General features: G+C 38.7%; 5 protein-coding genes and 1 long non-coding RNA gene across 6 annotated transcripts; 2 read left to right on the top strand and 4 right to left on the bottom strand.

Annotated features, from left to right (window-relative positions):
- Positions 1–12,081: 12,081 nt before the first annotated feature.
- Positions 12,082–35,188, bottom strand: LOC121304411 (sodium channel protein type 10 subunit alpha-like). Its single transcript, XM_041235924.1, has 17 exons — positions 35,180–35,188; positions 34,538–34,661; positions 32,840–33,087; positions 32,374–32,559; positions 31,024–31,191; positions 30,196–30,378; positions 28,088–28,304; positions 26,913–27,028; positions 23,629–23,958; positions 22,747–22,920; positions 21,912–22,028; positions 21,119–21,391; positions 20,373–20,426; positions 19,825–19,962; positions 19,036–19,149; positions 16,493–16,763; positions 12,082–13,922 (listed from the first exon to the last, which is right to left on the bottom strand). The coding sequence occupies exons 1-17, from the start codon at positions 35,186–35,188 to the stop codon at positions 12,988–12,990; spliced, it is 3,657 nt and encodes a 1,218-aa protein (XP_041091858.1). The 3' UTR covers positions 12,082–12,987.
- A 12,660-nt stretch (positions 35,189–47,848) lies between these two features.
- On the bottom strand, positions 47,849–48,649 carry LOC121314161. The gene is made up of 2 exons (XR_005950079.1): positions 48,513–48,649; positions 47,849–48,037 (listed from the first exon to the last, which is right to left on the bottom strand). It is a non-coding gene; the product is annotated as an uncharacterized LOC121314161 (long non-coding RNA).
- A 1,172-nt stretch (positions 48,650–49,821) lies between these two features.
- LOC121326036 (sodium channel protein 1 brain-like) lies at positions 49,822–51,868 on the bottom strand. The gene is made up of 4 exons (XM_041269561.1): positions 51,794–51,868; positions 51,515–51,643; positions 50,671–50,756; positions 49,822–50,045 (listed from the first exon to the last, which is right to left on the bottom strand). Exons 1-4 carry the CDS (start codon positions 51,832–51,834, stop codon positions 49,822–49,824), a joined length of 480 nt encoding a protein of 159 aa, XP_041125495.1. The 5' UTR covers positions 51,835–51,868.
- Positions 51,869–57,076: 5,208 nt separating this feature from the next.
- LOC121314156 (molybdopterin synthase sulfur carrier subunit) lies at positions 57,077–60,349 on the top strand. The gene is made up of 3 exons (XM_041247153.1): positions 57,077–57,182; positions 57,824–57,945; positions 60,223–60,349. Exons 1-3 carry the CDS (start codon positions 57,171–57,173, stop codon positions 60,347–60,349), a joined length of 261 nt encoding a protein of 86 aa, XP_041103087.1. The 5' UTR covers positions 57,077–57,170.
- A 500-nt stretch (positions 60,350–60,849) lies between these two features.
- On the top strand, positions 60,850–72,537 carry LOC121314147 (molybdopterin synthase catalytic subunit). Its single transcript, XM_041247141.1, has 5 exons — positions 60,850–60,932; positions 62,044–62,178; positions 70,402–70,555; positions 70,934–71,057; positions 71,443–72,537. The coding sequence occupies exons 1-5, from the start codon at positions 60,890–60,892 to the stop codon at positions 71,515–71,517; spliced, it is 531 nt and encodes a 176-aa protein (XP_041103075.1). The 5' UTR covers positions 60,850–60,889; the 3' UTR covers positions 71,518–72,537.
- A 6,650-nt stretch (positions 72,538–79,187) lies between these two features.
- On the bottom strand, positions 79,188–131,413 carry itga2.2 (integrin, alpha 2 (CD49B, alpha 2 subunit of VLA-2 receptor), tandem duplicate 2). The gene is made up of 30 exons (XM_041247127.1): positions 131,234–131,413; positions 118,436–118,559; positions 107,298–107,407; positions 106,132–106,223; positions 105,461–105,575; positions 104,643–104,770; positions 104,230–104,378; positions 103,921–104,071; positions 100,937–101,102; positions 97,840–97,913; positions 97,143–97,281; positions 96,543–96,688; positions 95,917–96,060; positions 94,619–94,822; positions 93,476–93,606; positions 93,113–93,276; positions 90,855–91,006; positions 89,863–89,973; positions 89,517–89,602; positions 89,294–89,435; positions 88,193–88,279; positions 87,710–87,786; positions 87,306–87,389; positions 86,548–86,650; positions 85,755–85,865; positions 84,863–84,973; positions 83,064–83,177; positions 82,466–82,555; positions 82,033–82,149; positions 79,188–80,951 (listed from the first exon to the last, which is right to left on the bottom strand). The coding sequence occupies exons 1-30, from the start codon at positions 131,271–131,273 to the stop codon at positions 80,862–80,864; spliced, it is 3,552 nt and encodes a 1,183-aa protein (XP_041103061.1). The 5' UTR covers positions 131,274–131,413; the 3' UTR covers positions 79,188–80,861.
- Between the last annotated feature and the right edge of the window lie 1,857 nt (positions 131,414–133,270).

Genomic DNA, 133,270 nt, shown 5'->3' with positions numbered 1-133,270 from the left:
AGCTGCAAATAACTCGGCGATAACAGATATTTTTCCACCAACTGCAGAAGTTAGTGCTAATCTTTTAATAAAAGCGCTCTATTACAATGAGATCTGCCTAGGCAGACAATAATAGAGCCGGAATACAGGAGTGCTAATATTAGAATTGACAGTTGTTTCGGTTCTTAAGACCGCGTTTAATGTCCCCCCATTCCATATTCAAAATAGACTTCAATGCAAAGTGTTGCATTACAGTAGTGCCTGTACATTAAGGCTGGGGTCACAGTGTTTGTTTCTTAACAAACACTGCAGACAATATTCTATTTAAGCTTAAAGCCTAAGTGTGATCTATTCATCAGATCACACACGCAACTACTTTCCTTACTCCAGCCTGTGCATCTACGTGTGGTGGTTCTATTTCTAGATTTGATTCAATCTTCCAGTAAAATGTAATGTGCGGCTCCCTCTACCGGTAGACAGTGTATATTGCGTTTTGCCTGTACAAGTAAGTCAGACGTGCCAGCCACATTTCATTATCAATACAAAGGAATTGTGTTTATACAGTATTTTTTGTTTCTTTGGTTGGTTAGTTTAAACATCGCGTTAGATCACGTTTTTTTGTTTGTTTGTTTGTTTGTTTGTTTGGAATTGTATGTGGCAGATGTTAATGTATTTTGTTAACAGCATAATCATCTTGCAACTATTAAAAATAAGTTTAATTAATTTCGTATTATTTAGATTGGCAAGTAGGTGTTGCTAGCTGCAACGTTCAACATTAAAATAACGGAGTCAGAAAGCGTTATTTTAACGGGGGTTAGTTTAATTTATTTGTTCACGGTAAATCTAAATAGTGTTTGAGTGTTGCTGCATTATACAAATTGGGAATGTTCTTAGGGAATATCCTACGTCATCTTAGTTCATTTTGCTGTGGTTGTTATTGTTGTTGTACTTAAAACATATTCCATTCCTTTGAAATCCCGCCCATTTAATCCTGATCGATTTCCCACACTGTCCAGATCATTCTATATCAAACACTAACCGCTGTATTGTATAAATTACCATTAAAAGTAAATCCTACCTGATAACAACAATGCAAATATTGAAGGCAAGTAAACAAACCAAATTGTAGAAACTGTTGCTGTTATTTTGGATTTCATTGTTTACACCTGCTTAAAATCAAGATTGTATACTAAAACACACGAATACGCTGCCCTGTGTAATATATATATATATATATATATATATATATATATATATATATATATATATATATATATATATATATATATATATATATATATATATATATACTATCAATGCATCATGCATGCAGGTTTTCTAAGAGAAGTAACTCGTACCAGTGAATGTCCTGCCATCGAGTCGATTATAGATTACAACGGCGTGTCATATAGTGACACTGAACCTACAGACGCTTTGTAACTAAGACTGTACACATGCAATACTGCCTTCGAGGCATGCGAGAAATACAGAGAAAGCTACTTGCCCAAGTCTTTAGCTAATGGAGATCCAGGAGGAATGAACTGACTTTGCCAAATATCTCGACTAAAAAAATAAATCATGTGGTTGAAAAAATGCCGCTGAATAGGCTTCTACTATAGCAATAACATGGAAGACAGGCACTTTTGACAGCATTAATAATAGTTTGTATTTAGGGTTATCATACTTATTTTTCATGAGAAGCATATTTTTTATTGTTAGTTTTTGTGTAATATTTGTTATAACCTTTTAAATAGATGATTGTATAGGCTATTCTGAATCTTTCTGAATTAAAATGTAGCCGTTCGGGATGTCCAGACCACATCAATTGGTGTTTTTACTGCATTATCCATCATTCGATATTGATGCTTTTCTTTCTAATAACTGTGTTCCCTTTCTGTTTCTTAAAAGGTGACTGCAACTAAAACCCCGGTGAAGAAAGACGAGACATACAGAATAAACAATTCCAGCAGTACGCAGAAGTGCTTTGAAGAGTACTGTAAAATGCGATTTAAAAGAAAACACGGTCTCTGTTAGAGCATTTCACAAAGACCGAAGTGAACGAAGAATCTGATGATGGTGAATAGGTAATTCAATGCCTGAAGCAGTATTTCTAAACAATAAATACAACATGATAAACGACCGATGTCATTTCACCTGATCCTCCTCTTCTTCTTACATATCTTTTTAAAATGAAATTATATCTTTTTTCTAAGGGTGCCCCCATAGTTCTCTTTTCAATACAACTATCACATACTCGTATAATAGTACTACATATAAGTCACACATACAAATACATCACATTTCATTGTTGTGTGTTTCACCAAGCAAATATATATGATTTAACTGGTACAAAGTAAACCAATCACATCATTACCAGATCACACACGCAACTACTTTCCTTACTCCAGCCTGTGCATCTACGGGTGGTGGTTCTATTTCTAGCCAGCCAGCCAGCATTCAGGAGAATCTTTTTCTTTACCTAAAAAAGAAGCCTTTTTGCTCAATTTACATTAATGTTTTTTGTTTTGGTTCACAAACTCAAGATGTGCATGCATCAGCATGTTTTTAGAAAGCTACTTTCATTTAATGATTTTTGAAGACACACAACAACAAAGAAAAACAGTTATGAATTGAAATGGGTTAATTGACATCTCCTTACAGAAAACATTCAATAAATCATAGGAAGGAAATGATACAACAATACTCCATGACTCATGAGGAAAAGAATAAATAAATAAATAAAGCAAGTAAATAATACTAATAAAAATATATATGCTGCTTTTTACATTGCAAAATAAGTCAAGTGTGCAGCATGTAAACTGGAAAAAGAAAACCCAACAGTTCTGTATTTCTGACATAAAATAACAAGGACTTTAAACACCTTATGAGTTAAAGTGTTATAAATAGGGCCTAATGTTTGAAAACTATAAACAAGGTATGTAAGGGTTATTCTTTAGAGTTTTAATCCCTTTCAATTTAAAAGTGTTGCTAGTAAGGTGGGCTTGAATTCATTGCATGTTATTTATCTAATGAATGTTTCTCTTTTATTTATTTATTTATTTAACCAGAAGATTTTCCCATTGAGATGAAGCCTTGTTTACAAGGGGGTCCTAAAAAACAAACAAAAAAGCACAAACAACACACTAAAAACACAAGCGATTCAAACTTAATCAGCAGCGCACAGAGATCAAAGAATAGAATAAACAAGACTGTATCTATTTGTTAATGTGGACTCAAGGAGAAGCATTGGCAGGAGGGTCTTGGCAATTTTGAATATGATCTTTAAAACCAGAGAAAGAAAGCTTATCAGATTTCACCTTCACACGATCTTTAAAACCAGAGAAGGAAAGCTTACCAGATTCCATCTTCATACTATGATGGGAACAGTCTCCAGGAGTTGATGTGCAAATGATTATTCTCCTGTACTAGTATTGGAACAGCCAAATGAAATCCTTAAGAGTGTAAACTACAGGCAGTGCTGGTCTCTACCAGAGCATTGGAACAACTGAAGAAAATTCTGAGTGTAAACTACAGGCAGTGCTGGTCTGTAGCAGAGCATTGGAACAGCTGAAGAGAATTCTAAGTGTAAACTACAGGCAGTGCTGGTCTGTAGCAGAGCATTGGAACAGCTGAAGAGAATTCTGAGTGTAAACTACAGGCAGTGCTGGTCTGTAGCAGAGCATTGGAACAGCTGAAGAGAATTCTGAGTGTAAACTACAAGCAGTGCTGGTCTCTAGCAGAGCATTGGAATAGCTGAACAGAATCCTGTGAATGTAAACTACAGGCAGTGCTGGTCTCTACCAGAGCATTGGAACAGCTGAAGAGAATTCTGAGTGTAAACTACAGGTAGCGCTGGTCTCTACCAGAGCATTGGAACAGCTGAACAGAATCCTGAGAGGGTAAACTACAGACAGCGCTTGTCTCTACCAGAGCATTAGAATAGCTGAACAGAATCCTGAGACTGTGTTATGTTTATGTTTTGATGTTTAGTGCTGACTGCATTCTAGCCAACCACTGTTTAATCTGTTTTGGTTTCACAGCAGTTGCGGTTGAGCTACTGCTTTACAGCTGTCGTTCGGCACAGCATGTTTGAACACTGAGTCTAACTGCCGTAAGTGGGTGAAGGTACACGAGTCAGAGCGAGTGAAACAAATATGCTGTTGTTGAAAGAAGCATCATCTGTGCGTCTTTATGTACATAACATTTGACTACAAGGATGAATGGAGACACACCAGTTCCGTGGAATCACTGGATTCAATCTTTTGAGACTTACCTACTTGCAATGGGCCTTGACATGTGGAAGACACTCGGAAGTAGGCGATCCTCACACACTGCCTAGGAATAAGGGTCAAAGGATCTTTGCAACACCCTGCATGTTAACCACTTATGCTGTAGCTACCAATGCACTTGCAGCTCACTTTGGATCTACTCAAAGCATCCTTATTAAGCCGTTTCAGTTTAAACAGCCCCAACAACTGCCGGGTGAGTCTGTTTCACAGTGTATTTACTCACTGCGTGAACTCGCAGCCCCATGCAAAATCGATACTCTGTATGAAGAAATGATCTGTGATCAACTGATTGAAAAGACATCTAGTGCTCAGCTAAGAAAACACTCATTATTAGAATCAGGCAATCTGACTCTGACTAAAGCTCTTCAGATTGGTCTGCAGGTCATGGCTGCTGTTAAAAGAGCACAACTGTTATCTGCTGCAGTTAAAACGGAAACTAATCAACCAACCTGTTCAAAAAGTGCAACAGCAGCAGCACTCTCAGCCTAAGAGATGTGGGAACTGTGGGTCAACCTGACATGAGTCCAGAGTGCCTGACTGCCCCAAATATATGCAGCAAATATAACAATTTTCCAAGATGGTGTCGCTCTGCTTCTGCCCAAAATAATAATCACTTAGACAAATGCTCCTGCTCCTGTCACTATTCACAGTGTGTGCTTGCCTCCTTCATGCTTCAAAACCTATATGTGCTCCTTGAACAGCATACCCATTTCTCTTAATATAGATACTGGTGCCAACGTATCTCTTCTGAATAAGGACACTTATGAACAGTTATTTTCCACAGTATCCATAGTACACACCTCCACTGCACTCCATGGCTATGGCCATTCCCATATTGACGTCTTGGGCACCATTCAGCTTTCTGTTCACTACACCTCCACGTCTATTCCAGCTGTTTTTTTTTTTTTTTGTGACCGCTACAGGCACAAATCTAATAGGACTGGATCTATTTTCTCAGCTCAGTTTCACACTTATTGATTGTGGGGGAGTCCTTCAGGTCCTCACTTTGCGTCGACCTTAGAGCTGTCAACAAGGCCATCATTCCCGACAGATAACCCTTGCCAACACCAGAGAACTGACAACACATTTTCAAAGTTCCACATCTTCAGTAAGCTAGACCTGCGTCAAGGATATCTTTAAGCCCCCTCGTCTCAGTCAGCAGAGATTTGACAGCCTTTGTGAAACATGCAGGAGTGTTTCGTTACACTTGGATACCATTTGGACTCAGCTCTGCCCTGATAATGGCAAAAATAATAATGGTGACATTGTGGTTCATGGCCTCTCCCAGACAATTCACAATGCCCGTCTGACACAAGTTTTTTCAGCGTCTTTCACATCACAATCTCACATTGAATGAAGATAAGTGCATCTTTGGAGCTTCCAGCTCTCAACTAACAGCATTTCTCCATTACAATCTAATGTGGATGCCATACACCACCTGCCAAACCCCCAAACAGTCTCACAACTGGCCTCATTCCTGGGCATGATTACATACTACCTCTGGTTCCTTCCCCAGTTTTTGTCATTACCTCACCACTATGCCAGTTACTAAAAAAGGATGCACATTGGGTCTGGACGCCTGCTTGTAAATCTGCCATGCATGTGCTAAAGACTGAATTTACTTCTGCACCTATATTAGCCCCTTTCAGCATGCCTGCCTGTGATAGAGAGAGAAAGAATCAATGTTGTAAATCTCCCTCCTAACGAGAAAGGACGCCGTGTAAGGACAGTGGGACGCTGCTTCCTACATGGACCGCCTTGATGGTAGGTAGAAACCGGAAGGTGACCATATTAGGATGGGAGCGTAGTTGCAAGTACCCGGAATGACTCCGTTGTAAGCAGCTGCGGGACGGTCCTCTATTGGAGAAACCATGGCGATGAGTTGTTTGCAGGAAGGAGTGTATGGGTACAAAGGAGAAGCAGCTACTTCGGTACACTGCCTTGTGTTGAAAACGTAATTAGCGGCCAGAGTATTCTGTTTTCTTTTGTTACGTGCTGTTTGTTTTGTGTTGCAGAGGAGGAGTACGGAGCCAGCGGCTGCAGCCACAGAGCCAGCCCGCATCACCAGAGCACCACCCTGCGGATTAAAAAGCACACTTGGAGTGGGGATTATTCTGAAGTATTATTGTTTTGTTTTGATCTGCAAACCAGCCGTGTTCCCCCCGATACCATTGCTGGTAGAGGGGTGGTTCTTTTTGTTTATTTATTAAAAACACAGATATTTTTGGGAACATAACTGTTTAGACAATCCCTTTATTCACCACACCACTCTCACTTATCACACTGCCTCAAACCTTGTTACATGTGATGCATCTGCAACGACCCTGGGGGCTATCCTTTCACAGGAGCAGGACGGCATAGAACGTCCTGCTGCTTTTGCATCTCGAACATTGAGCCCAACTGAACAAAATACTCTGTTGGGAAGAGAGAAGAAATGAAATGTGTCTAGGCCTTCAAGAGACGGCACATGTATTTATATGGTCGAAAGTTCACATTAAAAAAAGATCACCAAACCCTCACTGCTCTGCTGACAACATCAGGAACTGGACACAAGCCACTCAGACTATACAGGTGGGCAGACAGGCTACAGCAATATCACTTCCAACTAGTATTCACCCCGGGGCAAAACAACACAGCAGCAGATCACTTGTCACGGTCTGTCCTACCGTTGCAGCAGGAACCTAAGTCCAATGACACTGAGCAAGCAATAGTAAATACGCTCCTGGGGCTACTCACAGAAGGAGTGCCACAGACTTTGCCAGGCTTCCACAGTTGACCCTCTCTTTAGCACCCTTCGAGAATATATATAACGAATGGATGGCCACGTAAAGTGGAAGAAGTCCTGGCATCATACCATCGGGTGCAGAATAACCTGTCCTGCTGGGTGACGTCTGCATGGCACGGTGCCACAGAACTGCTACAGATGGCGCATGAGGGCCACTTGGGAGTCGTAAAGCTGAAGCAGCGATGCAGAGATCTGGTATGCTGGCCTGGCATTGACAAAGAGATCGAGCTCCTCGTCAAGGACTGCACAGCATGTCTTATCAGTGGGAAATCCGGACAACCATCTACAGCCCCGTTACAGCCAGCACCCTGGCTGCAATTACCTTGGGAACACTTGCAGCTATATGTTTGTGGGGAACTTCACGGTATGAACTCTCATCAGCGGTTCCTGGCGGTCATATAAGACCTACACTCAAAATGGCCAGAAGTATATCCAGTTGCCTCAGTTACCACACAAGTGATACTGCAAATCCTGGAATGTAAATTTGCTCACTGGTGTTTGCCCCCCTGTTATCACTACTGACAATCGGCCCCAGTTTATTTCGACAGACTTTAACTTCTATCTGAGGAATAAGGACATCAAACACATCCAGACTGAAGCAGACTATCCTCAAGCGAACGGAGGAGTTGAGAGATTTAACCAATCCTTGAAAAATGGTATCCGCGCACACCTAGCACAAGGCTGTAAGTTCGACACAGCTCTGCTGAAGACACTCCTACACTACAGAGCCACTAAACATACCACCACAGTGGCGTCTCCTGCTTTTCTTATGTTGGGCCGTGAGCTACAGTTGGGACTGCATCGGCTTCTCCCTCCCAGTTCACCTCAGGCACCTCCTCTGACCAGAACTACAGTGACAAAATTTCAACTGGCAGTGAAAGAAAGATTTGACAAAGCGCACAGAGCGAAACCTCTACTGCTACAGGAACTGGACTGGATTAGAATAAGGAAGCCTCGCCGCACTAACAAACTGCAACCCCGGAGGTCTTCACCGATGTGCATCACCACACGTTTGGGTCCTGCCACTTTTCAACTCCATGATGGATCTCGTTGGCATGCTAACAGGCTGAGGAAGGTCAGCCCTCCTTCTACTTCTGAGGAGAGACCAGCCCTAACTCTCAATAGTTTTCCTACCAGTGACCATAGCAGAGAAGAACCATGTGAGGCGGCATTTCCCTCTCCAGCCACGTCTCACATACAGGGTCTGAGTAGGCTGCGCCAAAAACTTACCTTTATCAGGACTTTGACACTTCCTTTCACACTTGAACTGGGGAAAGGGGGGAGAAAGTTGACTGTTTTGATGTTTAGTGCATTCTAGCCAGCCACTGTTTAATTTGTTTTGGTTTCGCAGCAGTACAGTACTGTAAAGTACAGGCAGCACTGGTCTCTACCAGAGTACTGGAACAGCTGAAGAGAATCCTGAGAGTGCAAACTACAGGCAACACTGGTCCTCTCTACCAGAGCACTCAGCTAGGATAGTACCAAGCCTTCAAGAACATGAAATATTGAACAATGCTAATGAAGCCTCTGCTTCAAAAGGTAAAAGCCGGCCTAGTTTGTTTGTTTATATATATATATATATATATATATATATATATATATATATATATATATATATATATATATATATATATATACCGCTCTGGAAAAAATTAAGAGACCACTGCAAAATTATCAGTTTCTCTGGTTTTACTATTTATAGGTATGTGTTTGGGTAAAATGAACATTTTTGTTTTATTCTATGAACTACTGACAACATTTCTCCCAAATTCCAAATAAAAATAGTGTCATTTAGAGCATTTATTTGCAGAAAATGACAACTGGTCAAAATAACAAAAAAGATGCAGTGTTGTCAGACCTCGAATAATGCAAAGAAAATAAGTTCATATTCATTTTTAAACAACACAATACTAATGTTTTAACTTAAGAAGGGTCTTTCAACAACTCCCCAGTTATGTTGTTGAAGCTGACACCCTGGGATCCTTCAAGAAGTTACTTGATGAGTTTCTGGGATCAATAAGCTACTAACAACCAAATGAGCAAGATGAGCCCAATGGCCTCCTCTTTGTAAATATTCTTATGTTCTTATGCTGTAAGAAAACCAGCAGACTATAGAGACCAGCCCTCTGGAATGAACCCAACATACACATGCTGTAAGAAACCAGCAGACTATAGAGACCAGCCCTCTGGAATGAACCCAACACACACATGCTGTATGAAACCCAGCATGGTTTGACAAGTATGGCAAGCTGATTAAACATTCAATCCACAATTAGAAACCCTCCAAAATATATTATTCAGACCCTCTCACAGTTTTCACATTTTGTTCCTTTAAAGCTTGCAGTCATGACACTCCACACATTCAAAGCAAAAACAAAAACAAGTAAATAGATAATTAATATGAAATAGAAATGGAAAAGTCATGATTGCATAAGTATTCAAACTTGAATATCCCTGTGATCACAGTCTACTCAATCATCAAGAAATGGAAGGTGCATTGTACCTCCCAGACACTGGCTAGATCAGGCCGTCCCTCCAAACTGAGCAGCCGGGTTATGAGGAAACTGGTGAGGGATGCCACTGTGAAGCCAACGACAATTTTGAAAAAACTACAGAGTTCAATGGCTGAGATGGGAGAAAATGTGCATCAGTCAACAATATCCAAAACACTTCACAAAAGTAGCCTGTATGGCAGGGTGGCAAGAAGGAAGCCATTATTAAAAATAAGCCATCTCAAAGCCTGCATGGAGTTTGCAACAAAGCACCTGAGTGATCCAACAAAAATGTGGCAAAAGGTGTTGTGGTCAGACGAGACAAAATTGAAACTTTCTGGTCTAAATGCAAAGCATTACGCTTGGCGCAGACCCAAAACAGCACATCTCCCAGTCAACACCATCCCTACAGTCAAGCATGGTGGTGGCAGCATCATGCTATGGGGAAAGCTTGTTAGGATTGAAGGAAAAATGGATGGAGCAAAGTACAGGCAAATACTAGAAGAAAACTTGTTTCAGTCTGCTATAGACTTAAAACTGGGGTGAAAATTCACCTTTCAGCAGGACAAAGCACAAGGCCAAAGCTACACTGGAGTGGCTTAAGTATAAGAAAGTGAATGTCCTTGAGTGGCCCAGTCAAAGTCCTGACTTGAATCCTATTGAGTATGTGTGAAGACCTGAAAACTGCTGTACATAAACAATTCCAAAGCAACTTGAAAGAGCTTGAGGAAATCTGCCAAGAACAATGGGCACACATTGCACCAAGCTGGTGTGCAAAGTTAGTAGACTGACTTGCGGCTGTAACTGCTGCCAAAGGTGCTTCCACCAAATGTTGAGTTGACGGGACTGAATACTTATGCAATCAACATATTTCAGTTTTTTCTTTCTAGTTTTTGCTGACATTTACTGTAACTTATCTTACCCTTAGAAGTCTTCAGTTTGAGCATTCAAGTTTTGAATAAAATATTAAGTTTTAAAAAATGTGTAATTTCACAAAATGGGACACCATAGGAATGGTCTGAGTACTTTTGCAAGGCACTGTATGTGTATGTGTGTGTGTGTGTGTGTATATATATATATATATATATATATATATATATATATAGTATATATACATATTAAAAAAAACAAAACATACAACATATTTGTCATTTAAGATATTATCACAACTACATTTGCATGTGTGATATACATTTAGGATAACAAAATAAGCCAATGTGTGTTAGAGAGGTGTATTATTATTTATATTGTATATGTTTGTGTAAATAATGTAGATTTTTAAGCATATTTTTTATATTTTCAGTGTTATTTCAGCAGTCCAGTTAATCTCTGAACAAACAAAGCACAATATTCTCCACTCAATCAGTACAAAGATCACATATAAAATGGTAATGTTAAATCTGAACATACACATTCAAATTAATAATGACATCAATGCACACTTAACAATACATGTCTAATTTAATATTTATTATACACAAAGACAAATGAGACCAGACCTTCAGGCTTTGTAACTGGCCACCTGAAGTTGCATGTGATACTACAATGAGGTGATTTGGTCCCCTGTCGTAATGCATGGCTTAGCAACAAGGTTCACCATTTTTTTGTTGTTGTTTTTTTTTTTTTGTTAGTTACCTGACATTTTTCTAATCACATAAGTAAAATTTCAAACTATTTCACTCATTTTGACTGGGCTTCTAGGTTGCTCTCATTAGAAAGTTTTCTTGGTTTTGTTTTATTTTTTAGATCTTCTAATGATGTGAATGCTTTTTTTACCTTCAATCCTTTTGCAGCCAGTCAAATGCCTTGTTTGCATTATTCTCTCACTAAAATGAACGTGTTTTCTGCATCTGTTAATCCCATGCTGCATTAAAAGCAGCACATGATTGTAACAAACAATGTTTCTGCTTCCCAACATCCTCCTTTCTATTTATCCATATATACTGAGCATCAAAAGAAACGTATCACTTATATTTGAGCATCATTTGGATGAAATACACTAGATGTGATAAAAAATAATGACAAACTCTGTTTTAGAGCAGGTGCAGTGACTTGTTATTGTGCTGATTAACAATTGGCATCACAAAGATGCTGCAAAATGATCTGTCGATCTTGGGCAGGTGTTGTGACTCTTGGTCTCCCAGTTCATTAACAGAATGTCTCTGGTTATACCATCTCGCTATGTTTGAAATTGATAACTGTGAGCACCTAAGATGGCGAGCCACAGTACGCTGCCCCAGTCCAGCCTCCAACATGTCGACTGCACAAAGGAGCTGCTCTCTTGACAGACGTGGCATATTGCTGTTTTTTTTTTCCTATGATTTTCTTTATTGCTTTTATTCAAGCTTGCAATTCAACAGCTGAAATCACTCCATATCCAGGGTCCAATCAACTGTGTCACTAATTAGGTGATTAAGTGCATATGCTTCAGTCATAGTCACTCAAGGGTATCATGGTCAAGGATGATTGATCGAGTGATTAAAAAGAAACCAAAAATATTTCGTCAATGTCCATCATTTATGTACCTTATTTCTTTTAAAACATAAATGTGTTACCATAGTGATGAGTTTCTTTTGATGCTTGGTATACTTGGAATATTAATGAATCAATCACTGCCACGATGTAAGTATGTCATCTGTTAGCCCCAAAAAGATGAATCTGTGCTTTACAATATTACATTAACAAGTCCTTTAGTCCATACAGTTTCATACAGCTGATTTAAAATTTTACAATAATCAAACATTACAGTACAAACACATTATAATTTGTCACAAGTGAGTACCATAAACATTAGTTTGTTGCAAACTGTTCGAGTGAGTTTATGGTGATGAAACATGTACAGGTTTATGATTAGGCTGTTCCAGTAAGTCTATGGTGAAACATGTACAGGTTTATTATTAGGCTGTTCCAGTGAGTCTATGGTGATGAAACATGTACAGGTTTATGATTAGGCTGTTCCAGTAAGTCTATGGTGAAACATGTACAGGTTTATTATTAGGCTGTTCCAGTGAGTCTATGGTGAAACATGTACAGGTTTATTATTAGGCTGTTCCAGTGAGTCTATGGTGATGAAACATGTACAGGTTTATGATTAGGCTGTTCCAGTAAGTCTATGGTGAAACACGTACAGGTTTATGATTAGGCTGTTCCAGTGAGTCTATGGTGATGAAACATGTACAGGTTTATGATTAGGCTGTTCCAGTGAGTCTATGATGAAACATGTAAGGTTTATGATTAGGGTTGTACAGTTAGAAATGTGATGGAACATGACCCCCCCAAAAGATATATACTTCAGTAATTCCTCACTTCATTATTGCATATTTCACCCTCATTTGCTGGATCAAAAAGCCTGTTATTCATAGTCGTGGCTAAAAATGAAATCAGAGATTGGTTTGGTGAATTCCAAGCTCCTTAAATTTCTCTAGAAGGAGGACTGAGACTTCTAGTCCTTGCGCTTGTGGTCTGTGAGGAGTTTCCGACGCATTTTCCACTTCCGGAACGCTCTCTGGATCGTCATGGCAGCCTTGACTTCCTTGCGTATCATCAGCGTGGTGGTGCTGGTTTGTATGTTGTTGCGGATCGGGAACCTCTTCAGTGTCCTTGTGGTTATTTGCATTTGCAGTTTCCTCAAAGGGTCTGTTTCTTCCACTCTGCCCACGATCACACAGCTGATCCCTCTCAGTATATCTAGGCAGTGCAGCTTGTTCTCGCTGGTTATGGGAAGGTTTAAGGCTGCAATCTTGACCGCGTTTGGTTTTGGTATTCTCAGAGGAGACTTAAGACTATCGAGAAAGTCTGGCAGCTGTTCCAAACTGATAAACTCTGTGGCAGACGGGTCATAGTTACTCCACTCCTCGTAAAACATGTCGATGTGGTCATCTGTGACTCCTTCCAGCTCTTGTTCCTGGGCTTCAGTAAAGTTTTCTAGAATAACAGCTACATACATGTTGACGATGACGATGAAAGTGACCAATATGTAGGAGGACATGTACAGAATGCACACAAACGCTGGCTGGGTGCCACTACTCATGATTTGCTGGAGAACATCATTCCAGCCAGCTGCCGTGGTTAGTCTAAACAACAGCAACATGCTATTTGCGAAGGTTTCAAAGTTCACAATTTCATTGATGGATCCTGATCTGGGCAGGTCTTGAAACAATGTCATTCCCAGAATGGAGTAAATGAACATGACCAGGAGGAGAAGGACGCCGATGTTAAACAGGGCAGGGATGGACATGATCAGTGTGAACAGCAACCTCCGTATTCCTTTGAGAGACCTCACAAGTCTCAGCAGCCGTCCCAGCCGTGCCACTCTGAACACACGCAGAATAGTGGGGGAAAAGGAGATGTTTTCTGCTGCCTTCTCCAATAAGTTTCCTAAAATTCAAAGAGTAGAAAAATAAATAAAATGACATGCAATTTCACTATGCCCAGAGCTACAAGGCTAGACTTGGTAGTCACTATTTCTCTGAGCAAAAATGATGAACATATATCTGAACCAGTAGTTCTGTAAGAAATGGTTAACATGTGGGGTTCCATGCTGCACTGGCTATAGAGTTAATGATCATCTGCTCAGAGACACCAAAACATTTAGCAGGCAAGTGCTTTGAATATGCCACAAGGACATTGCACTGCAATGAGTTGTGAAGCCAGAGCCAACAGCCTGCAGGTACAGTATCTGTTCCGTTTCAATCCACAGTGGATGTAAGGTTGAGGTTGTGTGAATAACAAATATCACAGTAATTGGGATTCTGTTGAAAAAGATATTGTAATAACAATTCTAGTAAAAGGAAAGGTAACGGAATTGGTTCTAAACACCTGAATCCAGTATTTTTTTCAGGCTAATTGTGGTCCTCTACATTGTACATTTTCAAATTATTTTTAATAAAATAATTTTTAATGTCTTTAGCAGTTCTGGGGTTGATCCCCATATCTAAATCCATGTCATTTTAACCCTGGTTATATCAGCTTTGCTGGTGTCTATACACACATCTGCCATGCTGCTTCTCAGTGTTTTCTTGTTTGCATGTTTTTGATCATATGAATCTGTCTCTCTTTTCATCTGCAGGACTCATCAAATAATCAAGAGATTTTCTTTAAATTTGCACAGTATAATTCCATTTATTTCCCAAATATTATCCTAAAGTATGAAAAAAACACGAGGAATATGTTACAGGGTCAATAAAATACATTGTATCTGACATGTGATTACAGAGTGTTTTCTTTCATATTTTTTATTACATAGGATTTCAGTCTGAAAGTAGTTTAGGCTCAATGAAATGTAAAAGGATCTAATGTGTGGGGAGGAGATTCCTACAACATGAATGGAGAGATTATGGTTTGCCATACTGTTAGTGGGTTTCTGCGGAATGTTTGAATAACATTTTTCATAAATCCATGTTCTAAAATCCACAACGTCAAAGGAATGAACACAGATTAGGATCTATATTTCAGAATATTTAGTGGGATTTAGCGGGATTTTCTAAATGACAGCAAAGCAAAAGCAATCAGTGCCTCTGGGGATTCCCTCAGCCACCTACAACCTCAACTATTTCAATTAACAAATCATCAATTCATCTTTATTTTATATAGCTGTGGATTTGGATTCCCACAGCAGCCTACAGCCTGTCATTGAAACATGTATTGATCATTTCAATGTTGGGTATCATACCAGCAAAGTGTTAGCAGTTGTCTCAATGTTGCTTTCTTCAGTGAAACTCTTTAACAATCCATTCTAATCACTCTGTGGCTTGTACTGTAAGTGCACAATCATTACCAGCACGATGACCACAGCGCTACTGTATGTTACTACAGTGTCTGTGCTTAGGAATGCAAGGGTGTTTAACAGCTATACCACGCAAGTTTGTAATGTTAACCTTGTATTATTCTATTGCTTTTGCATTTTATTTGGATTGTCTATTAGTTAAATATTCACATTTCCACATTCTTTGAACAGTCATTGTGAATACAGTTTTTGAGACGTGCACGACTGTATAATGGTGTTATAATAAAGCACCCAGCTTATTAAAAGATCTCCACCTTAATTCAGAGTTCACTTGCAATGCTTCGTTCAGGCTTGCTGTAAACCAAAATTTTGCGGCATGATAAAGAGCTCTCTGCAGCAATTATTGCCTTCTGGTGACACCTAGTGGAGGAGGGGGGATTGACAAGCTGCTTCTCAGACAATGAGCGCAGTGAGAGCTGGAGCTAGTTGTTTCACTGAGGCACTCTCGCAAACACCAGTACCAGGATGAAAGACATTCTAAAGGCACCCCTAAAAATATGTATTATTAAACAGATACTATATATCACATGAGCCTAACATTTATTTTTCTATTCTGTTTGGATCATATAAAAGTACACTTTCCTGGTATATTTCTTCAGTTAACAAACAGAAATACGTTGAAGAGACTCGTGTTCGGGGCTTGATTTGCACAACATCGGTACAGAAAGACTTTTATTGGGTAAACAGTGGCATGTTTGGATCAATTCAATTTACATCCATGACTTTTCATGTTCATTTTGCTCTAACTTCACACAAACACACACACACACACACACACACACACAACATATTTTCTTATTCTAAGAGTGTTTTTAGAATGCCTTGTAATTGAACAGATATCTAACACACTGCTGCAAATGGCTTCCAGCTCTGTATTTACAATGACTTAAGTATCTTTCTTGAACACATTTGAAATCAACAAAACAATGGGATGGTTACTGTTAGAGAAAGTGTGACTTCTGTTATTCCATCTGCGAGAAATTATTTCAAACATGTGTCTCAATCATAACAAAACGATAATAATGGCTTGCTAACATTTTGGATAGACCAGACAATATCATAGCTTTTATCTCAACGTCTGTCCTGCAAATACACTGTACGTTTTAGATGATTGAGTATTACTTTAAACACGTCACATTGATATATTTAAAATGATGCTTACCTACAATGGATACTGTGACCACTAAAATATCAAAGACATTCCAGGGGCGAGTAAAGTAATACAGTCGCAGTCCCAGGAGCTTGATGACAGCTTCAGCAGTAAACAAAGACGTGAATACCAGGCTCACCATATCCTGGGCTTGAACAAAACTGTCAGATTGCCCATAATGCTCACTTGTCATAAGAAACATGTTTAAAACTATCAAAATAATCGTCAGTGGTTCGAAGTATTTATGATGCACCACTTTGTAAAAAAATAATAAAACGACATTCTGAAAAAGACAAACAAACAAAAAACATACCAGAGTTAGTTCAGATAAAATAAATCTATGTAACTTTTAACACTCCCTTATTACGATACACAGAAGTAATAAAAATGTTGTTTACAAGTAATACAACAACGTACACTATCAGCATGTGACCTGTAGATTCTAGTAATACAGCAATGTGCTCTATTAGCATGTGACCTGTAGATTCTAGTAATACAGCAATGTGCTCTATTAGCATGTGACCTGTAGATTCTAGTAATACAGCAATGTGCTCTATTAGCATGTGACCTGTAGATTCTAGTAATACAGCAATGTGCTCTATTAACACGCGACCTGTAGATTCTAGTAATACAGCAATGTGCTCTATTAACACGCGACCTGCAGATTCTAGTAATACAGCAATGTGCTCTATTAACACGTGACCTGTAGATTCTAGTAATACAGCAATGTGCTCTATTAGCATGTGACCTGTAGATTCTAGTAATACAGCAATGTGCTCTATTAGCATGTGACCTGTAGATTCTAGTAATACAGCAATGTGCTCTATTAGCATGTGACCTGTAGATTCTAGTAATACAGCAATGTGCTCTATTAGCATGTGACCTGTAGATTCTAGTAATACAGCAATGTGCTCTATTAACACGCGACCTGTAGATTCTAGTAATACAGCAATGTGCTCTATTAACACGCGACCTGTAGATTCTAGTAATACAGCAATGTGCTCTATTAGCACGTGACCTGTAGATTCTAGTAATACAGCAATGTGCTCTATTAGCATGTGACCTGTAGATTCTAGTAATACAGCAATGTGCTCTATTAGCATGTGACCTGTAGATTCTAGTAATACAGCAATGTGCTCTATTAACACTGTAGATTCTAGTAATACAGCAATGTGCTCTATTAGCATGTGACCTGTAGATTCTAGTAATACAGCAATGTGCTCTATTAGCATGTGACCTGTAGATTCTAGTAATACAGCAATGTGCTCTATTAGCATGTGACCTGTAGATTCTAGTAATACAGCAATGTGCTCTATTAGCATGTGACCTGTAGATTCTAGTAATACAGCAATGTGCTCTATTAGCATGTGACCTGTAGATTCTAGTAATACAGCAATGTGCTCTATTAGCATGTGACCTGTAGATTCTAGTAATACAGCAATATGCTCTATTAACACGTGACCTGTAGATTCTAGTAATACAGCAATGTGCTCTATTAACACGTGACCTGTAGATTCTAGTAATACAGCAATGTGCTCTATTAGCATGTGACCTGTAGATTCTAGTAATACAGCAATGTGCTCTATTAGCATGTGACCTGTAGATTCTAGTAATACAGCAATGTGCTCTATTAGCATGTGACCTGTAGATTAGAGTCCTGCATCGGGTCTTGTACACGCAGGTGACTCGCAAAAGCAGGTCGCGTTCAGGTCGGAATGTGAACTTTTTCACTGTTTGCGGTTCGAGTAAAAAAAAAACCCAAAACAACAACAACAAAAAAAAATTTCAGGTCTGAATTTGAATAATCAAAAATGTGTTCTGTCCTTTCGGCGTACTCGTCTGTAACCATTTCCCAAACAATGTAGTGGAAGGTAAATGTACCAGTATTTCCTACACTAAAGCAGGAGGCGATTAGGGAGGAGTCAGCTGACTGAACGGTGTTGTTCTTGATTGTTTGATACGTCGCAAGATCTTTTTTCATCACGAGCAGGGTTTATATCATGCAGTGGATAATAGTTTGAGAGGTAAATCAGAAGTGTAGAATTCTTTTGGAATCATTGCGAATGAAAATAATAAACATTTGACTGGATTCGTTGCTTGTAAATCCTGTCATTGTATTTTTGTAAACGACAGCCACAAAACTGGTACATCATCAGTGCACAGGTGTAGCTCCCTTTCAGCTGGTGGCATGAAAGGAATAGACAGGTATTTTATAGTAAAGTAGCAATAGTTAATATGTTACAATGTTAAAATATATGCAGACCACTAGAGAAAGCTACCACGCTGTATAGTCTATTGTGTAAACTCAATCCATGGAGAATGGTAGAGATATCTGTGTGTGAATGTGAGAGTCAGTTGACACAGGCAGTAGGTAACGGACAAACACCTACGGGTTTGGGTCGGATTGCAGGTCTCACACAGGACTCTGCTGTAGATTCTAGTAATACACCAATGTGCTCTATTATCATGTGACCTGTAAATTCTAGTAATACTTTCTGTACTCTACTTTCTGTCTATTTGTAAGGAAACAGAAGGGCGGAAGAAATGCAGCTTACTTTTGGACAAGGGATCATTTTGGTTGGTCTAATTTTAGAAACCCGTTTTAAGGCTCCATACAAGTGTCTCTGATCTTCTGTCAAAAGCATGACCAAGGCACCTTCCTTCCTGGACTGCAAGACAGAGAACAAGGACAAAATCAGGAAAGTGCATCCAAACAGGAAAATAGGAATTTCAACCTCCTCCGCAGACAACGAACTGCACCAAATAAACCACATATTTAAAGAAGGTGTTGATTCTTTTTACTTTGAAGAAAAATCAGCCATAAATGCCTGATCTCTGAAGAGTCAATAGACACTATTCCATGGCTCTTAATACCATGCTGTTTAAACTGTTAGAGAAAAACTTTGTGTGCCCAGAGTTAGGGAAATCAAGTCTCTTATTGAGTGCATTTCTGTCTTTAAAGATATGTAAAATGATAAAGTGGGTCTTACTTTAATCATTTAAGTGACATCAGTGCTGATCTGCAAACGTTTAGATCGATTGAATAGAGCCCACTTAAATAATACAAGTGTCATATTCTATGTACAGTTTGCACACGCAGATAAAAGTAATAAACTCTAACCTGACGCTGACTGAGTTACACAAATCAAAGTGTCTGTTTGCTCTGGTAACTGAGCCAGCTCTCTTAGCAAAGCAGAAAACTTGCTGCTGGTCTCGTCAGTCGCTATCTCGGTATCCTGCTCAGTACACCAGTGTTGCTGCCCTGCAGACTTTAGCCTGTAGTCTGTAATGATCCATATTGGACTGAAAAAATTTTAAAATGACCACACAAAAAAAGTGCTTACCCTTTTATGCACTGTATTGAAGTTATCAATAATTACGCCAATGAACAAATTTAGTGTGAAAAATGTCCCCACAACAATAAAGGCAACAAAATACAAAAGACTGTAGGTGTTTGCATCAGTGTCAGGCTGTAGGTCGATCTGTGGGAAAAATATTTCATTAATAATAACAGGATATTGTAATGCATGCTACAAAATATGTTATTGACATAAACATTTCATCAGCAATAAACTGCTTTTATTTGTTAAGAATCATCAACATCTTCAATAACATTTTTATAGATATTGTTTATATAAATAGATCCTTAAACTAAAGTGTGATCCATTTTAAAATAGTTTTTAAATGCAAGGGGCACTGCACCCTTTAAACAAAGAGGTTATTTGTTGCCCTGCTGTACAACAACATACATGCACTATACAACAAAGCAACCCAGGGTTCTGTCAGTAGAGACGAGGGTCAAGAGTGAGGCCTCCAAATGCACCCCTGGGGCTTGCCCAGGATACTGCGCTCTAACGACTGCACAAAAGGGTGGGGCAGCTTGTTTACTTACCCCTCTTGCATCAGCAGCACTGGCCATAATTTCAATCCAGCCTTCAAATGTTGACTGTTACGAAAAACATACTGTAAACTTCAACAAACTACTAAAATAGCAGACATACATACTTGTGTGAAATGCTAAAACAGTGATGAGGGGACAGAGCAGATTGCCCAAACAGCGGTGTAGAAGAATCTATTGCCATGTTTCATTCTCATCATTGTTACAATGTAACATGCCAATAGATTCCTCTACACCGCTGTGTGGGGAATCCACCCTGTTCCCTCATCATTCTCACAATTGCTCCCTATAGGGTCATTTCTCTACCACACACACTTCAGCTAAATTGCATCGTGGAACTGAAACATGAAGCCAATTCATTTTTGGGTTAATGAGACACTTTCTTTAACTTAAATTAATTTAGACTAAAAAACACCCTGGCTATATCTCTGCTTTTGTGACTTTATCTTTAATTAAAGTGGAACTTCTGTAAAATGGAATTTCATCCATAATAAACTTTATATACAGTATGGAATATACAAAAGAGCTGTGAAAAGCTACACATGAACTACACCATGTGAACACTGTACCATTAGACCTGTAATAACCTGCAGTAAGCTATACATACTTGTTGCATTATACCTGTAGTTTACCACAAAGCTGGACCCAAACGTAGCACCATGTATGCTGGCCTTAAGAAAACAACAGAATGTGTAAACAAATTGAAATATAGCTAAAATCAAACTGCATGTATTACTTACTACTTGCAAGAGAGCCAAATAGGCGGCCATGATGTTGTCAAAGTGAATGGCTTCGTTCTTCCACTCATAGCCCTTGTTTTCATTTGCTTTGCAATCTGAATAGTTGTTCACAATATCAATAGGCAGCCTGATTCCATTACTGTCCACACACTGGAAGAATTTCCCCCCGTAGATCTGAACTCCTATAATGCCAAATATAAGCCAGAACACCAAGCAGACCAGCATGACATTTGAGATGGAGGGTATTGAGCTAATCAAGGCATTTACAACCAGCTGAAAGACAAAGAAACGACAGGCACCACACCAGCGTGAATATTAACCACAGGTCCTAATGTATGTGATGGAGAATCCACAAGTATAGTCAACTTTCATTTGCCATGCAAGTTGCCTCATACCAGCATATTGAAAAGATATATATCAAGTTCATAATGCAACCTGGCAAAGTGTTTCCAATACGCATGTCTATCAATCAATCAATCAAAACTTTTAATTATCATTGAGTCATTGAGAACAAATTCTCATTTACAAAGACGAGCTGGCAAGATGCTCACAACACCACAGCAAACACAATATATAAGGGTTAAAAACACATAATCAGTAGAAAATTAGCTGCTACAGATGTCAGTCAGCAATGAATCAACCCTACGGCTAAAGGGATGTCAAACCAGACTTTTGAATTAGATCCAGAATCTATGTCATATACACACAGCTCAATAAATACAAGTAAATCACATATATTAATTTGCGTTAGTGTGGTATCAAAAAATAAGTGCGGTATCAAAGCAATACCTACCCTCATTCCTTCCCAACGAGAAATGGCTCTCAAGGGTCTCAAAGCGCGAAGAGTTCGGAAGGATCTCAGGGATCGGAGGGATTTGATGCTGCTGCTCAGCACACCCAGCCAACCAATCTAAGGGGAAAGAAACACAGATAGCAAATCTGAGACAATCTGCATAGCGAAAAACAACAGAAAACTAACAATGTTACTGCAGCTGTTATTATTTTCACACAACTGGACTTTGCAGAAAAAGGTGGGGCGAACATTTACACTGGTGCAAACGAAATGCAAATTGGACCCAAATGCATGGATTTATTACAAATTCCTAAATGATTTCATTGAACTGGGACCTTATTCTGTTTTACAAGCTCTTTTTTGACTTACTATATCTGTGATTTTAAATGAGTTAGCCAAAGTGTATTATCTGTGTCTAAAGATGGACAAACACTAGAAGTATGGCAGATTGCAGGTTCCAGATGTAAACAAAGCATGCTGCTGTGATGGTATGGTGTCAGCTGGAGTCCAGATGTTCAGTGTTGCACTTTTATTTTGGATGGGAATTATAACGTTCCCACTAATGCTTTTTACCCTAGATATGACTATTTGTTTTTGTGACTGTAGGGTCTATTAAAATGGAACAACCGTAAACTGGAATTGTATCACTTTCGCTGGGATTCCAGATGCTGATCTCCTGTCCTAACACAACATAGCACAGGTTCATGTCCGGCTCAGGAAACATCACAAAAGAACAATGCAGCATTGCCTTTATTTTATCATGGCACATTGCACTGACACTGAATAGTGTTTCATATATTTACATATCTGGACTACAAGGAGTAACCTCACCTACCACAACCAGAAAAAAGTCCAGCAATGTCCACACATTGGTGAAGTAACCGGTCACCCCGAGGCCTGTTATTTTCAGCACCATTTCCAAGTTGAAGAAGGCCAGGTAGAAGTGGTCCAGGTAACGCAGCACTTCCTGAATATTGGGGTTCTTCTTGGTGTATTTGTCATCCACTGTCTACAATAGCAGGGGTGGTAATTATTACACTCATAGACAGAGTGATTCATTCACAACACATCCAATAAAATAATAAAACATTATCAAACTGAACTGCGTCACTGGCCTGACAAACATGGCGCTTCTTTGATTCCAGCCAGCTAGCACTTATCCAGACTGCTGGTTGGGATGTCTGCACAACACATCCTAATTGTGCCCTATAATTCAGTAGTGTACACATTTATTAGAACACCTCAAGATTTGTCATTTATATGCTTTATATAACTACCTGCATGAAAACCTCAGGAAGTAAGAATTTCAATTTCAACTCAGTAATCAGTGACATAGAAACAACAGGCCCTCGTGTGTGAAAATGTTGACCACTTTGTGCTTTAATTAGGCATCTTAAACAACTTCTAAAACATCTAAAACAACATCAACTTCTAAAACAACTTCTAAAACATTTGTGGCTATGTGTTCCCTTTCTCTTACTATTTTAAATTAATTGCACGTGTGGCCTAATAAAGTCAATTAGACAGTCACTAGATTTTCAGTTCTAGTGGTTTGATTTCATATGCACAACAAATCAAAAATACAGAAGCAATGAGGTGTAGTAATAAATGTCTGCTGCACTGATTATTTATTACGTATATTAAATGTTGTTTTGTTTGCACTGCTACACACGTAGCTGCACTGCGCCCTGGTGCAGCATGTGCCTGCAGTCCTCACCAGTGTTACTGTGCTCACGAGAATGATGAACAGGACGATCCCTTCAAACACAGAGTGCTTGACCAGTTTGAAGACCGAGTGCCTTAGAGGGGTGAAGATGTGCCATGACTCACAGCAGGAGCACAGCTTGCAGCAGAGGGGTGGTACACATGGCTGCATCACGCTGTTCTCCTGCTCCACCTCCAGCTGTTCCACTTCTGCATTTTGCTTTTTCTCCTCTGTCACCGTGTGCTCCACGGGCTGCTTTTTACTTTTCTCTTTACTTTTCCTGCTCACTGAATGGACCTGTTCTATTTCAGGTTCTACTTGAACTTCCTCCACTGTCTCCAGCTGATAACCAGAAAAAAAGAGGTGATTTACTTGCCCGCACACAGACAGCGTATACACTAGAGTTTTGTAGTTTATACATAGTTTTATACAACATTATAAAAGAACAGTATATATAAGCAAAGAAGCACATAGTTTTATACAACATTATAAAAGAACATTATTATATATATACACACACACACACACACACACACACACACACACACACACACACACACACACACACACACACACACACACACACTGAGTGTACAAAACATTAGGAACACCTTCTCTTTCCATGAAATAGACTGATGAGGTGAATCCAGGTGAAAGCTATGATCCCTTATTGATGTAACCTGTTAAATCCACTTCAATCAGTGTAGATGAAGGGGAGACAGGTTAAAGAAAGATTTTTAAGCCTTGACACAATTGAGACATGGATTGTGTATGTGTGCCATTCAGAGGGTAAATGGGCAAGACAAAAGATTTAAGTGCCTTTGAACGGGGTGGTAGTAGGTGCCAGGTTTGAGTGTGTCAAGAACTGCAACACTGCTTGGTTTTTCACACTCAACAGTTTCCCATGTGTATCAAGGATGGTCCACCACCCAAAGGACATCCAGCCAACAGCAGGCCAGTGGTCAAAAATGGTTCATTGATGAAAGAGGCCAAAGGAGGCTGACATGAATTGTGCAGAGCAAGACGGGCTACAGTTAGTCAACTGACAGTCCAATACAACATTGGTGCCGAAAGACCCATAAAAGAATGCACTGACAAAAACGGAGTATGGCTGCCGATGACCTAACAGAGTTCCACTTCTTTCAGCAAAACACAAGAAACTGCGGTTGCAGTGGGCTAAGAACAACAACACTGGACACTGGAGGATTGGAAAAATTTGCCTGGTCTGATGAATCCTGGTTCCTGCTGTTTCATGGTGATGGGAGGACTAGGGTATGGAGAAAACCACGAGTACATGCATCCATCATGCCGCGTGTCAACATTGTAGGCTGGTGGTGGTGTGATGGTGTGGGGTGTGTTTTCATGGCACACATGGGGCCCCTTGATAAAAGTGGAGCAACGTTTGAATGCCACAGGATATCTGAACATCATTGCCAATCAGGTGCATCTCTTCATGGCAGCAGTGTATCCATCTGCTAATGTATTTTTTTCAGCAGGATAATGCCACATGCCACAAGGCTAGAATTGTCCAGGAATGGTTCCACGAACATGACAGTGAATTCAGCTTATTGCAGTGGCCTGCCCAATCACCAGATCTCAATCCAATTGAGCATCTGTGTGGGAGGAGAGGGAATGAGCTATTCGGAGTAGAGATCCACTACCAGCCAACTTGACACAACTGTGGGAAGCACTGGAGTCAACACGGGCCAGCATCCCTGTGGAACGCTTTCGACACCTTGTAGAGTCCATGTCCCCACGAATTAAGGCTGTTCTGAGGGCAAAAGGGGGTGCAACTCAATATTAGGAAGGTGTTCCTAATGTTTCTAATGTTTTGTACACTCAGTGTGTGTGTCGATAATGGCAAAGTTTATTAAATTTCGGGAATTTTAAACTAAATGTTGCACCAATCTTCCTATCTTGGCATTTAAATTACAGGAAGCCACTAAGATCGCTACTTTGAATACCCGACACTAATACCCGGCACTAAGGTTCAAATTTATCTCCTCAAGTGCAGCGCGAAACTAATTAATTCTCTTCCAGTTCGTTTTCATAATTGAAAGATGTCTGACAGAACTGATAACACAGTGGGAAGAAGTGCTCCTGAGCAGACAATTGTTACACCACCGAGTATGAAAAGCAAATACTGGCGTCATTTTGGATTTTGGACGATTGGAGGACAGATTGAAAATAAAAAAAAAAAAAAAGTTGTATGTAAATTATGCAACCGCGAACTCCCCTACAATTCAAATACAACGAACATGAGAAGCTTTTTGGAAAAACACCACCTCCTCGAGTGCAGCGAAATACACGGTAAGGAGGAGGGATTAGAAACGACTTTGACAGCAGGAAACATTGTAAATAAAAAGCGAGCAGCCCTGATACAGAACAAATCGACAGGCTTGTGTTCTTTGCAAGCAAGGTTTAAAACACGCACGTTTGAATGGACACTGGATTGGATATACATAGTTTTTGTTTCTTTTTGGACTGTTACAATTCTGTGAGCTAGTTGGACATTTCCTAAGGACAACAGACTGTAAGTAACTTACTGTGCATTAACTTTTTTTTCTTAAAAAAATATTTTATAAATATTTTTTTTCATTTGGAAGTTTATATTTTGTGTACCTGGGTAACCCTATAAACACACACCTGTTATAACGCATTTTTATTTTAGTTTGACTTTTGACCTTCATCCGGTGTTGCTATCACCCGCCGCGGGGGGAGGGGTGCGAAGATATTAAAGCATTGTAAGAGTATAATATAGAGGTGTCTTATTTTGCATTGTAAGTAAAACAAAAGTAATTCTAAATATCGATTTTTTAATCGATCGATTTGATATTGTGGGCTCATTGATTTCAGTTTTCGGGTTAACCTGACAGCCCTATTGCTCTAGCAATAACTAGGAGGGCAGATTGCGAACACAAAGAGATAGCAATCTCCTGTTATAGAATATGTGCTAGATTCCAAGTACACTAGAGGCATCATCTACGTATACAGCAACTGTTATATGACAAGTACTTTGAAATTTCTATTTTTAAGGGTCTGTTTTTTTAATGAAAATAAGACAGTTGCATAAAGTTTTCACTCCCAGCAACAGGGTTTTAAACTCAATTTGAACTCAGTTGCAGTTTTCATTTTCGGGTTTTATGTTACCAGGGAGAATTAACATCTTTAAGCCCAAAGAATAAATGAAGCCATTGTGATTATTATTATTATTATTATTATTATTATTATTATTATTATTATTATTATTATTATTATTATTATTATTATTATTCAGGTTTGCTGGTATACCTTACCACCATAACTGCAGATCCATTTTCATATTTTCGGCACTGTGCACTGACAGTGGGGATCTCTTCATGTGATGACGGAGGGCATTTCTTTTTCTTCTGTTTAACATCAGAGACACAGTCTAAAAAGGAAAGACGCCCGAATACAATCCAACCAGCTTCACTTTAAATATGAGCAGCATAATATACAGCAGTGTGCACATTTATTAAAACACCTCAAGATGTGTTGTTTATATGCTTTGTATACCTGCCTGCATTGAAAACATCATGGTGTGAACATTTCAACTTCCAGTCAATAATCCGTACTATAGAAAAAATAGGAACTTGTATGTGAAAATGTTAGACCACTTTGTGCTTTTAAATTAGGCATCTTAAACAACTTCTAAGAAGTCTCATGCATTTTCCAATTTGTGGCTACATGTGCCTTTTCTCTTACTATTTGAAATTAATTTCAGGTCAACTAAATTAGACAATCACTAATTTGCATATTTTGACCAGTTTCAGAGATTTTCAGTTACAGTGGTTTGATTTCACATGCACAACAAATCAAAACTACAGAAGCAATGGGGTGTTCTAATACATGTGCACACTGCTGAACTACAGAAGCAATGGGGTGTTTTAATACATGTGCACACTGCTGAACTACAGAAGCAATGGGGTGTTCTAATACATGTGCACACTGCTGAACTACAGAAGCAATGGGGTGTTCTAATACATGTGCACACTGCTGAACTACAGAAGCAATGGGGTGTTGTAATACATGTGCACACTGCTGAACTACAGAAGCAATGGGGTGTTCTAATACATGTGCACACTGCTGAACTACAGAAGCAATGGGGTGTTTTAATACATGTGCACACTGCTGAACTGCAGAAGCAATAGGGTGTTCTAATACATGTGCACACTGCTGAACTACAGAAGCAATAGGGTGTTCTAATACATATGCACACTGCTGAACTACAGAAGCAAGGGGGTGTTCTAATACATGTGCACACTGCTGAACTACAGAAGCAATGGGGTGTTTTAATACATGTGCACACTACTGTATATTTCTTTATTTAATCACTGCAAAAACAAAAATGTCAATGTAGAGTCGTAATAAAACATTCTGATGTAGGTTTTAAATGTATGAAAACCCCATGGGCAATAATTCCAAAGCATTCCCCAACAGTGCTACTTACCTTCCTTGCTATTTGGGGTCGTTGAACTTCCAGACAGTTGGCTGTCTTGGGGACTAGGTTCGACACTTGCAGCAGAAGGATCTTGCTTATTTCGCATTTTCACCACAGACATGAAGTTTTGGATTTTTGACTTCATGGCAACAGAATCTGATGTATCTGTTGTGAAGATATCTCCGGCAAAGAAGTTAAGAAGGAGAGCCAAGAAAAGATTCAACACCTAAAAATATAAAAGAATAGGTTCATCATCTAGAAATGGTAAAGAACAGGTTCAGCACAGAGACATATAAAAGAATAGATTCAGCATCTAGAAATATAAAAGAATAGTTTCAGCATCTAGAAATATAAAAGAACAGGTTCAACACAGAGACATATAAAATAATAGATTCAGCATCTAGAAATATAAAAGAACAAGCTCAGCACAGAGACATATAAAAGAATAGGTTCATCATCTAGAAATGTAGAAGAACAGGTTCAGCACAGAGACATATAAAAAAATAGGTTCAGCATCTAGAAATATAAAAGAACAGATTCAGCATCTAGGCATTTAAAAGAACAGGTTCAGCACAGAGACATATACAAGAATAGATTCAGAATCTAATAATATAAAAGAACAGGTTCAGCACAGAGACATATAAAGTGACAGATTCAGCATCTAGAAATCTATAAGAACAGGTTCAACACAGAGACATATAAAAGAATAGATTCAGCATCAAGAAATATAAAAGAACAGGTTCAGCACAGTGAAATATAAAAGGATAGATTCAGCATCTAGAACTATAAAAGAACAGGTTCCGCACAGAGACATATAAAGGAATAGATTCAGCATCTAAAATATAAAAGAATAGGTCCAGCATCTAGAAATATAAAAGAACAGGTTCAACACAAAGACATATAAAAGAATAGATTCAGCATCTAGAAATATAAAAGAACAGGTTCAGCACAGGGACATATAAAAGAATAGATTCAGCATCTACAAATATAAAAGAATAGGTTCAACACGGAGATATATAAAATGGTGGTAAAGAAGCACATGAACGTATTGAAGAGCTTCAAACAGACCCTCAGAAAAGTGGATAGAATTAAAGGCAGTCTTAAAAGGAAGATATTCAATCATTCAAATACATCTGTAATAAGAAGATGATGTTATTTTTTTCCTAAATTGTCCACTTAAATTTTGGCCTTTTTTGAGTGGGAAAGTGTACAATTTTCAATTTTTCTAGTTGTACAGTATATACAGTATATACATTAACTCAATATTGATATTTATCACTCATTCAAATAAATAAATATTTGTTTAGCCTGTCTTACAAGCAAAACAACCCTGGGTTTCGCAACTTGTACAAAGGTTACCTGAAGAGCAAAAATGTCTAAATACATGTCGTTGGTACAATAATATGTCAATAGATAACCCAGATAAATCATATTGTTAGGAACATTAGCGTCAAGGCAGGGTAAAAAAAAAAACACCTGTGGTAAAGATGGAAACGATTGTCTACTTGACTGTTAAGACCAGACCATGGAGTTTTTGCAGCTCTGGATAGGAGAATACAGCGAAGGAGTGTTTGCATTTGTGGATAGGAGAATACAGCGATGGAGTGTTTGCATTTGTGGATAGGAGAATACAGCGATGGAGTGTTTGCATTTGTGGATAGGAGAATACAGCGATGGAGTGTTTGCATTTGTGTATAGGAGAATACAGCGATGGAGTGTTTGCTTTTGTGTATAGGAGAATACAGCGATGGAGTGTTTGCATTTGTGGATAGGAGAATACAGCGATGGAGTGTTTGCATTTGTGGATAGGAGAATACAGCGATGGAGTGTTTGCATTTGTGGATAGGAGAATACAGCGATGGAGTGTTTGCATTTGTGTATAGGAGAATACAGCGATGGAGTGTTTGCATTTGTGTATAGGAGAATACAGCGATGGAGTGTTTGCATTTGTGGATAGGAGAATACAGCGATGGAGTGTTTGCATTTGTGGATAGGAGAATACAGCGATGGAGTGTTTGCATTTGTGTATAGGAGAATACAGCGATGGAGTGTTTGCATTTGTGTATAGGAGAATACAGCGATGGAGTGTTCGCAGTTGTGGATAGCAGTATACTCACCAGGAAGTTGCCTGCTATGTATGTCATGAAGAACAGCGGGATGCAGAAGTACATTTTGGAACAGCGCATACAGTCGTACAGAGGCTCCACCCACTCTCCACAGAGAATCCGGAACACCATCAGAAAGGAAGAGTAGAAATAAATGAAGTTCCATCGGGGGACTTGCTGGTCCGGGAAGGCTTCCTATATCATAGTTAAACACAACATACAAGGAAATCAGTTGCAAGTACAGCAGTGTGCACATCTACTAGAACACCTCAAGATCTGTCATTTATACCCTTTTATACCCCCCCTGCATGAAAACCGCAGGGTGGGAGAATTTACATTGTCAGGTCACTAATCAGCGATATGGAAACAATAGGCAGTATTGCAGTCTCACATTACATCAACACAAGCAATGCATTACTATTGTATTAACAGTATTTTCGAAGAAGAGCAGGGATATCAAGTGTCATGGATAAATTACGATCCATACAATCCCAGCCTGGTTATCTGAACCCTGCAGCAATGGAAGAGATTCACCGCATAGTAGAGAAACAGTGCAGTCAGATCCCTTTCTCTTAGCAAAGCAATAACCAAGGGATCTGTATTTGTCACTTATTATCCAGATATAAAAACAGCTGTGTTGGGCTGGGGGGGTCTTTCAGACGGCAGATTCAGTGACAGCAGCAATCTTTCAGACAGCTCTGTAGCAAAGCTGTTTCAGAGTATTCCAATATGGGACTGTTAGCAGCAGGTCTGTCAGCTGCTGTGCCCTCCTTGCTGGAAAGCAATGCCACAGGGACCCTGAAGTTATGGGAACACCTGACATCGTAAAAACGTACATACCTTATTTAAATAGTCATGGCCTACAAGCTGCATCCCAATCACGGCAAATATGTAAATCACGATGACCACTATCAGGGTTAAGTTGCCCATTTCCTTCAGGGACCCAAAAATCACTGTGATGAGGACATTAAGAGTTTTCCAACTTTTTGCCAGTTTGAAGACTCTGAGCTGTAAGAACATAAAACAAAAATGAAATGTGAATTAAGCAGTATCTATCTGCAGTAACATTTATCAAACCCATTTATTCTATCATTTGCAACTTATATAATAGTATGCTGATAATGACAAACTGCAGGTTTTAATGTCAATTAGCAGGTCGCTATCTGCTTGACCTCTGATATTATCAGACACAGAATTGTTCCTGACCACAGACTCTAGCTGTTCACTGTTTATACTTTTTATTGAATAACTTCCTCTACTTTCGCACTCAGATCTAAGTGAAATGTTATTACTTGTTACATGGCACAATACTTAGCAATACATTTTTTTCATTGTACAAATATAGCACTTGAAAGACAGAACAGCATTTAAACAAAAGTTACATGAGTTTATTATTATTAAATATGAATTAGTTTACCAGACACTTTTATACAAAGCGACAAGGAATCGAACTATGTATCACAAGTGCTGCTGCAGAATCACTTACAATAGGACCTTGGTTTTATGTCTCATCTGAAAGACGGAGCACAAGGAGGTTAAGTGACTTGCTCAGGGTCACACACAGTGAGTCAGTGGCTGGGCTAGGACTGGGAACCTCCAGGTAACAAGCCCCTTTCTTTAACCACTGGACCACTAAGCCTCCTTTTAACTGGATTATGTAAAAATACACCATTATTATCATGTTTCAAACTGGCCATTTTTATTAAAGTTGGAACAAATGTATATTGTTACTATCAGATATACTGTGTGTTATATTTATTATTGTGATAATATGTGTAATACTTTTTAAGCCATAAGACATACCATTCTGAAAGACCTCATGATGGACAGATCAAATAAGACATGCCATTCTAAAAGACCTCATGGTGGACAGATCAAATAAGACATTCCATTCTGAAAGACCTCATGATGGACAGATCAAATAAGACATACTATTCTGAAAGACCTCACGATGGACAGATCAAATAAGACATGCCATTCTGAAAGACCTCATGATGGACAGATCAAATAAGACATGCCATTCTGAAAGACCTCATGGTGGACAGATCAAATAAGACATACTATTCTGAAAGACCTCATGATGGACAGATCAAATAAGACATGCCATTCTGAAAGACCTTAAGATGGACAGATGAAATAAGATATACTATTCTGAAAGACCTCATGATGGACAAATCAGATAAGACATACCATTCTGAAAGACCTCATGATGGACAGATCGAAGGATTTAACATTAGCTGCAGTGAGTCCCCAGTCCAAGAAGCTCAGTAAAACAATAATGAAGTCAAATGCATTCCAGCCATTGCTCAAGTATGGGACTGGGTTCAGAGCGAAAATTTTCAAAAAAGCTTCCACAGTAAAAATCACGGTCAGAACCTGTATCACAAAAATAAATCAAAATGATAAAGTGCTGCAGGGTCCGTCATGGTGCTTCAGAGACCTTGAATTATATAGTATCTGTTTTTAAACAAGGGATAGACAATAATTGACAGATTACAGTATTGATTACAAAACAATAAAACAATGTATTAATGTTGAACTGCTGCAGAGACCTTTAGTTATATAGTATCTGCTTTTAAACAAGGCATAGCCAGTAACTAACAGATTACAACATTGATTACAAAATGACATAACAATGTAATAGTGTTAAACGCACCGTGTTGCCCTTGTCCAGGTCCTCTGAATAAGAGGCTCCATGGTGATCAATGGCTAATATGAGCGTGTTGGTGAAGATACAAGCTGTGATGACCAACTCACACATGGAATGGGAAACGATTTTCAACATGAATTGCTGCACCTTTAGATAAGGTAAGCAGCAAGTCCACGAACAAAACATTTCAGTGAACCTCTGTTTAAACAAAGGCCACTTTTTAGTCGACGTTGGTTTTCCTTCTTCTTCCTCTTCTGAAACAACAAAATGGCACACTTTTACCAGTACAGTGGCGGCTGGTGGCCAGACTCTTTGGGTGTTCAGACCTCAGATGCAGGTGAGGGGGTGGGATCCAGGGTAGCAGCCTCAGTGGTAGAAGCATTGTCCAGTGGATATGTTTCTTGTTGGAAATTATACAAAAAGTTCTGGCCTCTGCGATGTCATTTCATGGCCAATTGTCTTTTTCAATTGATAACATTTAATAACATTTGATAGCATTTAATCGTTCAGTTTTCATACATTTAAAAAAATATATAAAAAGTGAGATATTGAAATAAGACACATATATTAAACACCTTTAATGCACTTAAATTTAAATGTGTATTTATTTAAATTTAAGTTGTCCCTGATTCTAAATCAACCCCAAGTTCAAAAGACCGAGAACAAGCAAAAATAAGACCTTAAATGGAAGTCACAATTAAGGTCAAAGGAAAAAAAAAACAAAACTTGTCATTTCTTTTTCAGGAACCAGCAGATAATTTACAGACCTAAAAGACTGATCAGCTACAAACAAATAGTAAAAAAAAAAACAGTAATTAAAAGAAACACTAATAAAAAATAAAAAAAGCCTGACTCTGCTATAAAAAGATTTTAAAAAAAATGAGTGTAGCGTGCACAGCGGTATCGGCGCTATACCTTACGACTAATATGCTAATGAGATATGCTAATGAGAAAATTGGTCTCTAAGGACATGTTATTGTAACGTCATGATGAGAGATTTTTTTTTTTTACAGTAAGTTAAGTTTAAGCATCACAAGATGAAATATTGTTATGTTAAACACTATTTTTGGCACGATAAAGAAGACGGTCTCATAAATTACAAACTAGATAATCAAACAAACAATCGATCGTCTGAGTATACTGTTGCAATATTGCAAAATGTATCAAGGCTTGGCATAAATACTGTTGGAGATGAATCCGTGCAGTTCACCAGATTAGAGAGCTATAGAACACCAATGTTTAGGTAAATGAAATGGATCTCTGTACCAAGTACGTGGAAATGATGAGTGTATATCTAGTATATGAAGCATGTATATCTAGTATATGATGAGTGTATATCTAGTATATGAAGCATGTATATCTAGTATATGAAGAGTGTATATCTGGTATATGAAGCGTGTATATCTAGTATATGAAGGGTGTATATCTTGTATATGAAGCGTGTATATCTAATATATGAAGAGTGTATATGTAGTATATGAAGCGTGTATATCTAGTATATGAAGCATGTATATCTAGTATATGAAGAGTACATATCTAGTATATGAATCGTGTATATTTAGTATATATCTGTCTGCAAATACATTTAAAGCACTAGGAAGGGACCTGTTTTAATGATTGAAAGATTGGCAGTATGGCATTTCATCAGTTTCAGTTTAGATAACTGGGTCAAAGTGTGCTCACAGATTTCACCATAATGGGTACCTGTACTTAATTGTGAAGGATCAGATGTCCATGATAGAATGGATTCCATTGAAAAACCTTTGGACATATGCTGTCCGTACAGACGAAACTTCTCTTTTGGGCTCAGTCTGCTGATTCTCTTTTTCTGAAAAGAATAAAGAAGTAAAAAGAAGTTGGGCTGTGATCTACACAAGCTTCGTCTCCTTATACCCTCTAACATAGCAAGCACCAGCATCAGAAAAAACAAAGAGATTCAATCACTCCTCATACCCTCTAACACAACAAACACTAGCATCAGAATAAAGAAAATAATATCAATCCCTCCTCAAACTCTCTAACACAGCAAGCAACAGCATCAGAAAAAAGAGCAGCAATCACTCCTCATACCCTCTAACACAGCAAGCACCAGCATCGGAACAAAGAAAAGAGCATCAATCACTCCTCATATCCTCTAACAGCAAGCACCAGCATCAGAACAAAGAGCATCAACATCTCCTCATACCCTCTAACACAGCAAGCAACAGCATCAGAAAAAAGAGCAGCAATCACTTCTCATACCCTATAACACAGCAAGAACCATCATCAGACCAAACAAAGAGCATCAATCACGCCTCATACCCAAAAACACAGCAAGCACCAGCATCAGAACAAAGAGCATCAAACACTCCTCATACCGTCTAACACAGCAAGCAACAGCATCAAAACAAATAGCATCAATAACTCCTCATACCCTCTAACACAGCAAGCACCAGCATCAGAACAAAGAGCTTCAATATCTCCTCATACCCTCTAACACAGCAAGCACCAGCATCAGAACAAAGAGCATCAATCACTCCTCATACCCTCTAACACAGCAAGCACCAGCATCAGAACAAACAAAGAGCATCAATCACTCCTCATACCCTCTAACACAGCAAGCACCAGCATCAGAACAAAGAAAAGCATCAATATCTCCTCATACCCTCTAACACAGCAAGCAGCATCAGCATCAGAACAAAGAGCATCAATATCTCCTCATACCCTCTAACACAGCAAGCACCAGCATCAGAACAAAGAGCATCAATATCTCCTCATACCCTCTAACACAGCAAGCACCAGCATCAGAACAAAGAGCATCAATATCTCCTCATACCCTCTAACACAGCAAGCACCAGCATCAGAACAAAGAAAAGCATCAATCACTCCTCATACCCTCTAACACAGCAAGCACCAGCATCAGAACAAAGAGCATCAATATCTCCTCATACCCACTAACACAGCAAGCACCAGCATCAGAACAAAGAAAGAGCATCAATCACTCCTCATACCCTCTAACACAGCAAGCACCAGCATCAGAACAAAGAGAGCATCAATCACTCCTCATACCCTCTAACACAGCAAGCACCAGCATCAGAACAAACAAAAGAGCATCAATATCTCCTCATACCCTCTAACACAGCAAGCACCAGCATCAGAACAAAGAAAGAGCATCAATATCTCCTCATACCCTCTAACACAGCAAGCACCAGCATCAGAACAAAGAGCATCAATATCTCCTCATACCCTCTAACACAGCAAGCACCAGCATCAGAACAAAGAGCATCAATATCTCCTCATACCCTCTAACACAGCAAGCACCAGCATCAGAACAAAGAGCATCAATAACTCCTCATACCCTCTAACACAGCAAGCACCAGCATCAGAACAAAGAGCATCAATATCTCCTCATACCCTCTAACACAGCAAGCACCAGCATCAGAACAAAGAGCATCAATATCTCATCATACCCTCTAACACAGCAAGGACCAGCATCAGAACAAACAAAGAGCATCAATATCTCCTCATACCCTCTAACACAGCAAGCACCAGCATCAGAACAAAGAGCATCAATCACTCCTCATACCCTCTAACACAGCAAGCACCAGCATCAGAACAAAGAGCATCAATAACTCCTCATACCCTCTAACACAGCAAGCACCAGCATCAGAACAAACAAAGAGCATCAATAACTCCTCATACCCTCTAACACAGCAAGCACCAGCATCAGAACAAAGAGCATCAATCACTCCTCATACCCTCTAACACAGCAAGCACCAGCATCAGAACAAAGAGCATCAATAACTCCTCATACCCTCTAACACAGCAAGCACCAGCATCAGAACAAACAAATAGCATCAATCACTCCTCATACCCTCTAACACAGCAAGCACCAGCATCAGAACAAAGAGCATCAATATCTCCTCATACCCTCTAACACAGCAAGCACCAGCATCAGAACAAAGAAAAGAGCATCAATATCTCCTCATACCCTCTAACACAGCAAGCACCAGCATCAGAACAAAGAGCATCAATAACTCCTCATACCCTCTAAAACAGCAAGCAGCAGCATCAGAACAAAGAGCATCAATATCTCCTCATACCCTCTAACACAGCAAGCACCAGCATCAGAACAAACAAAGAGCATCAATCACTCCTCATACCCTCTAACACAGCAAGCACCAGCATCAGAACAAACAAAGAGCATCAATCACTCCTCATACCCTCTAACACAGCAAGCACCAGCATCAGAACAAAGAGCATCAATAACTCCTCATACCCAATAACACAGCAAGCACCAGCATCAGAACAAAGAGCATCAATATCTCCTCATACCCTCTAACACAGCAAGCACCAGCATCAGAACAAACAAAGAGCATCAATATCTCCTCATACCCTCTAACACAGCAAGCACCAGCATCAGAACAAAGAGCATCAATATCTCCTCATACCCTCTAACACAGCAAGCACCAGCATCAGAACAAAGAGCTTCAATATCTCCTCATACCCTCTAACACAGCAAGCACCAGCATCAGAACAAAGAGCACCAATCACACATCATACCCTCTAACACAGCAAGCACCAGCATCAGAACAAACAAAGAGCATCAATCACTCCTCATACCCTCTAACACAGCAAGCACCAGCATCAGAACAAAGAGCATCAATCAATTCTCATACCCTCTAACACAGCAAGCACCATCATCAGAACAAAGAAATCAGCATCAATCACGTCTCATACCCAATAACACAGCAAGCACCAACATCAGAACAAAGAGCATCAATATCTCCTCATACCCACTAACACAGCAAGCACCAGCATCAGAACAAACAAAAAGAGCATCAATCACTCCTCATACCCTCTAACACAGCAAGCACCAGCATCAGAACAAAGAGCATCAATATCTCCTCATACCCTCTAACACAGCAAGCACCAGCATCAGAACAAAGAGCATCAATCACTCCTCATACCCTCTAACACAGCAAGCACCAGCATCAGAACAAAGAGCATCAATATCATACTCCTCATACCCAATATCTAACACAGCAAGCACCAGCATCAGAACAAAGAGCATCAATCACTCCTCATACCCTCTAACACAGCAAGCACCAGCATCAGAACAAAGAGCATCAATAACTCCTCATACCCTCTAACACAGCAAGCACCAGCATCAGAACAAACAAAGAGCATCAATCACTCCTCATACCCAAAAACACAGCAAGCACCAGCATCAGAACAAAGAGCATCAATCACTCCTCATACGCAATAAAACAGCAAGCAGCAGCATCAGAACAAATCAGAACAAAGAGCATCAATCACTCCTCATACCCTCTAACACAGCAAGCACCAGCATCAGAACAAACAAAGAGCATCAATAACTCCTCATACCCTCTAACACAGCAAGCACCAGCATCAGAACAAAGAGCATCAATCACTCCTCATACGCTCTAACACAGCAAGCACCAGCATCAGAACAAAGAGCATCAATATCTCCTCATACCCTCTAACACAGCAAGCACCAGCATCAGAACAAACAAAAGAGCATCAATCACTCCTCATACCCTCTAACACAGCAAGCACCAGCATCAGAAAACAAAGAGCATCAATCACTCCTCATACGCTCTAACACAGCAAGCACCAGCATCAGAACAAAGAGCATCAATATCTCCTCATACCCTCTAACACAGCAAGCACCAGCATCAGAACAAAGAGCATCAATCACTCCTCATACCCTCTAACACAGCAAGCACCAGCATCAGAACAAACAAAGAGCATCAATCACTCCTCATACCCTCTAACACAGCAAGCACCAGCATCAGAACAAAGAGCATCAATATCTCATCATACCCTTTAACACAGCAAGGACAAGCATCAGAATAAACAGAGCATCAATATCTCCTCATACCCTTTAACACAGCAAGCACCAGCATCAGAACAAAGAGCTTCAATATCTCCTCATACCCTCTAACACAGCAAGCACCAGCATCAGAACAAAGAGCACCAATCACTCATCATACCCTCTAACACAGCAAGCACCAGCATCAGAACAAAGAGCATCAATATCTCCTCATACCCTCTAACACAGCAAGCACCAGCATCAGAACAAAGAGCATCAATATCTCCTCATACCCTCTAACACAGCAAGCACCAGCATCAGAACAAAGAGCATCAATATCTCCTCATACCCTCTAACACAGCAAGCACCAGCATCAGAACAAAGAGCATCAATCACTCCTCATACCCTCTAACACAGCAAGCACCAGCATCAGAACAAAGAGCATCAATCACTCCTCATACCCTCTAACACAGCAAGCACCAGCATCAGAACAAACAAAGAGCATCAATCACGTCTCATACCCAAAAACACAGCAAGCACCAGCATCAGAACAAAGAGCATCAATATCTCCTCATACCCTCTAACACAGCAAGCACCAGCATCAGAACAAACAAAGAGCATCAATCACTCGTCATACCCTCTAACACAGCAAGGACCAGCATCAGAACAAACAAAGAGCATCAATATCTCCTCATACCCTCTAACACAGCAAGCACCAGCATCAGAACAAAGAGCATCAATAACTCCTCATACCCTCTAACACAGCAAGCACCAGCATCAGAACAAACAAAGAGCATCAATCACTCCTCATACCCTCTAACACAGCAAGCACCAGCATCAGAACAAAGAGCATCAATAACTCCTCATACCCTCTAACACAGCAAGCACCAGCATCAGAACAAAGAGCATCAATCACTCCTCATACCCTCTAACACAGCAAGCACCAGCATCAGAACAAACAAAGAGCATCAATCACTCCTCATACCCTCTAACACAGCAAGGACCAGCATCAGAACAAACAAAGAGCATCAATATCTCCTCATACCCTCTAACACAGCAAGCACCAGCATCAGAACAAAGAGCATCAATATCTCCTCATACCCTCTAACACAGCAAGCACCAGCATCAGAACAAACAAAGAGCATCAATATCTCCTCATACCCTCTAACACAGCAAGCACCAGCATCAGAACAAAGAGCATCAATAACTCCTCATACCCTCTAACACAGCAAGCACCAGCATCAGAACAAAGAGCATCAATCACTCCTCATACCCTCTAACACAGCAAGCACCAGCATCAGAACAAACAAAGAGCATCAATCACTCCTCATACCCTCTAACACAGCAAGCACCAGCATCAGAACAAACAAAGAGCATCAATATCTCCTCATACCCTCTAACACAGCAAGCACCAGCATCAGAACAAAGAGCATCAATCACTCCTCATACCCTCTAACACAGCAAGCACCAGCATCAGAACAAAGAGCATCAATATCTCCTCATACCCTCTAACACAGCAAGCACCAGCATCAGAACAAACAAAGAGCATCAATCACTCCTCATACCCTCTAACACAGCAAGCACCAGCATCAGAACAAAGAGCATCAATATCTCCTCATACCCTCTAACACAGCAAGCACCAGCATCAGAACAAAGAGCACCAATCACTCCTCATACCCTCTAACACAGCAAGCACCAGCATCAGAACAAACAAAGAGCATCAATATCTCCTCATACCCTCTAACACAGCAAGCACCAGCATCGAAATAAAGAACAAAGAGCATCAATCACTCCTCATACCCTCTAACACAGCAAGCACCAGAACAAAGAGCATCAATCATAAACACAAAGCACCAGCATCAGAACAAAGAGCATCAATCACTCCTCATACCCTCTAACACAGCAAGCACCAGCATCGAAATAAAGAAAAGAGCATCAATCACTCCTCATACCCTCTAACACAGCAAGCACCAGCATCAGAACAAAGAGCATCAATCACTCCTCATACCCTCTAACACAGCAAGCACCAGCATCAGAACAAAGAGCATCAATATCTCCTCATACCCTGTAACAGAGCAAGCACCAGCATCAGAATAAGGAGCATCAATCACTCCTCATACGCTCTAACACAGCAAGCACCAGCATCAGAACAAAGAGCATCAATAACTGCTCATACCCACTAACACAGCAAGCACCAACATTAGAATAAAGAAAAGAGCATCAATCTCTCCTCATACCCTCTAACACAGCAAGCACCAGCATCAGAACAAAGAGCAATCACTCCTCATACCCTCTAACACAGCAAGCACCAGCATCAGAACAAAGAGCATCAATCACTCCTCATACCCTCTAACACAGCAAGCACCAGCATCAGAACAAACAAAGAGCATCAATCACTCCTCATACCCTCTAACACAGCAAGCACCAGCATCAGAACAAACAAAGAGCATCAATCACTCCTCATACCCTCTAACACAGCAAGCAAGCATCAGAACAAAGAGCATCAGAACAAAGAGCATCAATATCTCCTCATACCCTCTAACACAGCAAGCACCAGCATCAGAACAAAGAGCATCAATATCTCATCATACCCTTTAACACAGCAAGCACCAGCATCAGAACAAACAGAGCATCAATATCTCCTCATACCCTCTAACACAGCAAGCACCAGCATCAGAACAAAGAGCATCAATCACTCCTCATACCCTCTAACACAGCAAGCACCAGCATCAGAACAAAGAGCATCAATATCTCCTCATACCCTCTAACACAGCAAGCACCAGCATCAGAACAAAGAGCATCAATAACTCCTCATACCCTCTAACACAGCAAGCACCAGCATCAGAACAAAGAAAGAGCATCAATAACTCCTCATACCCAATAACACAGCAAGCACCAGCATCAGAACAAAGAGCATCAATCACTCCTCATACCCTCTAACACAGCAAGCACCAGCATCAGAACAAACAAAGAGCATCAATCACTCCTCATACCCTCTAACACAGCAAGCACCAGCATCAGAACAAAGAGCATCAATCACTCCTCATACCCTCTAACACAGCAAGCACCAGCATCAGAACAAAGAGCATCAATCATTCCTCATACCCTCTAACACAGCAAGCACCAGCATCAGAACAAAGAAAGAGCATCAATCACTCCTCATACCCTCTAAAACAGCAAGCACCAGCAGAATCAGAACAAAGAGCATCAATCACTCCTCATACCCTCTAACACAGCAAGCACCAGCATCAGAACAAAGAGCATCAATAACTCCTCATACCCTCTAACACAGCAAGCACCAGCATCAGAACAAAGAGCATCAATATCTCCTCATACCCTCTAACACAGCAAGCACCAGCATCAGAACAAAGAGCATCAATAACTCCTCATACCCTCTAACACAGCAAGCACCAGCATCAGAACAAAGAGCATCAATCACTCCTCATACCCTCTAACACAGCAAGCACCAGCATCAGAACAAAGAGCATCAATAACTCCTCATACCCTCTAACACAGCAAGCACCAGCATCAGAACAAAGAGCATCAATCACTCCTCATACCCTCTAACACAGCAAGCACCAGCATCAGAACAAACAAAGAGCATCAATCACTCCTCATACCCTCTAACACAGCAAGCACCAGCATCAGAACAAAGAGCACCAATCACACATCATACTCTCTAACACAGCAAGCACCAGCATCAGAACAAACAAAGAGCATCAATCACTCCTCATACCCTCTAAAACAGCAAGCACCAGCATCAGAACAAAGAGCATCAATATCTCCTCATACCCTCTAACACAGCAAGCACCAGCATCAGAACAAAGAAAAGAGCATCAATCACTCCTCATACCCTCTAACACAGCAAGCATCAGCATCAGAACAAAGAGCATCAATCAATTCTCAAACCCTCTAACACAGCAAGCACCAGCATCAGAACAAAGAGCATCAATAACTCCTCATACCCTCTAACACAGCAAGCACCAGCATCAGAACAAAGAGCATCAATCACTCCTCATACCCTCTAACACAGCAAGCCCAGCATCAGAACAAAGAGCATCAATAACTCCTCATACGCAATAAAACAGCAAGCAGCAGCATCAGAACAAAGAGCACCAATCACACATCATACCCTCTAACACAGCAAGCACCAGCATCAGAACAAAAAAAGAGCATCAATCACTCCTCATACCCTCTAACACAGCAAGCACCAGCATCAGAACAAAGAGCATCAATCACTCCTCATACCCTCTAACACAGCAAGCACCAGCATCAGAACAAACAAAGAGCATCAATCACTCCTCATACCCTCTAACACAGCAAGCACCAGCATCAGAACAAAGAGCATCAATATCTCCTCATACCCTCTAACACAGCAAGCACCAGCATCAGAACAAAGAGCATCAATATCTCCTCATACCCTCTAACACAGCAAGCACCAGCATCAGAACAAAGAGCATCAATAACTCCTCATACCCTCTAACACAGCAAGCACCAGCATCAGAACAAACAAAGAGCATCAATCACTCCTCATACCCTCTAACACAGCAAGCACCAGCATCAGAACAAAGAAAGCGCATCAATCACTCCTCATACCCTCTAACACAGCAAGCACCAGCATCAGAACAAAGAGCATCAATAACTCCTCATACGCAATAAAACAGCAAGCAGCAGCATCAGAACAAAGAGCATCAATAACTCCTCATACCCTCTAACACAGCAAGCACCAGCATCAGAACAAAGAGCATCAATCACTCCTCATACCCTCTAACACAGCAAGCACCAGCATCAGAACAAAGAGCATCAATAACTCCTCATACGCAACAAAACAGCAAGCAGCAGCATCAGAACAAAGAGCATCAATCACTCCTCATACCCTCTAACACAGCAAGCCCAGCATCAGAACAAAGAGCATCAATAACTCCTCATACGCAATAAAACAGCAAGCAGCAGCATCAGAACAAAGAGCATCAATAACTCCTCATACCCTCTAACACAGCAAGCACCAGCATCAGAACAAAGAGCATCAATCACTTCTCATACCCTCTAACACAGCAAGCACCATCATCAGAACAAACAAAGAGCATCAATCTCTCCTCATACCCTCTAACACAGCAAGCACCAGCATCAGAACAAAGAGCATCAATAACTCCTCATACCCTATAACACAGCAAGCACCAGCATCAGAACAAAGAGCATCAATATCTCCTCATACCCTTTAACACAGCAAGCACCAGCATCAGAACAAAGAGCATCAATATCTCCTCATACCCTCTAACACAGCAAGCACCAGCATCAGAACAAACAAAGAGCATCAATCACTCCTCATACCCTCTAACACAGCAAGCACCAGCATCAGAACAAAGAGCATCAATCACTCCTCATACCCTCTAACACAGCAAGCATCAGCATCAGAACAAAGAGCATCAATAACTCCTCATACCCTCTAACACAGCAAGCACCAGCATCAGAACAAAGAGAATCAATCACTCCACATACCCAAAAACACAGCAAGCATCAGCATCAGAACAAAGAGCATCAATAACTCCTCATGTGCAATAAATCAGCAAGCATCAGCATCAGAACAAAGAGCATCAATCACTCCTCATACCCACTAACACAGCAAGCACCAGCATCAGAATAAAGAAAAGAGCATCAATCACTCCTCATACCCTCTAACACAGCAAGCACCAGCATCAGAACAAACAAAGAGCATCAATCACTTATCATACCCTCTAACACAGCAAGCACCATCATCAGAACAAACAAAGAGCATCAATATCTCCTCATACCCTATAATACAGCAAGCACCAGCATCAGAGCAAAGATCATCAATATCTCATCATACCCTTTAACACAGCAAGGACCAGCATCAGAATAAACAGAGCATCAATATCTCCTCATACCCTCTAACACAGCAAGCACCAGCATCAGAACAAAGAGCTTCAATATCTCCTCATACCCTCTAACACAGCAAGCACCAGCATCAGAACAAAGAGCATCAATCACTCCTCATACCCTCTAACACAGCAAGCACCAGCATCAGAACAAAGAGCATCAATAACTCCTCATACACAATAAAACAGCAAGCATCAGCATCAGAACAAAGAGCATCAATCACTCCTCATACCCTCTAACACAGCAAGCACCAGCATCAGAACAAACAAAGAGCATCAATCACTCCTCATACCCAAAAACACAGCAAGCACCAGCATCAGAACAAACAAAGAGCATCAATCACTCCTCATACCCTCTAACACAGCAAGCACCAGCATCAGAACAAAGAGCATCAATCACTCAACAACAAACAAAACAACACTCAGAACAAACAAAGAAAAGAGCATCAATATCTCCTCATACCCTCTAACACAGCAAGCACCAGCATCAGAACAAAGAGCATCAATCACTCCTCATACCCTCTAACACAGCAAGCACCAGCATCAGAAAACAAAGAGCATCAATTACTCCTCATACCCTCTAACACAGCAAGCACCAGCATCAGAACAAAGAGCATCAATCACTCCTCATACCCTCTAACACAGCAAGCACCAGCATCAGAACAAACAAAGAGCATCAATCACTCCTCATACCCTCTAACACAGCAAGCACCAGCATCAGAACAAAAAAAGAGCATCAATATCTCCTCATATCCTCTAACACAGCAAGCACCAGCATCAGAATAAAAAGTATCAATATCTCCTCATACCCTCTAACACAGCAAGCACCAACATCAGAATAAACAAAGAGCATCAATCCCTCCTCATACGGACAACATGCACAACATGTCATCCAGTTCCTATGCAGTTTTAAGTAACTTTAGCATAACCGAGGCAGAAGTGTTAAAGGGACTAGGAGCTCTTCAAATAAACAATTCCCCTGGGCCGGATGAGATCTTCCCAATAGTACTCAAAGAAATGAAAGAAGTTATTTACAAAACGCTAACCAAGATCATGCAGCAGTCTCTTGACACAGGGGTGGTACCGACAGACTGGAAAATTGCAAACGTAATACCGATCCACAAAAAGGGAAACAAAACTGAACCAGGTAACTACAGACCAGTAAGCCTGACTTCTATTATATGCAAACTTATGGAAACTATAATAAGATCCAAAATGGAAAATTACCTATATGGTAACAGGGTCCTGGGAGACAGTCAACATGGTTTTAGGAAAGGGAGATCATGTCTAACTAACTTGCTTGATTTTTTTGAGGATGCAACATCGATAATGGATAATTGCAAAGCATATGACATGGTTTATTTAGATTTCCAGAAAGCTTTTGACAAAGTCCCGCACAAAAGATTAATTCTCAAACTGAACGCAGTAGGGATTCAAGGAAACACATGTACATGGATTAGGGAGTGGTTAACATGTAGAAAACAGAAAGTACTGATTAGAGTTAAAACCTCAGAATGGAGTGTGGTAACCAGTGGTGTACCACAGGGCTCAGTATTAGGTCCTCTGCTATTCCTAATCTACATTAATAATTTAGATTCTGGTATAGTAAGCAAACTTGTTAAATTTGCAGACGACACAAAAATAGGAGGAGTGGCAAACACTGCTGCAGCAGCAAAGGTCATTCAAAATGATCTAGACAAGATTCAGAACTGGGCAGACACATGTCAAATGACATTTAATAGGGAAAAGTGTAAGGTACTGCACGCAGGAAATAAAAAATGTGCATTATAAATATCATATGGGAGATACTGAAATTGGAGAAGGAATCTATGAAAAATACCTAGGAGTTTTTGTTGACTCAGAAATGTCTTCATCTAGACAATGTGGGGAAGCTATAAAAAAGCTAACAAGATGCTCGGATACATTGTGAAAACTGTTGAATTTAAATCAAGAGAAGTAATGTTAAAACTGTACAATGCACTAGTAAGACCTCATCTTGAATATTGTGTTCAGTTCTGGTCACCTCGCTATAAAAAAGATATTGCTGCTCTAGAAAGAGTGCAAAGAAGAGTGACCAGAATTATTCCGGGCTTAAAAGGCATGTCATATGCAGACAGGCTAAAATAATTGAATCTGTTCAGTCTTGAACAAAGAAGACTACGCGGCGACCTAATTCAAGCATTCAAAATTCTAAAAGGTATTGACAATGTCGACCCAAGAGACTTTTTCGACCTGAAAAAAGAAACAAGGACCAGGGGTCACAAATGGAGATTAGACAAAGGGGCATTCAGAACAGAAAATAGGAGGCACTTTTTTACACAGAGAATCATGAGGGTCTGGAATCAACTCCCCAGTAATGTTGTTGAAGCTGACACCCTGAGATCCTTCAAGAAGCTGCTTGATGAGATTCTGGGATCAATAAGTTACTAACAACCAAACGAGCAAGATGGGCCGAATGGCTTCCTCTCGTTTGTAAACTTTCTTATGTTCTTATGTTCTTATACCCTTTAACACAGCAAGCACTAGCATCAGAATAAAGAAAAGAGCATCAATATCTCCTCATACCCTCTAACACAGCAAGTACCAGCATCAGAATAAAAAAAGAGCATCAATATCTCCTCATACCCTCTAACACAGCAAGCACCAGCATCAGAATAAACAAAGAGCACCAATCCCTCCTCATACCCTCTAACACAGCAAGCACCAGCATCAGAACAAACAAAGAGCATCAATCACTCCTCATACCCTCTAACACAGCAAGCATCAGCATCAGAACAAACAAAGAGCATCAATCACTCCTCATACCCTCTAAAACAGCAAGCACCAGCATCAGAACAAACAAAGAAAAGAGCATGCACTGCAAATCATTATCTACATACAGAAATTAAATAATTTGTTTTGTCTACTGTAGCAGGATTGCACTCAGAGACAGGGAAGATTGCACTCAGAGACAGGGAAGCTGAAGCGAAAGCACTGTCGCACACATTTATTATTGCCAAATGGGATCAAAAAGAACAAAAAAACACAAGGGCACAAGGGCCAAAATGAATACTTTAAACAAAAATAAATATAACTGGTAGATGCCACTTAAAAAAGTTCCCAAAATTACAAAGTACTGTAGCCTGTCATTAAATGAGGACAATGGCACTTAATGGGTTAATGTGTTTGTTACAGGTAACTGTAATAAACTGCAGTCACTCGTTCTTGCCACTTGAGGGAGCACTTTACCGGTATAAGATATTTTTGCAGTAACTGCAGTAACTAAAATACAAATATAAAAATAGAAGTCAATGTTCTACCCACCATTTCCTCCTTCTTCTTCCATATTTCCAGAGTGTGAGCGTTTTCCTTCTCCCTCTTTTCTTTTATTTTCGACTCTTTTTCGTAAGATGACGCCACTACCGCTAGGACCAGGTTTATAATGTAGTAGGAGCCAAACATGATCACAACAGTGAAGAACAGGACATAGTATAATCCACAGGCCCGGAGGACCTACAAACACAATCCATTACAAAGAAGACACATTCATATATAAGGACACTATGTTTGTAATTATTGGTGGTACATCCCTCTTTCCCTCGCATGTCTAGATTTGTTTCTGGTTCTGCAGTAAACATAAAACAACCGTTCACTCACTGAAACTAAACGTTAGCTACAGGTCCCACAACAAGGTCCCACACTTTCACTGTGCTTTATTACACTTTGCTTTGCTTTACAATGCTTTCCTATGCGTAACCATGCTTTCACTGTGGTTTACTATACTATGCTTTGCTTTACAATGCTTTCACTGTGCTATATTACACTTTGCTTTGCTTTTGCTATGGGGAATGTTTCAAAAGATCACCAAGCCATGTTGTTGCAGCTGAGTGATTGGGATCCTTAATGTTCTCGGATTAATCAGTTATTAGGAACAGAATGAGTTCCTGTCGTTTGCAACCATTGCATGTTATGAAGCTTATTCATTTACCAAATTGTAAGGGTCTTCCCAATGATCCAAAGTCATGAGCTGAAAGGATGTAACGAAAGCCCATCCAAAATGGTCAAAATTTGTGTACCCATTGTTTGGGTTTTCTCCCACATCCGGAAGACAGGTATAATTGGAAGGACACCTCCTAAAACCAAAGAAATAAATACAAAGTGTAAAGTACCTTGTACCAAGTTTAATTCTGCCAACATGCATTTCATGAACCCCTGCAAGCTTTTCATATACCATGCAGCAGTGTTTAAAAAGTACCCCTGCAAGCACGCCTATTTCTACTGCACATGTAGCCATGTGCTTTCAAGGGCTCCAATATAATTCTTGTGATACCCAATTGAGACGTATTGTGTCTGGGGCTGCACTTATCATCAGGAATCCTTTGATGGATGTAGATGTACATGGTCTGTTGTATCATAGAGGGCCCGTGCTGTGAGAAACATTGATTAATAAAATGAGGTTGTGGACTGGTGCAAACCATCTGCTAGGTAAACCAGATACATTGATAACAACACCCAATGGCTTCCGTTGTTTGGATTTGTTGTGCATAGGAAATCAAACCACTGGAACTGAATCTGGGACAATTGTCAAGATAGACAAATTAAACTGTCCAATTTAATTGATGACTTTAGTAGGCAACACATGCTATTAATTTAAAATGTTAAGAGCCATATACTGTAAAATGCAAAATACTTTTTTGAAGTTGTTTAGATGCCTAATAAAAAAACTGGTCTAACATTTTCACACATTGTTTCTATATCAGTGATTACTGTTGAAATGTAAATTGTCACACCTGGAGGTTTTTATAAGGGTAGGTATATAAACGATATCCATGACAAATCTTGAGGTGTTCTGATACATGTGCACACTGTTGCATGTTGAAGAACTGGGAATTGTAAAAAAACTCTGCAAAAACTAAAGCTCTTTCACTTACCCTGTGCTGCTTGTGTTTCCGCACACAATTGTACCAGCACCACCATGTACGAGCCAATGGGCTGTAAAAAACAAAGTAGAAAATGAATGCTATTTAAACAGTCTGGATATTTATTTCACTAGAAGGCAATGGTAGCATTGGTACATGGATGTCCAACATCTTTAATGCTGTTTACACTTCTCTCAAATGTCAAATCTATTTTATTTGGTACTGAAAATATGGTGGTAGTGAATATAGAACTGAATACTTTTGAAAATCTACCATTGAATATTTGATGTATTTTTATGGTCTGTTGTGATTTACAAGGCTACTAAAGGTACCATGGTATACTGCAGTAAAACTGCACAAAGGAAACCAGAGTTGTTTTTAAAAGCAAAAGTAATTACATGTATTGTGGATGAAGATATCCCAGTCTTCATCAGATAAATTGAAGTTGGCGTCAACGTTGAGAATGCACTTGTGTCTAAGAGCCCCTTTGAACAGCTGCAGTCCAAACAGAGCGATCACTAGCAATGCGAAGAGCATGAGAAGCAAAACTTCCAGCAAGAGTTTGGCTGATTTAAAAATAACACTAATAATGGTCTTCAGTCCTGGAAAGAACAAGTGTGGCTAACATGAGTAGGTGACACAAAAAAACAAACAAACTGGCATACAGAAGTAGAATAATAAAATACATCTTAATTCTATTGTTTAACCCTTGAATGACAGTTTTGACTTGTTCAGTCAGCGTGCCCAATTATTTAAACCCCTGATTTACTCCCCAATGCAGACTGTCCAATCATGTTTCCCCTCACAGCAACAATTCCCCACACAACTCGAGAGAAGTGAAGGCCCAGTGGGCGTCCTCCGCTCCCAATATCAAGCTAGTTAACCTCTTTACACCCAGGAACTCGAGAGAGGATATCAGCAAGCTACCGGCCTTTGGAGGACAAAGGCCAGCCCTGCAGGTGTGCCGGTAAGGTCTGCTGTGGTGTGATAAGGAGAAACCTGTGGTTTTTGACCTGTGGAAGCACCAACTTTGCACAGCCAGGACACCAAGACACTTTCTTTTTTACTTATGTAACAGCCAAGCATTTTCTAAATGAGAAAAACCTGTCTGGAACATTTTAAAAGATCTGTCTTGTGAGGCAGGATTTCAGTAATATTAATATGGAGGAGTGGTTAAGCATTGTGTGACATGCGACACAGAAATGGGCATTTCAGGGCTGAGCTCACCTGGAAGGATTGCTATCATCTTCATCGCTCTGAAAGCTCTCAGAGCTGACAGTCCGGGTAGAAAAGGGAACGCCAGGGTCAGGTAGCTAAAACAGGGAAACTCAGGGATGTTATGCACAGGATTAGGACACAAAATAACAGCCTCAAGGATATCTGCAGTCTATACTGAATGGATAAAGAGCATTGCTGTAGCTCTCTTATAAAAAGCATGTCAGGAATGATATAGCATGGCTTGGTTTTGCTCAAAAGTCATTTCAAAAGGGGGTCCCAACTAGAAAACGTTTGAGTACACCATTCAAGTCTGTCAAAGGGAGAGCTGGTAGTTTTACATTTCTGGCTATGGAAGCACATTTAAAAAAAAAAAAAAAAAATCATGAAAGCTTTAAAGCTTATTTTAGTGTCTCAGAATATTGACTTAATATGTAACAATTTTGACTTCTGATTTAATAATTCCGACTGTAATGTTAATCAAAGGAAACCTACATGTGGTACTTAAGACAGTTAAGGGGATCACGTGTGCAGAGCATGTAAATAGATGCAGAGGACACTGGGACTACAGGGGTTGGGGGAACATGTTGAATTATGGCTGTGTTCATGTTCATAATTGTTATTTGTTGGTGTATGTCATTGTCCTGTTTTACCATTGCATAGCTTAAGAGGTTGTTAATGTCATTACGTCATTTATTGTGTTTTGGTGTGTGTAATCCTAACAGCTTGTGTGGCGCTGTTTGTCCTCGTTATTCCATCGTACAATAATGAGGACATTTAGTGTAAAGCAGCAAAGCATACACAGTTAAATAAATTCAACATTTAGTGGGAAAATAAACAACAACAAACAACTCACGCTAGTAGGATTACTGTGAAGTCCAACCAGTTCCATGCATTTTTTAGGTATGCAAATTTGTGAAAGACAAATCCTTGAGCCAGCACCTTAATAATCATTTCCACTGAGTATATGACTGTAAACAAGTAACTGGAAAATACAAGTCATTAATTAATATGACCATTGAAGTTGTACATATACACTAAATACAAAAACACAATCCTTAATAAATGATTGCATTTCTAAATGAGCTACATATCTAAAATAGTGTATTAACCAATGAGAATACAGTATACTCACTCTGCTGCTACGAAATTCTTGTTTACTGCCAGCAGTAACATATTGACAAAAATGGTTAAAACAATGGTGAAATCAAACACTGTGATATCTGTTAAGGAGCTATTTCAGGTCAGTTGAAAGTCATAGAAAAAGCTGATCTAATTTAAAAGTGATTATAATACACATTTGTTAAAGCTATAATACCTTTATGGTCACCACCTCTGAGCTACAAAAAAACTGGACCTCCAAGCAGAAAGGGTTTTATTAGTGTAAACTCTCTTTAGAATTCATCTATTCATCCAATAGGAAGCACTGATAATATCAATCACTATTACAGTATTGACAACCCATTCATATTGTGTGGTTATTGCAGTAGTATTCAGATTGATCTAGCTTGTGCTCAGTTTATGGTCCTGGCACTTAGTGTCCTTGGAAGGCACACTGAATTTCTGGGACACAGTCCTCCAAACCGGGACGATCCAGGGAAACAGGGACAGGTGGCACCCCAGCTACCTTATAAAAAAGCTATGCTTTTATAGAAACAGAGCAAAATGGGTTGTCCAATATTATACAAAAATAGCATTTCTACAATGTGTGTGAAAACTAGGATTGGAAATATATGGGCCATATAATAGTACACCCAGGCTGTGCCATTGCACAGTATGAACAGGGAATGGACAGGCAGTAGAAACAGAAGAACAGTAGAAATGTTTCAAACAGGGGAGGTCATTTGGCCCATCAGTGTTCCTAGCAGTTGTTCGACATCGGATCTTAATGACTCCCAATGATTCACAGCGACAGCAGGGCTTGGTAATTCCATACCCTCAGTTTACTAAGGTGTCTGCTAAACAAACAAATAATAAAGAAGTGTCTCCTACTCTGTTCTAGATATGTCTCCCATTTAATTTCCTACTGTGTCCTCCAGTCTCGGTTCTGTGCTGTGCTTAACTCATTAAGTAATATATTAGTTTTTCTTTGAACAAATGAGAACACCAGCTACATTTATTTAATTTGATGCATTATATGTAGACTTAATTTTGGTGTTTAACAAAATTAGAATAAGTTATCATAACAATATTGTTGAACAGAAAATTATAATACAGGTAGATGCTAGTTAAAAATGGTCCAAAAAATTACAAAGTAGCCTGTCCTCGAATGAGGGCAATGGCATGGGTTCAAGCATTTGTAAGACTTCAATCAAGTCCCCAATTATCCTACTTTGTTCTCGGCTAAATACATCGAGTTCTCTCAGCCACAGATATTGTGGCAGATTTCTCTAAAGTTTCCTGAAAATCAGTAATAATGGTCACATTCCTTCACCTCTATGTAAACGCTTTGCAGACTGTTGACAATGTTATGGCAGTTGTTCCTATTTTTTTGTCCATCCTTGTATGTATCTATATGTAGAATAGGGCATAGACTATATGTGCAATATACTGTACAATAGCCCACATTGATTGTGCACAAGAGGCAGGCTCGCTTGCACAAGTTGTTACACACCTGACTTGTAAATATTCCTTTGCATGCATCAGTCTTGAGATGTTAACTTGTGCCACACAATGTAGCAGCATTACAAATTAGTAAACACAGCTGTACATATACATGCATTCAAACTACACCCAATAAAGCAATGAAGCTGAAAGGATATTGGTGTGTCATTGCCAGTATTGCGTATTTCCTGATGGGATGATTATAAGCCAGCAGGAACAGGGACTTGCTACAGCTGAATCGATACATGTATTGATCCTTAAACTTCATAGACAGCAAACAGAAGGTCTGCAAGAAAACAAAAACACACATATTGTAGACAGACTTGTGCCGAGTTACTTTACCTCACTATCTAGTTGGTATTATCCGAAATGCTTGCTCGGAATAAACCACCAACACACAGCAAATAATACTCTGCAAATGTTGTTGGGTAAGATATAGTATGGAAGTGTTTTCAGTGATACTCTACACACATTGTAGGATAAGATATAGTATGTAACTGTTTTCATTTACAATATACTGCAGCATAGTGATGCATTGATCCACATTTTAACATAGCAGGATGTATTTGCCAACCTGCATCCCTGTCTGCAGCATCAGAAATAATAGAAAGTTATTTTGAAAACAGGTACCTGTAGTGATATGGATCAAATTCTGACATGAACACATTTCTACCAGCAAATCTGAATCTAGCTCTCCTCATTAACACATTCCTTGTGTAGTGTTATACTGGTTTTTATATTCCACACAAATGTTGAATATTTTCAAAAATGTGTACAATATTGATAATTTAATACTTAAACATCTGAAGAAAATATATGGATACAAAGCCAAACGGTGACAGGCCATGAACAACATTCTGTGTTAAACTTTGCGTTTTGTTTAAATAACTGTTGTTTCATCAAGTAATATTAATAAAATAAGTATAATATTCATTATAATTAAAATGAATGGTCCAAACAGAGGCATGTGCCAACTTACCGAATGAAAATGCCATTCAAAGCAACACAAGAACACGAACAAGTTATGTTTACAAATACTGTATCTGTGGCCATTAGATTAACTGTCAGTTTATCTTTAATAAAAATTACATTGTATATACAGTCCAATAAAATAACTATCAATCAGTCAAATTTATAGACACATATACACAGAGAGCATCTCAGGGAGCTTTACACAGTCAACACAGGAAAAAGCAAAAAGCAAACACTTTAGTCTACAAAATCTACAAAAAATAGAATAACAAAAACAGAAAAAAACAATACTACAATAAGAATTTTAACTAAAAACCTGATAAAACAATGTTTTTATATGTGTTTTAAAAAGGGGATGAGAGCGGATGCTTCTAATAAGTAGGTAGGGAGTTCCATAGTGTGGGTGCTAGATGGCTAAAAGAACGCAACCCATACGAGGCAGTTTGAACAGACAGTACACTAAGTGGGTCAGCCTCCGCAGAACACAGCACCCGACTAGAAACATAATGAAGTATAAGATCAGAAAGATAGGAGGGTGTCAGGCCATGTAAAGCTTTAAATGCAAGTAATACAATTTGGTAATTTATTCTCTGAGTGACTGGTAACCAATAAAGATGGGAGAAAACAGCGGTTATGTGACAACGGGACTTTACACGAGTAAACACTCTAGCTAACAAATTTTGGACTAGTTGAAGCCTGGAAATAGCACATTTTGGAAGTCCAGCCGGAAGGGCGTTGCAAAAATCAAGCCTAGAAGTAATCAAGGCATGGGTCAAGGTCTCTGCTGCAGACAGTTCCAAATAAGGGGCGGACCTGTGCAATATTTCTAAGATGGGAGCAAGAAGATTTAAAAATGAATGTAATAAATGCATAAAACATAATTCAGAATCGAACAAAACTGCCAGATTTTCAATGACGGGGCCAACAGCAAAGCAGCGATTTCCCAAAGTCACATTTAATAGCGAGAGAATATAACCTCTGTTTTGTTAACATTTAGTTGTCAAAAATATTGGCACATCCAGTTTTGAATTTCAGTAAGACACTCCCACAGCACTGAAACTGTCCCTGATACATGGGGGTTTTGAGGAAACATAAATTTGAATATCATCCGCATACATATGAAAACTTAGGCCTCTATTTTGTAGGAGTCTTCCAAGAGGTAACGTATAAATCAAAAACAGAATGGGACCCAGAATAGAACCTTAGGTTACTCTAGAAGTCAAACCAACAATTTGAGAGGAACAACCCTCAGCTGAGACATATTGGCCACGACCAGTAAGACAGGACCGAAACCAATTTAATGCGGTACCAGAAACAGGCTTCGTATTCCAATCGTTGTAACAAGATATGATGATCTACTGTATCAAATGCTGCGGACAAATCCAATAGAAACAATATAGAACATGCATGTGAGTCACAGTTTAATAAAAGATCATTTAAAACACAGACAAGAGCCATCTAAGTTTAGATGATCTAAACTTCTCATACAGGGCATTTGTAGCCAAATGTGCCTGCAGCTGCAAAGCAACCACCCACTCCAGGACCTTAGACAGAAACGGAAGATTTGATATCAAGCGGAAATCTACTGTAAATTTATAGTATAATCGTAAATCTCGAAAAACTACTCACTTCTAAATCATTTATAATCATTTTTGTATTACTTTAGTATAAATACATGTTAATTTGGATTCATATGTTGTTTTTTTCTGACTTTATGTGAACGAAAAGACACAAATTCACCTGTTTTTTCAGTGGAAATAGTGATATTTTGAAATGTACCTGTCCTGGTCACAAAAGCAAAGTTTGTGGGGAATAATAGCCATTTTCTATACTTTTGAGGCATAAGCAATTAGGAAATAACACTTACAACCCAGGAACAAAAATTGTGTTACATAGTGATCAGGCAGGTCAGAGTTATTACATTATCAGTGAAAAATTATTACATTATTGGGCAGAAATTTCTGTTACATTATCAGTTATCACATTATTGGGTGATTATTACATTAGGTAACAATACACTGAGGATTGTTACATTACTGGGAGATTATTACATGAATGGTTGTTACAATCTTCTGATGAATTCTTCATAATCAGCTAAATGTAGATATAGAACAGTCACTGCGGCAATAAATCCCGAATCTGGTCAGCTGCTTGCGGTTGTTTAAAATGTATTTTGTTTAACGCTGAAGCCATATTAAGGGATTGTGGTTTTTAAAAAGCATATTTTAAGCACTTACAACCCTATAAAATACAGCAATACTATCTTTTCTATTTAGTAGTCGCCACTTATTATTATTATTTTTAAATAATTTTCTCTCAATTTAGAATCTCCAATTATTTGATGACTCAGCTCACCGCTCCCACCCCGCGCTGACTCAGGAGGGTGAAGACAAACACTGTACATCAACCAGCCGCTTTTCACGCTGTAGACTCAGCATACAGCCATCCCAGAGCTACAGCGTCGGACGACAGCTCTGGGGTTAATTTAAAAGCAAGCTCGCAGACGCCCGGCTAGACTACAAGGGTCGCTAGTGCACGGTGAGCAGAAGACACGCTGGACAATTTAAATCGGCCCCTGGGCGGCGCTCGGCCAAGTGTGGGCCGCCCACTGATAATATAAATTTCAGGTCAGAATAATAAAAAAAAAAGAAAACACAGCTAACTAGTAAGACAAGCATTGAAAAACAATATATTTTTCAATTTAAGAACACGATTAAAAATGGAAGTGATCACAACTGTTACACAGACCCGATCGTTAAGAGAATGATTATTTTCAACAGGGTGGTACTTGTTGTGATGGAGGTGTACACTTCAGTATCAACTGTCACGTGATAGGGGTGTACTACCGAGGGTGATGACGTTTTTAAAGCTGCGCGTTGAAGGAAGACAGTTCTCCGGCCTGCAGTTATACACTCTTGAAACATATCATCTTCTTAATGACTACCGAGGTATTTAGACGGCAAATTAATATTAATAATAATAATTACAGTCTTTTGGGTAGATCGGTACCTAGCTTGAGACGAGCGTGGTTGTGTTGTTTGTACTGTACTGTAAAACACAATGTATGTGAAATGCGGTGTTGCTGTTACTCAGTTCGAGTGCATGCTATTGAATTACAAAGTGCAATCTTGAGCTATTGACATGGTCAGCTGTAGTAGTTTTTCAGGTCTCGTGTTACGTTTTGTATTGCTAAGTTAAAGTAGTATTTGAAGTATTTGAGGAATAGTTAGTAATTTAATAGTAGTTGTTGGCCTATAAGCTATATTCTCAGAGCCAGCTGTCACATTCGTACCAAACATCAATCGACAGTAGCCTAACTTTGCGTAACACGCTGCACCATTCTGGCAGTCCCGTATTCTAATAATTTGTATCATACCCGTGGCCCTCGTCCCTGAAAAAATGCTGCATTTGTCAATGTGCAAGTCTGAATTTGAGCTTCTGATATGAAATTTGGGTTTCATTTAACCTTTTTGTGTGTGTGTGTGTGTGTGTATATATATATATATATATTATATATATATATATATATATATATATATATATATATATATATATATATATATTTTTTTTTTTTTTTTCTTTGGTACAGGTTCTGGTGTTGTATTTTGCTAAAAGTGCTGAACTAGCAGAAGTTCGATCAGAGAACATCACTGTCCCTCATCAAGTAACGTCCTTGCAGCTCTGGGAAGAGCTGGTCAGAAAACATCCCAGGTAAAACAAGCATGCTTATCAAGAGTAGGGTTACCAGATTTCTAGAGTGAACAAAAACGGGGCGTTTTTTATTTCTTAAATTCACTGAAGCTGTAGCAACTCTGAAGCATTTAAAAATAAATATAATAACACAATCCACTTTTAAAAATTAAATAACACTGTGTTTACTTTTCTTTCTACTCTGCTGAAAATGAGCTCTTGCCTGAAACGTCCTGAAATAAATGATTTTGTAATCATTTAAACCTTTTGTGTACATCCAGAAAAAAAACTTTTCATTTTTCAAAAATAGCCTATATATAATGTTATATATATATATAATATATATATATATATATATATATATATACATACACACACACACACACACACACACACACCCAGTGAAACTCTGATACAATGTTCTACCTTGGGATTGTAAAAACAGTATGTAATAACCAGGTACATGCACTTACCCGACAAATCAGCACAAAAATCAAGACCTAGTAAAGTACTAATGGATTCATGTACATTTACAGTGTATGTAGTATAAAGGTTTATTACAGAAGAAACAATATAAAACAATGTAATGTAACTAGTACTGTACATTACTATACAGTATGTAACATTCTGTATTTTAATTGTTTAATAGAGTAATTCTATGTTGCCTTGGATAAAGATGGTCAGCTAAATTAATTATAAAAAATAAAACCTGTAACTGTACAATAAAAAATGAACTAATTAATAAAAAAAATACAGTACAGTAATAAGTTATAGAAATAATAGAAATGCTATTTTAAGGAGTCTTTTAGGCCCTGGCCACATTAGCATTTTACTTTAGAACCGAGTTATTAGCAAGTTAAAGGTCTTTATTTCGACTTTTAATTAAAGAATGTCTTATCCGCCCCAGATTTTCCCTTTGTGCAAATTCCCATCTAGTTTATTTACTATGAGGTGGGCATCCCCCCCCCCCCCCCCCCCCCCCCCCCCCCCCCCATAAATTTTGATTAATTAGGCACTTTGCCGTAGCTCCTCCGTTCTGCTCCCATGTTCAATAAAAATATTGGGGGGGGGGGGGCCAGCAAAGTGTTTTTTTCAACAACAGCTGGGTTAAACTAACCCGGTTTCATTACGGCAATCTGTCCGCTCTAACACTGTTGGGCTAGGGTTCAGGTAAATCGGTTTTGAACTTGTGGGTAGGAACTTAGAAGACTGCCTCAGTGACTGCTGCTTTTTAAACTTGAGCTCTTTGACAACATAATTCTGACTGCTTTCGTCCCTTTACGATTTCTCCAATAATGTACAGTTTGTCCTTAAGTGAAGTTGACGATCATTTTAGCGCTGGCTATGATACTACTGTATAAATTACAGTGATAGAGAGCAAGGTCAAATTCAAACAGCAAGCAGTAGGCCTACGAGTACGCAATACGCGCAGCACAGAACACTGCGTGCCATCGTGGTTCATGCGTAATAACAGGAAGTATGCACTATCAGAGTACGTACTAAAAGGAGAATTTAAATAGGATTTAATACAATTTTATTCGGTTCCGTGATACTGGTTGTTTATATAAGTGTGCACGTTATATCCCAAGATAGGCAATTATATCCACACGTGTAATTATATATATATATATATCTATTAATATATATATAATATATATATTTGTATATATATATATATATATAGTATATATATATGTGTATATATATATATATCTATATATATATATATATATATATATATATATATATATATATATATATGTGTGTAATATATATATATATATATATATATATATATATATATATATATATATATATATATATATATATATATATATATATATATATATATATATATATATAAATATCATTGTAAGTTTCCTTCCTTTTTGGCTTAATTATTGAGCTTATTGCTCTACAGTGAATTAGAATGTTTTACTTGTTGAATTAAAACAAAAATGTTTGTACAAGTAACAAATAACTTAACCCATTAAGTACCAAACTAATTTCTTTGAAAAAGACCTGAATACAAGCTGTGTGTGTAATTTGATACACTACGGTTAGACTTATAACTTTAGCGGTTAACACAAATTAAGAAAATATCGTAACAATATAGTCAAAGAAAATTAAAATAATGGGTAGTTGCCAGTTAAAAATGCTCCTGACAAATGAGGACAATGGCACTTGATGGGTTAAAACAAGGTAAACCGGGAGAGTCCAATGGACCCATGTGCTTATCTAAAGCCTCTCGGTTTCTCATAGTGTTGCGTGTGTGTCTCGTTCTTACCGTCCCCTCAGACTTGCTGCCATACGGGACCAGGTGGTCCTGGCGGTCCATCAGGAATACGTCTCTCTTGGTGATGAGCTTCTGATTCTCCATCCAGGTGACGAGGTTGCTGTTATCCCCCCTCTCAGCGGGGGCTAGCTCTTTTTGGACATATATGGGTATGTCTAGCTTTCCTTCAAAAGGAGTCTTCGGAGGAGGAGGCTTCGTGTTGGAGCTCCGAATCGATTCCTTAATTTTGTGGAGGTCGTCCGAGTCCGTTGAGGCTCGACGGACATGCTTCCCTGCCCTGCGCTGCCCAACTCGGGATTGTTTTGTATACGGAGCCATGGTGCTGTGCCTAGAAGGATGAACACAGCATTAATCAAGCGCATTGTGGGCCTGTGTCTGCTGAAGGAGTGCACAGTATTAGTGTTGGTTTCTAAGTGGTCAAACACACCAGCAAAGCTTCATTTACTCTGGCAAAGTGCATTGTTTGACTTTTGCTCCTGTTTACTGGGTATACTTGTAGATATCATGTATGCAATTCTGAAAACTGTTCTACTAGTCATGGATTTTAATTAAAATAAAAAACAGATATGTGGTACCATAGTTGGGTAAGGAAAACCCTCAGTCATTTCTGGTTGTCTTACTATTTCATGTTCTAGGACGTTTAACCTCAGCAGTCTTTGGATTCAAAACATGTCACGAGCAGCAAATGACCTTGGAAGTGCGGGACTTGAAGGTAAGTATGTAGAAAGGGTCACTGTAACCTAGTGTGTTGCCAAGTATCATTTTTAATAAAGGTTCTTTCAAATGACACTTAAGAGCTCTATCGCATCCAAGCACACGGCAGGTAAGATTAATGCAGTTAGTTTATTAGTTGTATTCCTACCCTTTAAGATACAAGGGACATATGTATCCCACAAATACAAGTGATGACAAACTTTCTAATTTTTGCAATGAGGAGCATGAAAAACAAGGTTTAAAATTCTGACAAGTTGGATCTGGTTGTCCAATCTGTCAGGTTCCTCCTCGTGATGAGTTACCCTCAAATGTATTTTAAAAAAATAACATAATTTTGTGCAAACTTAGCGCTACATCGGTATCTAAAGGGATGCCCCTGACACCCATTGAGGAGAATATTGTTCAGCCCCATTAACTGCCTTCTGCTCTATTACTTGTCAGTCTCAAACATTATTAAAGGAGTGTGCATTGATTACACTATGTAACACAATTTTTCTTCCTGGGTAGTAAGTGTCATTTCCTAATTGCTTATGCCTCAAAAGTATAGAAAATGGCTATTATTCCCCACAAACTTTGCTTTTGTGACCAGGACAGTGATATTTCAAAATATCACTATTTCCAATGGGAAAACGGGCAAATGTGTGTCTTTTCGTTCACATAAAGTCAGAAAAAAACAATATATGAATCCAAATTAACATGTATTTATACTAAAGTAATACAAAAATGACTACAAAAGATTTAGAAGTGAGTAGTTTTTCGAGATTTACGATTATACTTACTTATACATATTATACTATTATATGTGAATTGCAAATGAAAAGGTACAGTAGCTTGATCAGTTTTACTGTAGCATGAATACAGTGATATTGGAGTGTTATACAGTAGAACCTGGTAATGTCTGCTTCAGACTCTCTGTGTCACAGTATTAAACAAGGTGTGTATAATGCAATTTACCAGTCAGGTTTTTTTCATTGAAACCTTTCAATACACCTCAACAAGGAAATGGGCCCTTTTGAAGTACAATGCTGAGAATGAAAGATTTGTTCAAATACATTTTACTGCTGTGATGGCAGACTTGTCCAAAGGATTTTATTTTGTTTGTTTTTCAGTTGAATACGCTGACATGAGCGGCTGTGAAATTGCTGCCAGTGACATTGTTAAGCTTACCCACGACAAGCTCTCCACAGAGGAGGTTTCTGCGTCAGTGGTGTGCCCTTCTTGTGGGGCAGTCTCTCTGTTTATTGGTAAGTTGCTATTTGAAGCATGGCTTAACCCTTTGCGGTCCATTTATTCAGCACCTGTCAGACGTGTCCGGTCTAATTTATTTTTATACAAGCTGTTTATTTTACATGCACTGTTTTAAAAGTAATTTTATTAACAGTAAAATAGGTTTAAAAGGCACTACATATCAAAAGGACCCTCATTACTGCATCTCCAGCTCTGCCCCACTCCTTGTTTGCTGTGTTTATAACGTATCACTTCATAGTAGTGCATAATGGTGAAGGGACTATGTGTATTGCTCAGATCCGCCTCCATTTATTTTTTTTTTGGTTTCTCTCGGCCATTGAAAGCTTTTCTCTGCGTTTTCTAGAGAAAAAATGAGGGACCTTTGTGTGACGCCTTTTTGATGATGTCGATTCTAAGACTTTTAGTTCAAGATTGTACCACTTTTATGGGCTCTGTGCATACAGGTTATTCAGAACCATTAATCCAGGCTTTGTGAATGTTTTCTGTCTGCACCACATCACTTCTAATTTTATATTACACATAATTCACATGTACAACACATTTTAATAGTTATTTTATTAATGGGATTAAAGCTGACTTCAGTTTTTAATAGCATACGCAATGTAAAATAAACAGTAGATGAATCTCTTTCTTTGCAGTCTTTTGTATGTGGACTGTACCAGTTTTTATCAATTTATTTATTTATTTAAATAGAGTTTTAATTTGAAAATGTTTACTTAATTGTTAATATTTCATTGTAACAATTCTTAAATCTGCTAATACAATCAGCTTTTATTCTGTAGTGTAGTGATCATATTTATTATTTATTTACAACTTCTCTTGTTTGGCTATTGGGTTTCATATACAAATTGGATACGGTTGCAGGAGTTTGAATAATTCAATACAAGGAACTCTCCAGTGGTTACAAATCCAGGAACATTCATTTGGGTGAATCTCAGAACTCATTTCACACCTTTGTTTTGCAGTCAGTCTTATATCTGCCTCCTGAAGCAATACTTTTATCACTTTACTTTTCAGTTTTGCCCCACACCAAGTACCTTCTGTTGACACTTTGGGGTTCACAGAGTCAGACAAGTCTTCAAAGTGAAGTAAAAGAAATGACTGTTTTTGACTTCCTGAAATTACAAAACAAAGACTGATTTCAGTGCCTTTAAATATGAGAAGTTGAAATTTCTGGGACTTCTCAATCGTGCGTAAAAACATTACTTTAAATGTTCCTATAAAAGGCACGTTTCGAAGTAATATGTGTTAGTAAATCTTGATGTCACTACATTTTTTTGCATGTGGAAATTTGCATTTAAAACGCCCCTGTATTGCCTTCTATGGTAAATGCACCGTCTGTCATGGCTCCGTTTCGAGAGCCCGCACTGCTGTTCTGAAGAATAAATGAATCATGGGTTCTGCCTGGCCATTTAGCCAAAGCAGTTAGTAGACGGAGTCGGGCATCACATATAACCAGCACATTGAGTGGTACTCTCCCCAGTTCACAAAGTTAAAGTTCATTCATTGTCTGCTTTAATTGCTATTTGGGTGCAATCTATAACACCAATGGTATTGGGGAACCCAGCAATTAAATGAAAATCCCTTTTTATTTCAATCTGCTGTCCATCAGTGTAAGGAAACTGAATTTACTGAGGACAAAGGACAATGATGCAGTCTGAAGCCACTGGCATCAGTGCACTGAAAGAGGCGTGTGAAATGCCACTTATGTCTTTGAAAGCCAAGAGTAGACAGTAAATTTACAGTATTATCGTAAATCTCGAAAAACTACTCGCTTCTAAATCTTTTGTATTACTTTAGTATAAATACATGTTAATTTGGATTCATATGTTGTTTTTTTCTGACTTTATGTGAACAAAAAGACACAAAAGCTCCCGTTTTCTCATTGGAAATAGTGATATTTCAAAATATCACTGTCCTGGTCACAAAAGCAAAGTTTGTGGGGAATAATAGCCATTTTCTATACTTTTGAGGCATAAGCAATTAGGAAATAGCACTTACTACCCAGGAACAAAAAAAAATAAAAAAAATTGTTACATGGTGTAATTGGTGAGAAAAGGCTAATTAGGTAACATGCTAGTTAACTTGGAGAACATCTAACAAAGACACTTTTATACTTAGGCCAGTGTTCTAACACAGTGTTATACTCATTTCACACTTTTAACTGACTTGGGCTTCAGACTGAAGTCCCCTTGCTTTATCTGACCATTTCATTGAAATTGACAAGATTTACATTTTCATTTAAAAATAAAAATTTTGAATGAAATTCACTTATGATTATCAGATTATATAAGTACACGTATCATATAATGAAATATTAGGTTTTTATAGACAGGTTTATACAGTTAAAAGCATAGATAATCATGAAAAACCTGGTTTCCAGCAGGGGTACTCAAACTTTTGACTGGTACTGTGTGTGTGTATATATGTGTGTGTATGTATGTGTATATATATATATATCTATATCTATATCTATATCTATCTATCTATCTATCTATCTATCTATCTATCTATCTATCTATCTATCTATATATATAGTGTGTGTGTTTGTTTTATTTATACACACGTCAAATTTCAGCTATACACGCAATTGTTTTTCATTATGCAGTGATGGTGTATCTTTATCCTGAATAGGGGGGTTACATTTTTTTCTTGCAGTACCATTATTCTAACACAACGAAACAATTGTACGTATAGTCCAGAGTGTGCTTGAGAATACGAACATTTCCACGCAAAGTTGTATGTCGATAAATCTCATACTTTGTTAGGCTGTGCGTACACACAATTTAGAATGAAATTTGTGCGTATGTACAATATGATAAATATATCCCCTGGTCATCAGTGTACTGTTCACAACAGTCTGGGTCATGCTGATCAGTACTGAGTGGAGTTAATAACATTACGTAATGTGACCAAATATCTCTGTTTCCAGAACCACTAACTAGACAAAATACTAGCTCTATAACTGCAGTACTGATAAAATAATACTAAATTCACAAGATGTGATGCAATTAACATTGAATGTATAGCAGTATATAATACAAAATAACGAAACAGCATGTCAGTAAAGGCAATGCAGTTCTACATTACAATAGCTGGTCGTGTTTAAAAAGTCCCATCACTTGTTGCAACTGCAAGTCATTTCTGGATGTTGGCAAAAACAATCTGATTCAAACTGGTGAACATTGTGTTTCTGAATGAAGTCCAGAATACCAACATCTGTCACATTGGAATAATCCAGAGAATGCTTAATCCTGATTCGAGAAGTACATTATTAAATGTAATAAAATAAATGTAGCCCGTGATCATGTCTCCTCTTGCATTTGGTTATACAATCAGGTTTATTGTAAAACTTTAAACTCGCTTGAGTGAAGTGGCATACAGGAAATAGCATTCAATAAAAAGTTTGCATGTTAAATGCATATTGAAGGCTGCAGTATTATTTCTCCAAAGTGTGCTTGTATATTAAATGCATATTGAGGCTTACCTTATTACTTGCTGTTTGCAGTGAGGCTGATGGTCATGAAGTCCTGCCCCGTTATGGGTCCTGAAACCATGTGAACCTGAAACTTTCCAGATGACAGTCATTTCACACATGAATATTTTATTATTATGAATATCGAGGACATGGCTGTTGCAGCTGGATTTGCTTCTAGGAAACCAATTAGCTTTTGATGCTTTGATCAGCAGAAGCGATCTTGTTCTAGAATATTACATCTACTGTACTATTTACCTCTTGTTACAAACTTATTTTGATTCCTTTGTGGTAGCCGTAGGGCTAGGTATCAGCAGTGTCTTTACTATACTATACAAGGGTCACACTACGATACGCATCACGATACAGTAAATGAAGCATGAAACATTAAAAAAAAAATAATCACCACACAATTGTCATTTGTTTTGTCAAATAAGTTTCATGGCCTGTTTTACTTTTGTTTCCTGTTTATTCTGTAAAATATATTTCTTTAAAACAAAATTACAAGTCAGGGCTCCAGATACACAGTTTTTGTCTTAGGAGCCAATTGCTGGTTTCCACTTCAGGAGCAAGTTGGTTGCTATCATATTCAACTGCTTAAACTACAACAACTTTAAGACACTAAAGTGATACTAAAACAATGACTTAATGTCTGTACTCACTTCTTTGTTGCCACTTTCTGCTGAATGGTTGATCTGTGCAGCTGATGGCTCAGCATGTTTATCTTTTACATATTTTGCAAGTGTTGTGTCTGGAACTGGCGACACTTCTGATTGTGTACAGTTAGTGTAACGTGGGAATAGCATGCTGCAGCTCCCCTGCTCGGTGTCAGTGAAGTCCTGATCTGACAGCATGTAATGCAGACAGCTCTTACTATTACATGTTACTAGGGATGTGCTGTTGGTACGTTTTCATAAACGTTTAAATGCTATGCAGGTGTTGGCGTTTAAATATTTTAAACCATATCTACACATACTGTTATTACATTCTGATGTATACTGACTGCCCTGGTTAGTATTTTCTAAGCAATTATGCCTAAATAAGAAAATAATGGTTTAACATCACAAAAACTTACTAGAAAAAAAAAATAAAATCAAATAAACTACACTCCAAAGTATATATGAAATTAGTGCTTTCACTCAATTCAAGTTTTTGATTAGTTAATTTGTGGGCATCAGTTGATTTAACCGGTAGATTCATCCATGCACATTTTTAATAAAGGTAACAATCTTCTAGCAGCTGTCCTGCATATAATACTAAACTGTTAATAGAATCTTAAAAAAAAAAAAAAAGCCCAATGAGAAATTGGTCTTTTTAAAAAAACAAAGTGAATAAAATAAAATAAACTTTTTTTTAAACTTTATTTTATATCAGAGAACAAAAACACAACTTACTTGTGTTACAGAATCTGTCAAATGCAGATTCCAGTACATTGTAATATTAACACTACTGTTCAGGGATTGGTACCACAAATGGGAAATATATATATATATATATATATATATATATATATATATATATATATATATATATATATATATATATATATATAGTACTGTGCAAAAGTTTTAGGCAGGTGTGAAAAAAATGCTGTAAAGGAAGAATGCTTTCAAAAATAGACATGTTAATAGAGTATATTTATTAATTAACTAAATGCAAAGTGAGTGAACAGAAGAATAATCTAAATCAAATGCATATTTGGTGTGACCTTTGCCTTCAAAATAGCATCAGTTCTTCTAGGTACACTTGCACAAAGTCAGAGATTTTGTAGGCATATAGTCAGGTGTATGATTAAACAATTATACCAAACAGTTGCTAATGATCACCAATTCAGTATGTAGTTGAAACACAATCATGTAGGAAGAAAAAAATTGGGTGAGGAACAGCCAAACTCAGCTAACAAGGTGAGGTTGATGAAGACAGTTTACTGTCAAAAGTCATACACCATGGCGAGAATGCGACTGAGACTGAGCACAGCAACAAGACACAAGGTAGTTATACTGCATCAGCAAGGTCTCTCCCAGGCAGAAATTTCAAGGCAGACAGGGGTTACCAGATGTGCTGTCCAAGCTCTTTTGAAGAAGCACAAAGAAACGGGCAACGTTGAGGACCGTAGACGCAGTGGTCGGCCAAGGAAACTTACTGCAGCAGATAAGACACATCATGCTTACTTCCCTTCGCAATCGGAAGATGTCCAGCATTGCCATCAGCTCTGAATTGGCAGAAAACAGTGAGACCCTGGTACACCTATCTACTGTCCGGAGAAGTCTGGTCAGAAGTGGCCTTCATGGAAGACTTGCGGCCAAAAAGCCATACCTCCGACGTGGAAACAAGGCCAAACGACTCAACTATGCACGAAAACACAGGAACTGTGGTGCAGAAAAATGGGAGCAGGTGCTCTGGACTGATGAGTCAAAATTTGAGATATTTGGCTGTAGCAGAAGGCAGTTTGTTCACCGAAGGGCTGGAAAGCGGTACACAAATGAGTGTCTGCAGGCAACAGTGAAGCATGGTGGAGGTTCCTTGCAAGTTTGGGGCTGCATTTCTGCAAATGGAGTTGAGGATTTGGTCAGAATTAATGGTCTCCTCAATGCTGAGAAGTACAGGCAGATACTTATCCATCATGCAATACCATCAGGGAGGCATCTGATTGGCCCCAGATTGATTCTGCAGCATGACAACGACCCCAAACATACAGCGAAAGTCATTAAGAACTATCTTCAGTGTAAAGAAGAACGATGAGTCCTGGAAGTGATGGTATGGCCCCCACAGAGCCCTGATCTCAACGTCATCGAGTCTGTCTGGGATTACATGAAGAGAGAGAAGCAACTGAGGCTGCCTAAATCCGCAGAACAACTGTGGTTAGTTCTCCAAGATGTTTGGGCCAACCTACCTGCCGAGTTCCTTCAAAAACTGTGTGCAAGTGTACCTAGAAGAATTGATGCTGTTTTGAAGGCAAAGGGTGGTCACACCAAATATTGATTTGATGTAGATTTTTCTTCTGTTCCCTCACTTTGCATTTTGTTAATTGATAAATATAAACTATTAACATGTCTATTTTTGAAAGCATTCTTACTTTACAGCATTTTTTCACACCTGCCTAAAACTTTTGCACAGTACTGTGTGTGTGTATATATATATATATATATATATATATATATATATATATATATATATATATATATATATATATATATATATATATAATATATACACAACATACACACACACAGTGCCTATAGAAAGTCTACACCCTTTTTCAAATTTTTCACCTTTTGTTGCCTTATAGTCTGGAATTATAATAGTTTTTTTTTTTCACTTATCTACACATCCTACCCCACAAATTCCAAGTGAAAGAAATATTCTAAGTCTTTAATAAGAAGTACATATTAGAAATCATGTAATAGGAATTGTAAATTAGCTCAGGTGTAACCAATCGCCTTCACAATCACACAGCAAGTTAAGTGGTCTCTACCTATGTTAAATTGTAGTGATTCACATAATTTCAGGATAAATTCAGGAGTTCCTGTAGGTTCCCTCTGTTGGGTAGTGCATTTCAAAGCAAAGACTCAACCGTGAGCATCAAGGCACTTTCAAAAGAACTCTGTGACAAAGTTGTTGAAAGGCACAGATCAGGAGATGGGTATAAAAAATATCAAAGGCCTTGAATATCCCTTGGAGCACGGTCAAGATGATTATTAAGAAGTAGAAGGTATATGGTACCACCAAGGCCCTGCCTCGATCAGGCTAGAAGAAGCTAGAAGAGCAAGAAGGAGACTGATCAGAGAGGCTACCAAGAGGCCAATGGCAAATTTGCAAGAGCTACAGGCTTTTATGGCCAAGACTGGTCATCGTTGTTCATGTGACAACAATATGCGAAGCACTCCACAAATCTGGCCTGTATGGTAGGGTGGCAAGAAGGATGCCATGAAACTCAAGAAAGCCCACCTTGAGTCATGTTTGAAGTACGCAAAATAACATGCAGGAGATTCTATAGCCATGTGGCAAAAAGTTTTGTGGTCTGACAAACTAAAATGGAACTTTTTGGCCTAAATGCAAAGCGTTATGTTTGGCGCAAACTCAACACAGCACATCACCCAAAGAACACCATCCCTACTGTGAAGCATGGTGGTGGCAGCATCATGTTATGGGGATGTTTCTCATTGGTAGGGATTGGGGCACTTGTCAGGCAAGGTAAAATGAATGGAGCAAAGTACAGAGCAGTCCTTGAGGAAAACCTGCTGCCCTCTGCAAGAAAGCTGAAACTGGGACTGAAGTTCACCTTTCAGCATGACAACGACCCAAAGCGCACAGTCAAAACTACACTGGAACCAATCAGAAATTTGGGACATGACTTGAAGATTGCTGTCCATCAGCGCTCCCCAAGGAACTTGACAGAGCTTGAACAGTTTTGTAAAGAAGAATGGTCAAATATTGCCAAATCTAGGTGTGCAAAATTGGTAGAGACCTATCCCAACAGACTCACAGCTGTAATTGCTGCCAAAGCTGCTTCCCCCAAATATTAACTCGTGGGGGTGGAGACTTATCCAGTTTTGTATTTTTAATATATAATTTTTTTCTAAATATTTTTTTTCCCCCCCTTAACAGTGTGGAGTATGGTGTGTAGATGAATGGGAAAAAAAATCCTCATTTAAATGCATGAAACTCTGAGGCACTGACAAAAGAAAATTTCTACAGACACTGTACATGTCTTGGTTAAAAATGTTTCTTTTTTACACTTCAGGAATAACAAGAAACAGTTTTGAAGGGAAAAAGGTTGTTGAGTTGGAATATGAAGCGTACATCCCCATGGCTCAATCGGAGATGAAGAAGATCTGCCTGGACGTGAGGCAGAAGTGGCCATCAGTAAAACACATTAGCATTCATCACAGACTAGGGTAAGCTGTACAGCTGCATTACATTTACATTGTAATTGCTGTTAAAGTAATGTATACTCTTTAAAGGCTACAGTTTGCTATAAGTGATCCTTGCTCAGGAGAGCAGTTGTTTTTTCAAATTATTTATAGAGATGTACAGTTTATAATGGGAACATAGTGCATCATGTGAGTATTGTGTTAAAAACCTATGTAATCTCTTCTAATGGAACCAGCACCCTGTAACATAACCCACTACGTGTTGATATGACTCAGACCAGGCTGTATTTCCAATGCATTTTACTGTCAGATGATATTTCCAGTACATTTTTATCCTACAAGACAAAGTATGGTACTAAATAGAATCTTATAAATATGTTTTTACATCTCTTCATTTCACAGGGTGGTCCCGGTAGCTGAAGCAAGTGTCATAATAGCCATTTCCTCGCCTCACAGAAGTGAATCTCTTGAAGCAGTAAAATACTGCATAGATACACTAAAAGCAACTGTTCCAATATGGAAGAAAGTAAGTCTTTGTTACTTAAAAAAAACAACATTTCAAACACAACTAGAATAGCTACACTTTAAATAGTCACCCCACACTAAATGAACATTAATGGGATACACTCGGACAGTATATTCCCAACACAATAATTCAAAACTGGGGAATATCCTGGAATTGTCATGCTAAAAGAGCTTTTGATGAGACAAGTTATAGATCAGTTCAAAATCATGGCTGCCTGTTTCTCTTCACAGATCTTTAGAAATGTAAATGTTGTCTGATTTTAAAGTTAACTTGTTTTTTTATTTGCATTCACACTGTATTTTTTATATATTTGAATGAATACACAATATGCAGTACTATTTCATTAATACATTTTTTTTCATATTAAATAATATTTCCATCTTAGGAAATTTATGAAACAGAGGATTATTCTTGGAAGGAAAACAAGGAGTGCAGGTGGGCAGAAAGCAGACAGAAATAATACTGGAGTACTGCACGAGGAAGCAGAGGAAACTGGAATAATACTGGAGCATTGCATGAGGAAGCAGAGGAAACAGGAATAATACCAGAACACTGCACAAGGAAGCAGAGGAAACAGAAATACTGGAAATCTGTATTTCTGATAGTAGATGAAATGATGGATCAAAGCTGTGTAATAAATATAAGTATGGTATATTTGATGATGGTAGGTTATGGAATAAAATTCGGATTTCACAGACCTGTTTTTAAGATTAAATAAACCCAAGCAGACAATATTTCAGAGCACTATAAAAGCCTAAAAATAGTGGTACTTGCTTTCTTGCTTAAACAGAGTGCTGTCATTTGTTAAAGGCAAGCATGCAACACCCCCTGCAGTTACTGCCGACATTCTCTGTCTGGTGGTGACTTGTCCATATGTTGAGACTGCACATTCTGCATCCACTGAATCGGTTGGAAGTGTAAGGCAAAGCTTTGCTAAGTTATACAGATGTGGAAATTGAAACGGTTCCAAAGCTCAGTTACACAAGGGCATCTGGCATACTTTAATAAAGGCAATTATGCAGCACGTTTGTTGTCCCATCCACTAACTTATTTTATTAGTACTGAGTCAAAGAAAACGTGCCTATTCAGGTCTAAAATTCTGACTGTGTTTAAAAAGTAAGCTGCAGGCTGTTTGAAGTGAGGTGGCTGTGCTGGATCATACCTGTAGTACTGACTTAACTTGACTACAGTCGACAGGAATACTTTTTGACCACACTGATTTTCCAGTTTGTTTTCTGAAAGCTGTTTATTTTACGCTCTGTTTAGTAGCCTCTGTAGTAACCTTTCGTTTAATGTGTGATTCTGAAGCTAAATAGCGATCGATTGTATTTTCTGCAAAGACACGTTCCAAGATGTGCAAAACAGTTACCTCCATCTGCATCAAACTAGATTTTAGAAACCTAATTCAAAACAATGCAGCACTGACTTTGTCCCACCCCTACTGTACAGTACATGTCACAGAAAAGCCAGTACAGACACATTGATAGGCTGATTTTAAAACATCGTTGTCATTTGAACAGTAAACAAAAGGTATTGACAGTGTCGACCCAAGGGACTTTTTCAGCCTGAAAAAAGAAACAAGGACCAGGGGTCACAAATGGAGTTTAGAAAAAGGGGCATTCAGAACAGAAAATAGGAGACACTTTTTTACACAGAGAATTGTGAGGGTCTGGAATCAACTCCCCAGTAATGTTGTTGAAGCTGACACCCTGGGATCCTTCAAGAAGCTGCTTGATGAGATTTTGGGATCAATAAGCTACTAACAACCAAACGAGCAAGATGGGCCGAATGGCCTCCTCTCGTTTGTAAACTTTCTTATGTTCTTATGTTCTTAAAAACGTTAACGCTTTGGTGTATTTTTTTGTATATGTTATTTGTGTAAGGACTTTTTTTGTGGCTTAAGTGCAACGCACACAGGACGACGAAGGAATAATTTAAAAAAAAGCCTATGTACAGAAGTAAGATATGTAGTTTGTGTTGCTTGTGTTGTGCAGTAGTTCATTTAAATTAGTTTTTTTTTCTCTCTACTTGTTCGGTATGCATTGGCCCTAAAAGAGGTGAATTTTGCGTGGACCCTTCAGTTTCCTGATTTTCCCCGAAATCGCTATTTAGGTAGATCCCTATAAATCAAGGGCTGGCAATAGAACGTGGAACAAAAACCCCAGTATGATTGGTCGAGCGAGGTTTCAGTTGTCCATATATATTAGATGGATATGGACAATTCGAGCCTCATCACTAGAAATCACTGCGCTGTCTCACGCAATTTACAGTACCAGCAGCCATCTTCTTTACAGTTACAAAGTTACAGCAACTATATAACTTGAGTCTAGCTAACTGAAAGATACTGAACCATCAACAAAAATCCCCAAAGTAGTATGTATAACAACTTGAATTAGATGAATAACAATTAAATGAACTGTAATGTTGCTTGAAATATTATATGCTTCTTCTTGGGCGTTTCTTACATTTCCATAGCAAACCGCTTTGCATTTTGTTAAGATGTACATTTTCCTCACTTGAGAGATGTATTTTAATTAGTTTCTGTTTTAGTCAGCCCTGTAATTTTTGTGGGTATTTTTCTTTGTTAGTCTCCGAGCTGCCTAAATGGAAACAAAACGGGGCAATCCATCACTTCAAATAATGTATTTTTAACGGTTTGTAAATGCTACAGAAACACAAAGACCCATCTGCACATTATCCAGCCCTCTCTGCCACAGATTTCTGGAATCCGAGACGGCATCGAATTAATTTTGATTCCTCCAATCGCTGCGTTCTGCTGACAACTGTGTCTTGTACTTGGAGAAACAAATAATAATACAATGCCGTCTCAACACCGCCACCTGGTGGATCTTTTCAATGACAATGTGCAATTCACCACATATCAAAAAAAAAAAAAAAAAAGTTTTACTTTTCATGTTTCAATTAAATCAATGTACTAGCGTAACTTAGTGTGTCGTTCGTATTTTTTGGTCCCTTTATTGGCGGGTATTTTAAACACAATTTCTGTTATTTTTTTCCCCAAATCCCTTGTTTGACCTGGATAATAAATGCAATAAGGCCCTTCAGTGTGTCCGTGTGATAACTTGAAATCCTGATTTTCCTGTATATGAGTATAGCTTCTTAGACTGGTGTAATGTGGAATACATTCAAAACCTTGGATGCTTTTTTTTTTTTTTTTTTTTGGAAGGTACCAAAAAATATCTGCTTTGTTTTTAAAAAAAACATCTTGATTTCTTTTTGCTACCATAGATAAAAAAAAAAAAATCTTTCCCATAATAGTTCCACCCTGGATACTGGCTCATCTTGTAGCTGGAATGACTTCTTAAACTATTTTAAAAACGAAATAGTAGACATCAGAACTCAGATTCCACAAATGCCTTTTATTGAGAAGTATTGTACTACAATATTACCAACTAGAGCTTTTAAGGCTACTATGGAGGTTTTCTCTTTGATTACCCTACACGAGCTGACAGCGTTGGTCCAGCATAAGAGAGCTACAACATGCCCTCTTGATCCTATTCCTATAAAACTATTAAAAGATGTTCTTGGTGTTATTAATACCCACATTTTAAAAATGATAAATGGTTCACTTTCCTCCTGTATAATTCCCCCAGCATTTAAGGTAGCTGTGGTAGAAGATGGTTCTGGTACGTCCCTTTTGTGCTACAAGTCATTCGATCCTTTTGCATGGAAGGCCTCGGTTGCAAAGGTGTACGGTTCTTTGATGGACCTAGATTCAGTTAAAATGTGTTTGCCCCCTGATGATGGGAATGAGTATGCAGAGATGGGAGCCCAGCTAACAAAATTTAAGTTTTTGCAGGTATCACGTAAAGGCCCTGGTCACCCACACCTGTGGTGGTTTTAACAGACTCGCAGAGCAGAAACTGACCGAAGACTGTTACAGCTACTGGAAGCGAAACAAATTGAATATTTGTGAAACTGTAACAAATACTGTAATGACTAATGTGTTTTTAAATGTTAGCTTGCGTAGTTCAGGAGGCGTGCAGCAGGGGGCTTCCGATTTCCTGTCAATTAGTACCTATTTGCTATTTAAGTCCTGATCACTTGCACCTTTGCTGTCCATCGTTTCGTTTTCCTCCTCCTCCCCTCCTCCACCTCATACATGCCTTTGGGGCAAGTGATCATCACTTCTCCGACCTCAGGGCAGGCTTCAGTCTCCCTTGACCTTCAGGGGGGTTCTCACCGTGTGAGTCAGAGCGGACCCCCGGCCACACACTGTTCTTTCGCAGCTCTTGCGCTTATCTTGCATCACTCAAGGCTGTTCTATACTCTGTCTCAGTTCGGGACGTGGCTTCTCATGCTCGAGTCCCATACTAATCTCTATGCCTTGTTCTTATCTCAGGTCCCAGGCAGCGTGAAATCTCGGCCAATTGAGGGTCTAACGAGCACCCCTTTACAGAAGTCTCAGATGCTGGGTACCTCGCCCTCTCTATCGCCTTTCGTGTCCCGGTCTTCCGGGACCATCTTCCTCTGGGGGGAGGCTCCTCGAGTCATAACCCTCATATATGTTTTCAGTTGCTAGGTCTTTCTGCCCTGGGCTCGTGTCGGCATCACCGCCCTCAGTCAGTGACCACTTTCTGTTTCCTGTCTTCGGTTGCTAGGTCCTTCGGCCCTGGGCTCGTGTCGGCATCGCCGCCCTCAGTCAGTGACCACTTTCTGTTTCCTGTCTCCGGTTGCTAGGTCCTTCGGCCCTGGGCTCGTGTCGGCATCGCCGCCCTCAGTCAGTGACCACTTTCTGTAGCCTGTCTTCGGTTGCTGGGTCCTTCGCCCCTGGGCTCGTGTCGGCATCGCCGCCCTCAGTCAGTGACCACTTTCTATCCTAGCTTCCATGTCCAGCTTCGTTGGTCTGCTACTAGAGTGGGCCTCGCCTGCTCTTTTATCCTAGATTCGGTCCTTTCTAGCCAGCACTCTGTCCTACTTACTGCTCCCTTCTGCTTCTTCTGCCCTATCTCTACCCCCCAGCTCACGCCTCGTGAAAGAATATAAAATCAGTAGAAAGTATTATTCGCAGATCTGCACAGGCCTGTCGTGGTGTTCGCAGAACCAGTCCGAGCTGAGCCTGGCGCAGAGTTCGAATCCTGTTGGGAACATGCCAAGTTATTAGACATGGATTGGATGATTTAAACTGGCCTGTATTGATTGAAATAATATGATATACTCTTTGTCAATAATTATAATAATACTGTATATGCTCCTTTCAAAAAGATCTGTATACTCAGTAGAAAATATTGGGTAATTGTTGTGTGCAGTCTATGAAATCACCTGTTGGAAGGAGTCAAACTAACCTTGTTAGCGCATTCCAGTTTTATGAGAAACAGTAGCCAGTTTCTTTCGTTACTTTACTTTCATTACTTTAAGATAACAGAAGGTAGGAGTTTATATTTAAAAAAAAAAAGGAGTTTCAAAAAAGGAGTTGATGGGATCCTTCTAGAATATATCATTAACTCAAAGAAAAGAACTATTAAGGCAGATTGATGATCAGATTTAATTGGGACTCCTGATCTATTCAGTGGAGGGAAAATCCTGCATAAGCCCAGAGCAAGACCTCATTTGATACCACTGAGCTTGATTTTGTAAGCTGCTGTGGTCCATGCTCTGAGAGTCTCTGAAAAAAAAAAAAAAAAAAAAAACTAGTTTGATGCCTTTTGAAGAAAGTTCTTATTTTTCATATCCTACGCTACACTTCCATATACTGGAAGGTAAACATATATTTGATCTCTCTTTTATATTGGATGCATTGCTATAAGGTATAGAAATTATGTATTGGTTTTAAAACAGTAATATATTGGATGCGCTAGAATTTAGCGGTGGGCGTTTTTAGCTTTTTGCATGACTCGCCTAAGGGCTAAGCATATGATAACTATATTTGTATTACGGTATTGAAGTATTAATGCTGTTATACCTGTGAAGGCACTGGGACACCCAGATTGCCTGTCAGCTGGGATTCGAAGTAGTCTGTTAAACTACTGAGTACTTTGTGATACTTCAGTATGAAAAGCGCTATATCAATGAAATAAAATAAATAAATATATAGAACCTCTGGTTTTACAAAGTATGTTTGACTTAACAACAAGGTAAGCCAGGGCTTCTCAAACTCGGTCCTGGGGACCCCCTGTGGCTGGTGGTTTTCATTCCAACCGAGCTCTCATTACTTAACTAAACCCTTCATTGAATGATAATTTGCTTAATTAGACCTTTTTACTTGTTTTCAGCTCTTGAACAGCTGCATATGTCCTCAGGACCGAGTTTGAAAAGTCCTGAGCTATGCCAAATGAGTTCCAAACTTTTCAGATATATGTTCAGTTTAGCAGGCAAATGGAAATCAGCACAGTATTATACTCAGGGGTTTCCTCTGGTTATCAAATGTTTGTAAACCTCATACCATCACTGTAAGATACTATTACAATTGAAACCCTCACAAGCCCCACTTTTTTAAATGAGAAAAGCACGGCTGGATTTTCTCACAGGCTATCATTAGAAGAGCAATTTCTTGACACAGTGTGTGTTTATTGTATAAATCACTTGCCTACAAGACAGCTATGTTTGCTCACTGCTTTTAACTGCATGTTTACACTAATTAGTCCCAGCAACTACAGTCATTGTTTTCTGAAGACACATCTATGAAAAAACACAAGCAACAAATTTTAGGTCCTCACATGTTTTATTTCTTTAAAGTGTGCAATTGTAAATTAGATTTCAGTTGTAATCGGCACATAGTACCAGCCTGGCATGAGACTGGCACTGCGAATATCCACAGTAAATCTGTACAAAAGGCCTGCAGTGGTAGAAGTACCCTGTGCACAGTCAGTGCAATCAGAAGCACTTTCAAATCAAGATACTTCTGATATTTAACCCAGAGATCCACTGTTTGAACGGTAGTGCCTACACTAAGAGATTCTTACAATACAATGCATTCCTGATATTTTACACTACTTTATATACAAACTGGGATTCTACTGTATACAGCATTAGGATTTTCAAGTACATTTAAAAAAAAAAAACATTTTAAGTGAATGTTTACAGCTAAGGCCAAACGTTTTGCATCATCCTCTGGAATTAACTAATTTTGCTACTTAAGGTCGATTAGAACGAAACCTGTTGAATAATGTTCCGTTAACATATTCAATTGCATACAGCTCTGTAGTTTTCCATATACTTCATGAAAAACTGACAAATTGAAAAATCAAAATATAACATGAAATACTACAGTACTACTTTTATGGCTTCCAGTAGACTTTTGTTACATAATTTAGTAGTTTCTTTGATTACATGATTTTAAATATCTAAATTATGTTCATATATACAGTGCTTCCTCGCTATAACGCGGGTCTTGGGGACACACAATATGAACGTTATAATCAGAGTGTTATAAATGTGGGACACATAACACACATATGACTAAAATACAAAATAAAATAACTCCCTCTCTATAATGCACATATAGTGATGCAACAATGTAACTTTCCATGAATTAACCCTGCATAAAGCACTAAGCATCAAATGCAATATTTCTTACCCAAAAAATAAAGGTAACATTCACACTCGTGGATCATTTTAAGTAGCAGTTTTTAAACTATAAATAGCCTAGCTAAACGGCGGTCGGAAGTTCAGTTCGAAGCGACAGGCAAGCAAACCAAGTGCGAGAAGGAGAACGGGTCAGGAGAGGGGAAGAGGGAATGGGCTTGCCCCAGGTGCAGCTGCCGGAGCGGGGCTGAAGTGAAGCTTAAGCATCTCGTCTACTGGAGAAAGCTGAAGCTCCTCTCGCAGCAAAACAGTAAATACATTAGGAAAGATAACCACGTAATAGGCATAATATTCATTATAAAACTAAAGCTGAATAAGATGTCTGTCAAAGTGCCAGCGCTATTCTTCGGTTCAGATACTGTATCAAAAGGGAACAGTTAGATGGAGAAGTTGTTTACAGTTTGAACAACACCAGTACTGTGTTTAATGTAGAAATATTGCATGAATCACTAGTATAGGGAATTGGGGGACATGCAGTAGGCACATTATATCCGATGCGCGTTATAACTGAAAGCCTTATAGCGAGGGAGCACTGTATGTGTATGTGATATATATCTCAATCCTAAAATTCTAGGTGATGCAAAACTTTTGGCCACAACTGTGCATACATTACAGTGGAATGGAAACAAAACACAAATGTACACATTTTTGTTTCAGATACATGACACTGGAGGCACTAATGCTCTCCAAGAACAAGCCTGGCATTTCTGTGTAGGTTTTATACATGATAACATTTGTGTACATTAGTAATACACCAGCAAAAATATATTCAACAAGAAATACAAAGCAGATCTCTGTACCGTTCCAAAGCATAATACATGCAGTCAGATGCTGTTAGTGAACAATATTTGAGAAGTTTTCCTCAAAGTAAATTAATGTAGCCTAACCTTAACAATAACCTTGGACACAGGATCCTATTAGAATTATCCTTGAATCTGTATCATGGACACCTGGTGTGGTTTCCTTTGCATGTAACAGGAAGCAAGAGTCTTGTTTTACTAGCTGATGGATAATACAATAACAATAATATCTTTATTTTTATATAGTGCCTTTCGTAGTGGACCACTATCACAAAGCGCTTTACAGATAACTGCAATCTTTCAAAAGTGAAAACGAATGGTGTATTGTACTCCTAAAATGTTTTTTATAATTCATAATTCATTCATAATTATGTTCTGTAAGGCTTTTCAAGTGAGTTTAACTCAAACTCAAAATATTCAGTGCTGTTACATTCTCTTTATCTCAAGTTGGGACACAAAAATTCAGGGTTCTTTTGATATTAAGCACAATATAAAAGATGACGTGTGATGATAAAATAAGCACACAGAGGAAAATCCTGCATCCTCTTGTTTTTGCTGCTTCTCCCCTATAAACAGAACTCGTCTCCAGTGGTGAATTGGTAGTGGTTTGGTGTACTGATTGGCAGCTGCATTAACACCTCAATGATAATGATAACTGAGAATTCAAACATGTGAAAGCATGCTTTACTGAATCTGTTGAGGTACAAGGGACACACGTGTCCCGCCAAAATAATAATAAAAAAACATGCTAACTTTCTTATTTCTGCAATGAGGTGCACGAAAAAGGGTTTCACATTTGCTGAGAGGTTGGATCTGCTCATCCAAATTGTGTTTCCTCCTCGTGATACTTGAGTCACTTTCTCAAATGTATTTTAAAAAGCAGCAGTTTCAATAACGGCTCAATTCCTTGTGTATCTTTAGGGTTAAACCAGATACTTGGATAAACAAAGTTAACATGCAATAGTGCAGATGATTCTGTAACTGGGCATTTCAGCAGAATCTAGTCAGCAACCCAAAGGCCTAGCGGCCCAATGTATTAAATCTGATCTGGTCGTTAAGGAGACACTAAAATGTAAGACTGCTGAAATTGTAACAATTTGTAAATGACTGCATGTCAGCACACGTTTTATAGCTGCTGTCTGAACTAATGTGAATGGAATGTTACTTTATGAAGGGAAGACCAACACTGGGTATGAAAGCTGTTCTTTTTAAATGTAAATGTGATTTTCCTGGAATGTTGCAGATATCCACTCACTATCACAGCACTACTGCTGCATATCTTCCCGCTACCTGAACCCAATGGCCAGTTTTAATCTTTGCAGCACCTGTTCCTGTACAATGAATCTGCAGTGGTGCCGTTACAGAGATTGCCATTAATAACATTCCCTTTGGTCCCCAACATGAAAGCGTATATAGAAAGCTGCAGTTCCACTGTTCAGAGTGCCCGGGCCGGTTGCGCTCATGAAGTCTCGTCCTGCAGGGCATCAACCTCTCCATCGTCATCGCCGCTCTTCATCAGCTGCTCGTACTTCCTTTTGAAGAAGCCAAGCTAGATTGCACAGCAGCAGCAGCAAGTGAACCAAAACCAGCAGCAAACAAAAAGAGAAACAAACTGGTTAGAGGCAATGCCATTTCTATTGAGAGAAACAAACCAGTCAGAGGCAATGCCATTTCTATTGAGAGAAGTAGAATTGTGGTGTGTGTGCAGTTCAGTGTGGAAATGCAGTAACAATAACCAGACTGCAAAGTTCTACTCAATTACTCTGAAGAACTGAAAAGATCTACCATGCTGTTACAGTAACACAGGATGCTGTAGTGTAGTCCTGTATTATTGTATTAGCCAAAAAGTCTGTGAGAAACATTAACTAACTCAGAATACTGGACGCAAGAGAACAATTGCAGTTCAATGAACTATAGCCTACATGCCTACATTGGAGGCTTAATGGCCCTTTCTGAAAACAGCAGGCAGATAACTGGACCTCAAGCAAATATTCCTAACTCTGCCCATAACAGGGAACAGGTTATTGCTAGGAACGTTCTGCTATAGTAGGGATCTCCAACCCTGGTCCTGGCCCCAATCCTGCAGGTTTTCTAGGTGTCTTTACATTGTCAATGGCTAAATATCTGGAACTCTTAATCTGGACTAATATAGCCAATAATTGGTGCAATTAAGTAACAGAGCTGGGTTGAAATGAAAACTAGAAGACCCTGGAGCTCTCCAGGACCAGGGCTGGAGACTCCTGTGCTATACTATAGGTGTGCATGGTAAAGCAGGGTTTCCAAAGCCTGGTGCTGGGGACCCCTTTGTCTATTGGTTTACATTCCACATTAGTTCTCAATTACTTAAATAAATACTTAATTGAACTGATAATTTGCTTAATTATATTTTTTTACTTGGTTTTAGCTCTTATACAGTTGCAGATTTCAAGTTAGCGATAACAAGTAACTTGAACTCTGCAACTGTTTATCAGCTGAAAATAATTCAAAATGTCTAATTAAGAAAATGATCAGTTCAATGAAGGGTCTAGTTCAGTAACTGAGAGCTCGGTTGGAATGGAAACCAGCAGACACAGGGGGTCCTCAGGACTGGGGTTGGTAGCCACTGTTCTAGAGTAATGACAGCTTCTTACCTTCCACAAGAGAGCAACCAGAGCAGCCAGTAAGATGAGCCCTCCAATTATACTGCCTACGATCACCCCCACTGGCACCTCTCCTTTCTCAACAGGTTTGCTAATCGTAATTTCTACCTGGAAATTGGAACGTAATGGTTAATTCACAGGCAGACATTTCAGCTTGTATGCAGTCTCTCTTGTCACCAGTAGATGTCATCACAGCCCTTACGTTGCTTTGTGAATGTGAACAAAGAAGTGTACAATCCACTGACAGTAGAGCTTTCCTGTACATTGTATTCACTGTTAGCTCTAGGTTTGAACTGAACTCATTTTAAAATGAATTCCAGTCAGACTCGATGCACCTGCTTCTGTACCTGTAATGTGTTAAGGAAATCCTTATTTAGATGGCCTCCTCCCGCTCATAGACAAGTCCACAGTAACTGGTACTTACTGGTAGCTTTTTGTCCAAGATAATCAGTAGTTCAGGCTCTGACGTATCCATTTCTACGCTTGCTGTGAGCTTTATAGACTGAAATGTTGACTGTGAAAAAGAAGAAGAAAAGGTAGTCAAGTACTGTATTTCTAACTCCAGACTTGTTACTCTAAGGGTAAGTTACAATGTATCTGCATGAAGACATTGTACTATTATGATTACAGGTTGGCCATGCAATACATTGATAACACTAACACTGTATTGGTTTGACCGGGAATTTGAAGTTTGTTTAGAACTCTACAATTCATTTGTTGTAACAAAATACTCTTCCTACAAGGGTTTATTTACACACACACACACACGATGTAATGAAACGGTTCATTCATGTCAATATTTTGCTCTAACAGCTGCACAAACTTGTTTATATATATGTATGTATATATATATATATATATAATATATATATATATATATATATATATATACACACACACACACACACACACACACACACACACACACACACACACACACAATACAGTAAATCATAATCAGCATTGACCTGCATTAATCCAAGAACAGCACCAAAGAGCAGCTGTACACATTCTATACTTACAGTAGTGAAGCTTCCATTCCAGATTCTTGTTGTGATATTCAATAGATAATTACTTCTTGGTTCCAAGTCTTTGAACCAGCATTTGATGTGCTGACAAGTTGCAGTGTTACAGTCCTGACAAAACAAGAATAATATCACTGCTTGTCCCAGAAGCATATAGAGAGACAGTATTGCTGACATTGCCCCAATGCAGATCCCATAATGTATATAAGTATTATGATTGCAGGTAAGCAGCTATGAATCTGTTTCTTACAGTGTACAGAACGATATATGGTTGAATCTAACTGGATAACTCTTCTGTGTTAGGTTTGGCATAGTTTTACACACATACCCTTAAGAGATATACCTCATGGGTGCAATTTTTTACTTCTGGTAACCTTGGTAGAAAAGTTGAATTCACTCTGTGGCAGTGTTTACATGCACCTCCATTTCTTCCACTTCAATAAACCCCATGCAGTGTGCAACAGTGGCTCCAATGTGTGCGACACTATCTGGTACACTACTACTCTGCCACTGTTTACCTGTTACAGTCTTGGCCAAATACTGCAAAAAGTAGCCAATTGTCCAGATTGCTGTTTCACTAGGCAATCTGAGCGAATAAATACACATTTCAGGTTTTGGCAGATTGCCTGAACCCTTCTTAATAAACCAGGCAATCACTCTATTCTAAAGGTTGATTCTAATGCACTTGCATGGCAGCAATGCACCCCAGGTTTTAACATTCCAGCTCCACAGATGCTAAACTTCAACTTCTAGTCATCAGGCTACATCTTTGTTTTTCAATCTAATGACATGTATTGTTTGATGTACGGTTTGACAGAATGACAAAAACCAGCACAATCTTAAACAGTGCAGCTGTTGTGTTGTGTTGTGTTGTATTGTGGGCAGTGATTTCTCACAATGAGTTTGTTGTAAGAGGAGGCCATTCGGTCCATCTTGCTCGTTTTGTTGTTAGTAGCTTATTGATGCCAAAATCTCATCAAGCAGCTTCTTGAAGGATCTCAGGGTGTCAGCTTCAACAACATTACTGGGGACTTGGTTCCAGACTCCAACAATTCTCTGTGTAAAAAGGTGCCTCCTATTTTCTGTTCTGAATGCCCCTTTAACTAATCTCCATTTGTGACCCCTGGTCCTTGTTTCTTTTTTCAGGTCAATACCTTTTAGACAAAGAAGGAGATGTGATACCTTTTATTGGACTAACTAAATAATAATTATTCACAAGCTTTCAAGACCTCAAAGGTCTCTTCTTCAGGTGAAAGTAGTAAAGAGAGAATACCTTTTAGAATTTTGAATGCCTGAACCAGATCGCCGCATAGTCTTCTTTGTTCAAGACTGAACAGATTGAATTCTTTAAGCCACTCTGCATATGACATCCCTTTTAAACCCGGAAAAATTCTAGTTGCTCTTCTTTGCACTCTTTCTAGAGCAGCAATATATTTTTTGTAGTGAGGTGACCAAAACTGAACACAGTATTTAGATGAGGTCTTACTAATGCATTGTAAAGTTTTAACATTACTTCCTTTGATTTAAAAAAATTCAACACTTTTCACTATATATCCGAGCATTTTGTTGGCCTTTTATATAGCTTCCAAACATTGTCTAGAGACATTTCTGAGTCAATATAAACTCCTAGGTCTTTTTCATAGATTCCTTCTTCAATATCAGTATCTCCCATATGGCATTTATAATGCACATTTTTATTGCTTGTAGTTGTTGTGTTGCGTTGTGTTGTGTTGTGTTGTGTTGTGTTGTGGGCAGTGATTTCTCACAATGGATTTATTGTAAGACTGCACACATACCAGCTCCTTGATCCCAGTGAGCCTCTCCTTGGAGAAGGAGGCAGAGTAAGGCCTCTTTCCGATCTCCAGTGGGTTCAGCAGGCTGCTTGTCTCACAACTCACATCTCGGGCCTGCAGGATATACAGGACCCATCAGCCACAAAGACCTTCCACAGTCTGGTTTGGATTTTAAAAACATCTCAAATACACAAACTCAATTTCCATTTGGGACGGCACAGGAGGAAATGAATGACATCGGTGTTGTGGTGGATTATGTGGAGGATATTTATTACAATTTTGTACTCCCCGATTTAAAATGTCCAGGCATTCCCTCTCCGCAGCAACCCCCAGTCATTCCCCATTGGAAGCTGATGAATATCTGGGGTGCATTCGGATTGCTCCTAAAGTCTATTGTATATATTGGACATCTGGTCTCTGTGTTACAGGGTGTGAATAATCATTGTGAAAAGATTCTTCAGTCACACAGTATGTCTAACTGTTACCACATCTGTTTATTCTATAGGGGTCATCAGATTTAGCATTTGTATTTATTGCCCCTTTTTTTAACTCTTTCATGCATGAAACATTGAAAAATAGTTGAAAAAACATAGTTTTGGACAAATAATACATATATTTCCATTGCTTTATACGGTAACAAAAATGCATCCTCAGATGAGGCTATCATGCATTGTGCCTTCACATATACATATATTGTGCCTTCAGATATATAAAGAGTTTTTTGTGTCCACCTCCATATGAGGTCGCCATGCATGAAAGGGTTCCAGTTATTGTTCATTTTAGAAATGGTTGAATAGAAAAAGAGATGGAAATAATTTATAAAGAAAGAGAAACCATGTATGAAGTAGTGACAGGACTTGCTATCTCTTAAAGGTAGAGCTGGCTGGTATATTACCATCTCTGTATTGACACCTGTGAGGTACAGCAGTGGGTTATTGGCTTTGGTTGACACTGGAAGAGCAATCGTTAGGTAGGCCATGTGGACAGGGAAGCTCCCAGTGGTAACCTTTAACAGAAACATCCAATTAAAACAAATAGGTTAACCACAGTAACTTCGATCAGAGGCAGTTTAAAAGCATAGCAATCTGGAATCAAGCATATATAGTAAAAGCAAGGTAAAGCAAAGGAAAACATTGTAAAGAATAGCGAGGTATGGTACACTTTTATAAGGGTAGTTCCCATACCAAATGAGCAATTTTTACATGACATGAACTAAAGATACTTTAGTAATGGGTTTAGCCACTCAACTAAGAACACAGACAGACCCAGCTTGACCACATAGCCGATAGAAGAAAATTGAACTTCCACAAAAAGTTGCAAGTCAGGCTAAGCAGGACAAGGACATGCCAGACAAGCAGGGGGAGGAACACCTACTCTTCTGGTATCAGGACAGTAATAAACCAATATGTGGAAGAGTTTTTATAACAATAAAACAATTGATAGTTAAGTTTGTATGTTTTCTGTTTCAGCTGGAAGGCACTGTGAAGCTGCTTACTCAGTTTTCAGCAAAGGGAAACACTTTGTACACAAGGTTCACAAAGTACATAACAACGGCTTTTCTTTAATGAGAGTGAGACACCATGTTTTGACATATTAACTGCTGGTCTGAAGTGAATCATTTTTAATACATCCGTGTTCCTGAATGCTGGAATGTCAAGTAATAAGGACATGCACGATAACAGACTAACCTTCAGTGTGAAGTTGAATTCAGGACCAATGTCTTCATAGCTGTTCACTGTGGTTTTAACAAGAAGGTCCCGGTTTATCTCATAGAAATTCAAGCTTGTATCTCTGCAAAATGAGGACATTTAGTTCTAAAATGTGGCTGCTGAATTGCAAAGAACTGTAACATGAAACATAAGAACATAAGAACATAAGAAAGTTTACAAACGAGAGGAGGCCATTCGGCCCATCTTGCTCGTTTGGTTGTTAGTAGATTATTGATCCCAGAATCTCATCAAGCAGCTTCTTGAAGGATCCCAGGGTGTCAGCTTCAACAACATTTGTCAGCTTTTGTCAGTTGACCCAAACACAGTCAGTTTTTTTGGAGTGTTGCAGGTAGTTTAATCAAGAATGTCCTGTATGGTATGACTATTATTGTACCAGTATCAGAATTATACAAGGGTGAAACTGGTGAATTGGGAACTCAAGGACACACAAGGAACTTTTGGGAAACAAAGAGCAGCACATTCAATTTTCAAAATTACTTTCATATCATTTTAAATAGGTATGCTTTTTTCTGTTTTTACAAAACAATAAAATTAGCTAAAAGCAAATGTTTTCAGTGATCACTCAGGTTCACCTTTGCAATTAACCTGCAGTAAAAGAGGGAAATTACCTGTGAAATTAAAGTGTATTAAGGACTATAGCTTGTCCATGATATCCATTCAACTACAGACACAGCCTTCTTTACTTCCACAGAAAAAGAACAAAAAAAAATTCATACCTTGTTAAAATAATTTCAGAGTCATACTGAACAGGAAATGAGATGCTGACAACATTGTTTGCAGGTGTCTCTTCTGTGCTGTCGCTGTTAAACAAAAACAAGAATATAGCATCCTCAGAATCATCATAACAATGCAGCATCCTCAGAATCATCATAACAATGCAGCATCCTCAGAATCATCATAACAATACAGCATCCTCAGAATCATCATAACAATGCAGCATCCTCAGAATCATCATAACAATGTAGCATCCTCAGAATCATCACAACAATGCAGCATCCTCAGAATCATCATAACAATGCAGCATCCTCAGAATCATCATAACAATGCAGCATCCTCAGAATCATCATAACAATGTAGCAGTAATGGACAGGTAACTGAACAAAATGTTTGAATTTCTTACCTGAGAGCCTGGAAGTTTACATAAGCCTCTTTCTGCAAGTAGTTGAAGTTAAAATCAAAGTTGATGTCAAAGGAGACCTAAAAAAGAAAAACAAATTGATTGCTCACGCCTCCCAACAGTTTGTTCTCTATGATCCTTCATCCATTTCAGAACTTACCACTGGTTTCACAGACCCTGATAAACACTAATCTTGGACTAATTATGTTAAATTAAGCCAGAATGGCTTCCCTGGACATACCAAGTGTAACAAACAGTGTTGTATGATACAATGCCATTATGGACAGGTTAAAAGCTCTTAAACCGCGAATGCTGAGGAACCTGGCTCTTTTACAGTGTGGTTAAGATGGTGACATTGCAGTTCTACAAAAAGAAGGTTCCATTCTGGGTCCCAAAAGTCATTGTAAACACAGCTAGTGATGCAAGAACTGGAGATTCATGCCAGTTACTGATACCTGAGAGCTGTCTCTTAATAAAGCAGCTCACCTCTTGGTCTAGTTTCAGAGCTGGATATCCAACCTGGCAGATAGATTCGGTTGTCTCCATTTGGCATTTCACCTCGGTGCCATCAGCCTGGAATTCAATACCAAAGGGTCAGGTAGCTCTTACCATTACAGCAGACACAACGCCTAACACAGCGCTGCAGCAATCATAATCAATCAATCTTTATTTTTGTATAGTGCTTTTACTGGGGGTCGTCACAAAGCGCTTTACATGATAAAACACACACACATAGATATATATATATATATATATATATATATATATATATATATATATATATATATATATATATATAAAAAAAACACACACACACACACACACACACACACACACACACACACACACACACACACACACACACACATATATATATATAAACTCAGCAATAAAATACACATACAAAATAAATAAATTAAATAAGAATGTAGAAGCGAGAGAATATCACTTCAAAAACTTGCGTAAGCCAAGCTATACAAGTGTGTTTTTAAACAAGATTTAAAAGCATCGCCAGAAGGAGTTTCCTTTATATTACTAGGCAAGTCATTCCATAATTTCGGTGCAATGTAGCTGAAGCATCATCATTGCCACAGCAGACACAAAACCTAACACAGCCCTGCAGCAGACACAACGCCTAACACAGCCCTGCAGCAGACACAACACCTAACACAACATTAAGTATTTCACTATACAAATCAATCAAGCATTTGCATGCCTTTTAATTGCTTCCCTGACGAAGTGAGACTGCTGACGGGTGTGAGGTATATTACAAGAGCAAGGTCTTTCTTATGGGGGCCGGTTCAAGATCTATACCATCCATCTGGTATTCAATCCTACAGAGACTGCATGGAACACTACTGTATACAGCTGTTAACATTGCAGTGCAGTAAGTAGTAGCATGATTAAGTCTTGCCAGTTGCTACACTTTATAATAAATAAACTATAATGCATTCAGATTTATAATGAGTAGAATTCTTTTCTGAATAATTGGCCCACGGTCAGTATCGTGGAGGTCCTAATTTCAATGATTTAGATAAGCAGTTTTTTTGTTACTGTTTAAAAAATGTAAACTAAACCATTACTTACAGGCTGGGTGTGAGATGAGAAAAATAAATTCTTTGAGTAAATGGCAGAGATCTTCACATTATATGCATTTTCCATGGTGTTCTCCAGCTTCACTGCGAATGATACCCTCCTGTTCTTGGTGCTGACAAGGAGTGGTGAAGGGCTACAAAATAACAAACTCAGTGTAAACTCTGCCATAATTCAGCTACTAACACACAAGCTACACATTGCAAACTATCCTTACCTGCTATCCAGATTCTTCTTCTGGACATTCAGCACGATATCAGACAAGCAGAGCTCATCTTCACCGCAGTCTTTAGAGAAGGGAATCTGAAACCACACAGAGTATTACTCCTGTGATGGACAACCCTAATCTAACCCTAAGCCTAACCCTACCCCTAACCCTACCTCTAACCCAACAATAACCCAACACTGCCCCTAACCCAACCCCAATTCTAATCATTCTTAGTAGCTCTGGATCTTTTTAGCTCTACCAGCAGACAGCGGTTATGGAAATGCAGGTACATGTTTGCGTATTATTCTAACGTTGCCGCTTGATTGGCTCTGTATTCCTGCTACAGAAGACTCACAGCGAACTCCCAGGAGTTGTGTTTGTACATGTCCAGCACAGGGCTGCTCTGAGGCTTCACCAGGCCAACGTCAACACGCAGGCCAATGGAATTCACAAAGTCAGGCGCCTCCTGTTGACAAGGGAAAAAATTACATTTGTGGCAAGTTTCATTTTAGATTCACCTGGCATGATGTTTTAAATCTCTGTAAAGATCAATTGCAGTTATTATCAGCTGGTTTCATAGACCCTGATCGGCACCCACTCCATTGTTAATTTAGGTAAGGAGGTCCTAGCTTGTGCTAATGGGGATCTGTGAAACCAGCTGCAAGGCATTTATGTTTCGCAACAGGCCACGTTGGATACACCAGTGATGGCATTCTTGGCTTTCTTCAGCTGGTCTGGGGAAAGTCTTTCTTTGCAGTTTGGTGCATTCCTTCCAGCACACAGACTGATAACATGTAGTAAACTGATGCACATGGGTAGTTTATTCCAAATTACTGTCGACGACTAACAGATCATTCCATAATAAACTTGCAGTAAAATTAAAATAGGATAGCATTTCTTTTTCTGGATTTCCCCAACACATCTATATTGGACCCTACAGGAATGGTTCTTTATCCCTGTAACATCAGTGCTTGAAATGGGGCTGCTACTTACCCATACAAAGTACTGCCACTTAGCAATCGCAAACTAGTATTTTAAATTTTTTACCCAGAAATAGTTTTGTTTAGACTCGGGTATAATTATCCTGTGGCCTGTGTGCCAGCCCAGTCCTACATCACGTCATTCGTAGTACATTTCAGCACATGCATGGCACAGAAAACAGAATTTTTCAGAATTTAAAAAGTAAAATCACAACCCAAATTTACGAGTGAGGGCACCCCCTAGGGACTGAAACAAATGGTGACTGTTTTTTTTTTCCTTTTTTTAAGTTAAATATTATATGACATGATAGATGCATTTAATATAAAATAACAGCCACAAAGAGAGGCTAAATATTCCCCCACTGACCTGAACATAAACCTTATGCTTAAAGCACATTTCTGAGTTGCCAACTTCAATGCTTTTCTGCAGGAGCCGGTCATTGCTTTCAGTAAACAAACCCCTGGAAGACACTCTAGAGGACTGAAGATCAGCGTCAAGCGTCGCATTGTATTGGATCTCTAAGATGAACAAAGCACAGTTTTTCACAAACCAAAATGAACATTGGACATTAACACTGAATGAGTTGTTTAGTAATGAAAATATGAAATTTATCAGAACCAATCCTCGTGAGGATTATACCCTAGCCTCTGAAACTGCATGTCAATGACTTTCAATGTCATGCAAACATATTCAAGACAATTTCAATGAAGCCAGAGGCCCAAAAATAAACAAGCAGGCATATTACACGCAGGGCTGGTTTAACCCATCACTGGACCCTAGGCAAGCATACACTTGCGGGCCCCCTACCCCTGAACAAACAGCCATACACACATATACATGCACACACCTCTATATACTGTAAATTATAGCCTTTAGAACTAGCCCTCCACCCTTTTACAACACCAAGTTATTATGAACGACTGAATGAATCTGACAGAAAATTAAACTGCTGGGGATGTGCTAAATACATTTCAGAATAAAACCAGAAAAAACTGAAGCCTGCGTTGAATCCTGTAGTGCAGCTCGACAATGACTTTTACTGATTTACTGAATAAAAAGGTCAAACAAACAAGCAGCACTATATGAAGTTGAAAAAGGTGATAAATAGAACGGTGCTCAAACTTCTGTTCGCTAAAGGTAGCTCCACAATAGTGCATGAAAATAAATAGTAAAAAACAAACATGCCTGTACATTGTTGTGCAGTCAAATACGTTACAGTTTACTGCACACATCGTCAATGTTTCCTTGTTTTTTGTTTTTTTATTGTTCATCGGGTGGGTTTTGACTTGCTTCATTAAAGAAAATGCCCTTTTCTCAAGAGCAGAGAAATTGTCACTGTTTTGGCATACAAGTAAGTTTAGGTGTTACATATGGTAGATGTCTGAACCCTATAGAATTCTGTACCCTTGATGATTCCACGATGACACAGCTGCATTTATTCAAAGAACGCTGGGGATGAACGATAGATGTTTCTGAACAGTACTTACATGAAATACAATGAAAATGTTTTAAAAGACAAAAAAAGTTTTTAAGATGACTTTAAAATAAGGGTTTGGTGTATTGAGCAACTCAGGAGGATGAATGTACTGTATATCTAGAAAAGCAGTGGTGTTAAATGTGCTATTTTATTTTGCCACATAATTAGTTTTGTCTTGTTTACAATATTTGTTGCAAGCTGCAGCAAAACTCAATGACAGTGCTTGAGAACACAATGGGGACCAAGCACAGAAATATTACATGTGTATGTCCAGCAATCTTTTAAAAGCTGCAGAAGCATGCAGTAATATGGGGATACAGAATTCTGTGGGGTAATGTTACAGAAATCTATGTAACACCTGACAGAAGAATTTGCTTTTCAGATACACGCCTTGGTTCAAATGTCAGTGAGTGAAGTTTTTCTAGTCAAATCTGTATATGTAAAAACAAAACAAAACAAAACAAAACAAAAAAACACATAACCATTTTGTCGCCCCCACCTTGAGTTCGGGCCCTAGGCCCTAATCCGACCCTGAATTTGGGGTCTCTTACACAAAACACAATGCAAATGCAGATGGTGTTGAAGCTGCCAGAGTGCACAAGGTGGCTTCGATTATAAGTAGCTTCCTGTGTCCTTTTCATTTCATTTTCTAGTTACTTTGTTTGCTGTCATTCTGAGTGCTTGTGGATGCTGTTGCTCCAATATTGAGTTCACATAATCTTCTTCTTACTCTGCCTTCACTTGGCTTTGAACTTTCTTTGAGCTGCAGCTAGAAATCCTAAGTGCTGGCCCTGAACAACTTCCCTCATTCCATTCAAATCATGTGAGAACCTGACCTCGCGACTCTGCCCAGGTAAATGTAGGGTAGGAGGTGGTGTTGAAAAGTCACACTGTCTCATGATTGGCTGTTCAGTGCCAGCATTTAGGCTAGAGCGCGAAGACACTCAGAACTCAGAAAACTGAAGCAGACAAGCATTTCACTGAAGACATGAGCAGAAACGTTAGTCTACTTGACTTTACTCTCCTCGCTTTACTACACTCAGAATAACTGCAAGTGCCATACAGTAGTAAGAGAGATGTAAAACAGAAAGGACTCTTTAAACAATTATTTGAATTATTCCAATTGGTTTATTTTTATTCTCCTTACCCACTGGTCCAGTGGCTGTTTTTGGCCTAAAGTGAGCCTTGAAGCAGATGCTTGCATTAAAACAGAACAGCCTCCTCCCGTTGAAGTCACAGTTCTTATTGAGGATACTGATTTTGTCTGGTGTAAAAGTGGCCTTTACCGTTATATCTGCTATACTTCGGGACCTAAAACGACAGAAAAGGTATTTTGTACTTATTATTTCACAATGGCATGGCAGTTTCAGTACTGCTATACATTATGCCTGTTCTCTTCCTTGCCTGAATGGCTGAAGGAATGGTCCGTTTGTTAGAACAGATTTAATGAACTGAGAGGGAGTACCTAGCTCCGGCGTGACAGATGAGGAGTGTGAGGTCAGCCACTTACCAGAGTTGCACTACATTCCCATACGCCCCGACCGACACGTCAGGAATGGAGTCTGCATTTAAATCCCTGTTGCCATCAAGAGACCTTCCAAAATACTGCAGCTTCTGGCTGATTTCTGAGCCAGATATTTTCTGCAAATACATTTCATATGAAGTTGTGTCACTGCTGCAAACTAACAATAGGCAATACAAAGTTATTTTCGTAACGTTACGTCTTTCCACTGTGTGCAGATAACCTTTTTCTTGAGCTTGTGTGTGTAATGCATTGTAGACTCAAACAAAATGTTGTGTCTAGCACAGTTCAGAACTGTGTATACTTGCAGAAAATACACCCTGAGCCAATACTGTATTAGTGTAGAAACAGATCCTTTCATTGAGTCACTGTCATTTCTGTGCTCTTCCTATACAAGCCAGCGTTCTGAAATGTTGAGGTTCAATTATAGTAGCCCACGGAGAACTGCATCTGTCACAGTGACTGGTCCCTGGACCTCATGAACCATTACAGTATGTTCTGAACTGAGCATATCATTAATAGCTGTGCTAGTAGTCATGGGCTTAAAAAGGTGACTTGCATGTCTGTGTTCAAGGTGGGATTCTTAGCATTTTAATAGATACATTGAAACAAACAGTTATCCCACAGCGCTTTGAGTCGCATCCAGAGTCATCCTCATTTTCACAGCAGGTTCACAAACTTTGAAGTTGCATTACGTACAGTATAAATAACTTCCCTTGCTTTATTGCTTGGTGAGTTTGACCCTAATCCCCATCCGACAGACTGTCCATTTAAAGGCACACCTAATGAGGCTTTTCAATCCAACATATCTGGAAAATGACATATGTATCATACTTGTATTTACATTAGGTTATTGAGTTGCCACTGTTCCTTTTATCCTGTTTTATTTAAAAACAAAATTTAAGCATGACTTTGTTTTATCTTTGCCTTTGCCGAGCACCACAGACCACAGCGCCACATGCTATGTTTTTATTGCCCGCTCTGGGTGTGCTGAATAACACATGCTTTGTTTCTATTGGCCGCTCTGGGTGTGCTGAATGAGTCTCATAGAAAGCACACCTACTAAACTAGAGGAGAACTGAAGCACTGTACAGTACGAGTACAGCACACAGTGGCAGAAGCAGTTCTTACCTGGGAATACACAGTCCTAATGATTCTTTCATCTCCATTGTAAATGTAAATGGCACCTCTGTTCTCATCCTCCAAAGGAGCGCCTACTATGACATCACTGAACCCGTCTACATTGAGGTCAGGAACAGCAACAATAGCCATTCCAAAGCGAGCATTCTCAGAGTGTGATGGGCCTTGCAGAACCTCCCGCTGTCCTAAAATGCCCTGAAACACACACACACACATACATACATATATACATATACATAAAAACACATAACATTTAATGGATTTGACGAGAATCCTGCCTTCCCTGTTTTTTTTAGTCCTGTATGTTTCCTCAGGTTAGACACAGACAAGGATACCAAATTGGACAGAAATGTATGAAACATTTGTATGACTGTATGAAGGCTAAACACTCCTGTAGTTTAAACACATGTATGTGTTGCTACTAATACACAATATTAACACATTAACCCCTCTTTGGAGACTCCTGTGGAAAATAAGCAATCTAATCTATGCATTATCTACTATGAGTAGCTGCTTTCTTTTATAAATATGAGTCACTACTTTTTACAGTTGGCAAATGATTTTCTTGTGTTTTATTAATTGCAGCTGGCTCGAGAAGTCATTTATGGTTGTTACATGACCACCAGGCTAAAAGCTCCTGTGGTTTATACACATTTAAGTGTTTTATTACTAATTATGTGCAGGTCAGTGTAAAAAATAAACATATTAAATCACATTGGGCAACTCCTGTAGTAAAATCTAACAAAATAAAATAAAAAGAATATCAGTAGTTTGTTTTTTCTTTTACCAGTATTTATATAAATATGACCTGCTATTGTTTGCAGTTGGCAAATGATTTTCCTTTTTGAATTGCAGATCAAATGTATTGTAACACAGCTGTGCTTGTACACTATGTGACAAACGGCGGTACGTGTGGCATTATGAATGTCTTTCTATGTGACATACTGATCACTGATGCTCCAATTCGCCTCTACCAGAATGTGACAAAACACTGCAGACCAAGGTCAGGGGGCAGCACAGCATAAACACAAAGTATAATAGCTTCACAGGGAGAGAAGGCTATTGGAAAAAGCAGCAAAAGCCCCATACAACTGAGATGTGCATGCAGTATAGACTGAAACCCTATACTGTTGAACACTGTGAACTAAGATGTGCATCCAGTATAGATTGAAACCCTGCATTGTTGAACACTGTGGACTGAGATGTCCATGCAGTATAGATTGAAACACTGCACTGTTAAACACTGTGTGTGCATTTGCATAACACATTTTAAGTAGAGTTTGTTTTACCTTAGTGACTGAGAACATATAGACCCGTCCAACTTCCCTCTTGAAGTCGTTCATAAACATTGGAGCACCAACCAATAAAACATCCGATCGGGAGTCCTGGTTAACATCCACGGAGCAGAGGACACTACCAAAATAGGAACCAATCTACAAGGAAATGAGGGAGTAAGACTTTATAATAATACCTGGACAGATAGCATGCCCTCTTCATGTGGAAAACAATGTATGCTGCTGTACATGGAATGCTCTACATGTATACTTTAATGTTCTACATAGCAACCTACTTGCAATATATATCTACCTCACTTTAATAGCACGTTTTGTTCATGGTGACTAATTAATTACAGTTGCCACTGAATGACTAACAAACCTCTATATGATGCTTAGTGCAAAATCATGTGCACAAATCTATAACAACTGGGATTTGTTTGGTAAAAATAAAGCAAAACAAATACATTCCACTTAAAATAAAGTTCCCTGTTTACCATGTAGCACTGCTTGCTTTTTGGCAAGTGCTCTACCCATGACTGCAGTGTTCAAGGAGCTTGTCCAACCTGTAGTAACTTTACAGTCTAGATCAATAATTCTAAAAGCTGTCACAGTATTATTTTGCTGTGCATAATACTTGCCTGCTCTCCTCTTTGTGACTGCACAACTGTAGGCTTGCCTTGCTTGTTTACAGAGTAAGTGATCACTTGGCCAGTATGGTTGGAACGGGGGGCTCCAGCAACATACAGCTCAGAGTCATCGCTCGTCAGTGTGGTCACTGAGTAACCTGGAGAGAAACAGACACATCCGGCTGTTAACTGAGAGAGTCATCGCTCGTCAGCATGGTCACTGAGTAACCTGGAGAGAAACAGACACATCCGGCTGTTAACTGAGAGAGTCATCGCTCGTCAGCATGGTCACTGAGTAACCTGGGGAGTTAACTGTTAACTAAGTAATCAAACACAGTGGAACTGGAATTAACCAGTCACCAAAGGCACTGAGAATCTGTCATCAAATCCTGAGGTGATCACAAGGACCAAAAGCTTGCATATACTATTTTCCCTGAATGCATAAGGCTGCTAAATATGGTTAATAAAGTACTCACAAGTGTACATAACAGGACTGGAATGTCTACAAAAGCAAAATGACTTGGGTGGGACATGTGTTGTTTGTTTAACCTTCAGAAATGAGTTTTCATACGGCTATTACATAATTCAATGTGAAAGAAAGATCCCGCCTACCCAGTAAGGAGCTGTGATTCCTGTCCTCCAGGGTCTTTTGGAAGGTTTGTTCAGGGAATATATCGGATTTGCTGGCAGTCTTATGAACGACCGTGCCACTCCAGCCATAGGCTCCTACTGCCCCCAGCATCATTACATCCTGCCGGAGAAACGTGTTCAGAGCAGAGGCAGTAGTGGTGGAGGCTTGTATAGAAAACTCTGAGGTTTACCCATAGCACCAATACAGCCAGTTGAATAATATATACCAACCATTGTTCTTTTAAACCTAGACTCAAATATAAACAAGAATGCGAGTCTCTGTACAGTATATAAAACAAAGGTGTGATTCTCTGTATAGTATACAAAACAAAGGTGTGATTCTCTGTATGTAATAATGCATTTGAAGAATGTTTACAAACTCAAATGTCAAGTATACTTTCTGATAAAGTACACACAAATAAACACTTAAAACATTGTAATTACATCTATATCCTTAGCATCTTTAAAAAGTATATACTAACTTTAAATATATAATACAATTTCCCAAAATACATTTTTTTTGTCTTATGGTACTTTTTAAAATGATCTCTAAGGATAGCAGTTCTATAATTACACTGTAATCTTAGGGCTAGTTAGTTACAGAGTGCACAGCAGTCCAGCCACTAGATGCAGAGTAAGAGAGGCTAACCCTTCATGTTTTAACAGAATTGAAACTCACCGTTTTGTTTGAGTAGTAGGCACTAAACCCAACCTGGGACATTTCCATTTGGATTTCACCACCTGTACCAGTTCCTAGCATCAGACATTTATATATCGTTAAAATACAGCCGGTAAGCAACTGACAGCGTACATTAGGTATAAAGGAAGTTCATTCTCAAAGGCTCCATTTTGTTTCTAAAAGCATTACATTCAATAAAGTTAAAAACAAAAAAATGATCTCCCATCAGAAAAAAAGTAGAAAAAGCTTTTAATGAAGGTGTGAAGTTCAGAGACTCAGTGTAAAAGTAATGAAGTAATTGAGCTGAGATTGAAGATCAGAGATTCCGTGTAAAAGTAATGAAGGTGTAAAGTTCAGAGGTTCAATGTAAAAGTAATGAAGTAATTGAGCTAAGAGTGAAGTTCAGAGATTTAGTGTAAAAATAATGAAGTAATTGAGCTCAGAGTGAAGTTCAGAGATTCAGAAATTCAGTGTAAAAGTAATCAAGGAGTGAAGTCCAGAGACTCAGTGTAAAAGTAATGAAGTAATTGAGCTGACAGTGAAGATCAGAGATTCCGTGTAAAAGTAATGAAGTGTGAAGTTCAGAGATTCAGTGTAAAAGTAATGAAGTAATTGAGCTGAGAGTGAAGATCAGTGATTCAGTGTAAAAGTAATGGAGTGAAGTTCAGAGATTTAGTGTAAAAGTAATGAAGTAATTGAGCTGAGAGTGAATATCAGAGATTCTGTGTAAAAGTAATGAAGGCATAAAGTTCAGAGATTTAGTGTAAAAGTAATGAAGGTGTGAACTTCAGAGATTTTGTGTAAAAGTAATAAAGTAATTGAGCTGAGAGTGAAGTTCAGTGATTCAGTGTAAAAGTAATGAAGGATTGAAGTTCAGAGAATTACTGTAAAGGTAATGAAGTAATTGAGCTGAGAGTGAAGTTCAGTGATTCAGTGTAAAAGTAATGAAGGATTGAAGTTCAGAGAATTACTGTAAAGGTAATGAAGTAATTGAGCTGAGAGTGAAGTTCAGTGATTCAATATAAAAGTAATCAAGGAGTGAAGTTCAGAGATTCAGTGTAAAAGTAATGAAGGCATGAAGTTCAGAGATTCAGTGTAAAAGTAATGACGTAACTGAGCTGAGAGTGAATTTCAGTGATTCAGTGTAAAAGTAATGAAGGAGTGAACTTCAGAGATTTAGTGTAAAAGTAATGAAGTAATTGAGCTGAGAGTGAAGTTTAGTGATTCAGTGTAAAAGTAATCAAGGAGTGAAGTCCAGAGACTCAGTGTAAAAGTAATGAAGTAATTGAGCTGAGAGTGAAGATCAGAGATTCCGTGTAAAAGTAATGAAGTGTGAAATTCAGAGATTCAGTGTAAAAGTAATGAAGTAATTGAGCTGAGAGTGAAGATCAGTGATTCAGTGTAAAAGTAATGGAGTGAAGTTCAGAGATTTAGTGTAAAAGTAATGAAGTAATTGAGCTGAGAGTGAATATCAGAGATTCTGTGTAAAAGTAATGAAGGCATAAAGTTCAGAGATTTAGTGTAAAAGTAATGAAGGTGTGAACTTCAGAGATTTTGTGTAAAAGTAATAAAGTAATTGAGCTGAGAGTGAAGTTCAGTGATTCAGTGTAAAAGTAATGAAAGATTGAAGTTCAGAGAATTACTGTAAAGGTAATGAAGTAATTGAGCTGAGAGTGAAGTTCAGTGATTCAATATAAAAGTAATCAAGGAGTGAAGTTCAGAGATTCAGTGTAAAAGTAATGAAGGCATGAAGTTCAGAGATTCAGTGTAAAAGTAATGACGTAACTGAGCTGAGAGTGAAGTTCAGTGATTCAGTGTAAAAGTAATGAAGGAGTGAAGTTCAGAGATTTAGTGTAAAAGTAATGAAGTAATTGAGCTGAGAGTGAAGTTCAGTGATTCAGTGTAAAAGTAATGAAAGATTGAAGTTCAGAGAATTACTGTAAAGGTAATGAAGTAATTGAGCTGATAGTGAAGATCAGAGATTCCATGTAAAAGTAATGAAGGCATGAAGTTCAGAGAGTCAGTGTAAAAGTATTGAAGTAACTGAGCTGAGAGTGAAGTTCAGAGATTCAGTGTAAAAGTAATGAAGGTGTGAACTTCAGAGATTTAGTGTAAAAGTAATGAAGTAATTGAGCTGAGAGTGAAGTTTAGTGATTCAATGTAAAAGTAATGAAAGATTGAAGTTCAGAGAATTACTGTAAAGGTAATGAAGTAATTGAGCTGAGAGTGAAGATCAGAGATTCCATGTAAAAGTAATGAAGGCATGAAGTTCAGAGAATCAGTGTAAAAGTATTGCAGTAACTGAGCTGAGACGAAGATCAGAGATTCAGAAATTCAGTGTAAAAGTAATGAAGGAGTGGAGTTCAGAGATTTAGTGTAAAAGTAATGAAGTAACTGAGCTGAATGAAGTTCAGTTATTCAGTGTAAAAGTAATGCAGTAATTGAGCTGAGAGTGAAGATCAAAGATTCAGAAATTTGGTGTAAAAGTCATGAAGGAGTGAAGTTCGAGATTCAGTGTAAAAGTAATGAAGGCATGAAGTCCAGAAATCCAGTGTAAAATGAATTAATTGAGCTGAGAATGAAGATCAGAGATTCAGAGATTTGGTTTAAAAGTAATGAAGGCATGAAGTTCAGAGATTCAGTGTAAAACTAATGAAGTAATTGAGCTCAGAGTGAAGAACAGCGATTCAGTGATTAAGTTTATGTTTGTGTATATATAGATATATATATATATATAGATATGTGTGTATGAACATTATTGAGATCTTTTATTTAACATCATGTAATCAAAGAACCTGCAAAATGATATCGCAAAAGTCTACTGGAAGTCATAATAGTAGTACAGTATTTCAAGTTAGATTTCGAAAATGTCACATTTAAAAAATAATTGTAGTTTTTTGTTAAGTATATGGAAAACTACAAAGCGGTACGTAATTCAATATGTTAATGTAACATTCGACTTTATGAAACAAAATTCGTTCATACTACTGGAAGATGCAAAACTTTTGGCCAGAGTATTTGCTCAAACATGTACAGTAATGTTAAAACACAGCCTGAAAGAACAATGACAGTGGACCTGGTGCTCTGCTTCCCTTACCTTCAATGTTAAAGATGCGCTCCCCCAGAGTCCCAGCAATCTCTGACAGGGCTGCTTCAGCAGATACATTGAAAAAGTACCGCTCTGTCGGAGAGCTGGCGATCGACTTGATTTCATTAATGAGATTCTTAGTATCAATGTCGTTTCTGATATAATAGCCAAGGACCTGGACAGGGAAAAACACACCATGCTTTACTAGACACTCGGTGTCTTCTGATAGACAATCCAGCACTGTGCCGCCTGCTATCACCATTCTGCTGTGTTTCAATATAATAATACATATAGGAACAAAAAGTATTCAGTCACAAGTATTGACACCCACTCAGTCATTATCTTTGTTATCATAGCTTCTAGAGAGCTTGTCACAGCATATATGAGATTTCAACTGCTCAATATGTGCACAGGTACTCTGAGACACAGCCATGGTTTTCTGTATGCTCTGCAGTGCTGCGTTTGTAATACATCGCCAGGAGTGTTGGGACATTAGAATATGACTAGAGGTATTTGTCCTAAACCCAGCCTGGGCCATTTCCATTTGGATTTCATCAACTTCACTGAAACACAGGAGTGAAGGGATCATCCCAGCATAGACACAATACTGAGTAACCAGTGTGCAAACTGTTTTAAACTGTAGCATTGACTTCAGGGCTGGACATTTGAAAACCAGTGTAGTTCTGCTGTGTCAGTCACAAGGATCCAAACAAGTACAATGTAACTAATATACAGGTTTACTTCACTATAACAAACCCCCATGGGACCTGGAGAAATGTTCGTTATATCAAGGTGTTCACTATAATAGGGTTTGGTATTTTTCAGAATAATGACAAAATGGCAAATTTGAATTGAACCTCAATATAAAGTATTTTTATGAGGATTCCTTCACATTGACAAGGTATTCGTGTTACATGTGTGGGTAACCGCATTGCATGACAGAGAGACATGGCAGTTGGAGTTGAAACGCCGGCACAGGTGCGCAGGATTTATTAACCACAAAACCGAAAGTAAAAAAATGGTTCATGTGCTGCTACCAACGCTGGTAACGCACAGAGGACACATACAGAAGTCTGTACAAAAGGCAATAACAAAACACAGTACAAAAACTACAAAGAAAAGGTGCGAGTGCTAGCCTTGCTGAATGAGGTGTCCCACTCCAGGAACCTGCTACATTGCATAACCCTCATTATACATTACTTGGGATCAATACATGTCCTTTCTCTTGAAAAAAACTATAAAGCGTAGCTTGCTCCTCACGTCCGTTGCCTGGTTGCAGTTTGTGTGAAGATGACTGACAGGCAATGATTGCATTCTTCATGCATGATTCATGCTACAATAGGCCATCTTTGAATTAGCGTTATCTTTGAATTAGTCAACCATGACTTTTGCTTTCACTGAGAGAATAACATACTTGACACTTGACAAGTTCAGTGTTAGTCAATACTGAGATCGTTATATCTGGGTCGGTCCTGTACATGGTCGTTCTAATAGGGCTAATTTGCATTGAAAAAAATCGGTTCTTGCTGTTGGGATTGTTAAAAATGGGTGTTCGTTATAGTGAAGTTCGCTTGCAATAAATAAAATATATCTATATATCTATATATCTATATATCTATATCTATATCTATATATATATATATATATATATATATATATATATAAACAAGTTTCAAGACCATATAATGTATGTCCCTTCATCTGGTGAATGTGGATAAGATTTAAACAATATAATGTATAGCAAGGCTTCTCAAACTCGGTCCTGGCGACCCCGTGCCTACTGGTTTTCATTCCAACCGAGCTCTCACTTACTTAACTAGACCCTTAATTGAAAGGATAATTTGCTTAATTGTACACTTTTGTTTGTTTTCAGCTCTTAAACAGTTGCACATTTCAAGTTAGCTGTAACATTTGATAAGTAACTTGAACTGCAACTGTTTAAGAGCTGAAAACAAGTAAAAAAGGTCTAATTAAGCAAATTATCATTTCAATTAAGGGTCTAGTTAAGTAATTAAGAGCTTGGTTGGATTGAAAACCAGCTGACACGGGGGGGTCCCCAGGACCGAGTTTGAGAAGCTCTGACGTATAACAATATAGTAAGGATCAAATAATTCCTCATTACCACAATTGTAAAAGCATCACTATAGTGAAGAGAATGCTTTTATACATAGCACCTGACTGATTAGCAGTGCAGAGTGCATTCCGATGACTTGGTCCTTAACAGGGAGGTGATAAGCAGCTACAATGAACTCCCCTTTAGGGAGAACACACTCACTGGCTTTCTGCAATTTCCTTTCCACAATATTTTAAATCTAAACCACAGCTGATCAATACAGTCGTGTGCAGATGTATTAGAACAGATCATTGCTTCTGTAGTTTTGACTTGTTGTGCATGTGAAATCAAACTACTGCAACTGTAATCTTGGAAAACTGTGAAAAATTGTCAAATGACTTATTGTCTGACTTAATTGATTACTTTAAATGAACACATAGCTACACATGGTGAAAGGTAGGAGACTTGTTTAAGCTGTCTAATTAAAAGCACAAAGAGATCTAACATCAATGATTACTGACCCGAAAATTGAAATGCTCACATCCAGAGGTTTTCATGCAGGTAGGTACAGTATATAAAGGATATACAATGACAAATCTTGAGGTGTTCTAATACATTTGCACGCTACTGAAGTAACATAACGTCTGTAGATTACTGGAAAAATGTATGCATTGAAATCTGTATTATTAAGCTGTCTCACTAGCCAATGAAAGTTAGATTTAGAAGCAATTCTGAACTCTAAATCATAATTCATGGCTGGTAGCAGCAGCTGAGCAGGGGTCAAGCTATCTATGTGTTACACGTACTGTGTATTCATTCATTTATTTATGTATTTTAAAATCCTTAAGTAAAATCACCTTCTGAAAAGGACCCGCTGAAAATGACAATGAATGTTGTTTTAAAAATAATAATAAATTGAGAGAAACAGTTGTCTACTTACAGCAATACCAAACCTGGTGATCTGAGCCTTCTCACAAGCACCAATGACGTTGTCTCTCATTGAGAAATCATGGGATTCTCCATCGGTCACAACAACCATCACTTTAGCAGCACCAGGACGACCACCGTTTGATGGCGAGAAGGCATGTGATCTGAAAATGCAGAGAAACAAAAGGTGAATTCTGCACAAGCAGGGTATAGGCAAGTTAAAAAGCAATCCTCATTGCTTACTGTGTTGTTGCTAGGACACTGAAGTAACAATACTGAATGGTTTTCATTCCTTCATTCATCTATATTGCAGTTTAATTACCTGGCGAAGTCAATGGCTCTGAAGGTATTTGTTTGGTCCCCCAATTTCTGGTCTATGTTGGATGCAGCAGTAATCAGCTTTTCTTTGCTTGTGTAGTCATTCAATTTGAATTCAAAATCTGGGTCCACTGCATACTGTATGACGCTAACCTGAGAGGAACACATGAAAAAAAAAAGTTAGTTATTTAGTTTTTAGTTCTCCCAGCAATCCATTCCTGGACGCTTTCAAGAAAGTTTGAGGAAATAGTAAATGAAGCCAAACTACAACGCACAAAAAAAAATCCAATATATAATGTACAACCTTTCATGCAGTCAATCCATATTAAATAGATTTGATCAGTGTTCATTCTTTGATAGAGTTATTGAACTATTACACCCACTTATACAAATCAACGAGTAATCACATTTACATACCTGAGCATCATTTGGACCAATATTTAATCCTTGCAATAATTTTTTTAGAAAAGACTGGATTGGTGGCCATGGCCAAATACTGTTGGAGCCGTCTAACACAATTGCAATATCCATGGGACCCCCACACACTGTAATACAAACATGATATCAGAATTCAGTGCAATATACATGGAACCCGCACACACTGCAATACAAACATGATATCAGCATTCAGTTCAATATGCATGGGACCCCCACACACTGCAATACAAACATGATATCAGCATTCAGTGCAATATCCATGGGACCCCCACACACTGTAATACAGACATGATATCAGCATTCAGTGCAATATGCATGGGACCCCCACACACTGCAATACAAACATGATATCAGCATTCAGTGCAATATGCATGGGACCCCCACACACTGCAATACAAACATGATATCAACATTCAGGACAAGCTCAACTCTAAGTATTTAAATATACTTGGCTGGCTACTTTATAAATAAAAAGGCTTAACATTACAGGTACAGAAAGACCCCCCCCCCCCCCCTTTAAATCAGGATATATTATTTGCATTCTTTGTGATTATTTGTTAAGCACTGCCTGTCCCTCAGTACCAACTTATATGGTACCTGGTGTCTAACTTTGATAATGGTTTCTATGTAGTTGTCAAAGCCTGTTACTTAGTGAGTTCCACTTGGCTGAGGATCTTACTGCTAGTATATAAGCACTGTGTGCTATGTCTCCAGCAGCATACTTAGTGAATTCCACTGGGCTGGGGCTCTTACTGCTGGTATGTGAACACTTTGTGCATGTCTCCAGAAGCACCTACTTTGTATTGCAGGAGCAAAGCTCTGTATTGAAGTGAAAGAGGGGCTGACGTCAGAGCATATTCCAATAGGGAAGTACTGGCTGCCACATTGCTGTGTCCACAGTGGCCCACACGTCTGGAAAACAAGCACGAATGAATGTACTGTATTTACATGTGTATACACAACAGAAACCTAATGGACAGACTGGGCTAATCAGGGTTCAAGTAGCAGCATCTAGCAGTGCATTCCCCTGGGACTTTACAGCTCCCACGGTGTCACTTATTAATGCTTAAATAGAGGACAGTTTGTTTATTTTTTTTACTACTGGTTTACATCACTCAAAAACAGTGCCTTCTTACATGAGATGGTATTGAGTTTGAGATCTGTGCTGATTGTTTCAAATGAATCAATGGAGATCTTAACGTTCTGTTAAAAAGGCAAAGCAGATGTGTGCTTGTGATGACTTTGACAATCACATGTCTGCTCCTTACATAATGTTGAGAATCATCAGAAGAGTAAGAACAATACATTCGTATAGTATAAACAATTACATTATATATATATAGCTATTATATATATATATATATATATATATATATATATATATATATAATCCCGTGAAACCTTTTTGACATAAGCCTTTCTGATTACTCCCAGATCACATTTCTAATCACTGCAGCACAGTTATTACCATAAATCCATTTTTGTTAGAATTCCGAGCAAGAGTCAAGCCAAGACTCATGCTGATTTTTATCTCTGTCACCGTGGAGATCGTTGTGTTGTCTGAAAGAGAAAAGAAAAAAGCTGTATTTCCATCTTTCTCATAGGGTGTATTTCTGCAGCTAACCAGCACTAAGCATGGCACCACAAGTGCATGCCATTCTAATGAAACCATTCCAGAAATCCTGTAGTGCACTACCACATTATGCAGGTCTCACATGTTGTTTTGAAATAATCCTGTGTTCAAAGTGAAGCTCTGCTTCCATGCACTTGTTTCAGGTATAGGAGTTATGTGCTTGGTTTGATCGGATTCTGCCTGATCACATTCCCAGATATCTCGCACGTCAGCGCCCCCTTGTGTCCGACACAGGCTTGAACTATTTTACTTTCCGGTTTGCAGCTGTTGGGGATTTGAAGCCTTGCACTCTCCAAACACATTCTCTACTCATGCATTTCTGATTAAAATAATCAAATATTTCATGGTCATTTCCATGGGAAAATCCAACACCCTCGAGTATCTTCAGCAATACAGCATCTTCAAATAAAATACCATTACAACACAGAGATACAATACAACAGAAATACAAGCTGGAATTCACCATTACCATAATGAATGCTTGCTTTATATTGAAAATTACAATTTTATTATGCATAGTTACAATGTACTTAATTTGTTAATCTTTTTGCATGATATAACCCTAACCCTAACTCACCTAACCCTCTTAAATCCAAGCGCTGATTTTGGTCACCATATATCAAAATCATGATGATAAATCATTGGCTGTCTTAAAAAGTTATTATTATTATTTTTTGTTACAGTTAAACATTCTCCTATTTAAAACTACAAGGAGCCCGCTTCTTTTCTAAATCTCAGTCCTGTATCACATCTAAAGATTTAGGAAAGTTACACCACGCTGCCTTCTACTGTGTGTGTGTCTGCAGTGTGTGGCAGCCTGATGTGAGGCGATGTATAGCAATACAAGCCAAGGACTGGACTGACAAAAGAATACAAGGAAATGCCTCATTACACTGAACCAAGAATTTCTGGTACAATGAGGTGGCTAAAAAGTGTGTGGTTGTTTCCTGTTTACCAGGCTTCCATTGTGCTCATTTGCTGTATTTAAAAGGTGTGCTTACTCTGTAAATGCAGCCTGTCACATGTGGTTCTGGATTGGTGCAATGGGCACTTGTATACATCTCCCATCCTGTTCTGTGTGTAGCCACTCCAGGGAGAGCCAACCAGCAACCTGGAAAGAAAACAGGCACTTCACCAGTGGGGTGTGGATTCCCTTCATATTCAATCAACATGTGATATAATGCAGAAACATAGTGCATGCACTTGGAGGCAGCAAACCTTTGACCTTGCGATCTTGAAAACTGCTGGTGTAACAAATGCAACTCACAACAAGGCTTTAAGAAATGTTTTATTAAGGCATGTTTTTTTTGTTTTTGTTTGTTTTTTTAACTCATTTTGATAAATTAGATCAAGCTTGTAATTCAAAGTTCATTCTCATTATTCTAAAGCAATGTTTAATTTTTACAAGACTCTATAAAACAATTATTTAAAATAGTCCTTAAAGTTCTGTGAATTACTATTGTTACCCATATATTGTGATATTGCTGTTTTCATCCGTAATAATCGAGTTGCATCACAGAATACTTGTGGCACCACTGTAAGGTGAGCTCCTGCTTAGTCTCTTCTTATAGACAGTATTGTTTAGCCAAGATTTACTCTGTTAACTTTCCCATGCAGAACTAAGCTTTTTAATACCTGTGGAAATAAAGAAAACCTCCATCTCTTCTGCCTCAGTGCTGATTGTGTCAAACACTTCAAAACAGTTTTCTATAAATTCAGATCCTCCAGGCTGCAGACTCAACTTCTAATTATGATGTGTATTTTAGAGACCACATCTAAGGACCAGCCTACTCTGCATTCAGCCTCCCTAAGTACAAATTTCATACCTATAATTTAATAAATAAAAGGCATCATTTTACCTGATCACATCCTTTGGTTACTATGTCCTGAAATAAAATGAACTAAATTGATCCTGGCCTATTGAAAAACAGCAAAGATCCAACCCCAGAGCTTGAATGATGCTCCAAACAGTACATGGAAGCGTTGGTTTGGGTCAATAAACTCAAAGTCAAGAAAAATCTCAAGTTGAGAAAATTAGACCTGAATGAAACCCAGCATGTTTTCAAAATGTATTATTCGCCAGTCTTTAATTAACTCTCTTTATTGTGAAGGGAAGAAAATACCAAGTTACAGCATGAGAAACAAACACCTTGGAAATACGCTTTGCATCGACTTCAAATAAGAAAACCAATAGTAAAGCACAAACACAACGCTAACTCTGTACTGTTTTTTCACTTTTACTGTAGAAGCAACCATTACCAGGCAGAAATAGGGACCAACATTGGACAGCCAGTGGTACAGGTGATACACCTTGTAGCAGGTGATGCGCAGTACCCTCCTCAACCTGTCCAGCTGCAGCCTGTCTGTAATCACCTGGTCTTATTTCAATCCCCTGATTTATCATGCCAGAATCACAATGAGATGATGCGATGCTCACAAAAATCCTCACGAGTCACCTAGTCTGCTCTGCAGAGACAAAATGCTTAATAAACTGCATATTCTGTGTCAGCCTCAATGGCATGTATTTACTCTGCACACAAAATAAACACAATATTCAAGTACAAACCGTGGATTTTGATCCATCCCACTGTTTCCTGTGTGAAACAAATCAAACCTTTATAAGCTTTTAACTAAACAGATCCTCACAACTAGTTTCGTTTGGACTAACTTACTGGTCACCCAGACCACCTGGAATGACACATTATGAATGCAGTGCTACTGTAAGAGATCTGTAACAAGCCCACGGGTCAGACCTTGAACAAACATGCTGTACATATCACAGGGGATTTCTCAAGAGAGCTGGTCATCAATGAATGGAACATGATATGTCGCTGTGTTCCAATAGCGGTGCAGGATTCCGAGACTTCAAGCATCTCCAATGACATCACAAACCATTGTTCCAAGCCTAAACAAGTCTGACTGCTGCTGATGTTTACATCTCTTTGAATGGACTATCCAGCGGTAGGAGGACCGAGCTGGCAGATTTCAACTTCTCAGCATCAAGTTGGTGGCATTCAACCAATCATATGCCTTTCTCTATCCTTTAGAATTTTACATGTCAAATACAATTATACTATAATAAATAAATTATACTTGTATAGATGTAGCGGAAAATGTCTAAAGAACTAATAATAAAGCATGTACATTACCATAAATAAACAGACAAATAATAAGAATGAAAACTAACAACTCAGGAATTTAAACCGTGTTTGATGTGTGTCTCTCAGCAGCCTGCGTGCAGTGTTTACTGAAGCGGGGTGGTTAAATTGAGCAGGTCAGCTCAACAAATTCTGAAAAAATGAATGGTGGCATTTGCTGTCAATCACACAATAATTATTTTTGATCTTTTTGGATTAGCTGTTTATAAAACGAGTTGCTGCGGTTCTACAGTGTACAGTTCAATGCGGCTGTGTGCGTGACTCCCTGAACCTCCAGAAGAGTGTTGTCTTTTTTAAACCAATCAGAAGGAACTAAAGTGAGGAGAAGATCACTCAGCGTGAACTACAGCCTGCGTCCATTTGTAGCATCCGTCTCAATCACATGCCCAGTGTGAATCAGCCTTTACTCTTATCTGATAGCTTAAGTACATTGTAACTATGCATAATAACATTGTAATGATGTGAGTAAGTACACATGTATTTACTAAGTAACTACTATGTAAATACACAGTAATTAGAGACACTTAATGTAAAGTGTTACCCTTTTTCTTTGGGGTTGTAAAGATGCTAACTTTCACATGTCTAAGTCAAGACTAAGGTGGAAGGTCTTTGTTCTCCTCAATACCAGCCACCATGTAAGATTCTGTTGTGATGTTGCAGGTAGTCATAACGATGAACTCCAACTCAGACGCCACAGTGCAGGGCTCTGGAGGATCTGCAATCCCTTGAGTTGTCAGGCTGAGGCTTCACAGTGTAGCTTGAAACCAGAGAGGCCCTGCCTAATACAGAGCAGTGTATAAATTATGCTTTTATCATGTGCTTCAAATCCCAGCATGTCTGTAATACAGTATACACTGTGACTATCCAGCCTCTTCAAATCCCAGCATGTCTGTAATACAGTGTAAGGAATTTTGTAATAGTTTTTGTGTTATAACTGATTATAATGTGTTATTTTCTGTTACAAATTGAACAAAGAAGCTGGGAGTGGTATTTTGGTTTTTGAGTTCAGGACTGTAAGGAAATGTGATCCATACATATTGTTAGAATATTTGGAATGTATGGTACTTTCAATGGAGAGATATTGAGCACAGAGCTTAGGTGGGGTATCTTGGAATGCAGTGTCTGTCTCAATAAATTGCAGATTGACTAAAGGGAGAGCAAATATGACCATTTATGGTCATTTGTGAAAGATGTCCTCAGTTCTGCACAGGGGGATTGGAGAATCTCATAGATAACAGATGTAAAGGAATATCTGTGAGGGTTTGAAACTTGCTATGACTACACAGGTATAGTGGAGAGGGGTCATAAATGACATAATTAAAAGGGTGTGTTTTGGAATCTATAAAACTGAAAATACAACAGACTATTCTATGATATACCAATAAATATTTGTAGTCGACAAAACTAATATTGTCATCCCAGCATGTCTGTAATACAGTTCTATCAATCTCACTGCAGCATGCCTGTAATACAGTATACACTATGCACTCTGCCTTCAATACAAGCATGTCTATAATACAGTATACACTATACCAAGCCTCTTCAAATCCCAGCATGTCTGTAATACAGTATACATATTGTTTATCCAGCCTCTTCAAATCCCAGCATGTCTGTAATACAGTATACACTGTGCATATCCAGCCTCTTCAAATCCCAGCATGTCTGTAATACAGTATACACTGTGCATATCCAGCCTCTTCAAATCCCAGCATGTCTGTAATACAGTATACACTATGCACATCCAGCCTCTTCAAATCCCAGCATGTCTGTAATACAGTATACACTGTGCATATCCAGCCTCTTCAAATCCCAGCATGTCTGTAATACAGTATACACTGTGCATATCCAGCATAATAAGCTTCCTGTGCTTTTTATAAGTGAATTGTTGTCTCTCATACCATTGTTTTATTTGAGCAAACAATCAGTTGTCGTTGCAATATATGAACACAACACATGAAATGCATTACAGTTACAACCATGCAACCACAACTGTATAGATGCTGCTGGTATCATCTGAGGAGATGTATTTTTAGGCTGTTGTACATTTTCAATGTAAACTGTGCTTCCTTTGTGGTGGAAGGGGCCCAAAAGAGTTTTTAAGAATGACATGACACACACACACAAAAAAAAAAAGCATGTTCTTTACAGAGCATTTCGGCAGACATCTGTGGGCTAATACAGTAGAGTTCAGAGGGCTCACCCTGACCGGAGGTTCACTGCTTGTGATACAAAAGAGTCACAGTGGGCTGTGGGAGTAAGGAAAATAGAATCCCATGCAGTCTAGCAAGCCAGTCACTGGAAACTCTCTCTATAGCATATTATAACATGAACAGGAAACAAGTCAACAAGTCATTAGATTACAATGAAGGGGCTCTATTCTCTTGAATGCTCCACTCCCTGACATGTCCGTTTAGGTCGGGCTATATTTAAATCTTCATTGAAAGATATATATATATATATATATATATATATATATATATATATATATATAATATATATATATATATATATACACCATATATGTGTGTATATGTCATCTGTGATATACACACACACATATATATATATATATATATAGATAGATAGATAGATAGATAGATTGATAGATAGATAGATATGTCATTACAGAATCGATTAATTTTTGTTTATTTAGTTTGTATTTCCAGTTAAAACTTTGACTTGACCAGTACATCGATCTGCAGCGGGAAACATGTGTGCCATAGAGGAATGAAACTTGGCAGGAACAAGCTGTAGAAGAAGGTGTGGTGCTGGCACTGCCATGCCCTGTAATGCAAGACCACACCAGTATCCTTTTCTCAAGAGCTGGGCACACACAACAAAGACAGTTGAGCACAATATACTGGACTGCACTGTAGATTTGTTTCTATTCCATTTTTAAAATTGTGTGGTTATTATATATATAAAAAAAGAAGGGAACAAAAGAGTTTTGCGTGTTGTTGTTTTGTTATCTCGGGGTTTTCTCTGTACCCTGTGTAAACACAAAACCAAGCCAGCGCTCCCTCAGGCCCCCAGCTCGCTGCAAACGGGATTCGAACCTGAACTCAGAGCGGAGCTGCTTCTAGGTGTCGTTTGAATTGTTTATTATCCAAAATTGGGGATTTGGGTTTGAATTATTTTATCTTTTCATTTCCTTTTTGAAACTTCAGCTTCTAAACTTATATTATGAATAAAAGAAAAACATTTTCTCCCTAGGGGAAGGAGAAAGGCTGCTTAACATTATCATTTCGGTGAAGATCTTTACGGGAAATCAAGAGCATTAACAAACAAAGGAAGTCCTTTAAGCTAAATATTCTCTGATAGACCAGGATTTCCAAGAGAAACAAGGAGCAGAGCACGTCCCAGGAGCAAGTAGTTCCCCTTGCTTTGTGCATGGCAGCCCTGATTAAATCAATGTAGCATGGCCAATCTACTGGCACCAGTTTCCAGATTGAGGGAAAGAATGTGGGGACACATCTAAACACATTGCTGGCCTTAGTACTGTGCAGGTTTTTGAGATTTCCAAGCCAAGCCCTATACTTTTCTATTTGCACCATTAACGTAGTACAGGTACTGCAGTGGCATTTCACTAGTGAACCCCAGCCCAGTCAAAGGGTTTTTGCGATCCATTGGGAATGCAGAAGGTTCTCGGTGAGGTCTCCCTGTTTGTACAGCACAGACTGCTTCAGGACACCTTGAAGTCTCCCTGTTTGTCCAGCACAGTCTGCTCCAGGACACCTTCAGGTCTCCCTGTTTGTACAGTACAGTCTGCTTCAGGACACCTTCAGGTCTCCCTGTTTGTACAGCACAGTCTGCTTCAGGACACCTTAAGGTCTCCTTGTTCGTCCAGCACAGTCTGCTTCAGGACACTGTCAAGAATTTCCGGACATACTCTTTTTATTGATATATATGCTCTAAACACACTCTTAAACTCAGGGGAGACGTTAAAGGAGGACAGAGATGTCTTAAACTCCTGTAGTGGCCTTGTTCGTGCACTGGGCTTGCAATGTATCCAGATTACTTTTTAATAATCAAGAAAAACACAGACTCATTTAATTTGAAGTTTTAATGAATCAGAGCAGTACAAATGCTCTTTTTGGTTTTTTAAATGCTTTAAAAGGATCGAGTGGTTACAAGCTACATTGTATCCCTGCTAATAGGAAGCCTGGGTGTTTCCAGTGCCTTTACAGGTTTAACAGCATTAGTACTTCAATATAAGTAATACGAATATGGTTATCATATATTTAGATCTTAGGCTATAAAATGGAAAAAGCTAAAAATGTCCACTGCTAAATTCTAGAACATTCAATAAATAAATAAATAAATATATATTTATATATATATATATATATATATATATATATATATATATATATATATATATATATATATATATATATATATATATATTCATCTTAATTACTAAAACATAATTTCGATACCTTATAGCAATGCATCAATATAAAAGAGATATTAAATTCAAATATATGCTTACCTTCCAGGATATGGAAGTGTAGTATAGGATATATTGAAAAATAAGAACTGCCTTCAAAAGGCAGAGACTTGACATCGACCAAAACAGCAATCAGTTTTTCAGAGATCCTCATAGCATGGACCACACAACTTGTAGTTAGCAAGTCGCACGATATCGAACAGGGTCTTTCTCTGGGCTTATATAGGATTTTGCCTCCATTGAATACATCAGAAGTCCCATCACTCACCCTTGACATTTCTTATCTTTAAGTTAATTGTACATTCTAGAATGATCTGGTCAACTCCTTTTTCAAAACTGATTGGATATAACTTCTTGAAAAAAAATACTAGAACATGACTTCATCGCTCTTTTTTCAAATTCCTCCTTTTTCTAAAAAGTCATGTGGACCAAAGTTCACAGAATCCTTGCTGTAATATAATGCAAGTATATGTGTATATATATGAGAGATGTTTTTAATGTGTAACACCAGCTCTATTGGATTATAATAAGCTGGATTAAAAAATATATGTCCCTCTGTAACAGGGAGAGATCTGTGCTGACTCTGCTGGCATGTTCGCGGGCTGCAGGAAGAGGGCGGCAGTCGTCCAACAACCGCCTGTGAGTCATGGCAGTGACACGGGGAGGTGGGAAAGTCTGTGTGTGGACTTTCCCCCTCTCTGAATGGCTGAGAGGCGCATCTTGGGAGATTGTTAGCCCTATAAATTAACGCTCTGTTGTTTCCTCAGATCTGCCCTTTTAAACACGTAGAGTGCGCTGAAACGCTGGTCCACGACCGAACGGAACGGAACGGAGGTTCAGAGCGAGACAGTGAGGGAGGGGAACCCTTGGGCAGATCCCTGAATAAGGATAGCTGAGCAGGCTAGGTATCCGGGTCGCACGGGCAGCAGTGACTGGGATATTGCTGCAGAGTGCAGCACCTTTTCTTTGTAGTTTTGTTACTGTTTTATTTTTCCTGTTTCTTTGTGCCTTCGATTTTTGCAGTATTGTTTTGAAGCACCTGCGAGTGCGCCTGAACTGTTTACCCTTGCTTGGTATTCCCGTGGTTCTGTTTACCATAGTTGGTATGCAGACCACGGACCAACAGCGCCCTCTGTGGGCTAAAGAAACCCAACGCGCCCCTGAAATAAAACTGGGCACCTGCGGGGTGTTTTCAATTACACCTGTCTGTCTCCTGGTCAGTGAATTACCCACACCCCTTCCACACCCTCTTAGCCATATGTTACGTTACCTCTTCAATGTGTTGCCAATGGGCCAGTTTAACTTCATATACAAATGTGTGTTAACAAAGTATGAGACAAAGACTGCCTTTGAATGTGGTACAGTGGTCAGTTCAGTTAGTTGCATTTAAATTCAAGCTATAATAAACATGTTAAGTATAACAGCCTTATTTAACTGTGACATTCTCTGACTATGCCTGACCTCTCTCTGTTTCAAAAAGTTGGCTGCTCAAGCAGGATTCAGACACCCTGTTTTCTTGCCAAGACTATTGTTTTGATTAATATGAAACACCATTGTAAGCATTTCTCCAAATTCACCGCATGAAGTTTGTTTTCTCCCAAAGAAAGTTGCTACTTACATGATAATAACTAATACTAGACACAGCTCCCTTAATCTGTGGAATGCTCAATACGACTGACTTAGATCATAGAAAGACACTGGATTCAAAACTGCAGACTGCCAAAAAGAACCTTCTATATCTAGCACCACTCTGCTTGCAAGCAGCTAAGGGCAAAGCTATTTTTCTGTAGGTTTTTTGTGTACTAAAATTATTCAATACAGTTTACACTATTTGTGTAATTTTTCAACCTAACAGTCTGCTTCAGGGCACCTCGAGGTCTCCCTGTTTGGACAGCAAAGTCTACTTCAGGACACCTTGAGGACTCAATGTTTGTAGAACACAGTCTGCTTCAGAACTACGATCACATTGTCTTGGATTTAAACAAACCAACAAAGCCATTTTCTTTCGTGTGGTATTATGTTCTTAGGCAGGTTTTAGTGTGTGGTGTTCTTATAGATGCTTCTGGTGAGAAGAAACAAGAAACCTGCCTACACTTGCTTCCTTATTACTCACATAATCCCAGGTGTATGTAAGGGTTTTACCACATCAAATGAGGTGGAGCAATAATTACACTAGAAAGACAAGCAGACACCCCCCAGGCATGCAATGCAAGGGGAATGGCATCTCTTAATGAAAAGTGTACCTGAAGTCAAATGAGGACTGCGACGTGGAAGAAGTTCACTTTACTGGGGACATTGTACCAGTTGAGAACAGCTTGTGAAATAGGGTGGGAGGTTAACTGTATAGAACATGTTTATAACCCTATGTGGCAAAGTGCCCGCCCCTGTGTGTATTTTGTGTTGTATGTTGTGTGTTAATGTTGGTGTATAGTCACTGGTACACCGATATAAACGGGTCTGTGTAACAACAGTGTTTAAAATGTATATTTGTATTTAGGCACGAGGATTGCACAGCACTTCATGTGCAAGTAAAAAGTAATAATATGCGAGCACAGGGAATTGCACTTTATCAATTCACATGCAGTTGTACCGAGACTCCAATTGAATGATTGATTAGCAATCGAGTCTTGGCACAGTTGCACAAAAGCTGCATGTTTTCACTCACTTGGGGTTGTGTGTTCAGTGAGTGGAGAATGGGATTGGAGACGGAGGAAATTGTAATAATAATAATAATAGTTAAAATAGAAGCTCACCGTGTTTTGTCTGTATAGTCCATTTTGTTTGCCTTTTTTGTTTTGGCTATTAGTGCCGTGTCCTGTGTCTTGTTTGTCTTACAACCTTTTATTCTGTCTGTCTGTGCACTATTAAATGCTGGGCGAGACCATTCGCTCAGCTTCACCAAACTCCATCTCTGTTGTTTATTTCCTGGTTCCTGGTTTCTGGTCTCTGGCTTACCCACGTAACTATAGATTCAGGTGAAGATTTAATACACGTGTTCTGTCGACAGCAGCTGCAGAGGGTGACGTCACACCAGAAACCAAGAACCAGAAAATAAACAACAGAGGTGGAGTTTGGTGAAGCTGAGCGAATCGTCTTGCTCAGCATTTAATCGTGCAAAGACAGACAGAAAATAAAAGGTTGCAAGACAAACAAAACACAGGACACGGCACTGGTAGCCAAAACAAAGAGATGAAACAAAACGGATTAACACTAAACAAACATGGTGAGCTGAAATTTTAACTACTATTATTATTATTATTATTATGATTACCTTCGTCTCCAATCCCGTTCTCCACTCACCGAACACACAACCCTGAGTGAGTGAATACATGCAGCTTTTATGCAGCTGTACCGAGACTCGATTGCTAATCAATCATTCAATTGGAGTCTTGGTACAACTGCATGTGAATTAATAAAGTGCAATTCTCTGTGCTCACATATTATTACTTTTTACTTGCACGTGAAGTGCTATGCAATCCTCGTGCCTAAATACAAATATACATTTTAAACACAAGTGTTACACTGACCTGTTTATATCCTGTGTACCAATGACTATACACCAACATTAACACACAACATACAACACAAAATACACACAGGGTCGGGCACTTTGCCACACCCTGAAAATAAAAAAGAAATCACTACCTCAAATTGTCTCTGACACCAGCTTTGTAAAACTACTGCTGCAAAAGGGTTATGATACCCAGAATTTTACTGAGAGAATTAGATTAATATGTATAACGAATATAAAGCTACATTCTAAATGGCTGGTTTCACAGATCCCAATTAACACTAATCTAGAAGACTTAATGTTAGTTTAGGTAAGGTAGTTCAAGACCAGTGCTAACCGGTGGCTGTGAAACCAGCTGAAAGAGTCTGGCTTTTATCATCTCGAAACCAAAAGCCATGTGACCACAATAAGGCAGCTGTGTCACACTGTGGGTTTCCATAACAATGCAAATATAAGCAGTTGCATAAGTGGTGGGGGCAGATTGAACCAGACTGTGGGATCATCATTCTTCTTTATGGAATGGTGTGTTTCTCATAACTCATATGCACTGTATGCTGTTGTGGAATGAACACTCACTGCAGAGTACATGTACCATAGCCTCCTTTGGAATTGCCTGGGCTTTTAAGTGTTATTGCTTCACATTCATTTACACAATGTGAAACAACTAAACAGCATTGTTTAAACAACTATGATTAAATGCTTCCTGCCCACACACATAGCTGAGCAGTGACTTAATCATTTTAATTAAAGAACAACGCAGGAGCACAGCCAACCAGCAGGTGGATGAGGTGTGTGGCTGCTTCACATCCTGTAAGACAATTACTTTACATTTTCAAATAGGAAAAATCAGAAATGAATATAATAGCTAAATATGGAAAGGGAATAAGAAATACAAAATGTACCGTAAATTATCCCAAGTATTGAAAAGTGTAAACAATACTGACAACTTGAAAATAAGAATGCATTCAGTTTAAAGTTTCACAAAGAAGCTCCTTTTTGCATTGAAGACAACACTCTTACCATTTGCTGCTGGCACTTGTAAACTGTTGCACTGTGTACCCAAACTGCTCAGAGGCAGGTCCTGTGAATACCTTGGCTCCTGATATTCCAACATTAAAAGCTTCTGAAATCCGAAGAATGCAAGCTGTGGAAAAGAGACAACAAAATGTAGTTATTGTGTCTTTAGTATGCAAAAACCAGACAATCCCATTTATTACATGTATACTTATAATCAAGTAGTTAATATTGAATTGACTACTCTGATCAAGTACATCGGCACATACATCCCTTCCATGTCTACAGTATGATGAGACGCAAGCATCTGCACCAACAGGACCCCTCAGCACACTTGCATTATTTTGGGGTAAAGAATGGCATACTGCAAGGGCAATGTTCACTTCTTTAGATCAGAGATTCTCAACGTTTTTTGAATCACGCCCCACATTAGCTGCTCCAGCTATAATCTAGCTGAACTGCAGCAGCTGTATGCTGCTCATTTATCAGTTCCTGTCAATTCATGCTTCAGACTCATGCTTTGGCTAGCAAGGTGCAGCTATTATCATGTTACCCAAAAGGAATGCTTGTGCCTCAAGCATGTATTATCAACTTCCAAAAGCTTCCGCATTATTTATTTATTTTTTTAGCTAAATTTTGACTCTAACAAGTGAGACAGTATGAAATGCAGAGCTTGAGTATTAGAACTGCCCATCGAGATCCATCCGCAAGACAAATGCAACCAAAACTCAATTAATAACTCAAACACACGTTTTCTATTATAACTTCAGCTTATCAGACAGTACATTCCAGCTGAAGGAGGCCATGGAGAGGAAAGGTTCATACCAAAATTTGACTACCTGGCTGGTAGCTTTCAGAGAGCTGTGTGGTAAGCAGGTATTGTGAAGGCTTTTTTTTTCTTGCAAACATAACTAGAAATGAGGGGTAACCTATGATGCCAGAATGAGAAACATCAGATTTGACATTTATTTCTTGGACGGCGTCCAGGTCTCCCATACTCCCCCGACAGAGACACCCTTGGTTAATGCTTGCTGTGTTCAACGTGAGATGGAGAATGCAGAAGAGTAGGAGAACTCTAACATGTTAGAACTCCGACACGTGAGAACTCCGACACGTGGCACAGACTGCAGAGAGAGGCAGCTTTAAAATGCCCTGGTCGGAGTACTATTGGTTGAAGCTTAACATGAAAGGGGGAGCTCGCCCAATCTTTGCATGACTTTTGGAGGTGGTTGCAAAGATTTACCTTCCAATCACATGGTCACATTTACACAGGTGTGTGTGTGTGTGTGTGTGTGTGTGTGTGTGTGTGTGTGTGTGTGTGTGTGTGTGTGTTTATAAATAATTAAATAAATAAATTATATATATATATATATATATATATATATATATATATATATATATATATGTATAGATCATTTATAAATATTAAATTTAATTTATATTTAAATTTCTCGAAAACAAAGAATTTCAGGAATAATCTTTTGTAGCAAAAGTTTTGCTTTTGTGGATGAGGAAATAAAAAGTTACAAGAAAAATTCAAAAAATGCTAATTCAAAAGTATTCATACCCTTTGATGCTATGATAGTATTGTCTACAAGGTGCTAGAAATTTCAACATGATAATGCAGAACCTAATTCCAGAAAATGCTGGATTGTAGGTGAACATTCTTAGTATAAAAGGGTTAGACATAGGAGGATTGCTGTCATTACCAATAAGTTAATATGGGAAAAAGTAAAAACATGAAAATCTTAGGAAGAAAAATATTTTTTGTCATAAAGCTGGAGAAAGATACAAGAAGATTTCAAAGCATTTGAGTATCCCACTTTCAACTACTGTTTCTATTATCAAGAAGTATAAGACACATGGTACAGTCACAATGATCCTCGGTCTGGAAGAAAGAAGGTTCTTTCACCAAGAACAAGTAGAAGAATTGCAAGGATGGTTAATAACAATCAGAGATTGACTGCCAAAGATATTCAAAGAGAACTGGCTGCAAGTGGGACTGGGGTTTCCATTTCAACCATAGATCAAGAATTGCATGGTGAACGATTTAATAGATTTTCAATTGTTGTGTGACCTTGTTAATTCTCTAAATACAATACACCACCCACTTCATATATTGCGGGTGTCAGGGTCCAATATAAATCCATTATATATCGAGGGTAATAAAAAATACCATACAACCATTCTCTCATTTTATCAGGGGCGTCAGAGTCCAACATAAATCCTCTACGCAATCCGCAATCTCATTTGTTGTAATAAAACTAACAGTGATTCTAAGTGAATTTGCCTATGTTTATCGCAGCTAAGGCATGCGCAGTTAGACTGTAAAAATGGGGAGCCAACTCCAGGACCGTGACATATCCGAAGCCGCAGTACAGCAAGGGGCGATATAACGAAGGGTGGGTGTATATGATTTTTTTAAATGCAACTGTTAAAAAGTACTGGCAGCTGTTCATTTACAGTTTTAAATGCCACAAAACATTGGCTTTATGTTGTTACTGTTTCTTACTAGGGGTGTTAAAAGTTAAAAGTTTAAACACTTAAACATTATCCAAATGTTAAACCTCTAGAGTTTTGCAATCAGCTCAAAATCAGGATGCTTTCCCTTCATCAGACACAGTCTGTTTGCTCAGTGGGCTGGGTTCATTCATGGAGGCAAAACAAGTGACGTTTCTGCCACGGGGACAGCACCACTGCATGCTCTTTTCTCAAGCATAGCAATGATCAGTGCACAAGGTACAGCAGAGTGCACATGTATTAGAACACAATGATCAGTGCACAAGTCCAGCAGTGTGCACGTGTATTAGAACACAATGATCAGTGCACAAGGTACAGCAGTGTGCACGTGTATTAGAACACAATGATCAATGCACAAGGTACAGCAGTGTGCATGTGTATTAAAACACAATGATCAATGCACAAGGTACAGCAGTGTGTAAGTATATTAGAACACAATGATCGGTGCACAAGGCTGAGAGGCACAAACTATTTTGTAGCATGTAAGTAGACATTTAGGAAAAGTTTCAAATATAATAGAGTCAACAAATACTGCCCATAGTCTGTATGAAAGAATGGCAAAAAAACATAGCCTGAAGTACCAAAAGAGTCTAGTTTCTCATATATACAGTATTTCAGTATGTAAAATATGAACACATCAGTCTGTCCTCTCTCTGAAATGCATACCCTGCAGGGACTAAGAAACCTAACATAAACTGTGCACAGGCAACTCGAATCTTCTTCTTATTGAGCTCAATAAAGACTAGAATACAAAGCCTGGATGCTATACAGCCTGACACCAAGCTGACAACAAATACAGTACCACAACAGTTTATACTTTCTATAGCAAATCAGTCTAACCAGTTGTACCAAAACATATAGGGTAAAGCAAATCTCCAAGCATGCCCATGCTTCATTCATTGTGGGCTCTCAGATTTTTCCATTTCTGTTAAGTACAGTATATGGAAAACTACAAAGCTGTATGTAATTCAGTATGTTAACGAAACACTATTTGGCAGGTTTCATTTGACTTTATGATGCATAATTTGTTAATTCTGCGGTTTGATGCAAGGCCAGAGCTGTATGCTTCAGTTTACTTGCTTTTGCATATCGCATATCTCGCAGAGTTTATTGTAAGCTCTTGTTATGGGAGAATAGTCCATTCGGGTAGCTCTAACCTTGTCACAACTTTCCCTGTTGTAAGAGACTCTTGATTCACTAAGGATACAAGGATACATTATTTTAATGAAATTGTAAGTAACTGCAGAGACAGAACAGATTCTGAACCGAACTGCTCGCGCAATGTTCTATACAATTGCTGCTTCACCGATAGGGTAATTGAGTTGCGAGGTTCACTGCTGTCTCCAAGTAAATGCCATGCCTGCTCTCAACTGCTCGCGCAATGTTCTATACAATTGCTGCTTCACGTGTACAATGAGACTGAGACAGTGTGGAGAAGCTATAAAAAAGGCAAATAGAATGTTAGGTTATACAACCAAGACAGTTGAATTATAATCTAGAGAAAAGTTATATTAATTATTTAATGCACTGCTATGACCACACCTAGAATAATCTGTCCAGGTGTGGTCCCCATATCAAAAGAAAGATATAGAGGCATTGGAAAGAGTACAGAGGAGAGTAACATGATTAATTCCAGGATTGAAGGGCATGTCATTTGAAGATAGTCTGAAAGAGCTGAATCTGTACAGCCTAGAAAGTCAGAGGTGACTTAATAGAGGTATTTCAAATGGTCAAGGGGTTTAACAAAATATCTGCTGGGAATTATTTATCACAGGTCAGAGAACAGAACCAGGGGCCACATGTAGAAGCTGAAGAAGGTCATATTCAGAACCGAGGGGAGGTGCTTTTTCACAGAAAGGACGGTGAACCATTGGAACAGGCTGCTGGACAGAGTTGTTGAAGCAGACACTATCGAATCCTTCAAGAAAAGACTGGATGCTGTCATTAACAATACTGTATATAATTCTCTCTGCAACCACAATAAGACCTTTCGCTAACTGCCCCGAGGAAGGGCGGTCCGTCTAGCCACGGATTCCCGGAGGTTTCATTTCCCCTACTATCCTGGTTAGGGTTTTTTTTTTTTTTTTTTTTTTTTTGGCTTGCTTGTTTGTTTGCTTGTTTGCTTGTTTGTTTGTTTGCTTGTCGTTTGTTAATTTGTTTGCTTGCTTGTTTGTTTGCTTGCTTGTCGTTTGTTTATTTGTTTGCTTGTTTGTTTGTCTGCTTGCTTGCTTGTCTGCGTGTTTGCTTGCTGGCTTGCTTGTTTGATCAGTCTGTGTTAAAGTACCTTTACTTGCCTCCAGGAGCTGCTCTTCAATTCCAGTTGCCTGTCACAGATGGATGGAACATACAGCCAAAGAGTCTTTATCGAATAGACCATCTACTTTGGATTTCATTTTCATAATGGTTTGAGTAACTGCAATAAGAGCCGTTCTGTATGTACTGTTTGAATGATAAACACTACATGAATACCAATGACAAGCATGATGATCATTACTGTAGCTGCCCAAGGTTAAATATAGGGCCTTTACTCCTTGGAAGAAGCTTTTTTTTATGCAGAAAGTACAGCAGTATGATATCTAGTCATGCCATTTTCCTGTCACATGAGGCATGGGAAACTTGTCATGTTATGAACTGCCATGTTGTTGTATTTCCAGTAATAAACTGGACATTATCCTCAGTGGCATGCTGTCGGAGGAATGCCACTTCCGATACCGGTAGGAGATAAAACAGTGTTTCAGTGAAACTGTGCATTTTTACAGGACAGGGTCTGAAACAGAACTTCACTGTGCATGTTTTGTACTGTTTTTTAAAGGAGAAAAAAATACCATAATTGTACCAGACTGGAAGCAAAAAAGACTGGATTAAATATTTGAAAAGTGTGGAGAATTTATTTACAAAACCTTCAGAACTGATTTAAGGAATGTTGATAAACATATTACATCAGTTTAAGCAGCACTTTGGACAATGAATAAAATAATAAACGCAAGTCAAACCAAATTAAGCTGGATTTAATTAAAGAACATGCGTTTAAAAAAATAAAAATAAAAAAAAAAACACTTTAACAAAACATTCCTAAAAACAGTCCTTAAACTAAATACTCCAGAGACAAAATTTGTAGATGTTTGTTTGAAATTGTGGAATATTAACATAGAAGCAAACACAGCTTTAATGCTGTGTACATGAATAATATTAAGTGTGATTAGTACGTATAATATATATATATATATATATATATATATATATATATTCAATATATATATATATCATATATATATATATATCTAAAACCTGAAATTGAGTTGGCAGGAGACTGTCTGGGGATTACTTTGTTTCTTGAAACAACATGTTCTTACCCCAGGCGTTTAAACATACATGGGATACATAAATACACAGCAAGCGGTCTGTATTTTCGCTGCTCTAGGTCCTTAATATACACCGTTTTTCCTCCCATTTCACATTGGTTATTACTTTCCCAAGAAGGGGGTCTAGTTGCTTGGAATTGACATTCTCCTGATGCTTCTCTACTAACTGCTTTGTAAAACGTCTGCTGGTGTTCAACTGCCAGGCCACTGCAATTGAAACGCTCTCCATGCCTAGTCTGCATCTCCACACTGTAACCACAGCGACCTGGAGGGCTGGCACTGACATTAACAAAGAAGGCCTTTAAATGAAGTGAATGCATATGACAGCACTGCCCTGCCAGTGTGAAGCTTTCCCATTGGCTCTTAACGGCCCTGTCTGTTCACCCAACAACGCAGTTCCACATGGCTGACTCTGCTTTGTGACCTTTGAGCTGGATCAAAAGTTTTCACATCCATTTGAGCAATTCAGAGTGCACCTGTGCACCTTTACCATCCATTACACTGTGCAACAAAAAAAAAAAAAAAAAAAAAAAAAAAAAATTTGTTCCTGGGTAGTAAGTGTTATTTCCTAATTGCTTATGCCTCAAAAGTATAAAAATGGCTATTATTCCCCACAGACTTTGCTTTTGTGACCAGGACAGTGATATTTCAAAAAATCACTATTTCCAATGGGAAAATGTGTGTCTTTTCGTTCACATAAAGTCAGAAAAAAACAACATATGAATCCAAATTAACATGTATTTATACTAAAGTAATACAAAGATGACTACAGAAGATTTAGAAGTGAGTAGTTTTTCGAGATTTACAATTATACTGTATTTACCTTTGCCCATTTTCCCATTGGAAATAGTGATATTTTGAAATATCACTGTCCTGGTCACAAAAGCAAAGTTTGTGGGGAATAATAGCCATTTTCTATACTTTTGAGGCATAAGCAATTAGGAAATAACACTTACTACCCAGGAACAAAAATTGTGTTACATAGTGTTATTAGTGACTTCTACATTGACCACTTACTTATTTCTATTACACCATGATAAAAAACGAAACATCGCCTCTGCTTCATCTCAAAAAAGTAGGATCCAGGGTAGTCACAAAAAACACATTTCACATCACAACAACATGACAGACTTACAGCAATTGAGGCTTTATTGTCAGCAAAACGGAACACATAGAAATACAGAACCGGACAAAGGCAGCTACAGTACCTCTGGATTCAAAAGTACATTTGCACCTCACCTCTTCTGTATAAGACTGAATTACAAAGAAAAGTTGTCGCTGGTCCTATCTATACCAGATCTGTAAATTCAAAATTATAGACATCATTAACAAGAAAAAGCTGATCCCTGTGACCTACACTGTGTGTACATGTACAAAGTATTTAACATACAACTAGACAAACAGTGTTCCTCCATAGATCCTTTACTAATTTCATTACAACAGCAAAAATGTAAGCATGCCATGCAGACCGTTGGATAGACAGACAGACTCCACAGACCCCTAGCTCTATACTGACTGTCTTGTGCTAAGGGCGTCACAATTAGACACGCAGTTATCAGGATATACAGTTTGTTCATACGGAATTGGGACAGAGACAGCTAGCCTCTTACACCCTGAGATTATGATCCACTTAATAATTAATAATCGTAGCAACTTGTATCATAGTTGGACAAGAGGTTCTCTATATAATGCTAAACACTAAAAGTCAGCTCAGTATTGTGGATTTGGTCTAAACTGTGTTTATATTTATGCATACAGAATTGGCAGACATTCAAAATAACGCAGTCGCAATTACACATGTTCTTTTTTGTTCCAACAACATGTCTTGGTTTGTAAAGGCATTCAGTACTGTGGAAGACACACAGGAGAATAAACTTCTTCTCATCGTTTGTTTTCAGTACCAGGACTTGAAGGCACGACACAGAACTCTCAAGGTTCCCTGGGGAGTTGTATAGCTTGCAGCCACACACACCAGCAGTCTATCTTGTTATTTACTGTTCTCGTAACAGGAAAAGAACCTGTGAGACCATTGTTTTATTTATAAAAGTGGCAGCTCTTCAGCGTTAAGCAAAGATTATTTGGTTGGGAGACCCCAAATCCAATTGAGGTGCAGCAAGAAGTGGTTATGGTGACCTAGAGGAGGAACAGCACATTCTCTACAGCACATTCTCACATTCTCTACAGTACATTCTCTACAGCACATTCTCACATTCTCTACAGCACATTCTCTACAGTACATTCTCACATTCTCTATAGTGCATTCTCTACAGCACATTCTCTACAGTACATTCTCACATTCTCTATAGTGCATTCTCTACAGCACATTCTCTACAGTACATTCTCACATTCTCTTTAATGCATTCTCTACAGCACATTCTCTACAGTACATTATCAGATTCTCTATAGTGCACTCTCTACAGTACATTCTCACATTCTCTACAGCACATTCTCTACAGCACATTATCTACAGCACATTCTCACATTCTCTACAGCACATTCTCTACAGTACATTATCTACAGCACATTCTCACATTCTCTACAGCACATTCTCTACAGTACATTATCTACAGCACATTCTCACATTCTCTACAGCACATTCTCACATTCTCTACAGCACATTCTCTACAGCACATTCTCTACAGTACATTCTCTACAGCACATTCTCACATTCTCTACAGCACATTCTCTACATTTCTCTACAGCACATTCTCACATTCTCTACAGCACATTCTCTACATTCTCTACAGTTCTCACATTCTCTACAGCACATTCTCACATTCTCTACAGCACATTCTCTACAGTACATTCTCACATTCTCTACAGCACATTCTCTACAGCACATTCTCTACAGCACATTCTCACATTCTCTACAGCACATTCTCTACAGCACATTCTCACATTCTCTACAGCACATTCTCTACAGTACATTCTCACATTCTCTACAGCACATTCTCTACAGCACATTCTCACATACAGCACATTCTCACATTCTCTACAGCACATTCTCTACAGCACATTCTCTACAGTTCTCTACAGCACATTCTCTACAGTACATTCTCACATTCTCTACAGCACATTCTCTACAGCACATTCTCACATTCTCTACAGCACATTCTCTACAGTACATTCTCACATTCTCTATAGTGCATTCTCTACAGCACATTCTCTACAGTACACTCACATTCTCTACAGCACATTCTCACATTCTCTACAGTACATTCTCTACAGTTCTCTACAGTACATTCTCTATAGTGCATTCTCTACAGCACATTCTCTACAGTACATTCTCACATTCTCTTTAATGCATTCTCTACAGCACATTCTCTACAGTACATTCTCACATTCTCTACAGCACATTCTCACATTCTCTACAGTACATTCTCTACAGCACATTCTCTACAGTACACATTCTCTACAGTACATTCTCTACAGTACACACAGTACATTCTCACATTCTCTACAGTGCATTCTCTACAGCATTCTCTATTCTCTACAGTACATTCTCAGCACATTCTCTTTACTACATTCTCTTCTCACATTCTCTACAGTACAATCATTCTCTACAGCACATTCTCACATTCTCTACAGCACATTCTCATTCTCTATAGTACATTCTCTACAGCACATTCTCTACAGTACAATCTCACATTCTCTACAGCACATTCTCTACAGTACATTCTCACATTCTCTTTAATGCATTCTCTACAGCACATTCTCTACAGTACATTCTCACATTCTCTTTAATGCATTCTCTACAGCACATTCTCTACAGCATTCTCTACAGCACATCTCACATTCTCTTTACATTCTCTACAGCACATTCTCTACAGTACATTCTCTACAGCACATTCTCTACAGTACATTCTCACATTCTCTATAGTGCATTCTCTACAGCACATTCTCTACAGTACATTCTCACATTCTCTATAGTGCATTCTCTACAGCACATTCTCTACAGTACATTATCTACAGCACATTCTCACATTCTCTTTAATGCATTCTCTACAGCACATTCTCTACAGTACATTATCAGATTCTCTATAGTGCACTCTCTACAGTACATTCTCACATTCTCTACAGCACATGCTCTACAGTACATTCTCTACAGTACATTCTCTACAGTACATTCTCTACAGCACACTCACATTCTCTACAGCACATTATATACAGCATATTCTCACACTCTCTACAGCACATTCTCTACAACATATTCTCTACAGCACATTCTCTACAGTACATTCTCACATTCTGTATAGCACATTCTCTACAGCACATTCTCTATAGTACATTCTTTACAGCACATTCTCACATTCTCTACAGCACATTCTTTACAGCATATTCTCACATTCTCTACAGCACATTATCTACTGTATATTATCACATTCTCTATGGCATATGCTCACATTCTCTATAGCACACTCTACAATATATTCTCACACTCTGTACAGCATATTCTCACATTCTCTACAGCATATTCTATACAGCACATTCTCTACAGCATATTCTATACAGCACACTCTCTACAGCATATTCTCACATTCTCTACAGTGTATTCTCACATTCTCTATAGCACATTCTCTACAGTATATTCTCACATTCTCTACAGCACATTCTCACATTCTCTACAGCATATTCTCTACAGCACATTCTCACATTCTCTACAGCACATTCTCTACTGTATATTCTCTGCTGGCCCTGAATGCAAACCATGATGTGGCATTATGCTGTCTTTTTACACTTGAAATTAGTTCCTGTTAAAGATGCCAGGGCACTCTCTCTAACCCTTGTGACCTGGTCACATTCCAAAAGGCCAATCATTTTGGCCTGGCTTACTACCAGACTGGTACTGAATTCCCTTACCCCTATATGGATAAAGTGACCCCTGCAAACTTGGGTTTGATTTCTAACTTTGCAACAGTGTTTATTCAAAACCTTTTTCTTTTTTTTTTACTGTTTTTTCCACATCTATATCTAAATCTATATCTATATCTATATACGTGAGATTAGTTCCAGAAATTAAGAGTTTAGGATTTTAAACTGCTTTACCCAAGCTTTCTACTCACATTGACTGTCACCTTTACCATTGCAATCCACTTTCAATCCACTGCAAAGAGACTGAGCCCTGGAGAGGAGGCTCAGCCTGGCAGCTCTGTGCACACCTGACCAGTAGGGGATGCACTGGAGTTACACAGTATTACAACAGTAAAGCACTGTGCTGTAGTAAACCCTACATGGTGTTGTGTAACTCTATACATGGAGAAGGGTGCTTGAGTGCATGAAGTTTGAATCCCATGAGCCAGGGATACTGCTTCGGATCATGTGGGGTAGGATCCAGCTCTTTAATTTTTATACTGCTTCTTAATGTATACAATCTGTTAAAACGGCTCAGCTTCAATCTCTACTCGCATTTACAGCGGTGTGCACATCTATTACAACACCTCAAGAGGTGTCCTTTGTATCGTTTATATACCTGCTTGCATGATAACTGCAGGGTGGAAGGATTCCATTTTCAATGAGTAATCACTGATATAGAAACACGTATGAAAATGTTAGACCACTTTGTGCTCTAATTAGGCATCTTAAACAACTTCTAAAAAGTCTCATCCATTTCACCATTTGTGGCTGTGTGTTCCTTTCCCCTTACTATTTTTAATTAATTGCATGATGTGGCCTATTAAAGTTATCAGTTCCATTAGACAATCACTAATTTGCCTATTTTGACAATGTTCCGTTCGAGTGGCTTGATTTCATATTCACAATCACAGCCAATTAAAACCACAGAGTTTATACACTGTGTACAATAGAATGGGTGTCAGAGCCTCACCTCTGGAGAATCACTGGTGCTGTGTGGGAGAGTATGTTTAGGTTGATGAGACACGTCACATGATGCTGTGGTTCAACATTTCTATTGGATTTGCCATAATCCGATGGGTGTGGCAGTGCCAGTTGTGTGCAACGCAAATAATAATAATAATAATATAATAATAATAATAATAATAATAATAATAATAATAATAACAACAGCAACAAATACAACTTCACGTTTTAGTAGGCATCTGTAACAACTTTAGCTTGTATTTGCATCTAGCATTTGAAAGCATTTCAAGTCACAATCAGCACAGTTTAATAATCCCATTCCGTCTGCTCTCACATTCAGGTTAAACGTTGCAAGTGCGAGATGGTGGGGCAACCAAACTATACTCTCTGCTTTTCCACGTTACACATTTTGCATGGTGTTTTACATATAATTTAGTATTTTATTTAAGTCTCAAACATAAAACCTTTTATTCAGCTTCTGAAATGTGGTCGCTGTATACATTTTCTAAATAACATACCATGTTCGTTTATACTGATGCCGCAAGCCTCGCAGAGTTCATTTGCAACGAAACCACATATTCTGTGTCTACAAATACAGCTACGAGTTATCCGTAATGTGTGGGTACCTAAGGGTTAACTCGTTTTTTTTTTCGTTTTTTTTTTTAAATCTAGCACTCTATCACTCACTGTGTCCTTTTTAAAAGCAGGATAAACTCCTGCAGCGTGAACACAACTTTAAATGCGCTGCATTAACGCAAGTTAGATTTCAGGTTGCACAGTTTGCAACGAACACTGGATTGGACTGTACTAGCCAACCAAGTCGAAATAATAACACATTGTCTATTTCTCATGGGACTTGTGTCTCAGATTATAAATTTGGTCCAAACTAGCAAAACCCCCTGCCCCCTCGCTGATATATATTTATCTCAGTAAACACACATTTTGTTTCAGTTGGAAGATTACCAAAGAGTATTTTTTCTTCATAACAGTAACTGGTTCTTCAGTCATTACAGTATATAAGAAAATAACTAAACCCCGCAACACGTTTTTGCAAATAATTATCAATATTATTTTCGTGCAATCAAATGAACATGTCCAAGCTTACCGAGGATGATCTGCAGTTGCAGCACACTGTTAAAATCCATGACTCCAGTAGTGGGAAAAGCAGGTCATTCAAATTGTTTGGTGTCTTTACTCTCTTCTATCCAACATTTCGCTAAACGCAACACAACTTTATTTGGATTCGTGAAGTTGGCTTGTGTGTACAGTATTGTTATCAGTGAGAGGGGCGGGTTTTCAGACTGGCAACGTCATCAGACACACCTTGCTGGAAAAACCCAAATCAAGAGGCAATATACATGCATTTCAATAGTGGTGACTTACACACACTGATTCAACGAGCAGTCATCTCATCCGTTCACATCACCGCAGTGGGAGATTATTGCGAGATTTCTGTAACGATTCCAAATAAGGTCAAAATGGAAGAGCAACCTTAACTTTCTGTTTTCATGTGACTACCTGGCAGAATATACCAGGCTGTTACACACTGGAGCCATTGTCCAAACACATTCTGAATGTTATACGGGTACTTTACATTTGCATTATACTTTTTTTTTCAAATTGTTCTAATTTTACAATTAAAACCAATTTTGCAACTGTTTTTTTTTTTAATCAAATTCTGTTTTAAACTGTTTTCAGTGCAATGGTTTCATTGTTCATTTGTTTCTCGTGTGTGAAGTGCTTTGGGATCCTTGTGATGAGAGGCGCTACAGAAATGGGTATGGTTGTTACTGCTGTTCCACTGGGCCTGTTGGAACCCCCTCTTGGCACAGCCCTGAAGCCAGCTGTGGCACTGGATCATACACCCCATGATATTTTTTGATAAATGGGGGTATACAGAATAAAACAAAAACAATATCAAAAGTAATGTGTGTTCATTTCCAGGCATGGTGTTAGTATACACAAACACATATACAGCAGTGTGCACATGTATTAGAACACCCCACTACTTCTGTAGTTCAGCAGTGTGCACATGTATTAAAACACCCCATTGCTTCTGTAGTTCAGCAGTGTGCACATGTATTAGAACACCCCACTGCTTCTGTAGTTCAGCAGTGTGCACATATATTAGAAAACCCCATTGCTTCTGTAGTGATGATTTGTTGTGTATAGGAAATCAAACCACTGGAACTGAAAACTGTCAAAATAGATAAATTAGTGATTGTCTAAGTACATGGGTACTTTAATAGGGCATGAGAAAGTGTGAGGTGTTCTGCACACTACTGCATACTGTACATATTGTTGTAAAAGCAAGTACGTTTTTAAAAATGTAGTACTAGAGGCACAAAACAATTATATCCCAAAAGTAGACAAATCTGAATCTAAAACAAAATTGCCAGACTGGTTTAATAGATCAATTAAAAAAAAAAAATCTGCGAAAAAAGGCATTTTACAGACCGTTTGAAAGGGACCAAAAACAAAGTACACAGAAAGAGTACTTGGAACTGCAAACGCAAGTCAAAAAGGAAGTTAGAAATGCCAAGAGAGAGATAGATATGAACATTGCTAAAGGTGCTAAAACCAATTCCAAAATGTTTTTCCAATATTATAATAGCAAGAGAACATTCAAAGAGGAGATTATGTCTAAGAGATATACATAGCAAAATCATACACGAAGAAAAAAATAGCAAATATATTAAATTATTACTTTTCACAAGTTTTTACAAAGGAGGATACTGACAACATGCCCCACATGTCAACCTGTTCCTATCCAGTTTTAAATAACTTTAGCATAACCGAGGCAGAAGTGTTAAAGGGACTAGGAGCTCTTAAAATAAACAAATCCCCTGGGCCGGATGAGATCCCCCCAATAATACTCAAAAAAATGAAAGAAGTTATGTGTTATGTGTTGCGTGTGGTGTGTTTAAATGTTGGTGTACAGACATTGGTACACGGGATATAAATGGGTCTGTGTAACACGAGGGTTTAAAATGTATATGTGTATTTAGGCACAAGGATTGCATAGCACTTCACGTGCAAGTAAAATGTAGTAATATGTGAGCACGGGGAATTGCACTTGATTAATTCACGTGCAGTTGTACCGAGACTCCAGTTGAATGATTGATTACCAGTCAAGTCTCAG

The sequence above is a fragment of the Polyodon spathula genome, chromosome 1, assembly GCF_017654505.1.
Source record: "Polyodon spathula isolate WHYD16114869_AA chromosome 1, ASM1765450v1, whole genome shotgun sequence".
Lineage (NCBI taxonomy): Eukaryota > Metazoa > Chordata > Actinopteri > Acipenseriformes > Polyodontidae > Polyodon > Polyodon spathula.
This window is presented reverse-complemented; position numbering and strand designations above follow the sequence as displayed.

Bases quoted from the DNA above. Each gene is read 5' to 3' on its own strand.
- LOC121304411 (XM_041235924.1), bottom strand. The intron at 33,088-34,537 runs GTACCCATTATG...TTGTTGTTTCAG, and splicing joins TCCTTCACAATTAAGTACAG to AAGAGGAAGAAGAAGGAAAA. The intron at 22,921-23,628 runs GTGAGGACTGCA...CTGCTATTGTAG, and splicing joins TCGTGAGCACAGTAACACTG to ACAGTGGATGACAAATACAC.
- LOC121326036 (XM_041269561.1), bottom strand. From the start codon at position 51,834: ATGTTACTGCTGGCAGTAAACAAGAATTTCGTAGCAGCAGA. The intron at 51,644-51,793 runs GTGAGTATACTG...TGTATTTTCCAG, and splicing joins AAGAATTTCGTAGCAGCAGA to TTACTTGTTTACAGTCATAT. The intron at 50,046-50,670 runs GTGAGCTCAGCC...TGTTCTTTCCAG, and splicing joins GATGATAGCAATCCTTCCAG to GACTGAAGACCATTATTAGT.
- LOC121314156 (XM_041247153.1), top strand. The intron at 57,946-60,222 runs GTAAAACAAGCA...CCGTCCCCTCAG, and splicing joins CTGGTCAGAAAACATCCCAG to ACTTGCTGCCATACGGGACC.
- LOC121314147 (XM_041247141.1), top strand. From the start codon at position 60,890: ATGTCACGAGCAGCAAATGACCTTGGAAGTGCGGGACTTGAAG. The intron at 60,933-62,043 runs GTAAGTATGTAG...TTTGTTTTTCAG, and splicing joins TGGAAGTGCGGGACTTGAAG to TTGAATACGCTGACATGAGC. The intron at 62,179-70,401 runs GTAAGTTGCTAT...TTTACACTTCAG, and splicing joins GGCAGTCTCTCTGTTTATTG to GAATAACAAGAAACAGTTTT.
- itga2.2 (XM_041247127.1), bottom strand. From the start codon at position 131,273: ATGGATTTTAACAGTGTGCTGCAACTGCAGATCATCCTCG. The intron at 101,103-103,920 runs GTAAGTAGACAA...TTCCCTGTCCAG, and splicing joins TCACCAGGTTTGGTATTGCT to GTCCTTGGCTATTATATCAG. The intron at 93,277-93,475 runs GTAAGTGGCTGA...CTGTCGTTTTAG, and splicing joins GGGAATGTAGTGCAACTCTG to GTCCCGAAGTATAGCAGATA.